General features: G+C 43.9%; 8 protein-coding genes and 1 long non-coding RNA gene across 18 annotated transcripts; 3 read left to right on the forward strand and 6 right to left on the reverse strand.

The window, feature by feature from the left end:
- Window positions 1–1,922: 1,922 nt before the first annotated feature.
- On the reverse strand, window positions 1,923–9,442 carry B9D2 (B9 domain containing 2). Of its 3 annotated transcripts, XR_016271831.1 has the most exons (5): window positions 9,318–9,442; window positions 8,225–8,316; window positions 7,830–7,955; window positions 4,121–4,870; window positions 1,923–3,550 (listed from the first exon to the last, which is right to left on the reverse strand). XR_016271831.1 is itself a non-coding variant. In XM_089478593.1 (4 exons), the coding sequence occupies exons 2-4, from the start codon at window positions 8,310–8,312 to the stop codon at window positions 4,557–4,559; spliced, it is 528 nt and encodes a 175-aa protein (XP_089334719.1). In that variant the 5' UTR covers window positions 8,313–8,316; window positions 9,318–9,442; the 3' UTR covers window positions 3,981–4,556. The 3 variants fall into 3 exon arrangements, 2 of the variants coding, with proteins under 2 accessions (XP_089334719.1, XP_089334720.1); XM_089478593.1 differs by lacking the exon at window positions 1,923–3,550 and having other exon boundaries at window positions 3,981–4,870; XM_089478594.1 differs by lacking the exons at window positions 1,923–3,550; window positions 9,318–9,442 and adding an exon at window positions 9,185–9,272 and having other exon boundaries at window positions 3,981–4,870.
- Window positions 9,443–16,793: 7,351 nt separating this feature from the next.
- Window positions 16,794–39,708, reverse strand: LOC149304532 (uncharacterized). Of its 2 annotated transcripts, XR_016271830.1 has the most exons (4): window positions 39,665–39,708; window positions 21,735–21,853; window positions 19,978–20,189; window positions 16,794–17,913 (listed from the first exon to the last, which is right to left on the reverse strand). It is a non-coding gene; the product is annotated as an uncharacterized LOC149304532 (long non-coding RNA). The 2 variants fall into 2 exon arrangements; XR_016271829.1 differs by lacking the exon at window positions 39,665–39,708 and having other exon boundaries at window positions 21,735–22,501.
- TMEM91 (transmembrane protein 91) lies at window positions 23,852–46,247 on the forward strand. The gene is made up of 4 exons (XM_089478586.1): window positions 23,852–24,481; window positions 40,773–41,266; window positions 42,883–43,026; window positions 43,876–46,247. Exons 2-4 carry the CDS (start codon window positions 40,853–40,855, stop codon window positions 44,032–44,034), a joined length of 717 nt encoding a protein of 238 aa, XP_089334712.1. The 5' UTR covers window positions 23,852–24,481; window positions 40,773–40,852; the 3' UTR covers window positions 44,035–46,247.
- A 3,522-nt stretch (window positions 46,248–49,769) lies between these two features.
- Window positions 49,770–74,430, reverse strand: EXOSC5 (exosome component 5). Its single transcript, XM_089478566.1, has 6 exons — window positions 73,894–74,430; window positions 72,359–72,472; window positions 71,074–71,195; window positions 62,670–62,810; window positions 59,555–59,644; window positions 49,770–50,715 (listed from the first exon to the last, which is right to left on the reverse strand). Exons 1-6 carry the CDS (start codon window positions 74,003–74,005, stop codon window positions 50,623–50,625), a joined length of 672 nt encoding a protein of 223 aa, XP_089334692.1. The 5' UTR covers window positions 74,006–74,430; the 3' UTR covers window positions 49,770–50,622.
- Window positions 74,431–75,443: 1,013 nt separating this feature from the next.
- Window positions 75,444–84,847, forward strand: BCKDHA (branched chain keto acid dehydrogenase E1 subunit alpha). 3 transcript variants are annotated; one of them, XM_089478160.1, is made up of 10 exons: window positions 75,613–75,666; window positions 77,074–77,197; window positions 79,722–79,901; window positions 80,035–80,121; window positions 80,832–80,940; window positions 81,440–81,601; window positions 82,304–82,510; window positions 82,970–83,111; window positions 83,245–83,416; window positions 83,560–84,847. In XM_089478160.1, exons 3-10 carry the CDS (start codon window positions 79,857–79,859, stop codon window positions 83,728–83,730), a joined length of 1,095 nt encoding a protein of 364 aa, XP_089334286.1. In that variant the 5' UTR covers window positions 75,613–75,666; window positions 77,074–77,197; window positions 79,722–79,856; the 3' UTR covers window positions 83,731–84,847. The 3 variants fall into 3 exon arrangements, with proteins under 3 accessions (XP_089334284.1, XP_089334286.1, XP_089334285.1); XM_089478158.1 differs by lacking the exon at window positions 77,074–77,197 and having other exon boundaries at window positions 75,444–75,666; XM_089478159.1 differs by lacking the exons at window positions 75,613–75,666; window positions 77,074–77,197 and adding an exon at window positions 77,708–77,897.
- Window positions 84,848–86,077: 1,230 nt separating this feature from the next.
- On the reverse strand, window positions 86,078–94,953 carry B3GNT8 (UDP-GlcNAc:betaGal beta-1,3-N-acetylglucosaminyltransferase 8). 3 transcript variants are annotated; one of them, XM_089478163.1, is made up of 2 exons: window positions 94,827–94,953; window positions 86,078–88,445 (listed from the first exon to the last, which is right to left on the reverse strand). In XM_089478163.1, exon 2 carries the CDS (start codon window positions 88,436–88,438, stop codon window positions 87,206–87,208), a length of 1,233 nt encoding a protein of 410 aa, XP_089334289.1. In that variant the 5' UTR covers window positions 88,439–88,445; window positions 94,827–94,953; the 3' UTR covers window positions 86,078–87,205. The 3 variants fall into 3 exon arrangements, with proteins under 3 accessions (XP_089334289.1, XP_089334288.1, XP_089334287.1); XM_089478162.1 differs by lacking the exon at window positions 94,827–94,953 and adding an exon at window positions 94,442–94,515; XM_089478161.1 differs by lacking the exon at window positions 94,827–94,953 and adding an exon at window positions 94,212–94,288.
- An 8,340-nt stretch (window positions 94,954–103,293) lies between these two features.
- DMAC2 (distal membrane arm assembly component 2) lies at window positions 103,294–114,786 on the reverse strand. The gene is made up of 6 exons (XM_089478933.1): window positions 114,729–114,786; window positions 112,339–112,529; window positions 111,038–111,118; window positions 110,437–110,579; window positions 107,648–107,810; window positions 103,294–105,958 (listed from the first exon to the last, which is right to left on the reverse strand). Exons 1-6 carry the CDS (start codon window positions 114,744–114,746, stop codon window positions 105,754–105,756), a joined length of 801 nt encoding a protein of 266 aa, XP_089335059.1. The 5' UTR covers window positions 114,747–114,786; the 3' UTR covers window positions 103,294–105,753.
- Window positions 114,787–114,874: 88 nt separating this feature from the next.
- LOC149304538 (uncharacterized) lies at window positions 114,875–122,133 on the forward strand. Of its 3 annotated transcripts, none has more exons than XM_089478983.1 (4): window positions 114,875–114,904; window positions 116,141–117,456; window positions 120,126–120,351; window positions 120,716–122,133. In XM_089478983.1, the coding sequence occupies exons 2-4, from the start codon at window positions 117,392–117,394 to the stop codon at window positions 120,908–120,910; spliced, it is 486 nt and encodes a 161-aa protein (XP_089335109.1). In that variant the 5' UTR covers window positions 114,875–114,904; window positions 116,141–117,391; the 3' UTR covers window positions 120,911–122,133. The 3 variants fall into 3 exon arrangements, 2 of the variants coding, with proteins under 2 accessions (XP_089335109.1, XP_089335108.1); XR_016271859.1 differs by lacking the exon at window positions 114,875–114,904 and having other exon boundaries at window positions 115,539–117,456; window positions 120,716–120,986; window positions 121,448–122,133; XM_089478982.1 differs by lacking the exon at window positions 114,875–114,904 and having other exon boundaries at window positions 115,539–116,459; window positions 116,905–117,456.
- LOC149304539 (thymus-specific serine protease-like) lies at window positions 121,919–132,543 on the reverse strand. The gene is made up of 12 exons (XM_089478981.1): window positions 132,460–132,543; window positions 129,582–129,766; window positions 128,613–128,709; window positions 128,133–128,262; window positions 127,379–127,502; window positions 126,439–126,516; window positions 126,022–126,069; window positions 125,498–125,770; window positions 123,918–124,056; window positions 123,224–123,403; window positions 122,326–122,471; window positions 121,919–121,999 (listed from the first exon to the last, which is right to left on the reverse strand). Exons 1-12 carry the CDS (start codon window positions 132,527–132,529, stop codon window positions 121,937–121,939), a joined length of 1,533 nt encoding a protein of 510 aa, XP_089335107.1. The 5' UTR covers window positions 132,530–132,543; the 3' UTR covers window positions 121,919–121,936.
- Window positions 132,544–140,853: the final 8,310 nt, after the last annotated feature.

The raw sequence follows: 140,853 nt of genomic DNA on the forward strand, positions 1-140,853 counted from the left end.
GGGTGCCTTGTGCATTTGTCTGACATTTCAACCCCTTCCCTCCTCTATACTAGTCGCCCCACTGCATGCCAAGCAAGTGGGCAATTCCAGCCACGGCAACGTCTCCGAGCTATTTCGGAGCAGCTGCAAGGAGGGTTGGCATTGTGTTACGCCCAGAATGAATCTAAGCCACATTACATGCGGCGAGGTCCCATTTTGGGCAACAAGATTCGTGACGCTTTCCCGGGGCACCCAGCTATAAAAGGATAGCCTCTCTCTCTCCTAGCCTACCCACTGTTTCCTCCCCTAGACATTTGGGTGCCTACTGGGTCAGGCTTCGTGGATTTCTGTGGCTTAGAGGAATGGTTTAAGAAACCAAAGAGATACCTGGCACATGGGACATCGGGCTTCCTTTCCCATGGGAGTGCACATTTATCCTTTCCAAGGTTGGGACTGGATCCAGTGCTTCTCCATTTTGTATTTCTTCCGAATTTACTAAACTAAGCAACAGTGAGAACCAGCTTCAGATGTGAACACTTTACTGTGCTGTCCTACCATATCAATGCACTGCTCTGGCCTGCTACTGCTGCTATTAGTAGTAGTAGTAGTAGTAGTACATGACTGTAGTGCGATGATTCCACTATAACCATTCCACATGGTTGCATCCTATTGTTGTTGTTTGCTTTCAAGCCATTTCCGATGTAAGGCAACCCTACCATTGGATTTTCTTGGCAAGGTTCTTCTTGCCCTTTCCTTCATCTGAGGCTGAGAGAGTGTGACTTGACCAGGGTCACCCAATAGGATTCCATGGCCGAGCTGGGATTCGAACTCTGGCCTCCAGAGTCATCGTCCTATGCTCAGACCACTAAACCACAATTGATTCTCTCATTGTAGAAAGAGCATATTCAAGAAGAAAAAGGCTGCTGTTATTATCACCATCATCATCCATCATTGAAACATATATAAGAAAAGGGCTGCTGCTATTATTATTATTATTATTATTATTGAAAGAACATATATAAGGACAGCTGCCATCATCATCATCATCATCATCATCATCATCATCATCATCATCATTTTACTGATTTATATTGGAGTCTAATGGTTAGATGGGATAGTAGTAGGAAAACCCCATCTAACCCAGCATTTACCAAATCTGCAGCTTTGCTGTCCTCTGCTGGATACAGAAAAGCACCGCAACATTTTAATACTTAACCTTAAGATTTGACAAAATTGTAGACATTGCTTTACAAGAATGTGCAATTATTATTTCAGAGGATACTGATTATTCAGAACCTTTTCAGCCTGGATTTAGGCATGTTTTGGGAGACAGCGTTGGTCACCTTGGCAGGTGATCCATGCCAGGCACTGGCTGTGCCCTTGATAATTCTGCAGGACCACTCAGCAACATTTGCTATTCTTCTGGAACAGAATAAAATAATAATAATAGTAATAGTAATAATAATAATAATAATAATAATAATAATAATAATAATTTTATTCTAGAGCTGAGATCTACCAACTAGGACAAGGGATGGCTCAACTAATTCACCCAAAAGAGCTTCCCGTCATTTGTAACTTTATCAGAGTGCCAAGCATACTCAATGAGCAATGATGGTGGATGCCACAAGGATGCCATTTTCAGCAACAGCTCCATCTTGCTCTTGAAACTTTGGCTCCATGTGCTATGCCCCATTTAACAGTTACCTCCATAGTCCTCCATCCAAGTTCCCTTTTGCAAAGCGGGCTTCATACTCTAAGCGCCAATTGGGCAACACTCCGATGAATCCGTCGCTGGCATCCTTCCCGGATCAGGGTTCTGGGAAACACCGGAGCTTTCCGGGGCAAGCCAAGGCATCCGGGAACGGCATCCTAGAACGGTGGGTACTTTCACCCTCGATTAGGCCGAGCGGAGGCTGACACCCCGAGAGGCCTGTCGGCACACTAAAGATCAAGACAGGCATTTGGGAAGGAAAAGTAATGACCTGGAAAAACCTTCCAGGTAGGAACTGGTTGGCAGCCAAGACAGACTCAGAAGCCAGTTCCTGAGTAACTGGATCAGGAGGCTACAGGGCTGGAAGAGGTTTAGAAATGGGGCAGACAAAGTGGGAAGCAATTTATTTTTCAGGAAAGATTCATGTGTGTCTTTACAGTTTGCAGTGGGAGATGTGAAGACGGTCACAAGTGAGGGATGGTCACAAGTGAGGGGTCCATATGTTATTGGACTGAAGGTCCCAGCATTTGTCAGTGTTTTGTTGTCTAGGGCCAAAGGAAGCTGAAATCCAACATAACTAATTGAAAACATTTGTCTATTACCTCTCAACTCATCAGCATCCTGGAGGAAAGGAATGACAGATTTAAAATATTTAAACATTAAATGCACAAAGGTAAACATTTGAGATGAACAGCAATTTCTTAAAAATATTTTAAAACCACTGACAGTTTAGAAGGAACCAACATACAAAGCAGCTATCCTGGTCTTAAGGTTGAGAGGTCACAAGAAATAATATTGACCAAGATCCCATACTGGGAGATGTCCCATCTATCTCATCGCTAGATTGATGTAGCGTTGCTGCAAGAAATCAAAATGGCTATCCATGTAATTTATACATTTTTAAAAATGCATTTTGGTTAGTATATCTGGAATATGAACGCTGGGCTTGATGGACCTTATAAGACTGATTCTGCAAGGCTGGTCCTTCTACATGTTCTCCCATATGCCTCAACCTTCAGCCTGACACCCATCCACCCCATTGCCCAACAATTTACCATGCATGGCTTCACAAGTGAAAGAAATGCTGGTCTGTTGTGACAGCATCCAGGCACAGAAGCAGAGGGAGGTGGCACATTGTCAGGATGAATTAGGGAAGAGAAATAAGCGGGATTCATGTGCCCGTCATTCCACTTCCTCCACCACCTCATATAGGTGGGGTTTGACCGAAACAGACTCCTTTTTTGGCTTGGTTTTCCCGCGTCTGTCTGGAGACCGAAGTCCAGCTGAGGCAGGAATGGCTGTTCATGCCAAAACATCCTATTTCATAAAAGGCTAGTATTCTTCCCTCCTTTAATGCCTGGCATTGTTAAGGTTGACAACTGCCCACAAACTTTGGCAAAGCTGAGGCTGAACCAGACTCTTTTTCTAGCTACGCATCTGTCTGACCTCTTCAAATATTAAAATGGTCAAGGGAGGTCAGTCGGGCTATTTCTGGGGCATGAATGGTATTGGACTGCAACTCCCGGAATTCCTCACCATGGGCTGCACAAACAAGGGCTGCTGGAGACAGCAATCCAAGAAAAATCTGAAGGGTGGCACACAGTGCCTGGTGGAAGGTAGGAGGAGGACTGGAGAAGCATCTGGCTATATCTTTGTAGCCAGATGTGAAATAGGTACATCATCCATTGGGGTCCACCAGAGTCTTCCAGAAATCTCAGATTGATGCAGTCATTTCCCATCCAGCGATAGGGACACAGCCAGATGCTTCAGCATTCTCCCTGCTCTTCTCCAGGCAGAAAGCAGGCAGTTCAGTGGCTCCTCTGTAGTTTTCAAAAGGCATTGGGGAGACTTTTGTCACTGCAGAGAGAGGAAGAGACTATCAACCTCCTTAGCAACCAAATATAGATACATATAGGTATACGGTTAACTTATGCCTGCATATGCCAATAACATGATGACAGCCACTGTGTTGGTGGTCTTGGGTCACTCTCTAATTCCACATAATATCCTTGGTAAAGTGTGGCCTGATGGCATTGTGGAAAATCAAAAAAGTGGCTCCCAAACTGGGCAGCTCTCAGATGCTCTCAGATAGGCAGCGAGGGATGGACCCTTCAGAGGAAACAGAATGAGTTGGCTGAACAAATGGTGATGCAGTTCCTCAATGCTACAACCATGAAGTACCACAGCTTATTCTATTACCTCAGTTTGCTTCTTGCAAAAATGTGGCTTAAGACACCCCACTCACCCAACAAGATGTTTTCATCCCCAGAAGCATGGTACAAAAACCTTTGCAGAAAATCCATTTAATATAAACAGGGGGAATATTGCTTATAGAAATAAAACTGAGGGAATGACCCCAGGGCACAAGCACTGGGAACAGCAGCCTTCTCTGGCTGTTTGATCCGTTTGATCAAACTACACACCAACCTGGAAAAGATCCTTCCCAGTCCAAAAGGCACAGTGGGGCTCCATCTCAAAGGTACTCAAGACATATGCTGCTCATGCAGTCACAAACACAATTGAGTAGAGCCTGAGGGAGAATGGTCCCCTCTATCCTTCTGACTCTGCACCAACCAGCAGGCCATTCTTGTATCCCAGCACCATGGAACAAAATCAGGAATTTTGGTCCATACGTTCCATATCTTGGCTGCTGATGGGCCAGAGCTTGTTTCCTCTCCAGGAAATGAAGGAGGATGTAATTGCCAAGTGACTCAGACTGGAACAAGTGTTTTCCCTTAAGGACACCGTCTCCATGATTTCAGAAGTCTTTCTTCCCAAATTTTGACATCTGTGGTCTTAAAAGAAGAGTGACATGCTGCTGCTTCTCTCCCACTCTGCCTTGCAAGGATACAAGCCTACTGGGTCAGCACTCAACACCGTAGCGTTCAAAGTTACGCAGGAGAACAGCCAGTTGGAGGTGGACGGTGCCCATGGCACAGGTCTGCAGGCGGTAGCGGTCAGCCCCTGTGTAGATGAGGTCACTGTTGAGTAACTGGGGTCCTCCACCCACAAAGAGTTGGGACAGCTGCTCCTGCCAAGAGCCCAGCGGGCGCCAGGTCACGCACTCCAACTGGTGGAAGCCAGGGCTTGAAGGCACATGGCAGAAGCCATACCCATACAGCTCAGTGCGCCCAAAGGAGTCTTGGTGCCACACCTGGACGTGGAGTTTGGGCCAACCTGGCAGGGGAAAGAAAAGAGACTATGACTCTGGAAAGCAGGATTCGAATCCCCGCTCGGCCTTGAAAACTCACTGGGTGACCTTAGGCGAGTCACACTCTCAGCCTCAGAGGATGGCAATGGCAAACCCCCTCTGAAGAAACTTGCTGAGAAAACCTAGTGATGGATTCATCGTAGGGTCACCATAAGTCAGAAATGACTTGAAGGCACACAACACACACACACACACACAGCAATGACACTGAAGCACTGGCACTAGATCCCATTTTCCCCACATCGTATCTGATGTCCCTGAGAGAACAGTCACTTGCGTTAGAGTAATTTTGCCATTCCTTCCCAAGTGCAAATTCAAATTCAAGTCAAAAACAAAGCCTAGCCCTGTATAAATAAATTTGTCTCATCCTGCTATCTTTTTTTCTCCTCTTCTCCCATATCTTCCCACCATGTCAAATACAAGGTTTGCATACTCCTTGGGGCAAAGGCCTGTCTTTGTATATTATGCTACTTTATGATAAAGTGGAGCATGCCACACTTACTGACGTTCTGAGCAGGACATTCTGGTCTCTTGGACGCTTGGGTTTTGCATAGAAATACCACAGAATTTGTGCATTTCTTGCCTTCGGGCAGCAATTTTTTACAGGCTTTTTTTCTATTTATACATCCATCAAGTGAGGATAAGTCTCTATCTATCTTATCAAGTAGGCTCTGGTCCAAACACACTTCGGTAGCCAAAAATATAATCTACCTTTAAGTTGCCATTTGATTCACTGCTGAATCTAATGGCACCTTAACAGAATTTATATGATTTAAGATACTTTCCTACTGCCTTTGGAGATAAACACCTTCTCAAGGTCTTCGATAAAATAAAAACATCAGTCAGTAAAGTAATGACCTGTAGACAACATGAATTATAATGGCGGCATTAAAAGACCAATCTGATACGAGGGAAAAACAGGATTAACTATAATAGGGAAAAGCCATAACATCTAAACCATGAAATATGAGTTAGCAATAGTAAATAAGCAATCTGGAACATACATCTTGACAGCCAAGTGCATCTTCCATGGAAGGCCATTTGATTCCAAAGGAGCCATGAAAGAAAAGGCCCTATTAACCTGACTGAAGCAGAACTTGACCTTTTGGCTGCAGGATTTGGGAAGTTCAGATTCTGGATAGATTTTACTGCCCCACCAGAACCATCTGGCAAAAGTGTTCAATAAACACTACATAGGATGATGGAGACGTTATCCTGATCTTTCTTTGTCGTCCTTTTTTTGCCCATTCTCTTGTTCATAGCCAAATCCTGTTTGAACCACTCATTCTACCTGTCGCTGCATTGCTTCAGTTCACATTTCATCATTAGCCAAGGTACTGCTGGGGTGTGTATGTGTGTGTGTTGTTCATTTGGGTTCTTTAAAAATTGTTCAAGCACAGGATTCCTGGCAATAAAGGGAGCTAAAGAAGCATGATTTATTAATTATGTGGCATCTCATCAGCCAGGAAGAAAATGAAAAAGGTAGGAGCCTTTCGGCAGCTTTTCCGCATCAATCCACTCTCCTCCACCAGCCTTTTTTTCAACCCCACTTTTCCGGTCAGGCTCAGCTTAGTCTGAAAAGAAGCAGCCGAGAGGCTCACGCGAAACAAACTGGCTTTGCAGCAGATGCACAAAAGGGAGCCTGCTCCGGCGTTTAATCCTCTGCCATTCCGACAGGCTTCCCTGGAGCTGGTTTCTGAGCTCTTCTGTCTGACAGAGTATATAACACACAGGGATTAATTTACTTTTGTATAGCCAATTACATCAAGGGTAGTGTGCTGGGAGGGTAAGGGATACGAAAAAAGAGAGCCCAAAAGCACTAAATTTCTCTCATTCCCCATTAAGGTCAGGACCCAGAATGCTATAAGATAGTGATGGTGAACCTTTTCAAGGCCGAGTGCCCAAACTGCAACCCAAAACCCACTTATTTATTGCAAAGTGCCATGTCCCTCTGGTTTTCTAGTAACAAACTCTGGCAAACTCTGTGTTGGGATGATGGCACATATGTCCACAGAGAGGGCTCTGAGTGCCACCTCTGGCACGTGTGCCATAGGTTCGCCATCACTGCTATAAGACAAGAGAGAGAGTGGGAAAGGTCTCTAAATACCATCCTCTCGAGTCCCCCAATGGTCCTTTTCTTGGGCAATTGGAGGAAAGCTGTAGAATGAAAAAGGATGAGTGAAATTTATGGTGGACAGATTTGTCACTGACTTGGAACAAAGCCTGCTAAATGGAGCGTCCATGTGCAAATGGAAGTCTATCTGGAGACTAGAAGGAGAGCCAAAACAATGGGGGAATGCATTCTCTGAAGATGCCAGCCCCAGATGCTGGCGAAATGTCAGGAATAACCTCTTCTAGAACATGGCCACATAGCCCCAAATACCCACAAAAAACTATGGATGCCGGCCATGAAAGCCTTCGATTTCACAATGGCTGCAACTTTCACAACTTTTGAGCTTCCCATAGGCATCTACTGGCTTCTCTCGGAAACAGCGGAGCAAAATAAAATTACTTTTAATGGACAACAACTCCCAGAATCCTTCGGTCAGCAAGGACACTGGACTAGATGACCCTTGAGGGTCAAAACTATTCAGGGGACAATCCAGAATACCTACGCTGTGGGTCTATTCCTGTATGGATGCTGCAACAAAAGAGATTCTGGGGGGACACAAACATCCCATCCTGGTGTTATGTTTGTACACAAAGTGTGTCCCTGAATTAAGAGACAAGGCTTCCAGAGGCCTTTAAACAAAATGGTGGTTCCCTGATCAGCCATCTTGGCTGCCTCTGCCAAGCTGTTGCGCACTATGCAAAATGATGGCTGAAAGGGTCTCAACTTTACCACGCTGCAGGAGCCAGGGATGCCCATGTTACGGAGGGCAAGACGAGAGGCAACTGGCACCTGCTTCCCCCAGTTCTCCTTACCTTGCAAACCTTTGGTGGCAAAGTGGACGTCAATAGGATGGGACCAGTAAGCCACATCATCCAACTGAGGATGGTCAACTTGAGTCTGTCCCTCTCGGAGTCCCGACAGGAGTTTCCAGGCCCCACCTGGAATGAAAAAAAGATGGAGAAGAAGAGAGGGTCAGAAGAAGGCAAAATCTCAGATGTCTTGGCTGTGAATATATAAAGCTGCTTTGGAAAATCTAGATAGTTGAAAGCTTGAAAGAAAACAGGGGAGAAGTTGGGGAGGGGGCATTACTGGAGGAGAGGGGGGTAGATCTGTGGGGCAAAATGAGGGAAATGAGAATTCTGGCCCTCCCAATGAAATTATCACGTGATCATCTTCCCCGTTTCACAGACGATTGTGCTGCACTGACCTGTGTGGATCCCCCATCTGCAAAAGAGGCTGCTGCTGGGGAATCCGCTGGCTCCCACGATCTGACCGATCACATGGACCTCAGCCATGGAGCTGCGGGAAAAGGATTTTAGAACGAAACATTAGAAGGAGGACCTGAACCAAAGACAGGGGTGTCCTGGTATCATAGAGTTGGAAGAGACCTCAAGGGCCCTGATCCAGTCCAACCCTATTCTGCCATGCAGGAACTCTCAGTCAAAGCATCCCCACTGACAGATGGCCATCCAGCCTCTGCTTAAAGACCTCTAAGGAAGGAGACTCCACTGCACTCCAAGATTATATATTCCACTGTCGAACAGCCCTTACTCTCAGGAAGTTCCTCCTAATGTTGAGCTGGAATCTCTTTTCCTGGAGCTTGCATCCATTGCTCCAGGTCCTAGTCTCTGGAGCAGCAGAAAACAAGCTTGCTCCCTCCTCAATATGAAATCCCTTCAAGTATTTAAACAGGGCTATCATATCACACTTTAGCCGTCTCTTGTCCAGGCTAAACAATGTCAAGGGTCTACCTTTACCTTTACTTTTTACTCCACCGACCAAGGGGACACTTTATTCATTATCATAATAATGATAACAATAATAATAATAATTTTATTTCTTGCCCGCCTCTCCTCTTGGGTTAAAACATTAAAAAGATTATACGTACAGCACTGTGTAAATTTACAGCACTAGAGAAATAAAGCTTAATAATAATAATTAGGAAAGAGAGAGACCCCATTAGATCCCAGTCAAGGAAGCCCTGAGTCTGCAAGACCTGAGATGGTGACTTGGAGGTCTCCCCTTCATGGGGTCTCCCTAAATCAAAGACTTGATGGCAGTTAACAACCATTTCCAACACACACACACACACATATATATATATACTGTATATATATATATATTTCTCCCTTTTCTTTTCGTAACATTCAATTCCACACTGTTTTACATGTGTATATTGCATGCTCTTATTTGCAGCAATAAAAAAACCGGTTACACCCCATTCACACGTGCACTTGACACGCGTCTTCGCGGCGGGTCTCTCCGCGCATGCGCACTGCGCCCAACCCGCTGGCTCTTACCTGCGCCTCAAGGAACGTTCAGCGACGGCGGCGCCTCCAAAGAATCCATCCAGGCCCCCAAATAAGGCCTACCCGGGTTTCAGGGCCCCGTTGCCCCGGCAACCCGGAAGCCACGCCCAACGTGGACTCTGATTGGCTAATTGATACGAAAGGATGGCCCGCTTCGTGTGGCCAAAAAAAGGAATGTGTGACTCTGGGGCGGCCATCTTCAGTGAGGGAAAAGGACGCCATTTTGGAGCTACGAAAAATATAGAGTATCACACGCTTCCCTGGTTGTTTTCAGAACTAACAGTCCAAAATTAATTCTTTTTCTATGCAAAACATATACAGTTTGCACCACAGAGCGCTGGAAAGACACCATGGCAATCATGGCCAGTGCCGTTTTTACCGTTTTATCTTAAATGTTCGGCTTCCCTGTTCTATACTTTTTCTATCTCTATGTGTTTTTAAAACTTCCGGTTTACTATGGGGAGCGTGGCATGCGCACAAAGCAACATCCTTTATGTGTGCGCCATATTGGGTGTATCTCAGTGTAGCGTTCCAGGGAGGCCATTTTGGGAAGGGCATTCTTTCTCTGTTGCCTAGCGACAAACTTCAAGAGATATATAACATAGACTGTATCTGCAATGCAGAAATAATGCACTTTAACTGACATAGCTCAATGCTGTGGGATTCTGGGAAATGTAGTTTTGTGAGATACTTTACCATTCTCTGAGAGAGCTCTGGTGCCACAACAAACTACAAATCCCATAATTCCATAGCATTGAGCCTTGCCTCAGTTTATGACTGAAGTCTGACTATTTCAGTGTTTTTCATCATTATCCACTTAAAAATTGGACACCAAAAAAAATCTGCCCTCATTCTTTTCACTTCTTTACAAGCATCACCCTCATTTTGGATTTCTATTTTAAAACATCTTTTAAAATCTGGTTTTGTTTTGTTTTTTAGACCATTGTCACATCCACACTGGAGAAATAACCCAGTTTGGCACCGCTTTAACTGCCCTGGCTCAAGGCTATGGAATTCTGGGAGTTGGAGTTTGTTGTGGGCCCAGAGCTGAGCGGATAACATGGCCGCATTGCCTGAGAAACCCACAAAAAACTAGGGATGCCGGCCGTGAAAGTCTTCGCTTCACAAACCATAATGGGATTTGTGTGTGCCAACCTGCAGATGTTGCTGAACTACATTCCCCAGGAGCTCTAGCCAGCAAAGCCAATGGTGAGGAATGCTGGGTATTGTAGTCCAACAACATCTGGAAGGCTCCACCATTCCCACTTCTGTTCCTAGATGCAAATGAATTAGGCCTTTGAAAGCGCTGGACCTTAACAAACTACTCCTTTTTGCATCTTGTTCCTCCCCAGACTTACTGATATCTTCCAAGAGTGGCAGATAAGATATCAATAAGTTTGGGGGTGGAAATAAGGTACAAAAAGGGGTGTGTTTGGTCTCAGAACAGTGTGCACAAAATAGTGAAGATCTGGGAGAGGAACATAAAATCAGAGAGGAGAGGAGAAACAAGGGACAAGGGATTATATTGGGAAAGGACAGGTGTGAACTCTGGAAAGGTTTGCTCTATTCTGCTGCCACAGTTTGCAGATTCTGAACCTCAAACCAAAGTACAGATTGCTTGACCTATTTTAAAATGGCTTCAGCCAATTATACATAGGGATATTTTGGAATACAGTGCTACCAAGAGCCAGTGCACTTCCGAAAATAGATGCAGTACCTATTAAAGAGGAGAAAACAGGCACGTGACGATGGGCTTACCGGAGCCCATACGCCAGGATCTGTGATCCGGAGAAATAGCTTGTTATTCCTTGGCGTTCCTCTCTTGGCGACAAAAGCAGAACACCTGAAATTAATTAATTGGAACGTTCTGACCGGAGACTAATATAATACTGTTTGCGGAAGGGTTTAGGAAAGGTCAGACTGTCTGCAATGAGTACCTGAACCTGTACTTAGCGGTAATTGCTGATTGCAAGGCTGCCACTTCCATCCGCAGTGACATGAAATCCAGTTCCACTTGGCTCAAGGATGATTAAAATCAGAAGGGAAGCTGTGCCAACCTCTTGATTGGTATTTGTCCTCCGGAGGATTTAGGAAACGGCCTCATCGGGCAGCACACCGTACCTCTTGGGCTCTGAGACTGAGTATAGCATCGCTTCCAACCATTATGAGTTGCAAGGAGCAGTGTCAATTCATCCTCTGCTGTCCAACATTTCCAGCTGCTTTTGAAATGTCTAGGTTTCTCTCCCTTCTTCCCATCTTCTCCCACTGTCCTCAGCCTGAGTTGCAAAATCTTCTCCTTCCCTGTAGACCCAGGCAAAAGCAAACTGCCGCAGCATCTCCAATTTACTGTTATTTATTTTATTCCAAGGATTTATATCCTGACTTTACGTGTCCCTATCTTCATCTGCGAAATAGCGGATGGCATGCAGCATGGCATTCTGGTTTGAGACCCCAGGAATCCCTGCACTGGGGATTAAAAATGAGGGCATTGCCCCCCAAGTAAGAATTCTGCCTTTTCTCCCAATGAAATTTCCCCCAGTTTCTTCTCCCTCCAAAATCTGAAGCATTGCTATGTTACCCTACGTGATTTAAAACATTTAAAACTGAGCATTAAAGTGCAGACTTTCCAAGAAAAGGATCAGGCAAAGTGACCATGGGAATCTGAACGCAGCAAACAGCATTCTGGATGCGAACAATTTTCTGTTTTTCACTCTCTGTGGTGCTAGAAATCTGGGAACCAAAGGAACATGGCATGGCGGGAGGCAGAATTGTTATTTGAAAGTCAATGTCTTCATTTTGCCCTGCCTAGTGTAGTGGTTTGAGCATGGGACTGTGAACCTAGAGACCTGGGTTCGAATCCCAACTCATCTATGAAACCCACAGGTCACATTCTCTCTCAGCCTCAGCAGGCAATGGCAAACCTCCTTTGAATAAACCTGGCCAAGAAAGGTTCACTGTAGGGTTGCCGTAAGTCGGAAATGACTTGAAGGCACATAACAACAACAACCAAAACAACACTCCGGTGCACCTTGGATCAAGAACAAAAGTGATAGTTGGCAAAAGTCAACAGCACTGCGCTACAGCATTTCCAAATGCCTCCTTACTTCATTTTGCAGGGCCGTTATGTCTCTCTTCTCCACTGTAGCATTGGGGACAATCTGATATTCCAGATTTTACATGAAAATCCCATTGTCAGAAGAGTAATAAATTGCTGGGTGCTCTTTGCCCGCATCCACAAGAGGAGACCATCTGAGCCTTCGCCCAGCCTCATTTTGTTGCAAGGATGGCCCTGTCTGCAGCTGGAAGGGAAAAGCATCAATTTGACTACTTAATAAAAAGAAGATGAAGAAGAGGAGGAGAAGGCAGAAAAGGCGGGGAAGCATCTAGCGTCTGTATTAAAAGCCCCCTGGAGTTGATTAAACTTTGCCTCCTGCTGTAGATTTCCAACTCTCCCTACCTGCCTGGCTTTGGCAGGCTGCTGGGCACTTTGATAAATGGCTTCTTAAGTGTTTCTCTCATCTCTTGCTAAAATGCTGCCAAGGGCGCTTTCCTGCAGAGGAGTTCCTCAACAGAACAGAACAAACACAGGACAAAGGAAAAGAGGTGAGGAGGGGGAAAGGCGGACAGAGCTCTTTTCTTTCCTCCTGGAACAATTCTAAAATGATGGGAGAGGAAGGTGTTGTGGAGGGAAGATGAGGCCATGGAGGTGGGCATCCTCCCTTTCTGCACAAGAAGCAACCTGAGCAGCAGGGGTGCCAGTATGGGAGTGCAGGGAGTATGGATGGCACCACGTGACGTCTTGGAAGGGGTGAACGCTTGATGGGATGGTGCTCCTGTCCATCCCAAGACTCCCTCCACCAGCCAGGGCACCTCTGCCATCCGCCAGTTGTGCCCCTTACAAATTTGGCAGAGCTGATGGTTGAGCGAGAGAAAAGGTGCCAGGTGGCAATTGGTGGTGAGAAGGTGCTGCCTTCTGGGTCTGGCGGCTCTGCTGGTCAGGTGCAGAAGTGAGTCCCATCCCTGTCCTGTTTGCCCAGCAGCCCACCAGACCTGGAAAAGGCTGCCAAGTGGCAGTATCAGCCCACCTCAGCTATGGCAAAGGCAGCCTGGATGGCACTGAGGGTGGCTAGGGATATGCCAGGCAGCCTTGGGGTTACTCCACTGGGCTGACACCAACCCTCGTGATGCCACTGCTGGTCAGTCATTTGCGGGGTTGCAGTGTGTGTGTAAACACAGCAGTGGGAATTGCATAGCCTCCACCATTTCCACAGATGAAGCCTGAGAAATAATCCAGGTTGGCACCCCTTTAATTGCAGTTTGACACCCCTTTAATTCTAGGAACTGTAGTTTGTTGTGGCACCAGAGCTCTCTGACAGAGAAGGCTAAATGTCCCATAAATCTACAATTCCCAGGAAGCAAATCAACTCATTTAAAACATCATGGTGGTGCCACAAAGAGCGAAAAAGACAAATCAACAGGTTTGAGAGCAAATCATGCCCGAATTCTCCCTGGAAGCCAACATGATTAAACTGAGGCTGTCATATTTTGGGTATATCATGGGAAGATATTATTGCTATGGCAGAGGTCATTAGGAAAAGAGGAAGATCACATTCCAGACGGACAGACTCTATCAAGGAAACCACAACTGCAGGTTTGCAAAATCTGGGCAGGACTGTTAATGGCAAGGTGTATTTGGGGTGGGGGTTGTCTCTCATTCATAGGGTCACCATAAGTTAAAGCTGACTTGATGGTAGTTGGCAAGAGGAAAGAGAAAATCCATTCCTGGTAAGTAGGCCAATTGGATGGAGAACGGAAGCATCACAACCCTGACTCCTTTGTTTCTTCTCTTCCCTGCCCTCCATTGTCGAGCTCCAAATGACCCCAGAAATGGAGATGTGCCTTTTTTGGACCACAGTTCCCAGCATGGCTGGAGGATTCTGGGAGCTGTAGGTACACACACAAACGGTATATACATCTTTTCCCAAGCACTGCAAAAGACAAAACAATCCCCCCCCTCCAGCATTTAGGTTAAGCCCACATTCCCAGAGGGCAACCAGGTTGGATTTGGAATGTGCAGATAACAGATGGAGAGAGCAAAACACATGTTTAATCTCCCTTTGCTGAGTGGGCAGTGCCAGTATTTAATCACCTTGGGTGCTAACAATGTGTGCCTAATTTCCCGCTGGCATCTCTCCAGCCTTCGGTCTCTGTTCCACCTCCTTCTGTTCAAGTCAGGATGCCTTAATGCCACCAACGATGCCCTTTTTCTCCTTCGCAAAGGTCTCTCGCAGGCACCGACTCAGCCACCTTCTCACTTTCTTTGCAATGCCCTCCTGAGTGCACATAATACATTATTTTTAGCCAGAAGAAAAGACACCTCTTTTCTTCCAGTGAGCTCCCCCAGTCGCTTGTGGTCAGCCCTTCCCTGGGTTTCCAATATCCGAAATAAACGCTTGTCTGAAGATGGGATCTTTGGGGTGTGAAGTTGCCTTTGCAGGAAATTACAACATTTGCACAGATCGAACTCACCTTGGGTGAGTTGCAATTTTCTACCTTGTGTACCTTTATTGTTTAGGGCAAGGGAAAAACCATGCATCACCATTGTACAGGATTGTCTTTATATGGCATGTGTCTTTTTCAATGCAGACATGGGGTGGAAAATACGTGTTTATTTTTAAGATGTCCTCCCTGGAGCACTATCTCCATCTTTGAACCAAGGACTTGCAATATATTTATGACATATATATATATATATATATATTTTATCATTGGTCAGCAATGGCTTTCTGGACTGATGCGGAGATAACAACCTGTGGCAGCCAGGTTATCAAATAGATCTTCTATAATTTCCTGCCAAAGGCAACATCACCTTCCTAGAGTCTGCTTTATCCCAAGAAAAGTGTGTTTTATCCAAGGCGGTTTATTTTAAAAATAGCCTTTCTGACCCATGCTCTTCTTCTGCAATCCAGGGATATTTGGTGACATTGGCACACTCCTTGCAGACTCTCTTTGCAGCATTAAGGGCTAGAAACATGATCAACAATGTTCTTCTTTCTCACTGTTAATGTGCCTTCCAGTCCTATGGCAATCCTACTTTGTTGTGTGCGTTCAAGTCATTTCCAATTTATGGCCACCCATGGGGTTTTCTGGGGCTGAGAGCGTGTGACTCGCCAAAGGTCACCCAATGGGTTTCTATCCTAGGGTTTTCTTAGCAAGATTTAATTTAGAAGAGATTAACCATCGTCTTTCTCTTAGGTTGAGAGAGAGTGACCAGACCAAGGTCGCCTAATGGATTTCTACGGCTAAGCAGGGATTCGAACCCTGGTCTCCTATATCTTAGTACAATACTTGAACCTCTGCACCACATAAATAAACCCATGCACAGCCATAATACATTTAAATGTTGTCTCGTGTCTGTTGCTTATCAGGTGTGTCAAAAACATGCTCGAGTCTGCAGTTAATGTGCAAATCAATGCAGATCCATGGCAATCTTATCCAGAAGATGTTTACTATTCTCTTCCTTTTAGGCTGAGAGAGGATGAATTGACCTAATGGATTCGTGTGGCTAAGCCGGGATTCAAACCCAAGTCTCCAGACTTCTAGTCCAACATTCAAACTGCAACACTATGCCGGCTCTCTGGAAACGCTAATTCCCAGTCAAAAACTGTATACCTCACTGTATAACTGAATCGTCATGCTGGGTCTCTATATATTCAAGTGCATTGTTTCTTAAGCCAACTAACCCTAGATTCAGATGAAGCCAGGATGCAAATGTAAACTGCTTCTGAGGAAGGGTCTTGTGTGACTCAGAAGCTTGCCTCTGGTACCAATAGTCTTAATCCACTTTGTTTTATGCAGTGTACTTTTTGCAACCGGGAACGCAGCCATTCCAATGTCTCTTTATCGTTTTAAAAATAAAAAAGGAGTCATTAACGGCCCCCAAAGTTGTGATGACTCCACCGTTTTCCAGATGACAACTTTGCCAACTGCTGCCTTGCTGGTCCAGCTGCCGCACAACCACAAGACACCCTTGTCAGCAAATTTATACCAGCTACAGCCTTTTTAAAAGCTGCAGTCCTTGTTTCGAATCCTGTTTTACAGCACCCTTGAGGCATGGCTGCTCCTAGCCTCTGGTTTGCCCCTAGGGGGCACTACGCTGTCATCTCTAAAACCTCATTGGAAAGAATGGGGTTTGAGTCAGGATTTTCTTTCTTCCTTCCTCTTCTTTTTTGCATGCAGAAGAGAAAAGACTTAAGGTCATGTCACTTAATCCCTTTTTGGAAGCTTTATCTTCCCAAAGCATCTTAAAGAGCATCACACAGCTTTCGTCAGACAGTCGAGGGCGGACTGGGATGGCATGTAGCAAACAAAGTACAATAACACCCACAATCCACAAAACAGGGATACCTTTATGGGGACGACCAAAATGCACAAAATATATATTGAAAGCTTTGAACGCTCCCCATTTTGTTTAAAGGAAGGAGGGAAAGATTAGAAGCAAACATCAGAGAGTCTGGTGGGCAAGGTTTCGAAACAGCATCCAGTTCTCTCTCTATATATATATATACCTCACCCTCAATTCAAGAACAGCAAATATCTGATAATATATACTATATAATATATAATATATATTATTATAGCACTGGTGTTCCTGAAAAAGAACCCTATTTATATTTCTAAATAGAAAACTATCTAATCTAGGGATGCAGAAATAATGCAGTTTGACACCGCTTTCACTGCCACGGCTCAATGCAATGGGATTTGTAGTTTGGTGGGGTACCAGCCCAATTTAACAGAGAAGGCTAAGGACCATGTAAAACTACAGTTCTCATTATTTTACTGGATGGAGTGATGGCACTTAAAGTGGTGTCAAACTGCATTATTTCTACAGTGTGGATGCACTTTTCGGCTGCGGCTGCACTGCAGGAATAATGCAGCTTGGCGCCGCTTTAAGTGCCATGGCTCCATCCTATGGATTATTGGGATTTGTGGTTTGTTGTGGCACCAGAGCTCTCTGACAGAGAAGGCAAAACATCTCATGAAACTATGAATTGCAAAATTCCATAGGATGGAGCCAGGGCAGTTAAAGTGGTATCAAACTGCATTATTTCCAAAGTGCAGATGCACCCAGTGTTTTGGAGGTCTATGTTGAAGCTGATGGCAATCCACAGGTTTTCTGTCCTCTTTCTCTTTGTGCCAAGGGTGAGAGTGCCTCAGATCATGCGCAGAGAGCAGAGAGATGTTCACAGTCCAGACTATATCCAGACTATACATCTCTGCAGCCCAGACTTCAGCCTCACCGATTCTCAGGTTGCTCTGAAGAGGAAAAACAGGGGAAACACATCCATAGCCACCCATGCAGAGCTTCTTGGATATGTAAAGATAATTGGTAAACCAAGTAATCTGCTAGCTGCTCAAATTCTGGCGGATTTTGTCTTTTCGGCAAATGACGATAGCAATAAAAGCCTCTTCTTGGCCCCCGTCAGTTCATTTGGTCTTGCTCCGAAAGCTGAAATCTCCCATTGGGACCCGTGGAAAAAAGCCGCCGCCGCAATTAGTGGTAATTGGACTGTGTTTCTGACAGCATCTGCAGAAAAATAACATAATCACCTTAAGGTCAGGATTGATTGCTGGAACACAGTGGGAAAAATGAATGGGGGAATGAAGCTGAGAAGTTGAAGCATCCATCCTTAGGGCATCATTGGTAGCTTCAAAGGAGCTGGCAGTGTATCCGCTCCGGGCTCTAGTCCAAACACTAACGGATTGTCTTGAGATGCGGGAACCTATCCCCAAGGCTAGCCTTGTGGGCAGTTCCTTCAAACATTGGATGAAAGCCTGAGAATGGCTTCACATTAAAACCATCAGCAGGGACAAAAGCATTTGAAAATTAGTTTAGAGCCACACTGCAGAATATAAAGCAGTTTGACACCGCTTTAATTGCCCCAGCTCAATGCTATGGGGTTCTGGGATCTGTAGTTTCGTGAGATGTTTCGGCCTCTCTATCAGAGAGCTTCGGTGTCCTCATGAAATGACAAGTCCCAAAATTCAGAGCATTGAGCTGTAGAAGTTAAAGTGGTGTCAAACTGCTTTATCTCTGCAGTGTGGCAGCGGCTTTGGTGAATTTGATATCTGGCCCTATTAATGGAGTATAGAAAAGGCAAAGCATGGGTTCTAGATATGTTGCAAGGGTGGCATTACAAATAATAATGATAATAATAATAATAATAATAATAAGTAGTAGTAGTAGTAGTAGTAGTATATTTTACATTTTCCCCAGAACTAGGACTCAAAGCAGCTTACAGTCTAAAAGCACAAATGGTGATGACATTAAACATCATGCCTTAACTATCAACCACAGCTGCACAGTCAATGCTATGCATACGAAGGGGCAGAAACACTAACAAATACACAAACACACACACACACACACATTTCAAGACAGTGCTCTTGACCTGAGATTCCTACATCTCACCCTGAAGACTGGAGAAAGCATCAAGGCCCCAAGATCTGGAAACATATGTTTATAATCCATAAAGGTGAGAGCCAGTGTGGTGTAGTGGTTTGAGCATTGATTGGACTATGACTCTGGAGAGCAGGGTTCAAGTCCCAGCTCAGCCATAGGAACCCACCTTGGGCCAGTCCCACTCTCTCAGCCTCAGAGGATGGCAACAGCAAACCTCTGAAGAAACGTGCCAAGAAAACCCTGTGATAGGTTCACTTTAGGGTCACAATGTCTATATTGCAAAAATCAAACCTTGATTTTGCAATTTTATATCCCTGCATAGCAAGAGGTTCCAGCTCAATGGTTCTATATAAGGACTACCATTTCACTATGCCATTGCATTTAATGGGATGTGAGCATCCATGGATTTTGGTATCCACAGAGGGATCCTGGAACCAAATCCCATCAGATACCAAGTTGCTGGTTGGAAATGCTTTACTGGTTGGAAATTCTTAGTTACTGGTTGGAAATACTTAAAATCAAGCTTTAAAATCTCTGCCTCCCCCGTTGCCCAGGCATGTCTTCCTCATAATAACTATGAAACCTTAAGCTCCTGGTAGACTACTTGCTACCCTGCTTCATTCCCCAGCCAAAGCCAACAGAATATTGCATCACCTAGCAGCCACCAGCCATCCAAGGAGTTCAGCAAACATTTTAAGCCTCCAGAAACTCAAAAAAGCCTCGTAGAAAGGTCATCTGGCTTATTAAAAAGAGTGTGCTTGACTGAACTCCAATTACCCAGGGCTGGCCTCGGATCTCTTATGCCACCTCTTGTGCCCACGCCATCTAGAAGAATTCTCCTTATTGCAAACCCATTTTGTGGCTTAAGACTCTCAAGCAGGAGGATCGGAAGCAAATGTATTTACTCTCTCCCTGAAACGCATTCCCAAAAGGTTTATCCCCCTCTTGTTTGCCAGAGCCAGGGCCTGGATAAACTGTACCTGTCTCTGAGAAGAGATCTTGGCAGTAAAGCTTCTTGCTAGCAGTGGAGCCAGGGTTGTGTAGGGGTTTGCGTATTGGACTAGGACAATGGGAGACCAGGGTTCGAATCCCGGCACAGCCACGGAAACCCATTGGGTGACATTGGGCAAGTCACACTCTCTCAGTCTCAGAAGATGGCAATGGAAAACCCCCTTAGAAGATACTTGCCAAGTATGCCTTCTTCTCCAGGACAGGTCCTCCATTTCTTTGGTACAAGAGGAATTCCAAAATGTCCTCCATTTTGAGCATCACCACGAAGCATGTGCTGATATTTCTATGAGGCTTTTTTTGCTTTCCTTTGGCAGCCGCCTCCATTTTTCTTGAATGTCCAACATTTTGCGGTGCCTTGTCCTCCTTTGCGGTGAGGACATCTGGTCAGCCTGGTGAAGGGCAATAGAGGAAGGAACCAAAAGGCCAGAATTAATTACAGAGAGTTTATGGGTCCAACCTGTTTGTAAACAGTCGGAGGCTAGCACTCTTTAGACAAGCAAAGTGCAGAAGGATGGAAGAAGCAGCATTAATTAAATTACAAATCATTTGTCCCTGCTTTGAAAACTCCGGTTCTGCAAGGCCCTCCAGAGACCGCAGAAGCGGTGAATGGAAATTATGCAGCAAGTGACGATATTCCAGAGAAATCATAATCACCAACAAGGCAGGCGTTCCTCCCGCACTGTTTTGGGTCTCACAGGAGACTTGTTAAGGCAGTAAACAGATCAAGGAAAGAGAACTGCCGAAAGGTGGGCAGCAGGGAAGCGGGGACCATGCTCCCTATTCCATTAGCAAAGCGGCAAAATAATTTGGGAAGGCAACAGTCCGAAAATCAATTTCTGTCAAGAGCGGAAAGGAAATCTGTAGGGGCGCGGGGAGACTCTGGCAAAAAAACATTACCTAGTTTTGTCATGCAGAAGTCAAGCTCATATTTCAAGCTTTCAAAGGGGTCTGTGATTCTGTTTGAGACTTAGGTGTTAGTGAACAGACCTACGCATGTGCAACGTTGAACTGAGTCGTTTTGTCATATCTGTGATGTTACAGCGTATGGCATCTGTTGTGCAATGGTAGCCAGTGGAGTGGCTGATGTCCCATTTTCGGATGCAGCTATGTTCCGAGAAAATATTCAGAATATATCAACCAGGCATTTACTATCCAAGGCCCCATACAGACAGGCCAAAATAAAGCTGCTTTGGGTCACTTTGGAGGTACGCTGCTTAAATGATGCATGCGTACTAAGAGTCTGGAAGCCGCACCAAAGCCACAATCCAGTCCTAAGGACTGGAGCACAGCTTTGGTGCAACTTCCGGACTCTTAGTATGCATGCATCATTTAAACAACATACCTCCAAAGTGACTCAAAGCAGCTTTATTTTGGCCTGTCTGTATGGGGCCATAGTTATCATTTTTGTCACTAAGATGAGGATCAGCTCTAGATATGTCCTAGAGATGTCAAGTCTGGCCATGGAGAGGCATGCCTTAGTTACATCTTAACTGCAGCAAGGATGTGGACAGGTGGATAGACTCAGTCAAGGTTGCCAAGTCGGCCCTGAGTTTACAAGACCTGAGCTGGGCTATGGATAGGAGGATAGACTGAGTCAAGTAAGCCACACTTGCTCTGAGTTTTCAAGACCTAAGCTGGGCTACAGATAGGTGGATAGACTCATTCAAGGGCACCAAGCCTGCCCTGAGTTTGCAAGACTTGAGTTGGGCTATGGATAGGTGGATAGACTCAGTCAAGTAAGTCAAATTTGCTCTGAGTTTGCAAGACCTGAGCTGGGCTGTGGATAGGGGAATAGACTCAGTGGGCATTCACACTCATTTTTTTGTCCTGAGAAGATGCAGATCACCGCGTTGATGCATATCGGGTTTGTTGTTCCCATTTTGTTTTGTGCTCACAAATCTGTTCAAGTCATTTTTAACCCTAGTGTTACTCACACATGCCGTCGTTTCGGGTTGAAGCAGAGCCACCTCTCTTTGAAGGAAGGATACAGAGGGATCCAAATCGATTCGGAAGCTTATTCACACAGCTGACAACTTGGATCTTTCGGGAAAACCTGAGGGGAAAAAACAGTATTGAATATCCCAGTTTAAGTGGCCTTTTTGCCACCACCCCACCACCCAAATGTGCACTGAGTGCATTTGGGACATGTGTGAACAACAAGGATTCAACCTGGATTCATCCTGGATTATTTTAACAGTATGAATGGGCCTCAGTCAAGGCAGCCAGCCTTGCCCTGAGTTTGCAAGGCCTAAGTTAACAGGAGGACCAGGTATCCATCTGAACATTAAAAGATTGTTGAACCTATTGGAGGGTTTGGTTTTAGCACCTTGGATTGTGCTATTAAGGTCCAAAGAAAAACCAGGAGAGGATCTACTGCCCCAGTGACCTGGGAGCTTACAGCCATTGCTGGATTTACTCATAGGGTTGCCATAAGCTGAAGTCAATTGAACAGCAATTAGCAACAACCACAAAGTGACCATCATCAGTTTTCATCATCATGACCCTTGCTTAGTCAGTAGCCGAGGAGACTCAATCGATGCGAAATAAATAAAAAAATAAAATATGCGTGATCTAGGTTTATGTTCAGATTTCACATGAGATACAGATATGATACACAAGACCGAGGGGATCTGGCATCTCCATCAGAATCAATAACGGTCCCACAATGTTAAGTCAGAATTGCAGTGACACAAGGAATAAAAACAACATTACGCAGAGAGCCAGAGCTCTGAGACCGGGGAGTTAAGTAACTTGCGGCTGAAGTGACTTGGCTACGACGCAGACGGCAGGACAAATCGGAATCACTGTGGGCAGCGCAGGGAGAAAAGTAGGTCAGAATGGAGGATTAGGAAACTGGAAGGAAGAAAAGAGAGAGAGAAAACAAAGAATAGGTTTGGGTGGTGGGGAAAGAGTGAAATGTCAGACAATTGGGCTGGCACTGTTGTTGGCACCCCTGGGTTGCACTCCCCACCATGTCCCACTCTTGTGTATCATAGTGGTTAGAATTAGGGTTGGACTAGGATTTGGAGGTCTGGGTTCTAATCAGCACAGCAGTGCAATTGCTCCAGGTCGCCATCTGAACATAAGAGCATTGTTGGACCTATTTGAGGGTTTGGTTTCAGCACCTTGGATTGTGCCTTTAAGGTCCAGAGAAAAACCAGGAGTGGATCTACTGCCCCAGTGACCTGGGAGCTTACAGCCACCGCTGGATTTCTAGTCCCCTCTGAGCCAAGAAACTTACTAACCGACCTTCTGCCAGTCACTTGTTCTTTCATTCTAACCTACCTACCGCACAGGGTTGTTGTGAGGACAAAGCGGGGAGGATAATATTGTTATCAATTCACAACTGCAGCCAGAGACGCCACAGTGACCAGTCCCAGAATTCCATAGCATGGAATTCCCAGAATTCTATAGCAGGGAGCCATGGCAGTTAAAGTGATGTCAAACCAGCCAGAGACTCCACAGCAACCAGTCCCAGAAGTCCATAGCAGGGAGCCATGGCAGTTAAAGTGGTGTGAAACTGGATTATTTATGCAATGTGGATGCAGCCAGAGACTCCACAGAGGAGCATTCCCAGAATCCCATAGCAAGGACTACTACATCTCCCATCATCTTCATTTGGGCATGTTTGGGCATGATGGAAGGCAGTTAAAGCGGTGTCAACCTGGATTATTTGTGCAGTATAGATGCAGCCAGAGAGGACCCACAGCGACGCTTGATATCTATGTGTGTGAATTGTTTGCAAGGGTCTCAATCATCATCATCATCATCATCATCATCATCATCATCCCACTCTTTCCCTAGAACTGGGACTCAGAGGGGCTTCTCAGTATTTAAAAAATCCCAATACAATTAAAAACATAGAAAAGAAGTGCATTAAAAAGGAATCCAATTATTACAACAATGTTAAGATAGCTAGCTATTAAAAGAATAAAACACATTTTGAAAAGATGAAACTGATTCAGACACTTGAAAAGGAAACAACTCCCTTGCCTTTGCCATTCAGTTCCCTTCTCTCTTGCCTTTGCCATCCAATGCACCCACTCCATTGCCAGCCAAAGGATCCCACTCTGAGAATAAGGTTGCCCTTAGCAGCTGGCATCCAAGCCCTCCCCTTCTTACTAGGCTCCCTATATCCAAATCTGGGGGTGGCAAAGAAGGAAAGAAGGCAGGAGGGTGGGCTTCACTCATGCCACCGCATCCTGGCAGCCGGCAGAGAAGGCTGGATGGAGGAAAGCACTGGGCAGAGGAGAAGGGGAAGAGAAGCAACCATCCACCGATCTGAGAGGGGCACAGTGCCAGGCTCTGCTTGGCTCCTTGCCCCCTTCTGCTATTGCCACAACAAGCTCAAGCCCAGGGCAAGCAGCTGGCACTAGGCAAGGCATCTGATGAGAACTGCCCTCTCCATTCTGCTCCCTTGTGTGCCCCCCCTCCCTGGCACCATCGGTGCCCACAGCAAGTGAAAGAAGAGGGAAGACTTTGGGAGTTGGGTGAGGGGGTGTTTCTGGCTGGCATCTGGGGACCGTGGTGGAGGGACTTTCCCCTCCCACTCCTGCCCATCCAGCCAAAGTGGGCATCGCTGGACCAGGCAGAGAGATGGGCATCTTCCCTCCCCAAAGGATGTGGTCTGCATGGGTCTGGAGGAAATGGGCACCGCGGGGGCACTGCCAAGGGAGGAGAGGTAAGTGCTTCTTTTTTCTAGACTTTGCCTAAGACCCTCTGAGGACCAGCTGGGCTTCTCAGGGGGTGCCAGCTGACACTGCTGGCACCCCTCTGCTCCAAAACCCCAGCTGGGCAATTCAGATGTTCTTTTCATATTGTGAGCCACTCTGGGTCCTAGTTTCGGGGAAAGAGTGAGATACAAATCATCATCACCATCATCATCACCACCATCACTATCATCATCACCACCACCACCACCACCACCACCATTGGCACACAGCCTTCTCCTAAGGTGGTGTCCAGTTGCCTAGGGAGGATGGGAGTTGTAACCCAACACCACTGGAGGGGGGTTGAGGTGAAAGGTTCTGCCTAGATTTTGGGGGTCCACAGCCCCTTGGCACTCCCATGCCAACTCCCTTCTTCGCACATGGAAATCAGCTTTCTCCCAAGGTTGTGCCCTCTTGCCTGGGGAAGATGGGAGTTGTAATCCAGCTCTAATGTAGAGGGGTTGAGGTGAAAGGTCCTGCCTGGACTTTGGGGTCCCACAATGCCCCTTGGCACCCCCATGCCAACTCCCTCCCTCACAGTTTTCTCCCAAGATGGTGCCCTGTTGCCTGGGGTCTGGGGAGGATGAGAGTTGTAATCCAACTCTACTGGAGGGGTTAAAAGGTCCTGCCTAGATTTGGAGATCCCGGAAAGTTCCTTCCCACCTTCTGCCATCCTCAGTCCTAATTTGTCCCGTAGGAGCTCAAAGAGAGATGGTTTTGGACCAGCCAAGCCAGGGATTTGGTACTATAAATATTATTATTATTTGCACCCGCTCCCCAAAGAGTGTGTAGGGAGTGGACAGTGTTGGCATGAAGCACTGGCACTTCAGATCAAGGCTAGCCATGCCATCCATGCCTTGGGTACCAGAGATGATGGAAAGCAACTGGCACAATTGCTAAGAGAGCATCAGAAACTAGCATTTCCTGGCCCTAGGCACCTGTATAAGAAGGCCAGCGTTAAATCCCAAGGGATGGATCCGTGGATGCTCCTAATCCTACCTTCCTAGATTATTATTGAGAAAGATGTGGGTGTCAGAGCATCCTTGAAGAAAAGAGGGCAAAGGTTTGGTCCATGGTGGTTAAGGTGGCAGCAGAGGTGGCAAGGGCAGAGGTAGCCACCAGAGGTAGCCACCAGAGGTACCGATCTCTGCTAGGGAGGGAGGGGGGGTTAAAAACAAAATTAGGAATGTTACTTCTCTGGTTCCCAGCCTTTGCAGTAGTTGTCTCCCACCCCCAGAGTCTCCAAATAGAAAAATGTTTTTTCGGGATGGCTTACTCACTCTCCAGCAGGTGTGTGGGATGGCACAGCGAGGGCATAGAATAGATCCTCATAATGCTCTTATGCTCTCCTCCTCCTCACTTTGTTGGCCTTCATTGAGAAGCCAAGGAGATAGCAGCAGGAGGAGGAAAATCAGATTTAAATGTAGCATTAGATATGGGTGTCATTTCTCGACCTATCTATCCAATTGCATTAATGTATAAATAGGTTCAGTAATAGATACTGGTATGGATATATGTAATATGTATTATTGTGAGCCAGTGTGGTGTCATGGTCTGAGTGTTGGACTGTGACTCTGGAGACCAGGGTTCGATTTCCAGGTTGGTCATGAAACCCTCTTGGTGATCTTGGGCAAGTCACACTCTCTCAGCCTCAGGGGAAGGCAATGGCAATCCTCCTCTGAACAAATCTTGCCAAGAAAGCCCAGTGATTGGCTTGGCTTAGGGTGGCCATAAGTCGGAAACCAACTTGAAGGCACACAACAACAACTGCATGTGTGTGTGTCTCTGTGTGTCTGTTTGTGTGTGTGGATGGATGGATGGATAGATAGACAGACAGACAGACAGATAGCAGAGCCTGTGTGGTTTAGTTATTGAGGTGTCTCTGGAAGCCCAAGGTTCAAATTTGTGCTTGAATATGGAAGCCCACTGGGTTGCCTTGGGCAAGTCATATTTTCTCAGCCTCCAAGGAAGGCAAACTCGCTCCGAACAAATCTTTTGATGAAAACCCCATGATAACTTCGCCTTAGGGCTGCCATGGATAAAAACAACTTGAAGGCGCACAACAAGAATGGCAATATTGTGTGTGTGTATATATACACCAGGGTGCTAAAATAACTGTAAGCTGCCTTGCAATGTGTTTTTAAGGCAAAAGGTTGGCTAGGGCACGGTGATAAAGAGCGTCGGTGTGGTGTAATGGTTTGAGCACTGGACTCCAACTCCAGAGACCGGGGTTCGAATTGTCGTTCTCTTCCCAAACTAGCCATCTGAGTGCTTCTTGGAAGCGCACAAACAGGGCAGGAATTAAAGAAAGGTCCCTGGTTTTCTGGATTTGTTCCCTGCTTCTTAGCATCTGGCATTTGGAGATATACTGCTTTAGCACATGGAAGTTCCAGCTGCCTTTGCCAACTCTGTGACCTGCCCTCCTCTAGATACGTTGGCCAGGCTGGCTAGGGATGATAGAGGTTGTAGTCTAAGATGTCTGGGAGAACATAGGTCAGGGATGGCTTAACCTAGTGTGGGTCACCATCATGACAACAACTCTTGGCAAACCGTTCTATTATGAATTTGGCTAATCTCATTTTTCAAGCCTTCGAAGAGAGGGCTCCTCATCAGCACAGTGAATGGCATCTCATAATGATGGATTACAGGAAGGACTTTCTTCACCCGTCGTTGAAAAACGTTGCAGATTCCAACCAGATGGCTTCCGCAGGTTTAGAACTATGTAAGGTTCAGACATCAGAGCTGACATCTATCTGCCACCCGTTTCCATTGCCAGAGCCTGGAAATGCTACATTTTGGGATTGTAGCTCACAGAATTCCCATGCCATCAGGGGGGAATTCTGGCACCAGCAATCTATAAAAGTAACTTTTCCACCCTCAGATAGGAACACTACGTTTCTACACTAGTACAGTTCATGCATGGTGCGCAGTTAGTGTGAAAGAATTAAGCTGTCTTGGACTGAGCTCTTCGGTACAATTTGCACAAATTTGAGCCAGTGTTGCATGGTTTTAGTCTCAGCTAAAGCTTAACACAGGAGGGGAGAACCTATGGAGGACCTCCAGAGGTTGTTGGACTGCAGTTCCCATCATCCTTAATTATTGGATTTGCTGACTGGACATTGTAGTTCAACAGCATCTGATGAATATCTTAGTTGCAGTGTTGGTTATAACCCCCCAAATAATAACTAACTGACCAAACCTCTGCTCCTGTGGATAAAAACAATCTACATTTGTACAGGACCTCTTCACATACTCCATTATGTAATGAGTGAATATGGTGAACTGGAGTTCAAAGGTGTACACATGAATGCATTAGAGATCTCTGTTGGCTGCATAGCCCTAGCGGAGGAGAGCACAGTGTGCAGAAAACCCAGGTTTATGGCAATGCAATATGTGAATGGTACTCACCTTTTACAAACCCACACTGGATTCCTAGGTCGACCTCAGACTGGTTTGAGAATCGAGGATCTGGTTTAAATGCCACCCCAGATCCTTGAATCCTATGTTTGGTTATTAGTCTTATTGGCTCTCTCTTGCCAGCAACAGGCGATGAAAGAAAGAGATGCATGTGCCAGCATGTGCCTTGCTGTTTGTTTTTTAATGGCATATTTCTCATGTTTCCTTGTATTTCTTTTCCTGTTGGATAACAGCCCTCGATCATTCTGTATCAAAGGGTGAGATTCAGAAATGCAGTAAACACCGAAGGAATCTGTAGTGATGCTGGATAAAAAGGCAAAGAAATTAAAACAGTGAACAAACCCAGAAACTGAATTATCATATATTTAAAAAGGAAGGAAGGAAGGAAGGAAGGAAGGAAGGAAGGAAGCAACACCTTTAAGACTGATTTTTATTTTCACATGATCTTTCATGGATATAAACCCACTTCTTTGGATGCACCACATCTGTGAAAGCTCAGTAGTCTTAAAGGTGCTGCCATATTCCTTCCTTCCTTCCTTCCTTCCTTCCTTCCTTCCTTCCTATCAATATTTCATTTTCTGTCTGTCTGTCTCTTTCTTTTTTTAATTTTGCATGGGCTTTCGTGGATCCATAGAAATGGGTTTATACCCATGAAAGCCCATGCAAAAATAAAAACCAGTTAGTCTTAAAGGTGCTGCCATATTCCTCCCCCCCCCCTTTCCTTTCTATGCTGCAAAAGAGTCTAATGCCTAATGCAGTTACTTCTTGGGAAACTGTCATATATTTAATCTTCTAGGAAAGAGTTGCTATGACTCACAAAACCCACACCCAAACCTCTCTTTCGCACCTACACACGCCAACCTGCAAGGTGGGCACAGTGCGTCCTTGTTGGCACATACCAACTGAGAGCCATCAAGCAGGTTGGAGCCCATTGTGTTGTGATCAGGTCTTATCAGGGGTTTAACTCCCCTCCTACGCCCCTGTTTTTAGAATCCCACACAGGCAGCAAAAGCAGATGGTGTATCAAGACCCCAAGCGTGGTTTTGCCTACATATCGGTGAATCACCATTTGTGTGAGCCAATTTTATCCCCATTGCAATAACTCCAAGGGTGGGCTGCATGGCACATGGTGCTTGCTCTGAAGAGACAGCTTGGTCCACGTAGAAAACACACGTGCATTTGTAGAAAGTCACACAGGGAGGACCAAACTTGGGATAGAAAATATATATAACTCTCCATAATTATTCATTCCCGGGTTGAAAAAAAGAGGCGTCCCAACAGCTGTGAAACCTGTCAGGAAGAATAACAGACCAGTGAGAATGCTGTGAAATTTGCTGCTGGGATCCAAAGTCCCAAAGTATTGAGAAGGTATTATTTTGCAGAGAAGCATATGTATTTCCCCAAAAAAATATTTGTACAGAAAATGAGTTCCCCGTGTAGAAAAACATACAAGAAACCTGTCTTTGACACAGAACGATGCTACAAGGGGGATATTAGAAGCGACAACCCACAACAGTGTTGTTAAGCCTCATAGCTTAAGCATCAGCCACAGTTACACAGACTGTGGCTATGCAATAAAAAGAAAACCCACTACATCTAATGAGTAAAATGTAGAGACACAGCATTTTCAAGACGGTGCGCTCATCCTGAGATTCCTTCCTCTTGCCCAGAGAATTGGAAGAGAAGGGCGAAACCCTGAAACTCAGGGCCAGAGCCTGAGATTTGGCAACTCTGGATTCAGATTGACCCAACAGACTCCACTCACACTCAGGCTACCTTCTTTAAATGCCATAGCCTCCATCCCATTGCAATCCACACGCTCAGGAGATGCAGCCACACTGCAGAAATAATCTAGTTTCATGCCACTTTAACTGTCATGGCTCTGCACTATGGAATTCTGGAAATTGTAGCAAAGCTGAAGTGCCCCAACAAACTACAATTTCCAAAATTCCACAGCATGGAGCCATGGCAGTAAAGGTGGCGTCAAACTAGATTATTTCTGCAGTGTGGATGTAATGCAAGGAGCATCTCTTGGGTGCCTTGATGTTTCCAAATGCAAAGGCGTGGGTGGCTGGATCGCTCAGGCTGAAACTGGGAAAGAAGATGAAAAGCACCACAAGAAGCTTTTCTTTTTTAGTTTCCCAACCTATGCTTTGGAGAAAACAGTGGTGAATCATGAAAGTGTGCTGGCAAACACTGAGCGCATGCAGGGCCACTCTCTCCAGAAACTCATTTGCTTCCCCTTCCTCCCCTGCCATGAATGTCAGGCCCTATATAATTCCCAAGAGAGCAAAGCAGAACTGAGATGTAAAGATGCTGAGATTTCATTTGGCTGGGTTCAGATGGAGGCAGTGGTGCAACAATGAGGTGAAGCATAGAAATGTGGCTAGGGCTCTGAGTTCTACTCCTACCTCTGCAATGGAAGTGGTGTCCCATGGTTAGTGTAGTGATTCCCAAACTTTGGCCCTCCAGGTGTTTTGGACTTCAGCTCCCAGAAGCCCCAGCCACTTGGGCCGACAGTCAGGAATTCTGAGATCTCAAGTCCTAAACATTGGCAAGACCAAGGTTTGGAAAACCCTGGGTTAGTGCAACATACTGTATTGTTTGTAACAGCTCTGTATTGTGGTGTAGTAGAGCCAGCATTATGTACTGGTGTGAGCACTGGACTAAGACTCTGGAGACCAGGGTTTGAATTCCCACTCAGCCATGGAAACCCAGGATGAACAAGCCCCACTCTTTCAGCCTCAGAGGAGGGCAATGGCAAACCCACTCTGAACAAATCTTGCCAAGAAAACTCCATGATAGGCTCCCCTTAGGGTCATAAGTCAAAAATGACTTGAAGGCATACAACAACAGTGTGTGCCATCAAGCCAGGTTGATTTCAGATAGTGCCCCAAAGATCTAGTGGGTTCCAGGTTGCTGATCCTTCCTCCGCCTGTACTAGCAAGACTGTGATGCACTGCAGGATTGACAGCCCCCAGTGAATGCTGTCCAACAAGGATGCAGCATCTACATTCCAATGCGCATTCCAATGTGCATGCAACTGGGCGCTTTAGGAGTTAAGGAGAGATGGCCTTTGATTCACCCTCCCCAGTGCCATTTTACACACAGAGAGACAGAGTTCAGATCTATTTTAAAACACACTTTCTTCCTCCGCCTCCTCTCTTGGATGTGTGTTTGTGGGAGCTCACAGCGGTTGTTGTTTTTCATGGGGGTGTCTTTGTGTCTCCTGTAACACAAGTGAGACTGTGCCATCTTGTCTGAAGAGGAGGGAGAGGGAAATATGGATGGATAGATGGATGGATGGACGGACGGACGGACGGACGGTCCTTGATATCCGCTGGTGTTTGGTTCCAGGACCACAAAATCTGTGGATGTTCAAGTCCCACTAAATATATTGGCATAGTAAAGTGGTGCCCCATTTATAAAATGACAAAATCAAGGTTTGCTTTTGGGAATATATATATTTTTAGAGAGAGAGAGAGAGAGATGGATGAAAGAAAGAAGACCTAACAGAACGTATAACACAAGAAAATGAGAAGCCAGGTTGATGAAGTGGAGACAAATAAGGCACCAGAAGCGAGTTTGGAGACACTGAAGATGTGAAGTCATTTATGCGCCAAGGCTACCGGTAGCTATAACAACTACAAAACGATTTCCAATTTTGTTAAAAGATAAAATAGATTTGCCATTCAATGGATTGCAGCGACGTATAAGCCATAAGAAACAATCCATCAATTGTGCATTCAGATGCTGCCCATTTTCGACATTTCTTTTTAATGGCTCAACAAGCGCATGGAAACAGTGCACTGCTCATAATTCTGTTAGCACGACGGGTTACAGGCTGGAGCCAGCTCCACTTCATTAAACCCGCAGGGGTTTATTCACACAAGCCCAAGCGCTATGATTCCACGTTACCTACTATGAATCCCATACCTTCCAGCTGTCCCAAATTGATAAGGACAGTCCCAATTTATGCTCTGTTGTCCCACTTTTTCAGCTACCTTGAAAATGTCCCAATTGCTCTCTCTCCCTCCCACTTTTCTTGCCCTTCCCTGTAGACCTAGGCAAAAGCAAACTGCTGCAGCCTGTGCCAGTTTGTGTGTTCTTCACCATTAGTAATTTTGGCCATTTTTATCACACTCTGATCTTGCTTGGCCATACATGTCCTGGCTTTCACCTGTGAAATGTTGGAGAGCATGAGTTCCATCCTATGAAATCCAAATTGAGCCAATGCAGTGATCTGGTTGAGAATACTATACATCCCTCCATAAACTCCATATCCTAGTATTCCATAGGATGGAACCATGGCAGTTAAAGTGGAATAAAAGCACTGTAATTGTGTAGTGAGAATGGGCCCCTGGTTTTATCCCCAGCCCATTGCAATACCAGTGGTTGATTTCAATATAAAACCCTAATAGTGTGAGTCTGTTTAGAAGCCCTCCTCTGCCATTTTGATGCCCTTCTTTGCTAATCCAAGATCCCTGCCTTTGTTTGCCGTCTCCAAGGGAAAATAGATATTTTTTGAGTCTGGTTCTGCTTAGAATTTGGGAACACCTGTTCCTGACAGCAAACAGACCCTGTTCTTGCACACACAAAAACACCCTTTTGAACACAAAATGAGCAATCTCATCCCAAAAGAGAGCATTTTAGTTCTGTCTCACGCTTTACGAACTTAAGACCTTTTGAAAACCCTGGTATTTCAAGCAATGCAGCAATAACTAGGAAACCACCAGACCGGCACTGTCTGAGCCTATCCTGTTTTCCATTCACAGCACAACCAGCCCCTAAAATTGGGCAGAGTAAGGCGGTTGCTTCAGGTGGCATCTTTGGGGTGTCATGATCAGGGCGGCAGTGAGTTATTTAATGTGCTATTTATTGGATTGTAGAGAATGCAAGAGGTGCTCGGAGGATCTTTGGCTGGCAGTCTCAGAATAAAACATGCATGTAGTGCTATGCATCATAACTCTGGGCAAGTGCCATTTGATACCGTGGGGGGGTGTGATTTGAGACTGTGCCTCAGGCTGCAAAATAAATTGTGTGGATGATGATGATGATGATTTTTTTACACACACAGTACCTCCAACGTTTCACATATGAAAACTGGGACATGTGCAAACAAACAACGTCAGAATGTGGTCAAGACAGAAAAAGGTGTTCATGAGGAAGAACACACAACCAAGGAGAGGCTGCCGCAGTTTGCTTTTGCCTGATTCTACTGGGAAGAGAGAGAGATTCAATTTCCACTTCTCTTTCCCCGCCACCCCCAGAGTTAACTGAATCCAAACTACTTTTGCACTTCGCACACTCTTTGCAGAAAACTGAAGCAAAGTGAGCATAAATAGGAAAGGTGGGAGGCAGAGGAAGAAATCAGGATATTTTCAAAAGCAGCTGAGAAAATGAGAGCAAGGAAGATTGACTGGGACTGTCCCTGCCAAACTGGAGGACATGCAGTCAGAAGGAAATTATGCTACTTTTGCAGCATCCTCTCCTTGTGCCATGCAACCACAACTACTGCCCGACAGTGGCCGCATCTGCACTGCAGAAGCAATGCGGTTTGACATCACTTTACCTGCCATGGCTCAGTGCTCTGGGGTTTGTAGTTTTGGGAGCAATTTCATCTCTCTTGGGCCACAACTACGAATAACAGGATTTCATAGGATGTAGCCACAACAGTGAAAGCAGTGCCAAAGTGCATCATTTTTGTGGCCGCTATCTGCAGTGTTTGCTGCCGTTAAGTCAGTGGCTGCGAGTAAAAGCAGTGAACTCTGCACATGCTTACAAGTGGGAAGCTAAGTGCTCTAATCAAACTGTTTATGCCTGGAAGAGGTTAAAACCAGAGTTCTCTCTATATTTTAAACACCTCCTCCTGTGTATGCAACTTAAATAGGCTTTGGAAAGGTCAGTTTCAATGTAATGCCCTTTGAAATTTGCATAGATTTAAGAGAATGAACAGCTTATGCAAGGGAGCTTCATCTTCCTCTTGGTTACCTAGCCCCTACTTTAAGGGGCTTCAAGAGAGGCTGAGCATTTTTTGGGAAATCTAGCACAGAGACAATAACAGGCAATGAGTGAGATCCTGGTTAGATCAGTCCATGGCTCCGCAGGTCCTGCGCTCCTTCGCACATGTCCAGACACTCCTGGCAAGCGGGGATGACGCAGGTTCCCAAGGGAGACGTGTCAGCAGTAATTGACCGATCGTTTGTGCAAGTCAAATAAAAGAGAGATGTTATTAAATATCGCCAGAATAAACCTCCACCCCTTTACACACACACACACACACACACAGAGGATGCTGGAGAACAGCTCCATTTGCTACCCTGCAAAGATTGGGATCTATAGACTGATTTACACCTGCTTAGTACTTTTTCTCTTGGGATAAAAGAGCATTGGCTTTTGAGTCACACAGAGTCCTTGGACAGACAAAGAGCATGGAAGGGGCTTGAAGAAACAAGTTGAAGGCACACAACAACAACAACAACAACAACAACAACAACAACAACAACTCACTATTGCAGCTGTTTTTTTAACAAGGTCTTAGTTTCTCTCTCCTCCTTCCACTTTCCCTCTTCGTCTTCAGCTTCATTTGCTACAAACTAAGCGCAAAGGTAGTTTGTGCTCAGTGCAACAAGGGGAGAGGAAGGGGCCAACAAACTACCATTCCCAGAATTCCATACCACGGAGCCAAGGCCGTTAAAGTGGGATCAAACCGGAGTATTTCTGCAGCGTGGATGCAATGCAAGGAGCACACATTTCCAAATGCAGCGGTGTGCGTTGCTGGATCGACTCTCCCCTGCCACTTTTTAGTTTGCATTCTGTTAATTCAACTAAGGAGAGAGGAGAAGAGGCAGATTCTTGCTCAGGCAAAAGCAAACTGCTGCAGCCTCTCCTAGCTTGTGTGTTCTTCTGCGTTAATAACCTCTCCCATCTCAACCACACTCTAATGATGCTTGGCCACACATGTCCCAGTTTTCATCTGTGAAATGTTGGAGGATATATAGCTGTGCTGGTTGGGAAATTCTGGGGCTGCCATCCAACAAAACAGGAGAACCCAGGAATGGGGAGGTCTGTTTTAAAATCTTTTCAGAGCTCCTAGGACCAGCCTTGCAAAAAAATACCAAAGGCTCTTCAACCAAAGATACCTAAATTGTGTTGGCATCTGAGAAGATTGAATTTTTAATGGGCTCTCATCATGTCAAACGATTTCCAAAGACAAAATAATACAAGACACAATCTTGTTGAAAGGTTGGTGGCACCAGGATCCATTTTGTGGTTCATCCTTTATAGCAAACACAGGAGGGCAATATGGTGCTTTTAAACCCAGAGGTTTTGGGCTGCAACTCCCATTGTCCCCAACATATAGACTGGAGGAACCAGAACTACTGTGGTCCAACATGTTGGGTTTAACCCATGTCAAACTGGAAGTCTGACCAATTTTCTCTATGATCATCTTGGAGGACTGACAAGGGATGAAATCTGATTCATTCCCTCCAGCTGACTGTAGAAGAAAGCAAGACCAATGGTTTAGATGAGATCAGATTGGACTAGATTAGACTTTAATTGGCAGATTGCCTTTCTGCAAAGAAAACTGTTTGGAAGGCCGGCTCACAATATCCAAAGTCAACAAGGATAAAAGCAATATGTGGATTCTTAGTTTTTGTTTAAGGCATGTCAATAACAGCATCAAACAATAGATTTCAAAATAACAACAGAGGTATTTCCACAATATTTCATAACAATTCATCAAAAGCCATTATGAGAAAAACCTGCCCCCACGTTTTGCATAGTTATTAAATCCAACCAAACAAAGGCACAATTGAAAAACAGCCCAGTAAATGATAGCTTTTCAACAACCAAAAAAAAAGGAAAGAAAGAAACAACCAGCAACCTCACTCACTCAGTGAGACTCACAATGTTGTCGTCTTACTGACACACAATGGTGAAAAGCCACAAGGAATATACAGTGGGTCCTTGGCATCGGCTGGGGTTTGGTTCCAGGATTCCTGGTGGATACCAAAATCTATGGACACTCAAGTCCCATTAAATACAATGGCATACTAAAATGGTGTCCCTTATATAAGATGGAAAAATCAAGGTTTGCTTTTTGGAATTTATATATTTTTAAAAAATATTCAAAGCATGGATGCTTGAATCCATGGATAAAGAATCTCTGGATATGGAGGGCCAACTGTACATGGCATTATCTCTGGCCTCGCCAACCATTCTTTCTTTTGCCACATGCAACTGTACCTCACTTAACAAAGGGTGCATCTACACTGTAGAAATAATGCAATTTGACACTGACATCACAACACCCACTAGCCATGCTGGCTAGGGAGTTGTCTGGGCTTCGTAGTCCAAATAAGCAACTTTTCTAAGCTGTGAACTAAGGGCCCGAATAGACAGGCCAAAATAAAGCTGCTTTGGGTCACTTTGGAGGTATACTCTTTAAATGCTGCATGTGTCCTAAGAGGCTGGAAGCTGTGCCAAAGCCACACTCCAGTCCTAAAGTGGCCTTGGCGCGGCTTCCGGACTCTTAGGATGCATCCATCATTTAAACAGCATACCTCCAAAGTGACCTGAAGCAGTTTTATTTTGGCCTGTCTGCATGAGGCCTAAGTTATACAAGCCATTTTTTAAAATAAGAAAACCATGAGAAGCTGCATAGCAAATCAACCTCTCCAGGTGCACATTGATGCACATGTGTGCATGTGGCCTACCAATGCCAACTCCCAACAATTCAAGAGATTGCTCTGAAGTCCCACTGAATGCATCCGCGAAATGCATGAACCGCTGCACGTGTTCGCTTCATCTCTCTGTCCCTGACAAGGAAACCCCAGGTGGTTGCACCACATTTCATGCTCCATGGGTTTCCGAGTTGGTGGAATCTTTGACCGGAATTAAAAAGCCCCCAAATGTCTGTTCTCGTCTGGTGACTGCAATTGCATTATGGCGGCGTGCCATAGAGGGCCTACCTCTGTTCCGTTTCGCTTAACCGCTACAGGGTTTGCATAAAGGTTGAGGAAAGCAATGGGAAGGAGACATCAGGAGGAGACACCAGCCGATTCTAATGAGCCATGGCAAGCAGACAGATGGGCCTCCTTCACCTCCAGCTCTACTCTCCAAATCTCCCCTATTTTAAATTCTATTTATTATTAAACTCTATCTCTCATTGGGTTTTTTAGGGGTTTTCAGGCTATGTGGCCACAATTTGTTCTTATCTTCCCATTGTTATGCATTCAAATCCCCCCTCTTCTCCCGTCTTTATTTCTTATAGGATTGAGTTTATCTGCCTTAATGGTTTCTTCTATTTGCTTGCATCCTTCATTGCTTTTCTACCTCTCCCTTTAGTACGACAATACTTTCCATTTCTGGTTGTACGTTTTTTCAACTTTATCTACTGTTTTACCAATGTTTCATACCTACGCTCCTGTATCGTATCTCTGTATATATCCAGATATAGATATCGCATTAACTGTTAGTCTATACTCTATGGCTTTATAGTCCATTAAAGTTTGCACCGCTAATTCTCCCCGTTTTTCTCTCCAATAGATTCTCATATCTTCCCAGTCTTCTCCATATTTCTTTGTTATTCTGAGTCTGCTTTAACTGCTATAGTTTCATCCCATAAAATCCTGGGGTTTGTGGTTTGGTGGGATGCTTAGAAGTTAATAGTGCACAGATCCCCGAACTGCAACATTAGTGCTCTTTGGCAAAGATATGTACCGCATTAGGACTACAAATCCCACTGTTATCTAGGATGGGATCCTGGCCGTCAAAGTGGTATCAAAGTGCTATAATGGATGTGGTATGAATAGGTCACAGAATTCCTCGTTCTGGTCAGATGCCCTTTTAAAATGTAACCATTATATCCAAATTCGCATCATTCAATGCAGATTAGTCTGTAAGCATTTTGTGAAAATAATGATCCACTTTTTTCCTGCAAAGCGTGTGGCAAAGGATTTTCTCTCCAGTATTTCCACTTTTCATCTAGGGTTCCCATTCTAAATTCACCAGATGCTGTGCCTAAAGGATCAAGGCTTAACTGAAGCCCAAATACCTGTTTGCATTTTAGCTTTTTCTTTTATAAGCAAGCCAAACATTTCATTGCAACACGATAAACATATGGACTGGCAGCATCAAGCTATTTCTTGTTCTAGTACATACCCCAGTTGTCAATACATTTATTTTTCTACTCTCTACGTTCATGTACTTTAGCAGTGGCAAACCGAGCTATGGGGCCCTCCAAATGCGGCTGGACTCCAACTCCCGTCATCCCGACAGACAATGGATAGAGCGATGGGAGTTGCAGTCCAACAACAGATGGAGGTGGTTTACTGCTCAAATGCTCATATACTGCAACAAAATATGTTAATTTAGTCCTAGTATATGAAACCCCAAATTCTTGCTGAACATCTTGCTAAGAAAACCCTGGGACTTAGGGTCAGTGTGGCAGTTTTGAGCATTGGACTGGAGACCAGAGTTCAAATCCCAGCTCAGCCATGAGAACTCACTGACTTTGCGCCAGTTACACACTCTCGGCCTCAGAGGATGGCAATGGCAAACCCCTTTTGAAGAAACTTGCCAAGAAAACCCCATGAGAGGTTCGCCTTAGGGTCAGTGTGCGTTTTAAGTGTTGGACTATGACTCTGGAGACCAGAGTTCGAATTCTAGCTCAGCCATGGGAACCCACCTTGGGCCAGTCACACTCTCTCAACCCCAGAGGATGGCAAGGGCAAGACCCCTCTTAGGAAACTTGCCAATAAACCCCCTTAAGCTGGAAACACCAACACATATGCCCCTCAATAGGAGTGTACAGTATTTGTCTCTCCCTTTGTCAAGCTGAATCTCTCTCTTCGCTTTGCTTCTGAACAGGATTACCTCCGCTTGGCTTTTCCAGGGCCATCTGAGGATTCGCACACAGAATCTCCTGATTAAGTGGGCAATGATCTGTAAGCCATGATGTGGAGAAGGGAAAGAGACTTTCCCCAGGGAATCACTTTAGTGGCAGCCTCTTTGGGGAGGAAAGCCAAGCATCATGACTCACTTCCAGCTTCTTCTCTGCCCCAACCAATGCTCTGAGGTGGGGGGAATGAGATGTCCTTTCTTAGGGCTTTGCCAGAGGGAAGGTGGCTTGGAAGTCACTGAGAGAAACTGGGGGCGGCGGAGGTGGAAGGAAAAAAATAAAGTTGCCTGTCTTGCAGGAATTCAGTATCACAAGCGTTCAGAGAGCCTGACTACAGCTGCAGCCGCACTGCAGAAATAATGTGGTTTGACACTGCTTTAACTGCCATGGCTCAATGCTATGGATTTTGTAGTTTAATGTGGCCCCAAACCTCTAGAGAAAGCTAAATAGCTCCCCAAACTACAAATTTCCAGATTCCATAACATTGAGCCATAGCAGTTAAAGCAGTGTTAAGCTGCATTGTTTCTGCAGAACAGAAGTGGCCCACGACTGGAAAAAAGAAAAGGACTCTTAAGGAGAAATCGACTCTACATTTATTGTGAAGTCAAAGGCTTTCATGGCCAGCATCCAAAGTTTTTTTAAGGTTTTATTGGGCTATGTGGTCATGTTCTAGAAGAGTTTATTCCTGATGTTTTGCTAGCATCTGTGGCTGGCGTCTTCAGAGAGATGCCAGCCACAGATGCTGGCAAAACATCAGGAATAAACTCTTCTAGAACATGGCCACATAGCCCAAAAAATCCACATTTATTCTTTTATGATATGAGCTTCTCACCTGAGTTTGAAGGTCTTCAGGAAAGGCCCTTCTTTCAGTCTTGCCATCCTCTGCAACACCAGGTTTTCCAAATAGCAACAAGAGACAGTTGAAAGTCATGACAATGCAGAAATGACAACTAGAAGTAGCTTTTAACAAGTTCGAGTTCTACCTAAATGCCTAAAATTGATTTCCAATAACTCAGCCATGCATTTCTCTGTAACAATGGTTTGCATTCCCTAAAATTGTTCGCAATTTTTTTGCATTCCTAAATTATATGATCCCCACTTTTCTGCCTTTGTGAAGAGCTCAAAAAGACAGATTGGGTTGGGCTGGTTTGGTTTTGCGTCTTGTCCAGTCCATATAAAAGGAAAAGCTTTCTAACCCTCAAATAGGGGACGTCCCTTAAAATAAGGGACATGCTTTCCAGACCTCAAATAATGGGCACCCCTTGTATTAAAATACAACTGACAACCCTACGTCCCTGACATAGGCACATTTGGTAAGGTCTCAAGAAAGGGTCTTGTTGGTGGTGACACCAAGATGGTGGAACTCCTTTCTTTGTCTTACTGTCTTTGCCAGTAACCAAAGACTTTTAAATGTAAATCTTTCTGGCAAATGACTGGCTGCTAAGAAGGGATATGGGTATTATGTGAGGAGTGGGACACATGAAGGCATTGCCCCCTCCAATAAAAATTCTGCCCTCCTTTTTAAAGCAATTGCAACGATTGGAATTTGGGGACCGAAGAAAAATTTCACGGTGAGGGCAATGCCCTCATTTTGCACCCTCCCCATAGCTACAATCTGGAGCTGTACATTAAATGCTTTAAATCTGGTGTTGGTTTTCATCCAATAAGTCTATTTGGGTGTATTTTTCGTATCGTATTTTATCACATCTGTAAAGCCAGACTGGTGCAGTGGTTTGAGCATGTAGACCAGGGCTCAATTCCCCGCTCGGCCAGGAAAACCCATTGGGTGACCTTGGGCCAGTCGCACACTCTCAGCCCCAGAGAAACCCGTGATAGGTTTGACTTTGGGTAGTCGTAAGTCGGAGACAATGTGAGTTGTAATGTAATGCCCTCATTTTGTTTACCCTTAGTTGATTTCCTTGTTTTAACTTTTCCCCAAGGTAACTAAAGTGAAAGAACAGCCCAGACTTACTAAAATCAACAGAGGAGAAGAATTCATCCCATTCTTCCAGGAGGCAGGATGGAAAACGTTCATGAGCTACAGCATCCTCTCCTGGCCAAGCCTTCCGGGAAGCTGGTGATTCATGGTAGGATGCTAAACCGATCCAGTCCCCAGAAACACTCCGGATTGCTGTCTTGCCATGTGCCACCTAGTTTTCCTTGGCTGCAGCCAGGCTCCGCAGTCCTTTCCCATCAGCTCTTGGATCCCAGTAGCCTGCAGAGGACAGTTGAGCCCTACTGTACCCCGGAACCGACGCTGTACCCCGAGCTGTGGAAATCGAGCAATCCCCAAGGATGGAAGAAGAAAGATTACATTGAAACTGCCTTTGGAGATAGCAAGGAGGCTGGGGAGCTGCCCAGGAAAGTGGCTCTGGAAAAAGACATTCATACCGTCTGCTACGAAGTGGGTGACACCGAGTTACCGGACCTAGAGGTAAAAAGTGGATGCTGGGGAAAGAGGTTTTCACTCTTGCTCCAAGGCAAGGACTCGAAAAAGCTCCTTTTTTGGACTACAACTCCCAGAGGTCCCCAACCAGCAAGGCCAGTGAGAGCTGTGGTCCACAAAGGGAACCTTTTCAACTCTCTCCGCTGATCGCTGTCCTCTTGCGGAAACTACCTTCAAGCTATGTGTATAAGGTGTACATGGAACATAAATGAGTTTTGTGTTTAGGCTTGGATACCAACTCCAAGATATCTCCTTATGTATGTATAGGTAAATACAGGTATTCCAACATCTGGGGGGGGGGGAGATCCAAATCCAAACACTTCTGCTCCCAAGCATTTCAGAGAAATGAGATTCAACCTGTAGTTGGTGAATGTCTTTTCCTGCCCATGAAAAATCTTCACCACCTGATTTCTACAGATCAAGTCTCTGTTGCATAACAGAGTCCCTTTTGGATCCAACTAGTCCCATATTCTCCAAAGCCAGCTGCAAAGCAGATGCCTCTAAGGAACCCTGCCTTGAAGCAGCAGATGAATGCAAAAGCTTCTTCCTGCTTGTCTTCAGCAGAAATTGGTACAAAGTCAGACTGCTTCTGATCCTGAAAGTAGCATATTGTGCTCATTGTGACTGATACAGCCACTGATAGCTTTACCCTCCATGAATTTGTCCTCCTCTTTTAAAAACCATCTGGACTTGAATGGCATAAACAGCAGCGCTTTTTCTTTCCTTTCTGACCAGCTGACATCTGCAGAAGAGGAAAATCTCCTATAATGCAAAGACCTCCAAGCCTTGCAATCCATCTCTGAGATCTGCACAGAGATGGATTGCAGCCCATTGCAAACACCCTATTACTGTGGGCTGGTGCTCAATGGAAAACAATGGGTTGACTGCCTTGACTGCAACAGAAGCCCACAGGTAGCATATGAGGGCAACAGTCATCTGTCACTGTCATTCCCTGCAAGTTGGAAATGACTTGAATACACACAACAACAAAACCTGATAGCCAACACCACACCTTGAGGTCATGGACCCCAAAATGGAGGAGAAGGGGGGCTGATTCCCATCAAAGATAAGGCAAGGAACAGTCCTCATCCCACCCTAGCAATGATCTGGCAAAATAAGACCACCAAGACTCCTATGTACAGTAGATAAGCGTACACTGGAATTATCAATCAGAAGTGTGCTAAATGACCAAACACTGAGAAATATTAAGGTAGTGGTTGTTGATGAGTTCTCCCTGGAGTAATAAAGACTGCCTGCAATCTGTCCTGTCCCCACTAACTTGGGAGTAAGCTACACTGAACACATTAATGGCACTTCCAAGTACACCTTGTGCTTGCAAGAGCCTTCGTATTGAAGGATGCTTCAATGATAATTGATGGGAAAAGTCACTTGCCCTCCTCCTGTGAGTAGTCAAAATTAGTAACAACCTGCCTGCCAATGTTGAGTTTGGGAGGGAGCACTTTAAAACAGGTCCAAAGTCCCTGCTTAAGGTGGCCAGATTCCATAAATTCACAGTTGTGTTCTGAACGCCTTCCTTTTCCCGGTTGGTTTTTTCCCCCATGAAGGCAGATAGCAAGCCCTTTTTCTCCCTGTTCTGTCCCCAGAATGACTCTTCCAGCGACAGCGACACAGAAAGCGAAAGCAGTTTCTCCATGCTGCTGCCTCAGGACTACCTAGGCTTGGCTGTTTTCTCCATGTTATGTTGCTTCTGGCCATTGGGCATCGCTGCCTTCTATCTGTCCCAAAAGGTAGGTTCTTGCTGAGGAGGGGGGAAAAAGAGAATGTTAGGAGGGCAGGTTCATGGTTGAGTGGAAGGAGATGGAATCACAAAGGAGAGAGAGCAAATCTCCCCACAAAAATGTTCTATCTGGAAATTGTTGTCTCACAAAGTGGAGAGACTGGGGACAGAGGCCATAAGAGCCCAGATGCAGCAGGCTTAAAGAGCCGCAGGTTAGCACCTAGGTAGATTGTGTGCCAGTATACAGCGGTTTATAACAAGGGATTTATTTATTTTTAAAATCTATTTTGTTTTTCGCCCTCCATTTGCTCACTCAGTATTCCTGTAAGATATGTTAGACTCAGAAGAACGTGAGGTAGAATTCAAAGATATAGCCGTGTTAGTCTGTAGAATCAGTATGTAGAGAGATCTTGTAGCACCTTTGCAACTAACTGAAATAAAGAAGTTGGCAGCATGAGCTTTCATAGAGTTAAGTCTACTTCCTCAGATGCTTATGAGTTATGGAATAGTTACTATACTGGACAAGAACTCCCTGAATCTCCCTGTTATCACAACCACTGTGCATAGTGTCTGGGTGGATTCTGGGAGTTGCAATCCATAAAGGTACTTTCCCAAGCACCGAAAAGGGCATTGCAGTGATAGAAATCAGACTGGACAAGTTGTCCCAGGAAGTGTATATGTTTGGGAACTACTGGTCAGCCCCCAGAATTTCTTCCACAATCAGTTTCTTAATAGCCATGACCACTCCAATTTTTTCTAGAATTTAAGGAAGAACTTCTAGCTGGGAGGAAGTGTGAACACTTGCTTTTAAGAACTTACTAATATGCTGCCTCTCTTTGGCCTCTTTCTCTCCTCGCAGACCAACAAGGCATCAGCCAAAGGGGACTACCCAAGAGCATGGACAGCTTCCCGCCAGACCTTTGCGTTGGCTGTCCTCTCCATCATCCTTGGCATCTGTACCTACATTGGCGCCGTGGTGGCTCTCATCGCCTATTTGTCCAACAAGGCACCCACTTAGGCCGTCCTACCCCCTGGAGACATACACTCCCCACTTTCCCCCATCAGTGTTGAAAACTAAAGAATGGGAATTGGACACGAAGCTCATTGGTACACGTTTCCTGACATGGTTTTCGTCAAAACAACCCCTTTGTCTCAAGACTCGGCAACCCCTTGAACCAAAATGGGGCCACTTGTGAATTGGGTTGCAATAGGCAGAAAACTGGGCTGGGGGATGGCAAAGGTATGGGCACAGAGGGTGGCGAACAAGGGAGGGAAAGATCACCAGGTCTGCATCAAGCAGTCTCCCTGGAATCTTTCCTTTCCAGGCAATGGATGCCAAATGGGGCAGCATTTCTCCAGGCAATCTTGCTGAAACAAATCCATTCATCCAGGTTGGATGTGTAACAGAATTCTTGGGACTTTTGAGTATCTCGGATGTGCTGCAGTGTAAGGAGCGAGGAGGGATGTTGCCTATGGACAAAATGGACACTCCAGCCCCGAACCCTCTCTCAAGTCCTTGTGTGTCTTTGTTTTATACAGAGCCCCATGCTCATTGTGGTCAAGAGATCCAAGGCTCATGCACACACTCCTGCCCTCAATAAAACTGCCCTTGCACTCTGCCTCCTGCCTCAGTTGCTTGCCACACAGGAGGAATTTCTCTTAATTTTGAATGAAAAGAAAGTGGGGCCAGAACGCATTCATGTGAATTTGCCAGTTCAGCAAATTTATGTGAATTCGAATTGCGTTCGAACTGACTTCTCATTGCCCGAAATTGCGTGTGGTAGTCTATCACACAATAACTTCCAATTTCCCTTGTCTGATAACGCCCACAGAGACACACATAGTAAGATTTCAGGGCTTACAACTTAGGTAATGCACCCAGCTGGCAACTGCTAGAAAGACAATGCTGGATTCAATAGGCCCCTGACCTCAGGGCTGTTCTCTGGTTCTGGTAGTTGAAGGGTCCTTTCACATCACAGAGCTATAGCACTATGATTCCAGTTCAACTGTGACGGCTGCATGCTACGGAATCCATGTAGTCTAGGAAGACATGAGAGCTCTCTGGCTGCGAATTCTAAATTTTGATCTGCAAATCCCATGCTTCCATAGGATGCTCCCATGGCTGGTAAAATGGGATCACAGTGCTTTAAATGTGTAATGTCAAAGGACCCAAGGTTTGTATTTTACTGATTCAGACTACGGGGAAGGAGAAACACAGTGACTACAGAAGGGCACACGTTGGTGAGGAAGGTAAACTGAACTCTTATTTCTGGCAGTCTATGTTCTAGCGATTGGAGGTGATAAATATGCAAAATAAAACCCACACTCATCTTCATAAAGTGCAGGAAAATTCATTTCTACTCCACAGAAAAACTGAACCATCGAATAGGGTTTCCCCACTTTCTGTCTGCATCCCCCCACTCCCAGCCCATTTCACTCTGTTCTTGCTCTCCTGCTCTCATCTCAAGCGTCCATGAATTATTGAACATCCTGACGCTTTATCACATATTTATGTGCAGGGACCCAGGCCGCTTCTTTCTAAAGCATTAAGCATCATCTGAATCGTAACTCAGGTGGAAAGAAAAGAAAGGACAAAAAGAAGAAGAACTCAGCGCTAAGATCTTTGGAGGCCCCATTCTGGTCTGCATTGCTAATGGTTAGAAGCAGACACTTCTTACGGCGGGGAAAGAGATAAGGGGGGAAATATTATCTAGACCATTTTGAAAAAGAAGAGGGAAATGGCTTAATTTTTGGATTAGCGTTACTGGGCTGCAGAGCCACGATTCTCATCTGGGTGGAGAAAGCTCTGAAGGGTAAAAAGCTTAAGCATTCCCACGAAATCTGTCCCAACCGAAATGGACGTAGAGTCAAGACCTAGAAGACAATAGCCGGTTAGAGAACCAGCCGCACAGAAATGTCATCGTAGTTCTGTTTTGCCCCCTCTTAGCTCACTGCAAATCCCAGGATTTCATAGCATGTTGTCATGGCAGTTAAAGTGCGATCACAGCACTCTGGCTGTGCGGCATGAAAGGGTCGCAGATGAAAGAGGATGATGGAACAAAAAAAACAAGGGTAGCTAGCTAGAATAGTAAGTGTAAAGCACAGCACACTACAACACTTTGCTGATGCCCCATTGATCATGAAAATCTGATGCTGAATTTGTATAACTTTTTCTTTAATGAAACTATCCTTGTGGGACACTATGTGACAGCAAATTCTATACGTTAATTAAAACACTGGTCCAAGAGACACAAGTTTCTGGTTCTTAGGCAAGAAATGGGATAGTTTTGGCTGAAAAACCTTAGATCTTCCTTCGCTCACTGTGCAATCTCCAGAAGTGGGAATGCCACTACAACAACTGCCATTCCCAGCCACATCTGCCTGGGATGATGGAAGTTGGGAGTCCCACACATCTGAGGCACACATCCCACCCACTGAGAAGACTGCATTTGGAAGTTCTGGTTGGTTAACTTTGGACAGGTGAATAACCACCAGAGGTGGAAGTCCTTCAAAGCTTGACTTGGCTCCACAAAGCACCCAGAATGCTGGATTACCTTCTTTGAAGATACCACAAATGGCTATTCTTCTGCAGTGTTGGCATCTTTCAGAGTGAGGCCTCTAGGCTGGCACATCTAATGGTCTCTGACTCAAAGCATGCGACAGATTTTAAAGGCAGCAGGTGGAATTAATCACTCTGAGAGCCCCTTCCAAAAGTCAGCAGGAGCCAAGCAAGCGGTAATATGGCTCTTGGCAGGATTTGGGGTTGGCAAGCCACCATCTGACTGGGAAAAGGGGCAGAAGTGGCTTTGCAAAGGCCACAGCCCACTAGGAATGCCCAAGGTGTACCCAGCTGCTCTTGCATTTCCTTCCCAATGAATAAAATCCAGACTGTGGCTTCATCTGAGAGGCCAGTCTGACAACAGAATCTGAGTGCAGAGAGAGCCTTTGGGTGCAAAGAAAGGAGAGAGAAAACAAATTCACATGAAGCCTGCTTAATTTAAAAGAAAGGAGGGATAATTCAGGCTTGATCTTGTCTCTGTGCTCTTCTGCACCAGGTCCAGGATCCCACATGGATCCCCTCAACCTGCATGCTCTCTTTCTCATTCTCTTTCCACCAATTTTGGTATTCTTTCCTCTAAAGAGGTGTAGCAAAGAGTGGAAAACTGGTGGGGTAGAATGGATATAAAATTATCTAATGCAACCTGATTGAATATTCATTGCAGGAGACTGGAAGCAGAGCGCATAGTGGTTGAGAACGGAGTCTGTTTGCTGCTGTGGAAAAGGGGAAATGAGGTCACCATGTCCTTTAAGGGGAGAGGAGAAGAAGAATGTGAGGGCAAGAGCGGGAAAGAAGAAAGGAAAGAGAAGGTTGCAGTTTTAATGGGATCATCGGCTGCCTTTTTGAGTCTGGTTGGGATTTTGCAGAGGTTTCAATAAGGGAATCATGAAGACTTCAGAAAGCGGGTGGTGGGAATGTGAATAAAGTTTTAGAAAGAGAGAGAGAACCTCATCAACAAAATTAGGGTCATTAATCAAAACAGGCTGCTAGCCTCTTAAGAGGGCAACTAGTTAAAGTTAAGAAAGCAATGACAATTCTGAGATCTAGTGTTCAGAGAGGGAGACCCTGGAATGGGAGGCAGATAATTTGCCAGACATTTAACCCATGGGTCACCTCATAGGTCCTAACTGGCTTAATTTGTTGTGTGCCTTCAAACTACGTCTGACTTATGGAGACCCTAGGGTGAACCTATTATAGGCTTTTCTTGGCAAGCTTTGTTTAGAAGGCAGTTTGCCCTTCCTTTCCTCTTAGACTGAGAGAGTGCAACTTCCTCCAGGTCCCCTGATGGGCTCTGAAAGCTGTGCGCCTGGTATTTCGGAGTCCTAGATCAGCATTCAACCCCCTCCACCACATTACTCAATACTCCCAAATTACTCCCAAATTACTCAATAATATCATTTGGCAACATGACAAAGTAATTCTCTACTAAAGCGGGCCAGACTTTGCACAGCTTAAGGGCAGGCCAGAACAACATAAGAATTTGGAACCCAGTCCTTAACCTGGGCTGCAGAGCATCCCAGAGGTCCTCTTTTTTAAAAGCAAGTTTATAGTTCTCATTGGTTATGGAAATATGATGGAAAGCATGCAAGCAGAGGTGGGTAAATGAAACTTTAGAGCGAGGACAGGCAGTAACCCATCACAATTGTATCAAGCCACCACAGTTTATTCCCTGTATTAATGCCCAGAGTTGTTGTTGCTTCTTCTTCATCTCCTCCATCACCTGAAGCACCTCATTCTGCCAAAGAGACAGAGGGAGAGAGATTGAGTTGAAAATCCTTAAACTAAGCCTTTCCCCAAGGGGCTCAACTGCTGAGCCCTTCACTTAAAATGTAAGAGTCCAAGTTGAAATCTGAATTTAGCCAGTGATCTCACCAGTGATCTCCTGGGGAAGTAAGATGAGGCTCTATTCTAACAGTCTGAGGATGCCGCCTCACAATGCCACTGCAATGATGGAAAGATTTAAGAGTTGCGGGAGACAGTGGAGAAGGTAAAGAAAGCTGGCTCTGTTCTCCCCCACAGGAATCCTAAAGGCCTGAGCACAGGATGAAAGGATTTTTCTCTCCCATAATGCCCCTTTTTCTTTCTTTTAGAAGCAGAGCATCTAATTGGGTCCAGGAGCAGTTTAAAAAAAGGGCAGGTGATGCTGCAGCCCTTTGAGAAATGGGGTCTGCTTCCCATCTTGCTAATGCATTGCTGCATTCTGAGGTAGGAAAACTTAACAAAGGGGTATCTGCCAAGTTGTGAGCGGATTCCGATTTGGCAAAGACTGAGCTCTTAGGACCGTGGTTGCCAAACAGCAAAATGAAAAACAAGCAGGGAAGTTCTGCAGAATATTAATGCGCAAGAGCAGAGGGTGGTGGTGGTGGTGCAGAGCCCTAAATCACCCTCCTGTTCCAGGACCTGCATCGAAATGACAAGATGGGCATCATGGGTTTGGTGGATGAGGGGTGATCTTGCAAAAGCTGCACATATAGTTTAGTGTGGGAGTGGTAGACATTTTGAAAACAGAGGCAGAGCCAGGCCTTCGTGGAGGACTGAGATGGTCCAGAGACTGTTAACATACATAGGTTGGACAGAAATAATCCTCTTAAAACTGTAATGCTTGGGTAACAGCGGGGTCCTGTGAAATGGGACAAAATGGGGAAACGTGTACAAGATGGTCATATCCTAATGGGAATCGTAGATCCAAACTGGAAGGGAAGAATCCAAAGAATTTGGGGGTAAGGAGGCATGTGGAAACTGGCACCTGATTTCTCTGCCCAACACCACAACTGCTCACTTCACCTGTTGTGCTTTAAGATAGTTTAACAATAAGGAATGCTAATAATAATACATTTGTTGTTGTATGGTGACCCTGTTATTAGTAAGATTTTTCAGAGGGGATTTGGCCCTGTCTTCCACTGAAGCTGAGGGAGTGTGACCTCAGCTTCAATGGAAGACAGGGTCAAATCCCCTCAGAGCACATCTTGAGTTTCCATGGCTGAATGGACATTTGAACCCTGGTCTCTAGAGTCCTAGTCCAACACTCAAACCATTACACCAGGCTGGCTCTCTGGAAATAATAATAGCTGTCAGTCTCGGAGGGAAGCAAAGGCAACCCCATTCTGAACAAGTCTTCCCAAGAAATTCCCCATGATAGGTTTGCTTTAGGGTAGTCCTAAGTTGGAAATGAGTTGAAAGCATACAACAGCAACCAAAATAAAACAATACAATTTTAATAACATGAATTGATGCTTAGAGTGGGCTACACATCCCATCTTTATTTTCGAAACAATTCTTTAAGTAAGTTGAGATGAAGGATTGTTAATTAGCCTGAGTCACTCCATTTTTTTCCACTGCTGAGTGGGGATTTGAACCTAGATCTTGACTTGAATGCCACTGTCTGGCACTCCTACCATTTCTCTTCCCAGTCTTGCCACTTCACTACATCGCTCACAGGGGACTAGGGAAGGCTCCACTATTTGAGAGTAATTCTTGGGAACACTAATATTGGTTCCTTTCAAGCTGCAGAGTTCTTTTATTTTATTAGAGCAAGTGAAAACAGCTTTGCAGCCCAGAAGGGGAAAAAAAGAGAGAAGAGAAGCAAAGCAGTGCTCTTTAGATGATTTCAAAATCATTATTTCAGGCAAAAAAAGATCACAAAGAAATATCTGCACTTACAGCTAGGCCAGAGATGAGGCAGCCCCCTGAGAACCTGTGCAGAAATAATAATGACTTTTCCTGGAATAAAAGAGAAGCACAATGCCCAGCAAGATATAACAGAATGTAAAAAATGCACATGCTAAGAGAAGGGAAGGGAAGGGGGAAGGACAGCGAGCCTTATGGCACTGGGGAGTCCTTGACTCTACAGAAGTGTGGGGCAAGTAAAATGCCCATCTCTTCCAGTATTCTGCAGCACTGTCCTCAGTGTGCCCTGCTTCCTGGGTTAACAACAGTCCGATCGCACACCCTTGTCCTTTGGAGAGAAGGATGGGCCAGGAAAGCATCTGAAACACAACCTTCGTTCCTCAGTAGATCACTGCAGTTCATTTCCACTCATTGGTGAAATTACCACTTGGAGTACTTCCTGCAAGCAGAGTCGCGATAGAATTGGAAAATGGTGTCAGCGGCTCTCTGTGAGGCGGCAATGGATTGCTGGAGCTGGAGGGATAAAGAAACAAAGTGGTCACGGGATAAGTATCATGAGAACATCAAGGAGACATATTCACATCTTGGATGCTACAGGTTTTTCCCAGAAGGTTTGTTGTTGTAGTGTGACTTCAAGGATGTCCAACTTACGACGACTATAAGGCAAACTGAGCTTTTCATGAGGTTTTCCTGGCAAGATTTTATCAGAGGGGGTTTGCCATTGCCTTCCTCTGAGCCGGAGTGTGTGTTACTTGCCCAACATCACCCAGTGGGTTTCCATGACTGAGCGGAGATTTCAACCCTAGAGCCAGAGTCAATGTTATATAGCGATTTGAGTGCTGGACTATAGCTCTGGTGACTAGGGTTCAAATCCCTGCTCAGCCATGGAAACCCACTGGATTACCTTAATCAAGTCACACTCTATCAGCCTTCGTGGAACAAATCTTGGCAACAAAACCCTGTGATTTGCTCTTAAGGTCACCTTGTGATAAAGCAGGATTCACATCACTGTACCACACTTAAAGGACAGATGCAAGGGAAGAAGGGAAGGAACTTCTCCTATGCATGGAACCTGCAGCCAGGTTCAGCTGCCCCTGCAGAATGTGTGTGTGTGTGTGTGTGTGTGTGTGTGTGTGTGTGTGTGTGTAATGTATGTATATGTGTATATTTGTTTGCTTCAATACACTGTACTCAACCTTTATAAAAGTGAGTGAAGAAAAGCTCCGAAACCATCTTTTAAGGAAGTCTTAATGCAACCCGTTTGATGAGAAATTATTCCCGCTAGCTTATCAAGCCATCTGCCAGTCTCCTCCCACTCCTTGGAATAAATCGAAAGGATTCCAATTTATTACTCATCACATCAACATTTTCTAGTGTTTACAAATTATCTTCAACCAAGATCACCTCTTCACAGTTCCCTTGTTAGGAAGATTAGGCTGAGCAGAGAGAGAGAGACACATACCAGTCCAAGGACACCACACAGATCTTGTGGTCTTGTATCAAGACCTAATTCTTCCAAACCCACCGAGGCATTAACAGCTTTTTTTTTTTTTTTTGGGGGGGGGGAGTAGTGAAACAAAGATGGGCCAACACACAGGCTCCTTTAATCTGTTACAGCCTGTATGTGCGTCATCGGTGCTACACACCGTGCCATACTGCTAAAGATGAACAGTATTTGTCACAAGCTAGGGAAATGGTCCCAGGTAGGTCAGACACATCCAGCTCTACAATTCTATGATTCTGCCCAATGTCTCCAAATGCCTGTGTCCTCAGACTGCAGGAGAAAACTACAGACTGTTGCTACTGTGTGTGTGTTCAAGTAGTTTCCAACTTATGGCGACCCTAAAGTGAACTGATCATGGGGCCTTTGACTTCCTCTGAGGCTGAGAGAGTTTGTGATTTGCTCAAGGTCCCCCAGTAGATTTCCATGGATGAATGGCAAGTTGAACCCTGAACCTCCTGGCGTCCTAGTCCAATGCTCAAACAACTATACCACCCTGGCTCCCTAAACTACAGGTGATTTAGTCTAATTTCTGCCAAGGACCAAAATGACCCTAGCCCTGGCAATCAGGTGTCCCTGATGAACTAACCTCATGCGATTATCAGGTTCCAACTGTGAGCTATTAAATGTGTTATATCTGCATTTTTCCTATCAGGAAGGGGGAGAGAACCTTTGTGAGATTTTCTATCTGAAGTACCAAACTAACTTGCAAGGCATATCCACCTTGACTTTTGGGAGGGGTGTGTTACTTTGTCTCCCCATCTCAATCCATAGGGAGAGACAGGGAAGAAATAACAACAACAACGATGATGGTGGAAGCATGCAGAGCAATGCTCTGGGCAGCTGACACATTGTCTGCCTTTCCAGCCCATACCAATGGCTTCCTCCTGCAGTTGGTCTTCAATCCTGAGAGATTAAAGAAAGCTAAGTATAGATAGAAAGGAAAAAAAGAAGAGAAAGTTATGTTGGAAAGAGAACACAGAGCAGGAAAATGGAGAGAGAGAGAGAGGGGGGGGGAGCTATCAAAGGGATAAAGCAATAAAAGGCTTTGCCTCAAACCAAATGTAAAAAAGAAAATGCTGGTAGTGAGCTACCACCGGCCAACCTTTTCCCAAACACCCACAGGTTCCCTGGGGCCAATTAATCCCCAGCACTGCCTTTTGCAGCCTGAATGAAGAATTCAGGGGTGAAGAGCCACCACACTCCCCTGTTTTTCCTTGGGTCTTAATTAGTCAATTTATATGCAAGGGGAAGCTATCAACCCTTCCCTCCCCAAACACAAATCAAACCACCCCCATCCTTTAGAGACAGAGCCCTTTGCAACCTGGTGTCAGACAACTTACTCGCATGGGACTGTCAAAAGCTGTCAGGTTCGCTTAGGATTCCTCAACTCAATTACCACTGGCAGACGGCATGGCCAGAGCTTGTGGTGGCGAGGCCGCATACACGGGAAAGCGGCAAAGGCCAGTAATTGATTTATTCACAGATGTGAGCAAGGAAAGATATAGTTCCCTCGCTTGCCTGAGCCAGCTGATGGCAAGTGGGAATGAAGGCAAGCAGCTACAAATTGAGGATGGGTTCTAGCCTCCTGCTCAGCCCAACTGGGCATCCATCTTCTGACAGACACAATGGCTGCAACAGCAATACCATTGGGGGGAGGGGGGGATGTCTTGATCATTAAAAAATAAAACCACCCCAAACCCCTTAACTCCCACTTTGAATATAAGGTGGTTCCTGAAATGCCAAGCAGGCTTCTCTCTTATACAGAAGAGCCCCTGCCCACATTCCATCTGTGCACACCTTGGTCAGGTATCAATTTAAATATGACAGTATCAGCATATTATGTTTTAGAAAAAGGCCAACACTCGGTGTCAAAGTAACCAGAGATCCACATGAAGGCAAACAGCACTGTGCAGTCTACATAACTGAAATAGTCAACGTTGTCCCCTCTTCATTTACTTTGGCCTTTTCCAACCTGGAACCATTCAAATGTTGGACTACAGCTCCAGGAGGGAATGGGGAGTTAAGGTGATTCTCTCCCATGTTAACCAATGGCCAGAAATCAGAACTCTGGACAGCAAACCTGGATTTAGATGCAGATCTCCCTTTACTTTAATTCATTTTATAGAACTTATAGTCAGCCCCAGAAAAGATTTGAACCATCTCTCACTGTTGATATAATTTCAACAGCAAGAGATAAAGAGATGAATTGCTCAACACAGACAGACCCCCCCCCCAGCAAATCAGCTATTGCTTCTGCTTTCCATTGACATGAAAGGCCATTTGATGGAAAGCTGCCAAGGCTTCATTCAACATCTGTTATCAGGAGAGTTCAAAGGAGTTGCTTTAATTTCCTCCCTGGCCTTCTTCTGCTAGTATGACAAGCATCTCTGGACTGGCCCTGGACTGAGACAGCCAGTCTAGAACAAAGTCATGGCTGGCTGTGTGGGATGGGACCCATGGCCAAGCAGAGGAAGTCAGGGACACAACAACAGGGCTTAACAACTCATCAGTCACACCGAGACAGTCCTGGTAAGTCTGCAAGAGACTAAACAGACCTAGATATTCTTGAGCAAAAGATAAAAAGGCCCAATCCATGACCCAAAAAAATGTTACTTTGCAAGCATACATTTTCATCATCTTCAAACCAACTGAAAGGATTAAAAAAACTTGAGAAAAGCCCAGCAGCCTCAGACCAAAGCCTTACCTAGTCCAGCATCTTATGGCATATGTTGGGGGTAGAGGGCACATAAAGGACACAGCTTGGGGAAAACCATATACTTTGCATGCAGAAATCCTCAAGCTATATACCTGGCATTTTCTGAGCTAGGAAGGTCTCTCTCAAACTCTAGCAAGCCACTACTGGTCAATACAGACCAGAGATGGATAAGCTGATGGATAAATTGAAGTGTATTACAAAACAGTAACATTGAGAGGACCAGGGTTGCTAATGATACATACAGACAACAATGAGGTAGCCGATTCAGTGATGTAACTCAGCTTCCTCAGTTTCTATTCTGTTGAATGGACCCCCCCAAAAAGTATTTTATTCCATGTGTGACCAACTTTAAGGTTTGTACTACCTACCTAATGGGAACAGAAACTGAGCAACAGTCATGATAAATTCAAAGTTGCAAAGTAATTCAAAGATTCAAGCCTTGGGGGAAACTGGATGCTCATCCATGCTGTGAACAAGAGCTCACACCTTGATACAGAGTGGAACGATTCACAACAACCTTACCTAATACATTGGGAGAGCATCTTTATCTTTGGTCAGCCTCCCTTGGGTCAGGGTGGCCAAAGTGTACCCCTGGACTTTCCACTTTCCTCATCTTGGACTATTTTGGCTCAGGCTGCTGAGGCCACATAATTCCCACCCTTGTAGTCCCTAGAGACCGACAAGCACCCCTCATCCAGGGCACAGCTCTTCAAATCCTAGCTTCTTCTCAGCAGATGGTTCTTCTTGCACTCTCTCTTAGCTATTCAAGAATTGGGCCAGAGAAACATTTGCAGCTCTTTCTCCTGGACTTCGTTCTCAGGTATCTACCCGGCAATTTTGGATTCTTGCCGAACCTAACTGGTGATTAATCACCTTCTCTCAGAGGCCCCTCCTTGGCTAACAGGCCCCATGCGGATCTAAGAGAAGCCGATTCATTCATTTTGCATGACAGACAGTCCCAGATTCTGCAGATGTTCTCCTATGAATGATCACCTAAGAGGGAGGATTAAGCAGCTGCAACCTGGCCTGTTTGCAGGGACCACAGCTATAGTAAGATTCCATATGCTTGGATTGACACTTCTCTCCTCTTTTGGGATCTAAAGAACTCTCTCCCCTGCCCTCCACCTATGAAGTAGCTTTAAAGCTCTGCTACAGAGGTCACACGAGCAAAACCTGAAGGACCCACACTGGGGTCAGGTGAGGCATGACACAGGAAGGGGGGACTGACAGTTTTCAACTCCTGCTACTGGAAATGATGGGAAAGAGTATACTCCCTTCCTGTGGTTTCGAAATCAGTGTTGTTAGCATGCAATTGATGTTGCCGAGCTCATGGAGGTAAATCATAATTATTTATTGTGTGCACTCCCGCTGCCTGTTGCGTTCGCAAGAGAGCAAACTTTTCTCCTAGCAGAGGACTTGACAGCTGCTGATGGATGCCGGCTTACTGTTCCATTCATTATAACTCCCCATCTCTTGAGATATTGCGGTAGCAGAAAGAAATGGGAAGACTTGGTAGAGCCAGCGGTTATATGTCTAGATGCGGTCACTGTGGTGGAAGAGGGTATCCTAAATATCTTTTATGGCCCACACATTTCAGGATTTGTTTCCAACATAACTGAAAAGCTGGGTGCAAGTTGACAATCATATCTTAGTACCAGAATAGTACTAGAAATAGTACTCCCTCCAGTCCATCTGCCTTGGTCCAGGCCTCCTTTTGTGTCGTGTCTTTTTAGATTGTAAGCCTGAGGGCAGGGAACTGTCTAATTAAAAAGATTGTATGTACAGCGCTGTGTAAATTTACAGCGCTTTATAAATAAAGGTTAATAATAATAATAATAATAATAACAATAACAATAATACTAGAAAAGACTGCATTAGCAGAAAAGCAAGGTAGGTAAGAGCTGAGGGCAGAAGCAATCCCCATACACCAACCATTCATTCACATGTACATGCCAAGCTCTTTCAGCAGAGCGAATGACTGTCAGAAATGAGGGTTTCGATTTGGAAGAAAGTCTTGATCAGAAATTGGGGGGAAAACTGTAAACAAATTACTCAACTGAAGTTTTCAACAATTTAAAAATATGTTATTCTTTGCTTGTGTGCAGAGAAGGGAAGATATTGAAAGAGAAGGTGAGAAAGTCTCCCATAAACATAGCAAGAGAATGCTGGGCAAGATGGCACTTTGATTTGACTCACCAGGGTTTCCTTTATGTTCCAAATCAGTGTGAAAACAGCCACAAAACCAAGTGAGAAAATGTGTTAGGATAGCCTTGCTTTTTTGCTACACATCTTCTGGGCTAGAACAAGTTGCATTCTCCCCCATTTTCCCCCAGGCAGGTAGGCAACTGGCAAATGATGGGAGTTGCTGATTTAACATATTCCTGAGGGCATCAGGTTGGGGAAAAGTGATTCGCACTTGGTCAGTATCCTTTGGGCAGTGTGTGAACCCCAGAGACACAGAGCAAGTCTGTAATATAATAATAATATTGCACAGAAGGGGGAGTCTTGTTTTGATGCTTTTCCCCCACTCTTGTCGTCATCTTCTTTCTTTTTTTGTTAGAAATTCTAAAGTCATTAGAATTCACCCCAAAACTAAAGGAGTTTCCCCTCCCTTCTCCTGACAGAAACACTTGTCTAATTAATGGCGCCTGGCTGCCACCTCCATTCAATAGCACATTAGTGTTCATAATTGTTCCTTTAGAGCAGGACGGGCTCGGCGTTCCAAGCCATTTGGCAGAGACGCAGCCACAGTAATGAGAAACGACGCTGCAGCCTTTGCTCAGAATACTAAGAGGCCTTTGCAAACGGCGGTGTGGGAGGAGAGAAAAATGCATTCACGTACACAAACACATCCCCCCAATTTTGTGCATACCTGAAGCCCTTACCTGTACCTCCCCTCGCGTCCCCAACATATTCCCTTTTCCCTGCCACGGAAAACAAACAAGAGGTGATGGATGGGGTGGGACAGACTCAACCGGGATACATTCAATAAACGCGACTGGCGGACGCCCGTCTAAGCCTCTCGCCAAAACAGGCTGTCAAGAGCGATTTAAGGAAGCTGAAATCAACCATGTCAGACTGAGAATACACAACGCTTTGGTAACCGAAGGCAGCCCTGTTGTCAAGGGGCTCAAAATGGGCACAACGCATGGCTTGTGGGAATTGGAACCTCAAAGCAGCCGCTCTCAACAACACGGGAGCAGAGGAGCCAACAGAGGTAAAGCTTGCCCTTTAAATGAATTCAAGCATAATGTAGAGCAGTAGCAGAGGTGGTCCTAGTCGCTGTGGATACATAAACTGCCATCGCTCTAGCCTCCGAGGAAGAGATGTGCATTGATGCCCTGGCCCAGTGGCTGCTGAGAGGTCCTCCTTCCATGTTCCAATGCTATGGCCTCAAAGGGGCTGATGAACAGTCAGACACAACTCCATCATACCTTGTCTCTAACTTCCGAGGGAGTGAAGAGCAGCCAGCATCTGCTGGACATAATCCCCTCCCCTATTACAATTCCCTTTTCCTTATGTGTCCTGTCTTATTTAGACTGTAAGTCTGAGGGTAGGAAACTATCAAGTTTATAATTTATAAGCCACCTTGGGAACATCTTTGGCTGAAGGGGGGGTATAAATACTATAAATCAATCAATTTACCCATTCTTAGCTGGCTCAGCCCTCTTTCTTCCCATAACTAGCAGCAAAGGCTATGCATTTGTAAGGATTGTGCCTCTACTGCTCTTGGCTCTATTACCTGTATCTCTCCTTCCTGTTAGGAAAAGCCACCACAAAACGAAAATTGCACAGCCAGGAGCCTAAAACAACTTTAATAGCTAGCAAGAGGTGTGAGTTGGGCCCAGGACGTCATGTGGTGTCAATCTGCAGTACTGCATTGATGCCTCTGTTTCCATGTCCAGTAGTCATAGATGTTTGTGGGGGGGTTTTGTGGGTGTGTATTGTGCTTAATTTATCTAGCTTCAGCTAACTAGAACGTGGAGGAAAGGATCAATGTCAAACACCAAAAGCTTGTCCAAATAACTGAAAAATCTCTGCTCCATGCCTCCTGGCTAGACTTCTGAAATTTCATCATATATTTCAAGCCTAATTTTGTAGCTATAGTGATTGGAAATCTGTTCTTTCAAAAAACAGAACGAAAATACCTCAAACAGCTGTAATTCACAGAACAGTAAATTACAGCATCCTGCGCCAAATACCATGTTTGCATAACACAATCACAGTATATTCACAGCCCTGCTCAGTGTTATCACCAAAAGTAGAAAATCCGGGATGGTAGTTATCTCCCAAGGCAGCATTTAGTATATCTGACAACTGCAGCAGAATCCAATAAGACTATGAGATATGGTCAATGCAAGCCATGAAGCCTACAGAAAGCAGAAGGGGAGAAATCTGAGGCTTGGAAGCTTCTGCTATTAGGTCCTGGAAATTATCCGTGTCTTGAGACAACTCTGCTTTGCAATTATTTCATAACATTTTTTTTCAGCCTTAGTATCTGAAACTGTAAATCACTTTGATCACCCCCTGAGAAAAGTGGCAGAGAAAACTTTTTGTAAAATAGGTATCCAAAGCACGTTGACATGAGAAGTATTTTTCTAAATGTCTCAGACTGTTGTCTGCAGCCCAGGGCAGCAACTAGAGACTAAGCATTTACTACAGATTTTGGCAAAGATTTTTTCCCCTTCGAATTACTGCATTTATTGGATCACTGCAAGTAAATCAGCCAAACTATAATTTCTCAGTCCGTCTGTGTGATCCATGCTTAAGCACGATGTGCCATGAGTCTCTCTCTATAGAAGCAAATTTAAGTGCTCTTAGAAAATGATCCAAAGGAGACTTTAACAGGTATCATCAATAAATACACAAGTAAACTTTGGTGAGTCAGTGTGGTGTAATGATTTGGGTGTTGGATGATGACTCTGGAAATCAGGGTTCAGTTCCCCGCTTGGCCTGGAAACACTCTGGGTGACTTTGAATGAGTCACACACTCTCAATCTCAGAAAACCTTGTAATAGGTTCACCTGAGGGTTGCCATAAGTTGGAAATGACTTGAAGACACACAGCAACAAACTTTGGTACCAATTTGGAAAGAGGTTCAATATGCAGTTGGCTCAGGCCATGACACTTACCTGTTCAACCGAACACATCCCCTTCGTGGTTGACATCAACACCTTCTTCTCAGTGCTGTCAATGGCAAATGTCAGGATTGCCTTGGCTTCCTGGAGGAAACAAAGGGAGTCTAATTGATATAGTCACAACCCAGAGACCATACCTATAGCCTGGGGGTGGTGAAGTGAGGGAAAAGGCTGGGCTCTGAGGCCCAGAAATACTGAGGCTTCCAAGAGATGGGAAGGGACTGAAGAACTGGCATAACACAAAGACATGTAGCCTACAGATCTTTGGGAAATTACTTTTTTGGACCACAACTGCTAGAATCCTATAAGCAGCTTGCTGGTATGGGAATAATAGTCTGAAGGGTGGCTTTTCCAAAAGGCATCTAAGATGGTAAAAGGTCTAAAAACCAAGCCCTACTTGGGATGGCCTAGGGAGCTTATTTAACTTGAAAAGAGAAGATGGAGAAGTGATATGACAGTCTTCTTTAAATATCTGAAGAGAGGTCATATACCAAGATGGAGGGAGCACCCCCCCCTCCAGAGACCTGAACACCAACTAGTAGTGCAAATAGTAAAAGAGATTTCACCTAAACATTAGGAAGAACTTGCTCAACAGTGGAATAGACGGCCTTAGCGGGTGGTAGACTCTCCTTCTTTTGGAAATTTTTAAAGATGGGATGGTGAATCATCTTCTACCATTTGTGGACCACCTTGTCTGCTTAGATCAACATCAGGGTAGCTTCTCTAGGCTTATGGGGCAGGAAAGATCATAGCTATGCACTTCCCGCTTCCCCATCTTGGTTCAAGTCATTTTTGAGATATGCCATTTTCCTATAGTAGCGCTATGACTTTGGTACACACTCCCTAAAGACATCCACTTGGCACCTACGCTGTTCCTGTTTAGGCAACCGGTGAAGACTACTTTAGTCTCTTGGACTTACTGTTCAATTTTCCGCTGCCTGAATCTAACTGATTGAATTGGATGTGGTTGTTTTAATTTTGCTGTCCTCCTGCTGCTGTTTTAATGTTCAGTAATTTAACACAGTTTAGTTTCTGTGGCTGAATCAGTGATTTGTTTATGTTTTAGTGACCTGTTTTTTTTAATGATCTTTCCTTTGTAATCTACTCTGACCATGAATGTCAATAAGTACACGAGTCACGATTAACCATCTGGATTATGCTTACAACAATGGTGACCAAGGACCAGTGCAATGTGTTAAAGCTTACTTTATATGGAGTAAAAGGCACAATCTATGAAACTAGGATAAGTTTAAAAGGTAGTATTTTTTCCAAGTAGCTCAGAACTGGTTTCTCTATTGTCATGGGGAGACAAACCTCCCCTGTAAATGAAATTCTAGAATGGGGATGCAATTCTGCATCTATTTAAATGTTGCACAAAACTCCCCAGAGAAATATATTCAAAACACTCCAGGAATTATTCATTGAATTATTCTTGCACCTAATTGGTTTCACCTTCTGCATTTTTCCCAGGTATTCTTGGCACTGCAAACTGTAAAGTTATTCTGTAGGTATGCAATACAGCAAGATATTTAAAAAAGAAATCCTTGCAGGATGGATCATCAGATTTCTGCAGTGATTAGTCTGCATTCTCCATCCTCTTCCATCTTTAACTGACACCCCAGCAACAGAAACTTTCACAAGAAACTCATGATCTTAGGGATGGAATATATTGTTTTTGTTTCAGAATCAGCAATACACTGAAAAGGGAACTAATACTATGACAGACCAAGTAAACAGTGTAATGCAGGAGTGCAGACACTGGCTGTGGATACTGGACAGGTTCTTAAAAAATGTTTTTCCTTGCCCCTTCCTGCCTGGTTTTGCTTTCCAGAGAGACAGAAAACATCCAAATGAGACAAGTGCTCTTGGCAGAGAATCTAAAGGGACCCAGAGCCAAACTGCAGTTGATTAAGGAGAGTCCTGGGTAGGGAAGGCAGCTGGCGATGGATTGAATCCGGCGGCCGATAAATGAGTAAAACCATTAGGAGAGGCAGTGGGAATCAGGGCAGCGGGAAAACTATTGACCTGCCAGGCCACAGTAAGCAGTTAACTCGCTAGAGCAGATAAGGGAGTGATGATAGGGCCATGGTGCTTTTGCTGCATGTGGCACCAGGCCCAGTTTGCGCTTCTTGGATGACTAAGCAGGGTGGCAGTAGCAGAGTGGAAGAGATTCTTATAATGTGAACATATGCAAGTGCCAAAACAGAATTCTAGTGGCCAAATATTTTCTCCCCTGACACAGTTGCAGGGAAAATCCAGTAGATCCTGGAGTTAAAGGCACCAGTGAAAGTGCTGGTGACAGTTGAGTGATCGGAGTGATATCTCCATCTATGAGCCTGTCAGAACTTGAATATCTTAAGGAGAGACCAAACTCTCTTTCCCTCTACTTTGCTAAGGCTTTTTAGTAGGATCAAGGGAGAAGGCCTTCTTGGTGGCTGCTCCCAGATTTTGAAATTCCCTCTCTAGGGAGGCCAGGATGGTTCCCATCCTTGCTCTCCTTCCACTGGCAAGTAAAGGCATTCTTATCCATCTGCAGGCTTTTAGGAACTGGTAAGAAAGGGCTTTTAATGGTATTCTGTGCAGCTCTGTTGATTTGCATATGCTCTTCTAATGAATTTTAATGGTTTTAACTTTACAGATTGTTTATTTGAATAACTTCTCTATTTAACTTGTTTACTGAGGTTTTCGTAAAGTTCTTAATCTCTACTGTTTTTAACAAGCTGCAAGCTTACTTAATTTCCACTGTTGGGGAAAAAGCAGCATATAAATGAATAAAACAAACAAAGGAAAAATAATTCCAGCTTGCCCTAATGTACTGCCTTCCCAAAACTATTGACCAAGCTGGCTGGGGAAGGTGGGAGCAGTCCACCAGCCCATCTGTAGAGCACCAAAATTGGGGAAGGACATAAGAGACAGAACCTGGGAAGTCCTGGCTTCTTTACCTTGGCCTTTCTACTTGCTTTAGACTCGTTCCCAATTTGTACTACAATGCTTTGGCTATCTGTTCTGTAAATATCAAAATAGGAGCAAGTTCAAGCGTTGCTCCATTGCCAGAAAAGAGCAACGGCATGCAGTTCTATGCCCACCCTGAGTAATCGGAGATGCCCACCTTTTCATGCTTTGCCGTGGGATCCAGGGTGATGTTGCCATCTACATCCAAGGCACACGTCACTCCACAGAACAAGGAATTCATGGGCAGCCCTGCATCCATTAAGCCCATGCAGGCAGCATTCAAGCAACTTGCAAGGAGCTGCAGGGGTAGAAGCTTTATTAAGGAAGAAACCACAAAAAAATGGGACAGCCTGAAGGGAAAGCAGCATTCAAGACAAGGCTGCCAGCTCCAGTAGGTGGCAGAAGGCTGGCAGTCTCCTGCATTCGCAATGGCACTCAGCACAACATGTCTTGCAAGAGGACTGCAGAAACCCATTAGCAATCTCACAGGATCAGAGAACTGCAGGGAATGGGGTTTCAAAGCAGAGCCAGGGTATTCTACCAATTCCTTCCCAATGACCATTTCATATTCCAGTGTTGACAACTGCTCCCCTCCCATCCAACAAAGCATGGGTGGAGGAAAAGGAACACAATAATTATACAGGTATACCTCAGTTAATAAAGCCTCTGGCAAGCTCCTTTTCGTTAAATCTCTTAAAATCCCTCAAAACCCCATTTTCTTCCTCCTATTATGACAAGCTGGAAGTCTTTTTAGCAACATCGACATGGAGAGGATGATGAAAGAAGGCTGGAGAAAGAGGATGAAAGAAGGGCTGGTGAAAGAAAAAGTCATCCCTGGATGCATTTTGGGAGAAACCTTCAGATGGTCCCTGAAAGGTTCAAAATGTTTTTGGTCACTTCTGCAAGGCTGACCTGATCTCGTTGTTTCATTTAGAATCATAGAGTTGGAAGAGACTGCATGGGCCATCCAGTCCAACCCCATTCTGCCATGCAGAAATCTAAATCAAAGCATCCCCGACAGATGTCCATCCAGCCTCTGTTTAAAGACCTCTAAGGAAAGAGACTCCACTACACTCCGAGGGAGTTTGTTCCACTGTTAGTTTGAACTGTTCCTTTTCTTTTCTCTTTTGTGGTATATGACGCTCTCCCTATTTTTTCCGTGTTATTTCTGCCTCTGGTACCAAATTGATTAATGAAATAATGCTCAAAAACACATCAACTTTGTTAATTGAAGTTACCTGTGTTTGATTCTTAATTCTTTACCCAACAACGAAAAAGATGGAGAAGCTCAGAAGTGCACAGATGAGTCATCTGAGTCTCAAACATATTGGGAGCGGTGAAGGTGAACTGTGGAATTGGGCCAAATCCCCCACACTGTTTCTAGCTTCAGGGTACCCAGCATGCTGGCAGCACATTTTAGGACTCAAGTGCACCCAGTGGGATGGAAATAAGGAAGAATTCCTATCTGTAAGATCCACTTGGTTTCAAACGTCAGCTCATTTCTACTTTGGTGAAGCCTGGCTCTAATGCCCAGTTTATCTCCTGGAGGAAAGGGCACATTTCTCCCAAATGGAGCATGCCTAACAGCCAATAATTCTGCCATCCTTCACATTTACACCTGCCTTCTACATCTCATTTTCAGCCTGACAGAGATTAATGGCAAACCAACTCATTTGTTGCTTAAGAAAGCCCTATGAAATTCATACGGTTGCTATAAGTTGACAGGTGACATGCACAAACACAGGTTAGGTAGCTAATTCTATTGGTTTCCATTTCCGCCTGGGATTCAGTTGCTGGTTTAGATTCCATGCTGGGCAACACCAAGGGAGTGTGGAGAAAAGAGGTGGGAAGCCTGTAGTGGCAGCATGTACACTGAAATTATGTTGGGGAAGAAAGAAGAAAAACTAGACCCAACAGCCAGGGACAGAACAAGAAGCAATGGGATTAAATCAGAAAACAGACTTAAACCAACATTGTGGAAATATTATTTTCAGCTGCAGTAATGGAGAAAATAGAGCCAGCATGATGTAGTGGTTTAAGTTTTGTTTGAAGACTCTGGGAGACCTGGGTTTGAATCCCTGCTCAGCTGTGGAAACGACCTCTGACAAGCCCTACTTTCTCAGACTCTGAAGAAGACACTGGCAAGATTCTTCTGAATCAATCGTGCTAAGTAAGCCCTAGATAGGCCATACACTGGAGTCAACTTAAAGGCATGTAGCAACAGTGGATCTGAAGCATTCACCCAGGACTTCCTTGAGTATATACAAGTAATATATAGGGTAGAGCAGTGACTCCAAAACTTTGGCTCTTCTGGTGTTTTGGACTTTAACTCCCAAAAGCCCTAGTCAGCTTGGCCAAAGGTCGGGAATTCTGGGAGCTGAAGTCCAAAAAATCCAGAGGAACAAAGCTTGGGAACCATCTGTCAGGGATGCTTTGATTGGGAGTTCCTGCACGGCAGGGGGGTTGGGCTGGATGGCCCTTGTGGTCTCTTCCAACTCTATGATTCTAACCACAGGATTAGAGGAAGGAACTGGCAAACACCTCTGAGTACTGTATTCCTTGCCTAAGAAAACCTTATGAAATTCATCAGTTTGATGTAAGTTGACAGGCCATTTGAAGGCACATAAACAAAGACAGGATCTAAATCGCTAAAGGTATAATGGTTTGAGTGCTAGATTAGGACTCTGGGAGACAAGGGTTTGAATTCCTGCTGATCCAAATCACATACTCTCTCAGTCTCAGAGGAAGGCAATAGCAAACCTCCTCCAAATGAATCATGCCAAGTAAACCTTCGGATAGGGACGTCATAAGTCAGGGCTGATTTGAAAGCACATAACAACAACATCAGAGAAAGTGATTTCCGGTAGAATGTCTATGCAAACATCTTCGGTGTTTGCATAATGGTATATAACAGTACGTATACATCATATGTAACAGTATACATAGGCAAAATTGACTTGCTCTGGTCTGCAAGGAGCCTACAGACGAAGGTTATGAAACTCCCTTCTTTGGATGGTTTCAAGGCAACATAATTAAAGGATGCCATGTCTTAAGCAGGGCAGGTTGGCAGGATGATATGACTCACTTTGAACTGTCATGACGCCACAATGACTAACTAGACTAGGGAAGGAGGCCTATGGGGTCCTAGAGAACAGCAGGAGTCAGGTGGATAGGGAAAGCTGCCGGCATTAAAGATGTTCAAATCTTTTGGCTTTACTTCTGATCCAAAGTCCGTGTTCAATCCAGTCCCCAGAGGGATGGAGGCTCTGCAGATCTGCTGGCTCCCACTAGAGCCTGGACAAGAAAGCTCTTATTATTAGATAGGAAAGAGGGAAGATCTAAGCCATAATAAAAAGCCAAAGCATCTCACTCCCGGCGCTCTGCATTTCCCAGTTAATCAGCCAGCGTCAGCAGGATGCTCAGCAGATGGAAAGATGGACTGGCAGCTCTTGTTATCCAGGGCTGACTAATGGAGATGGCAAGCCTAGGGAGAGGAGACAATTAAAGGCAAACTCTGAGAGCTGGAGGAGGGAGGAATCTGCAAAGCAGGACTTGTCCTGAAACAGCGGCCCACTGTAGGAGGAAAGCAACCCATAGAGGCATGCAGACAAAAGGGGAGGGGACAACCAAAGGGACCAGAATACCCAAATTACACCCACAGTTCTGGAACTGGGAAGAACTGCCCCATTAAGTGCAGCCAACCCACTCTCTGATCTGCTAACCATGGTGGCTGTTGTACTATCCAGCATCGCACAGCATCAGATGTATGCTTTCCTCTTCAGCACTGAAAGTTGACTTCAAGGGTGGCCCTGAGGCCACAGGTAATTCTAAGGCTGGCTCTGTGTACCTTGATCCCTTCAGATTCTTCAGGCAGTCCTTTTCCTAGCACAAAAAAAAAGGGAGGGTGAATTACCCCTCCTAGAAGCCTCTAGGAAGCAGCAATTCAGCCTTTAAATCAAATACAACCTACAAACTACACACAAATGCTAGCATGATGTAGTGGTTTGAGAGTTGGACAAGGATCCAGGTTCGAATTTCAGCTTGGCCATGAAAATCCACTGGGTGACCATGGGCAAGTCACACTCTCTCAGCCTCACAAGGCAAAGGCAAAATTCATCTGAACAAATCTTGCCAAGAAAACCCCATGCCAGGGTTGTCGAAAGTCAGAAATGACTTGAGCACACACAACAACAGGCTGCACACACGTCCCAAGACCATTTTTGTGCCTCTCAGGGGTCAATTCTATCTATCTATCTATCTATCTATCCATCCATCCATCCATCCATCCATCCTATCCCTGGTCTAAAACAAACTCTACAGTACGGAGGGCATTTCTTTCATGTTTTGAGGGCTTTGGGACCAAAACAAATGTTTACCAAAAAAAATTCAGAAGAATTGGCCTCAAAATGCCCTACACAATCCAGATTTTAGATTGCAAAGCCTCTGACAAAGGAGGTCCTTTTTAGATAATTGTTTTATGCTCCCACGGCCCCACATTTTCCTAATCTTCTGTGTACCTGGAAGTTTTTTAGGTGTATTGGCATCGGGAGGACTATGAAGAAGGGGTTGAGAAACACAAGAATTTCTGTGTTGCTTGCAGCAACGTGTCTGCAGTAAACAATGCAAGAAAAGAATGAGATCCTATTCCATCCATCCAATTTTGTTCTGTACCTGACTACAACAGATAAGGTGAAAAGCAGTTGTCTACAGACTCCCTTATTGAGCACGCATGAACACAAAACAGAAGAGGGAAAAGGGAACCGCAGATAAGCCAGCTACTTCCAGTGTGTTAAAGAAGCATAGACCTATACATTAGGCCAGTAAAATGAAAATCGCACAAAAGGCAGAAGCTGGTGAAAGAAAAGTCATCGCTGGATGCATTTTGGAAGAAACTTTCAAGTGGTCTCTTGAAGGTGCAAAATGTTTTCATTTACTACTTATGCTCCCCTGACCTGTGTGTTTATTTCCATATGTGCATATTATTAGTTTTGGATAAGATGTTTACTATAACATATTGAACTGCACTTCTTTTTGTGCTCTGGGAACCCATCCCTATTGTTTCAATGTTATTTCTGTGTCTGGCACCAAATTTTCTGTTAAACGTAGCAATGCACAGAAAGAGGATTACTTTATTAAGTGAGGGATGTGAAAACCCCAGCCTTGGACAAGTCACTGCTTCATAGCAAGCTCTGTTTTCCAGCCTTTCCTCTCCCACAGCAGATTTCTTACAACTAAGAAGAGGGAGAAATTATTATCCCTCCTTAATGTTAGTGATAGAGGCAGTCAGGAATCTAAATTAATAGAGCCCGATTAATTTTGCAGCAAGGAGCGTCTGTACTTTCCTCGCCAGGCTGCAGTAGCCGTGAAATCAGCCAGACAACCTCGGCTCTGGCCAAGTGCTAGGGGAACTGCACTTTCTAAATGAAGCTGAATCAATTCTCTCAACCATTATACATTCAGATTTAATAAAACACCACAGCACCCAGAGTTAATCTCTCCTGCACCACATGTAACGCTGAGCCAGAAACAGCGGCAGTGCTCTTTGTCACATCGCCCCAGATAAATTATGACATTTTTGGCATCGGCGGGACTATGCTGATCATGACCCCCTGAGCCAGGTGTACTGGGATATCAATCACCCGAGGATTTCCTCAATTATATTCTAGGCATCTCACAAAGATCTGACATGACAGGAAGGAGCTGGGTAGGTTGCTGATCAGAAATCCTTAACTGTAGGACAGTTTCTTAGTTACATTCAAAGGGCTCAGTTTCTCTTGTCCCTCGCCGACATTTGTCCTAGACCTCTCCTGTTTCTTTTGTAACTAAAGGAGAAATGACATCAGACAGATGCATAAAAATTGGGACTTTAAGGTAAACAAAAATACAGTCCATATTTGATCTGTAATATAAAAGAGGAGAGCAAGGAAGGGAGATTGGGAGGGGCAAAGAGATTAGCTGTTCCACTGACAAGTCTGTGGGATGGTGGTATCCTAGGGACTGCGGAGAACAACAAGCATGTTCCTGTATTTTGTCAAAATCCCCCTATGTCCCACAATCCTCCCAAAGTAACTGCTGCAATCAGGCAGAAAACATCCCATTTCTTCCTGGACAGAAACTAATATTTCCCGGCCATTCTCAGCCTGTTATTAATGGCTCTAGGTTTGTCTGAATTTTAGTAGGCTCAATATTAGTGACAGAGACAAAACCCCAATAAAAGACATCCCAGACCAGATGATAGAATGCCCTCAGGTAAACTCATCCCCGTCTCATGCCACTGCTGCCCAGCCCACGCTGTCTAGCATCTGATTATTTGCCATCTCCATCCGCACTCCACAGCCCATGTTGCCTGAAGCAGATTAATCCATCCAACAGGAACTCCATCTCCACAAGGCTTTGTTTTACTTAATGATATCTGAGACATATGGCCTGCAGATTTTTATTTTTTTAAAAAACTGGGCTGATAGATTTACTTAGAGTCATGTGCAAAGATGTGCAATATGGTAATACTGGGGGGGGGGGGGGGTCCCTTCGTAAGACATACATCAGTGTTAGCAGTCTGAAATCTACAGCCTCTGGGTCAAATCTGTCCACCAGGGTGATGGCCCCTGGCTATCCTTGGTATTAACTCTATCACTCCTACCTAGAATGGTTTGATAGAAAGGAGGAAGGGAGGGAGAAAGGGTAAAAAAAGGAGTATGCAAGCAAGAGGAAGAGCTGTCTTCCAACCACTCCATCTCCAACAATTTTAGAAAGAGTTTTCCAAAGAAGAGACAAGTGGATGGGTCCTCTCTCTGCAAAAAGATCCTGTTCAGTGGGGATATGTGTCTTGCAGAACCCAAGAGATGCTGTGGTTTTCTGACCCATAGACTGCATATATGTAACTTTTGAACGATCTGAATGGCACACAGCCCATAAGATTAAAACAGACACTTTTGGAGCACTGCTGCCACCTGCCGGACACAGTTAGTGCTCTAAACTTTTATTAACCTCCCCAGCTTGAAATATTTGGAAAGAATTGGTGGAGGGGATGGAGAGATTAGACTTTTCTATGAGAGGAAGACACTTCCTCCAAGGAGGAGCCCAGAATTGAAACTAATGGCAGTGGGGAGGTCTTAAGAGGTCCCTGGGCTAGTAAGAGAATAGAGAAAGCGTGGCTACAAACAGGCTAAGAATCAGAACTGTCTAATGGTGCTTTGCCATCTCAACCCTTAAAAATCTTTTATTTGAATAAGGTCAGAAATGAGGTCATCATTTACGGGTGTTCATATGTTTGTTTTGCTAGATTGGATCCTATTCACTAGAAGATAACATATCTTCAAAATAAGTTAGGAGAAAACCTCAGTTATTTAGCTAAGTGTTCCAATCACAGGCAGAAGGGATCTCCTTTTAAAGTATGTTGGATTGGGGTTACAATCATATCAAAAGAGTTCCAATTGTAAGTAGTGATCATGAACTCAGAACAGTTTCCTACTAATCCATAGCAAGTTCAGTCAACTGGCCAGTGGCCCTATGAGAAAAAGACCACTGGGAATCCATCTTTATGGCCTCCAAAGCCCCACCAATTCCTCAAAGTCCTCCAAGTGCTTCCCAAAATATTTTAACATTGCTTGGCTCAATTTTCAGGTTACTTTCACCAGACAACGATATCAAAAGTATCCCAGATACACATTAAAGCCCCCCACCTCAAACAGAAAGCCCACAGAGAACATCTTCCCAGTGTTTCTCTTTTCATTTGGATGCCTCCCAAAATGGTGGCAAGAAATTATATTTCATCATTTGGGTTTGCCATTCTGTTGGACATGCATGTCCTGCAGGAAAGATTGGGGCAGGGGACAGACTCCATGCCCCCATGCTGATTTATCCAAAAGACCTCTCAACATGGTCCATCTTCAAAACAAAGATTGGGGACAGGCTCGAGATCTCATTTCTAAAAAGCCAGTCCATCTGGAAGGACACTCTGTTAATGGACTCTGGTTCTACAAGTACTAACAATCCAGTGAGTCCTATTAAGTAACATATTGGCTCAACTTTCTGTTCATTTGGTCTTCAGATATTACAAAGAAAAAGTTTATACCATTAGATAATACCTCATGTCTTACGCCTATGTTTATTTGTTTTATAAATGTTTGATATTAACCACAAGGGCCATCCAGTCCAACCCCCCCTGCCATGCAGGAAATCTCAATCAAAGCATCCCCGACATTTCTTTATGTTATGTGCATTGCTACTTTTAACTTTCATAATAAAGTATTTTTTTAATTCAGTCCATGTAGCAGTTATCATGCTGTGCTATCTTTCAGGCAAGAATTCCAGGTAGTCACACCTCCCACAAAACTTCACAATATACCACTGTCTGCATAATTTGTGCTGCCAGTATTTTTACACGTGTGTGTGTGTGTGTGTATGCACATGCATGTATGTGCGTAGTGCAAGGGAGAGACAGAAACAGAAGTGGTGGAAAGAGAAATAATAAACATAAATGCAAAGAAAACTGCCCTTTGAGCATTTTCAAACAAGAGAGTACCCCTCTCCACGAACCATCGGCTCCACTGAAAGGATACAGAACCAGCATCTGTAATGACCTGAAGCACAACTGTAATAGAAGAACGGGGATGCAGAGCGCCCAAGATCACTGCCTCGCATGTCTTCTTGATCATCTGCTCTCTGCTTCTTTCATAGACACCTGGACAAGGGGGAAAGCAAATGTCCTCAGATGCTCCTTATGGTCACCATAAGTCAGAAATGACTTGAAGGCACACACACAGAGCCAATAGAGGAAGTCACAGTCCTAAATTTACAAGACCTGAGCAGGGGTGTCAGTCCTTAAGGGATAGGAGATACACTAACCAGTAATATTCTGTCTTCTGTTACATAGCTTCAGTTAAGTCTAGCCTATCCAGGTTAAGTTTCATGTAACTCTTACTGCCTGGCAAAGATTTCTGTGATTGGCAAAAGGTGGCCCAATTTTTAAAGTGGCACTTGGAAAATAAGTCTAGTAAACAGGCCCTAAAGACTTACATTCAAAATCACATTTTCCTTGCTCTATTAATCCTAATACCATCATACTTGCAAATAAGATCAGCAGCAGTTTCTTTTTTAAAAAAGGAAAGCCTCTTGTTTCCAGAAAAAAAGAGAGAGAAAAGAATTCTTTTCTTTCTTAATTTAATTATTCAGAGCAAATTGAGACCCCCGGAGGCTTCAAGGCGCTGCAAAGTCTTAGTCAGAAAAGAAGGGGGGAAAGGCAGGAAATGTTCATACTTTCCCCCCTGATGCCAACAATTTTCTTTTGTGAGCTCCCTGTGGAGAGAACAAAATATCCAGATGGTATCACTGCAGGATTCCAGATGGACTACTTGCTTGCACTCATGACAGCTCAGCTTACCTTTTGGATTATGCTAGTTTCAAGCAGAGAAAGATTGAAAAAAGAAACTGGTGAGAACGCTAGATTTGTTGCTGTGTGTCTTCCAGTTATGGCAACACTAAAGCAGGGGTTTTCTTGGCAAGATTTGTGTAGAGGGGCTTGCCATTGCCTTCCTCTGAGACAGAGAGTGTGTGTGGCTTGCACAAGGCAACCCAGTGGGTTTTCACAGCTGACTGGGGATTCGAACCCTGGTCTTCTAGAGTTCCAGCCAAACACTCAAACTACTACACCGTCTGGATCGCAATTTCCTTTAACCTTCCTTGCAGACACTCAAGAAAAGCTTTAGGGTCTATATGCAGACCGCAGAGCACACTGCTCTACAAAGACAGGTAACTGTAAAAGTTACCTTTTGGTTTACTCTAAGAGTTGCAGTCAAAGTAGGAATCTTTCCAAACTCAATATTTTGGAAAGGGCAAGGCTCTCACCTGGTAGGCCCACTTTGGGCCTCAGCATCACTTCCAGGGTGGCTTTATCGTAGATCTCTTTGCTGACCTTGACTTCTGTAGGCCCATACACACCAGCCAATACTGAAGTGTCTCCTAAAAGCAGAAAGAAAGAGTGAACACAGCAAACGTGATTGATTGGCTTATTGAAAACACTAGTCCTCTTCTGGGACCCATTTGTTTGACTTCTTGGCTGTCCATGGTAACCTCAGCACTCTTCTCCATCACCACATCTCCAATGCATTCATTTTCTTCCTATCTGCTTTCTTCTCTGCCCAACCCTCACAGCCATTCTTGGTAACAGGGAATACAACGGCTTGTACGATTCTAACTTTTGCACTCAGTTGTATGTCTTTACATTTTTGGATATTTTCTAGTTCTTTCTCTCATGGAACAACTACAACTTAGGGTCAACATAAGTCGGAAATGCCTTGAAGGCACCCAACAAGAAGAAGAAGAAGGGGGGAGAATAGAGAATAGCTGAGAATCTGAGAGAGCTATCATGAGCTTGGAAGGAAAGACCTGAAGAATGCCTGCCTGGATCTGCACCTAGAGAGAGCGAGAGAGAGAGAGAGAGAGAGAGAGAGAGCAACAGGGGGATCTAGGGCCTGTTACAGACTACCAAAACTTCGGGTCTCTTTGGAGGTATGCTATTTAAATTATGCATGGGTCCTAAGAATCCGGAAGCTGCACCAAAGCTGCACTCCAGTGCTTAGGAATGGAGTGTGGCTTTGGCGCAACCTCAGGACTCTTAGGACCCATGCGTCATTTAAACAGCATACCTCCAAAGACACCCAAAGCAGCTTTATTTTGGCAGTCTGTAACAGGCCTAGGAGTCCAAGTAGACCACAAGTTCAACATGGGTCAATAGCACAATACGGCAGCTAAAAAGGCCAATGCGATTCTAGGCTGCATCAACAGAAGTATAGTGTCTAGATCAAGGGGAGTAATACTGCCACTCTAATTCTTCTTTGGTCAGGCCCCACCTGGAATCCTATGTCCAGTTCTGGGCCCCACAATTCAAAAAGGATGATGGAACATGTCCAAGGAGGGCGACTAAAATAGTGAAACCATGGTCTGGAAACCATGCCTTAAGAGGAAAGACTTAAGGGGCTGGGGATGTTTAGCCTGGAGAAAAGAAGGTTAAGAGGTGATATGATAGCCCTGTTTAAATACTTGAAGGGATGTCATACTGAGGAAGGAGCTAGCTTGTTTTCTGCTGCTCCAGAGATTAGGACCCGGAACCCAAGCTACAGGAAAAGAGATTCCAGTTCAACATTAAGAGGAACGTCCTGACAGTAAGGGCTGTTCGACAGTGGAAGACATTCCCTTGGAGAGTGATGGAGTCTCCTTCCTTGGAGATCTTTAAACTGAGGCTGGATGGCCATCTGTCAGGGATGCTTTGATTGAGAGTTCCTGCATGGCAGAATGGGGTTGGACTGGATGGCCCTTTTTGGGGTCTCTTCCTACTCTAGATTCTATGAACCCCAAGGAAAGAGAAGGGGGGAAAGCATCACCCTGCATCCAGGAAGCGGAGCCATCAGGCCGGGAAAGCAAGCCCTGTTCGCAGATGATCCGTCGCAGCGAAGGGAGCTCGCCTGAATCGAACCTCTTCTGCTCGCTCTCCATCCCTGCTCTTCCCCACCCACGTGCTTCCCCCTTGGCACTTCCGGATCCGGGGATTATCAAGCCAGTATGGCCCAGCCAATGAGAGGACGTAAAATCCCAAGCTCCGCCCACTCTTGCAGCCACACATTCTTGTTATTGTGTGCTTTTCAAAGGTGCATCTACTACACGATAGAAATAAAGCAGCCAATGAAGAGGCGTAAAATTCCAAGCTCCGCCTACTCTTAAAGAGACAGGCGCTTGTTATTGTGTGCCTTTCAAGGAAGCATCTGTAGAAATAAAGCAGTTTGATACTACTTTAACTGCCTAAAACAAGACATCTTAAACATAATGAGGTTGTTCTTCCTCACTTATTCAGGGAGACGAGATAAAGATCGTTTACTCTAGCCCAAAACAAAATAAACAAACAAACAACTGGGTGACCTTGGACAAGTCACACTCTCTCAGCCTCAGAGGGTGACATTTCTCATTTCTCTCTCCATGATGCTTTCCCCAGTATATTTTAAGTCTTCTTTCCCCAAAAAGGTTTAGTCCAGAGGGAGAAAAGCGCTGCCATTAATATATACAGATATATATTACTATGTGTATATATATATATCACAACACTAAAAATGAAAAACCTTAGTGTGGCATCCCTTTAAGTGCATACACACACACACACACACACTGTAAGGGGTGCAGTTTGACACCCCTTTAAGAGTGTGTGTGTGTGTGTATATATACAGTACACGCATACAGAGAGGGGTACGATTTGATATCCCATTAAGTGCATATATATACACACACACACACACCTGTATGTTTGTATGGGTGCATACACACACACACACATATATATGTAGAGGGGGGAACTGTCTTTTTATATATACACATATACACACATATATGTGTGTGTTTATATACACACACATATACAGATACATACACAGAGGGTTGCAGTTTGACACCTTTTTAAGTGCATATATATATATCCAGAGAGAGAGAGAGGTGTGCAGTTTGAAATCCCTTTAAGGACGTGTGTGTGTAATATATATGTGTGTGTGTATACAAACACACACATGTATGTGTATATGTGTGTATGTGTATATATACAAACACACACATATATGTGTGTATATATATGCATATATAAAAAGACAGTCCCCTCTCTCTCTCTCTCTCTCTCTATATATATATATATATATATGTGTGTGTGTGTGTGTGTGTATATACACACACATACACATGTGTGTATATATGTGCATATGTGTGTATTATATATACAGAGACCCCCTCTCTCTTTATATATACATACGCACTTAAAACGGTGTCAGAATGCATTATTTCTACAGTGTAGACGCACATAACAACAACGCTGCTTCTAGCTACTGCCCCCCCCCAAAATAGGGCGATAAAGGGTTTTTTGGGGGGGGTCCCCCAAAAAGAAGCTTCGTCCTCCCGAGGGAGAGCAATGCAGTGCTGTGTGCCGTTTGCCCTTTCACTAGAGGCGCGGCCTAAACCTCGGCGTGGCTTCAGTCAAACAAGGCTGAGGCTACTTCTTCCTTGAGGCCTAGGCGCCTAAAATGGCGTCCGCCGCGTCATCGTCGCTTCGATCGGGGCTGAGGGCGCTGAGGAGGCGAATATGGCTAACAGGGGCTTCTTCGACTCGGGGGCTCCGTGTTGGAGTGAGTCCCGAACCCAGGCTGGGATGAAGGGGGAGGATATGGGGGAAATATGGTTGCGTCCACATTGGAGGAACAACCCGGTTTGGTCCCGGTTTAATGTTGTTTGGGTCACTGCTATGGAATTCTGGGAGATGGAGTTTGTTGTGGGGTCGCTCCGCTCTGGACCCCACAACAAACTCCAACTCCCAGAATTCCATAGCAGTGACCCAAACAACACGTTAAAGCGGCCTCCACTCCAAACACACTGCAGAAATAATCCACTTTGAGACCGCTTTAACTGCCCTGGCTCAATGCTAGGGGATCCTGGGAAGTGTAGTTTTGGGGCCACAACAAACTACAATTCCCAGGATTCCCTAGCACTGATCCTGGACAGTTAAAGCACTCCCAAACTGGGTTGTTTCTGCAGTGTCTTTGGGGAACCTAAGTCAGCATCTAAGGAGGCAATGAAAGGTGTTTGCAGGTTGGACCAGCTGTTTAATGCACTTGGGGAGTGTATTATTAATATGATGATGATGATGATGATGATTAACATTTATTTATAGAGCGCTGTAAAGTTTGCACAGCGCTTTACTTTACATAAGGTCAAATAAAATAAAGGAGGGAATACAGTCATCCCTCCATATTTGCGGCTTTGATTATTCACGGATTTGATTACTATGTTCTCTAGGAATATCTAGGTCCTCTGCTGCAACTCTATGGTCAATTTTAATTAAAGGTTGTGCTGAAAGACCTAGAGATTCCTAGAGAGAATACTCTTTACTAGGCATTTGTAGCTACTCCAGCTCAACTCTATGGTCAGCGTCTGTCAGACCTTGACCACAGAGTTGCACCGGAGGACCTAGAGATTCCTAGAGAGAACACTCTACTAGGCTTTTGTAGCTCCTCCAGCGCAACTCTATGCTCAATGTCTGGCAGATGTTGACCACAGAGTTGTGCTGGAGGACCTAGAGATTCCTAGAGAGGTGTCCTCTCAGGTTAAAAACATGGTGCTTTTGTTGTTTGTGGTTTTTCCATATTCATGGGGGTCTTGTGTCCCTAACCCTAGCGGATATGGAAGGACATGTGTAAAAACCCTGCCAAGCGGCGTACAATCTAAAACAACAACATTACATGATTAAAATATCTCTCAAATGATACTAACTAATATTCAATAAAGACAAAGTAAGCATTAGATTAACATTAACCAATAATTCGGAATGCCTCCCTAAGGAAGACTGTCTCCAATTTGGCCTTAAAATTAAAAAGTTTGTGATTTAGTTTGTGTCTCTTTTTTTCAGAAGGATATGTGAGGACAAACAGGTTTGTTTTGGGTTTGTCTTGGTTTTAAAGATGATTTTCAGATGCAGTGGACGGACAAGGATGCCGGGGATCAGCTTCGTGAATCTAACTTCTCTTCCTTCTTTGCAGGGAAATTTGGAAATGAGAGAAGGAGACACTGTATAAACTCAAGTCTAGTATATAGACTTATACATAAGTCTAGAAATTTAGGTCAAAAAATTGACCCCATAAAACTGATTCAATTTATCCTCAGGTCAGTGTAAGTACTGTATCTTAACTCTTATTTAAAAGAAGGAACCATCCCCTGGTGAAAAGCAAGAGTATAATACATCTCTCTCTCATCCATCTAGTCTAAAGCGTAAGCACAAAGAGTTATGCTTGCAGGAATTTCATAAGTTCATTGACATTGTTTTGCTTTGCTTCATCCTTTAGATCATTTGCTATAGGCCCCTAAAGTTTACCCTCGACGTATGCATGGGCCATAGCAAAATCCATCATTTTGGACCCAAAACTTGCCCTCGACTTATACATGAGGTCGACTTATAGTCGAGTATATGGAGTACTTTCCCTTGGGACTTTCTCTTCTCCAACTGGGCCATTTCAGGGAGTGTTTTGCTTTCCTGGCCAGCCTCCAGTTTTTCACCGGCGCCTTCTCCTTTTTGATTTACTGAGGTCAATTGGTTTTCTCGTCACAGGTTTTTGTGGCCTGAGATCAACGGAGATATTTTCTGTCCCAGGCTTGACATCAACAAGGACATTCTGTTTCTTAATTAAACACCTCTTTCCCATATCTGAAACCTTAATCAGTTTTTCATTTTGAATCACTCAGATTGAGCTTCTGAGCAGCAGCAGCAGGAAAACCTTTCCCACCTATCCTTCCACGCAATGATATCTGAATTCTGAATTTGCAGCATTATTTATTTGTCAGGTGGGGCCATATGTTACTTCTTAAGGTAATGACCTTTTGCCATTGTGTTTCAACCTCTGGCCAAGACTGAGAATCCAGAATGCAACACTCTGGATTCTTATAGGAAAGGGCCCGAAACACACTGCAGAAAGAATCCAGTTTGAGACCACTTTAACTGTCCTGGCTCAATGCTAGGAAATTCTGCAAAGTGTAGTTTGGTGAGACCTTTAGCCTTCTCTGTCAGAGAGCTCTGGTGACACAATAAACTGCAATTCCCATGGTTCTCTAGCAAAGAGCCAGGGCATTCAAAGCAGTCTCAGTTGGATTATCTCTGCAGTATGTTTTGGACCAAGGTCTACCTTTTTAAAATCCCTAGCAATAAGGCAGGGCACTGAAAGTGGTCACAGACTGGATTATTTCTGCAGTGTGTTTTGGACCAAGGTCTACCTTTTTAAAATTCAAACTAGTCAGGGGCAAGATTGCTACTCTATGGGGTTGCAGTGGGGCAAGGAACAGATTTAGCTTCCACTTAGTTCAGTGTTTTCAACCTTCCTAATGTTGTTACAGGTTGAGAACTGCTTGAGTTGGAAGCTAGAGCCAAGATGCAATTGACTCCAGTTGTGCAGTTGGCAGGAGAGAGACACATTCTTCTTTTCAGCCAGAATCACTCCAAATCTTCATTCACCTCTTAACACCACACTTAACCCAATGTTTAGGTTGGCATCACAGGCACAACCCTAAATAGGATCCCATTGTTGTGTAACCTGCAAGAGGGTGGACTATTTCCATGACGGTATTTATGCCAGTGTAAAGATACATCTGAATTCCAGCCTGGTCTGTTTAAGTCCAGTCAACTATTTACGGCATTGTGTTGAGGACAAACCATATCTACTCAGCCTCAGCAATGTATAGTGCAACCGCCACGGAGAGGAATCTTTCAGGGCTGGTAGACAGACACTCTGAACTTCTGTTTGCCACTCCCAATGGCGAAGGAAAACAAAGGAGCACAAAGGAGCTATTTATTCAGCTATCCCAGAACTTGGAAAGTGACAGTACCTGAAAGGTGATTCATCATTGTCTTTACTCATGGCAGTGTTGACAACAACACGGTTGCATTAAGTGTCACATTGTTCATTACTTTCCATGGACTGAGGGGTGACACCTTAAAATAAATAGGATCATGGCAAAACCTTGGAAAATTTGTATCAAAATAAAAATATTATTAAATGACTCTTTTAAATGTTAACTTAAAAGACAGGTAGTAACCATATGGCTCTCCAGCTGTTGTTGGAGTGCATGTCCCAGCAGCTCTAGCCAATGTTGAAGGATGCTGGGTGATTTAAACAGTAACTAGAAAATATTTCTCATTACATCAATAAAGTTGCTTCTATCTCAGTTGTTAATAAACCATAAAGCACTTTTTCCCCCAGTGAGGGCAAAATGAAAACACATTTTAAACATACAGTGCGAAATTATTGCTGATCCCCCAAACCACCTTGGTTTTTACTACAGTACCAGTATCCAGATAATTGGATTTGACAGAATAATGGGAGCTTAGTTTATAATAACCCACAGATCATTAAAAAAAAAATAGAGGCAAGTACATTGATTGTGACTTGTTATTTACAAGTTCAGGGACAGCAAAAGGAACTCAGTGAACCCTCTGTGGCCCACCTTTCAAAAATAGGTGCCATAGAGCCAATTCTTCTCTTACAGCATCTGTTAAGAAACAGATGCGTGTAGTAGCAGATTGTGGAGTGACTGAAATCCAAGACACTTTTATTAGGTGGACTGCATCATTGTGCCAGATATAATGCTGTTGTGCTAATTCCTTCTTGTGGGTGCCTTTGTCTTCTTTAACCCCTACTAGGGATCCCTCCAACAACAGGAAGAGTTTACCTCACTTGAGGAGAAACCACAGTTCCCAGGTGCTTCAGCTGAGTTTGTAGACAGGCTTGAGTTCATCCAGCCCAATGTGATTTCGGGGATCCCCATCTACCGGGTCATGGACCGGCAGGGGCAGATCGTCAACCTCAGTGAAGATCCTCAGGTGAGGCATAGGTTGCCCAGACCCTTAAGGCTGGAAAAATCCAAGCAATTAGAAATAATTCCTTTAATCCCTGTTTAAATATTTTTCTTCCAATGAGGTTTCCCATGTTGATTCATCATTTTCCTCATTACAGCTTCCCAAGGAGCAAGTCTTAAAATTCTACAAGAGCATGACCCTTCTGAACACCATGGATCGGATTCTCTATGAGTCACAGAGACAGGTATGTCCATAGTGCACCCTAGCTGAGAACAGACAGGCTGGGTAAGAGCTTGGCTGCCATTAGCCAAGATCCTAGCTTGTCCAGCATAGTATAAGAGTTCCCCAGATGGAACTCTGCTATGGCTCCCCGCCTGCAGGACTCATTGTGTGATATCCCTTCTGAGCAGCCATTCTGTGACTGGTGGGAAGTATAGGGGAGATCAGAGGAGCTTCTGGCTATGCCCACGTAGGCAGATGCAAATCGATGGCATCTTTTACTGAGACCCTCCAGAATCTAAGCGGATAATGTCACCAGTCTGTGTGGATCATAGCCAGATGCTTCTCCAGTCCCCCTTTGTTATTTAAAAAGTAACTTGTGAATTGGTTCATACAAAGGATCAGATGAGCTTTCTCCTGATTTGGGAATGATTAATCTAACACAAGGTTGGACAAGGTCTGGAGGACCACATTTTGCTTCCCAAGATCAGGGATTGGCCCTGCCACCCAAAACAAAAACAGAAGAGTTTGGAAGTCCACTTCCTTTGGGAATATTGGACAAAATATGGTATAGAGGGGTATTGTTTTGCAGGAGGCTTCCAGGCTTGTCAGGTCCACTTTCTTGGCTGAGGAAAAAATGTGCAGGGCATTTCTACCCCTGATGCATTGAGAGAGACCAAGATATGGAAGTCTGGCCTTTCTTACATAACAGCAAGTTCACCTTTCTATTCATAGGGGCGAATATCTTTTTACATGACCAATTACGGGGAGGAAGGCACACACATTGGCAGTGCGGCCGCCCTTGACGACACTGACCTTGTGTTTGGACAGTATCGGGAAGCAGGTAAGGAGCTGAAGTGGGGAGATATGAATCTTGTTTTATTCTCACACGCAAGAATGAATAATTTTAGAAGTTCATTAGATGAGATTAGAAGAGTTTTTTGTGAATTCTTCAAATATTTTTCACATTTGAGGACTTTCTGGGAGAAAATCATTTGCACAGAAGAATTATTTTGTGCAAAAACGTATGGTGCTCATACGTTTTTGCCCCAAAATGTCCTGAAATACAAAACTAGTTTTTCCCCCTTTTATTTTCTTGACAGGCTGAATCAATGTGTCAGTACATTCTTTTTTGTATGAGAAAATTTGTGGGTATTTCTTTCATCCCTAGCAAAGTTTTCTTTTAAGTGTTTAGCCACTGAGTGGCAGCACATGACAAATGAGCACTGGAACAATCTTAAATAGCTGCATGCTCTTGACCTCAAAAGCGCACTGACAATCCTTCCTTCTTTCCTTTTGGCAGAAGCACCTAACATGGTTGTGTCCCTTTTTTGCTCTTCCAGGTGTACTGATGCACAGGGGATATCCTCTGGACCTGTTCATGGCACAGTGCTATGGCAATGCCAGTGACCCTGGGAAAGGCCGCCAGATGCCTGTGCATTATGGCTGCAAGGACTTGCATTTTGTTACAATTTCATCCCCACTAGCTACTCAGATCCCACAAGGTAAGCCCCAACCAGATTCAAATACTTCCTTCTTGGGAAGGGGCGGGGGCTAAATACTAGTAACATGATAGAATAAGCTATCCTGTGTATTCCAGGGCTAGAATACATATAGGTGAAAATACTGCCCATTAGAACAAACAGTACTGAGCTAGAACAAATAGATCAGTATGCAAAAGGATCTTGTAGCACCATTGAGAACTGTGCAAAAGAAGTTTTACACAAGCTTTCATAGACTTGGTGTACTTCCTCAGATTAATGCAGTGAGGGATCTTTATAACCAGACTGTATGAATAGCCATAGAAGTGCAAAACATGAGGGTATAGTGATGAGGTGACAAGTTCATTTTTAACTTTGGATCAGTTTTAATTATAGATCAGTAATTTGACATAGGATGGTTTCATGTGTTCATAGAAGAGCTTGAAACAGTTGCTTTCTTAGGGTACTCAGTTCCCAGAATCCCCCAAACCTGAAAATTATAGTCCCACAAGAAAGCAACTGTACTAAGATATAGTTTCATTCATTCCATTTGAGGGAATATTAATCTTGGACTCTGACAGGTTTTAGGGTCACTACTTTTATAGTGAGAAGAATGGGATGAAATGAAGTAATTGCTTCTGCAAACCCATATTCATACTGAATTACCTAAGTGTCATCCCTTTTCCTCCTCTTGATCTCATTTCTCTCTCCTCTTCCTCTTGGCAGCTGTTGGCTCTGCCTATGCCATCAAGAGGGAAAATACCAACCGGATTGTGATCTGCTACTTCGGGGAGGGTGCTGCCAGTGAGGGTGATGCCCATGCAGGTTTCAACTTTGCTGCCACCCTTGAGTGCCCCATTATTTTCTTTTGTCGGAACAATGGTTACGCCATCTCCACACCAACATCTGAGCAGTACCGCGGCGATGGAATTGGTAAGAATGTTGGGATGTGAAATGCCTCCACTTCCCCTAAGTCCCCTCCCTGAGATCTGGGTGATGCAAGTGTAAGGGATCCAAGGCTGTAAGGGGTATTGCAAAGGGCCAAGCTATGAAACTTCTGTCATCATTACTCACTAGTACTGAGAATTATTATTGTGTTGAATTTGCAAGCATCTGAGCTTAGCACAGAAGTCACAGACTGTATCTCTGTAAGTCTAGGATTCACTGGGTTTATATCCATGTATGTACACTTTTTATTTTATTTTAGCGTTTTATCTTGTTTGTAAACTGCCCTCAAAGCTTTGCTGAAGGCAAATCTTCAGTTATTTCATATAAATAAAAATAAAAAATGTCAACCATAACCATGTTGGTGTGAGCATGTACACAGAAACACCCATAGCAACAATGAATGTTGCATTCCAAACATGTCGATATATCTTTTCCATCTTGCAGCTGCCAGGGGTCCTGGGTATGGCATCCACTCCATCCGGGTGGATGGCAATGATGTCTTTGCCGTGTACAATGCCACCAAGGAGGCTCGGCGCCGTGCTGTGGCAGAGAACCAGCCATTTCTCATTGAAGCCATGACCTACAGGTAAGGAGGGAGCTGCAAAACAGAAATGGAACACAAACCTGACAGATAACACTGAGTCTGAGAAGAGGTGACTTTATCAGTGGATAAGAGCAAGGAACTTGGATGAATAATCAAGCGCTTCTTGTTCTTTCAGGATTGGGCATCATAGCACAAGTGACGACAGCTCTGCTTACCGCTCAGTGGATGAAGTCAACTATTGGGACAAGCAAGACCATCCTATCTCTCGTCTCCGTCACTATATGGTGGGACGAGGCTGGTGGGACGAGGAGCAGGAGAAGATCTGGCGCAAGAAATCCCGTAAAAGAGTACGTGGCCTAACTATATGATATTCTCCCCCAATATGTGCAATTGATTCTTGCAAACAGAACAAGTGGAAGCAGAAAGATCCCATGTTCTCACATCTGCTGGTGTAAACTGGATTTTTGTCTTCTCTTCCCCCTTTCTCCAGGTGATGGAGGCCTTCGAAGAGGCAGAACGCAAGTTGAAGCCCAAACCTCAGCTCCTCTTCTCAGATGTGTACTCCGAGATGCCTTGGCACATCCAGAAGCAGCAGGAATCTTTGGAGCGTCACCTCAAGCAATATGGTGAACACTATCCCTTGGACCATTATGAGAAGTGACTTTCCTGCCCAGGTGTAGGTCCTCATCTCCTCCCTCTTCTATAACTAGGATTTGTAGAAAGAACTTTGGCTCAAAGATAGAGCCAGTGGTGATGGTGTGAAAACAAGGTCTCGTTCCTCTGCTGTGGAAGGTATGGCTGGGGATCTGGGGATGAGTGGGATGAAGGACAAGCACCTAAAAACTCTGGCACCTTTGGTGGCTCCACACCAGCTTGGGTTAGCTGCCCGGACTGTTTTGCCCCATATATATATATATATCTTTCAGTTGCACATAGCCTTATTTAAAGTACAGGGGCAGTAGGTGGCTCTCCTGCTCTGGACATAAACTGCCTTATCAGTGCTGTTCCTTTGCTGGAACAACTTCCTCTGCCTCCAGTTACGTCTGTCTTCTTGGGTCCTGCCACTACACAAACATTAGACAGGAACCAGCAGGCAGCATCTTGATTTCCTTCCCTGGAGGAAGTTGTGTCCAAAACAAAAAGCACATTTGCCAAAATGATCTCCAGTTCATTCATACACACCTGTGGAACAAAAGACCACATTGGGAGAAAGCAATAGATGGAGCAGTGTGTGTGAAAGAGAGAATGAGATGATCCACCTTGCTTCAAAGGTGAGATGGCTATGTAAATCAAGTCTGTGCTGGATTTGGTTCATGGCTAGCCAGTGTCTTTTGAAGAAGATCTGCTCAATTACTCCTTTGAGGAATACATTTATCAGCCTGAAACTTGTCTTTAGCTAATTCATCAAAACACTGATACGGAATGAATTTCCAAGGGCTTTCTTTGGAAATGAGGGGGCATTTACTAGCCAAGGAAATAACTGCAGAGTGGTGTACATTCTGGACTTAGTGGTGAATCAGACTGGTGCTGTGAATTTTAAAAAGGGTGGTATGAACTGGGCTTTTGCCCGAGTCTCTTCCATGGCCAAAAGGTTTGTATTTCCAGCATCTCTGCAAGGGTTCAGAACTCTCTTGATCTGTTACTTTTTTCTTAAAACTGTTACAGCAGAAAGCAATGTTTAATTTGGAGAATAACAAGTGAATGTGAACTACTGTAGGCAGATGTATGTTTGACGAAGGGGTGACTTGCCAAACTAATAAACAAATTACGATATTTTCCTCCCATGGTGTCTGTTCAGTCAGTGGGCTTCCATGGCCAAGGAAGGATTTGAATCCTGACTTCCAGAGTCGCAGTCCAACATTCAAATCACTATACCATGCTAACTCTCTACCTGACCTATAAGTTTCTGGATTGGTAGGTGCTACATCCATGGCTGTGAAAATTGTGTTCACAGAATTAATAGAGCCTGGATGCAGCCATTCAGTAGAGGGAGAGAAGCACTTTACGTGTGCTCCAGAGATTCACATTCATTGCTTAGTAGGAGTCTGGTTTGCTCCCTGGATTAAAACAAGATTCTGGTGCTATATCTTGGTAGCTTTTTGTTCAGACAGTTTTAAGATTAACTGCAGAGTAATGCTTCAGCTCATCTAATTCAGAACTAGTTGCAGAGGTAGATAGGGTATGGCAGCTCTGTGCCCACATAGTAGCAGATAATATGAGGTAGGTATAGAAAACAGCACTCTGGGAATTGTTGAGACCAGTTTTCACACTGAAGACCACTATCCTAGTTTGCTTGTTTTGGGCATACTGTTTATTCCTTCACAGCTGTCATGTGGGAGGACGTTTTCATGATTCCTTGCACTCTTCCCTTGTGGCCTGGCATCTCATTCTGCCCACTTGATTTCATTTGTCACGTTTCTTTCCTTTTTAAAAACAAAAACAAATCTGTCCTCCCCCGCAAGGCAAACCATTTTTCTTTTTCAAATTTAAACCAAAATTGGCTTCCTTCACCTCCACACCATATTTAGGAACCACTGGCCTTAAGACAAAACAGGGCCAAAACTACATTTCAGCAAGAACTAGTTGCTACTTTTAAAAGATGCACGCATAAATACATCCTGAAGAGCAGCAGCAACTGAACCCAAAGCCTTCTAGTCGCACGTCACAAAATCCAATATAGACAGCACCTGAGACTCATTTTATTATATCGGTACATCATGACAGCCTTTGAATAATGAGTTTCTGCACATTTAAGCAGGCCACACAAAAATATCCAAACTCTGTTCAACTTTGGTGCAAGATGCAGCTGTAACAGGAATAACAGCTGGCAACTTAGGAGAACACCTATTTTTACCCCCAAGGAAATTGTACCTTTTTCTTAAGGCATGTTTAAACACTAAATGGTTGTGAATGTTGTCAGTGCACACTTGTTTACTCCGTTCCTTTGTTTACCCAGCTGTGGGTGTGCTGGCTCTAGTCTAGAAGATTGAGCCACAAGGAGAAAACCCTTGTAGGGAATACTTCAAGTAACAAAAAGTTTTCAATAGGAAAAATAGAAATGTACCATAGAAGAGAATAAAGGGTGTAGGGTTAAACCCTATTGGGGCGTAATCTGACATTGCAGATGGATCTGGTAGAATGTTCTGGATTGAAAAGGAGGGATTGAATGAAAGAAAGTAGGACTGCAGAGCTTCAACTATGACTGGGAGTTTAGCAAGAGAAGTTTTAAGGGACTGATTCCTGGACATCTTAACGTTTCAGCCAGACAGACCAGAGACAAAGTTAAGAATAACTGTCTTCAACATCTGGGGAAAGAACATTCCCTAATCTTAAACTGTCATTGCCACCTGTCGCCCACAGTTCTATGTTCCACTTCTGTCAGTTTTTAGATGTACATTATTAACTTATCTTTTAAGCACATGCCAACAGTAGGCCAAACTAAATACATCTGCCTATCGTAATGCGCTAACTCACATCGGGTTTAAGGATAGAGAACAAGTGTGGGAGATGGGCCAGTGCCACCCTCCAGATATTGTTGAGCCCCCAGAATTCCTCACCATTTGCTGTACCAGCTCTGGATGCTGGGAGTTACGGTCCAACAACATCCAGAGGACCAGGCTATGTTACAGAGGGAGCCATCTTAAATTAAATCCTTTTCCTTTCCAGTAATCCTGCTAGGAAAATGGTAGCATCTTCATTCCCCTGCATCAGGCTTTCAAGAAAGCTGCCCCTTATTTATGTCCCCAGACTTAATCCCTCTCCACCTTGCCTTGCCAGAATAGGAAGGCAACTCTGAGTACAAACCTAAGCAGAGGTCAACCAAAGTGGACCAATGTCCTCTTTCTTCTAGTGCTCTTGTTTCCAGCAGTGGCCAGCCAACTGGCTCTAGGGAGTTCAGGAGCCAGGCATTTGGGCAATGACCTGTCCTTCAGACATATGCTACCTCCAAATCTGAAATGTATAAGGAGGCCATGCTCACCCACCATCTGCCACATGCAGGAGGTGCTTGTAGAACAGAATCCCAGTTGGGACACAGAAGACATGTGAGTCCCATATCTTTCTGCCTCTGCTTCTCATTGCCCCTAGGATGCTCCTAAAACCTCCATGCTCAGAGGTCTGATCGTCCGTGACAACCCTCAGCACTTGAGTTCTGGGTTTGTAATTTGTTTCCAGAGTTGGAGGGTCTGCTGTGGGCTACGTCGGTGCACCAAAAGTAGTCTGCTATGCACACAGGGATCATCGCGGTCCTTTTCTGCGATATCAAAGGTCTGGAAGCCAGGATGGGACTCCGGGCGGATACCTAGGGCTTGGAAGCAAAGCCCCGTGTAAACATCATCAATAGGGTAAAAGGCTATGTGTCGAGAAACGAGGTGAAGCCACTGGGCTAGTGGTCCCGAGAAGATGTAGCCACCACCGCCTGCATAGGCTGGATAAGGCCCTACATAGTACGATTCTGGCACATAGTACTTGCTTTTGCGAACGCGGAATGGTGACGCATTGGCCATCACCTGGCCTGTATACAGTGGCTTTTGAACATCTAAAGAGCCAAGGAAATCCAAGACCTTGGGCGTGTTGATAAAAACGTCGTCATCCCCCTTGAGAATGAAACGGACCTTCCGGCAATGTTCTAGGGTCCAGTTGAGAAAGAGGTAGTCCTTCAGCGTCAAGTTGAAGAAGGTGTCCTCAAAGTCCCACATTAAGATGTCACCAAAAGTCTGGCTCTCATATTCTACCAGCCGTTGCAAGTGAGGCCCGGAACGGCTCTGGGCTGTGCCCAACAAGAAAACGGTGCGGACTAGTAAACCCCCAGGGGCACCCTCATGCCCCCACGTGTCTCGGATGGCCTGGCGGGCAGCAAAGTTGCCAGGCAAAGATTTGATGGCTAAGAGTAGGAAGGTGTGGTTCTTGCCACTGGTGGTGCATTTGGTTGGCTGGTTCAGCAAGAGCGGAAAGGTCCGGCATTCGTCGTATAAAATGAAATTCCTGTAAAGCTCTGGGTAGGACCCGAAATCTTTGATCTTGGCCACTCTGTCTGCTGTTCCGGGACCAAAACATTCGTTCCATGAAGCGTTCGCCTCCAAGTCCCCCTCAAGGACTCGGAAGTTACGGTGTTGTTTCTCATTCCAATAGGCTTTGGTCTTTGGGATGCTTTGGCGCAGCTGCTGCAAGGAAGCATTGAAGTGTTGTGGAACAAAGACTGGCAGGTCTTCACTCAAGGGCTGGGCGGGTGTGATGGAGCTGCTGTGCCAGCCGACTCCGTGAGGGGTTGGGAAGCCCTCCTCCTGCTCAGCGCTCCACTCCATGTATGCCTTCAGGGCTACCAGCGTCAGCAAAGCAGTGGCCACTGTCAGGCACCGGGAACCTTTCATCTTCTTCCTAGGAAAGGTGCGGGGGGGGGGGGGGGAGCAAAGCAAAAAGTGAGAACTAGAAAGGGAACCATTCAGTAAAACTCAATTGTGGGGCATATCAGGACACATGGAAGGAAGAGGGAGAGAGGGGGGAAGGCAAAAGGAAAGGAGAAAGGAAAGGAAAAAAGGGAACAAAGGAATGAAGGGAAAGGGAAAGGACCATCATTTGAGAAACACTGGTGTGAGAATTCATTCTTTTGTCAACAGCAGCTGTAAAACTCGGGCAAGCAGGGTGTGAAGAAATAAAAGCACACTTTATCTCATCTGCCAGTCTCCTAGTCAGTTGCTGGCCCTTACTGTTTTAGTGTTATCTTGCACTGCCATGGGCAAAATGGTATGCCAAGGAAAACCCTTGTTTTCCTTCCCTCTTTTTGCTTTGTTGGCTCTCTTGCTGAATGAAGCATTCCGGAGAACTAGAGAGCACACATGCTTTGTTCTGGAGAACTTTGAATCTTGCTCCATGCTCAAGGAACCCATTGTTTTTTGTAAGAGTTGGAAAGAAACAGCAATAGAATTTGCACTGTTTCCAATGAATTATGTGAGATTCCTTCCTGCCATACTATTCAAGAGTACCCACACCATCCCCTCTGGATTTTCTCAGGAGACACAAGACCAGGAGGGGATGGGAAATTATCCTTCCATGAAAACAACAAAGAGTTTGGACACCATAAAGACATGAGCCGACAGCCTGAATCAGTCTAAAATGCATAATTTTACAATGTCGTAACTATGGCTGCTGCCACACTGCAGAATGAATGCAGTTTGATACCGCTTTAATTGTCATGACTCCATCCCATGGAAACCTCGGATTTGCAGTTTGTTGTGGCACTGGAACTCTCTGACAGAGAAGGCTAACTGTCTCACAAAATTACAGATCCTATAATGCAGTAATGGCGAACCTATGGCACATGTGCCAGAAGTGGCACTCAGAGCCCTCTCTGTGGGCACATGTGCCGTCACCCCAGCACAGAGTTTGCCAGAGTTTGTTACTAGAAAGCCAGAGGGACATGGTACTTTGCAATAAATAAGTGGGTTTTGGGTTGCACTTTGGGCACTCGGCCTCTAAAAGGTTCACCATCACTGCTATAATGTCATAGCATTGAGCCATGGCAGTTAAAGTGGCGTCAAACTGCATTCACTCTGCAGTGTGGCAGCAACCATAGCTACGTCATTTGAGACTTTGATGTTACTGGAAAGGCAGAAGAAATGGACAGCAGCAGAAAAATACAAATTAATAATGGAAGGCTCATATAAAGCAAACCCATTAGCCTGAGGTCACAAAAGGATAATGTATACTATTTGGAAAGAAATGTTCCCAGACTCTAATGCAACAGAGTAATGATTATGCAACCAAAGATTATTATTATCATTACTACTATTGCTGAGTGCTGTTCCAATCAAACTGACAAATCGTCTGAATAAAATAGCTGCAGATAGGATCACCATAACAGACCAGTAAAAAAGATGGCACTACTTGGGAGTGTGCCACATTGCCCAAAAATACCTCAATCCAATTCCTAGAATATGGACGGAATCCAAATTATGGTTCGTCCAAACTTCCAGACGATAGCAGAGCCACAACAAACTACAGTTCCCAGAATTCCATAGCACTGAGCCATGGCAGTTAAAGGTGTCAAACCGGATTATTTCTGCGGTGCGGATGCAGCCGTAGACAATAAAACTATTAACATAATCATAAATAATAAAATTATATATGTTATATAGAGTTTATACAAGTATGTAATATTATTATTAGGAACCGGCAGCTACAAAATTTGATCATCTTTATAATTTACCCTCAAAAGCCACATTTGGGAACCTTTCCTGTCATAGAGTAAGGCATTTGAGGTTTCTGTAGACAGCTTAATAAAAAGCTGTATTTAAAATTCTGGAAGGAAGCTACAACCCTGGAGGGTCCTACCTTCGCTTTGGAGGCACAGAACAGTCAGTTCATCCTCCGGAAGGAAGGAGCTATCCTAGATACTTCTTCCCAGTAGTGTCTTCTGACATTTCCCGTAAGCCACTTTAAAAGATCCACTCTGCCACTTTCATGTTGTTGTTAAATATTAAGTGCCAGCAGCCTTGGCCTGGTTTACTTTCAGCCGGAGTGGAGTTCATTTCTTTGTATGGGCTCAGTTCTTTCTCCTGAGCATCCCGTTTCTTTTTCACGTGTCTTCAACTCAACTCTGACTTCCAGGGAGCCTATTACTGGGGTTTCGTGGCAAGATTTATTCAGAGAAGGTTTGCCATCACCTTCCTCTTAGGCTGAGAGAGTGTGACTTGCCCAAAATCACCCAGTGAAGCTGAGTGAAGATAGAATCATAGAATTGGAAGGGGTCCCATAGGTCAGTGAATCCAAACATCCCACCCACTCCATCTCAATGCAGAAAATGCATCCTCAGAGGGTAGCGATCCAGCCTTTTTCTGAACACATCCAGAGAAAGAGAACCTACCACCTCTCCAGGTAATGTCCATTACCAAACTGCTCTTACTGTCAAGAAGTTCCTTTTACTCTTCAATCGAAACCTACCCTCCTGTAACTTAAAACCATTACACCTAGGCCTATCTTTTGGGGCAGCAGAGAAGAAACTTGCACCCTCTTTGTAACAGCCCTTTAGATATTTAAAGGGTGAAATCACGTCAGCCCTCAGTATTCTCTCCAATAGGCCAACCATGCCTAACACCTTCAACTTTTCCTCCGATGTTTTGTTCTCCATATCTCTTCTCATCCTCATTGCCCTTCTCTGAACTCGCTCCAATTTGCCTTTCTTAAAATGAGGCACTTGGAACTAAATGCAGGACAGTTGGCCCTCCTTCTCCTTGGATTATTTATCCATGGATTCAAGCATCCACAGCTTGAAAATATTCCCTAAAGCAAACTTGATTTTGCCATTTTATATAAGGGACATCATGTATAGAATGGGACTTGAGCATCCATGGATTTTGGTATCCACAGGGGAGTCCTGGAACAAAACCCCATACCAAGGGCTTGCTGTATTCCAGATGAGTGCTGACCAGCACATAATATATTGGGATTATTTCTTTGCTCAGTTTGGAAACTATGGGATTTGAGCATCCATGGATTTTGAGATCCACAAAACCCATACCAAAACCCATACCAAGGTCCCACTGTACTCCAGATGAATCTTGACCAACACAGAATATAGTGGGTTTATTTCTCGATTTGGAAACTATGATTTTGTTAATGCAGACTAAAATATTGTTTGCCTCCTTTGCAGCAACATCACACTGCTGGGTCATGATTTGAACCCTGGCCTCCCAGAATCCTAGTCCAGCTTTCAAACCACTACACCATGCTGGCTATCATAGTTCCCCAGTGCCTTATGTCATCGTAGTAATGTGTGTCAATGTTTGGCACCAAAAGAAATCCCAGAGAAGCCTAGAACTACAGCCAGTTCCAGCACAGAAGGCACCTTATGCTTTACTTGCCAGAATCTTGTGACTGCATTTTCTAAGGGACTTGGGTCCTGGCTTGTGCCCCAACTTATCTTATCTACATGAAACTTTATTTGCCTAACTTTTGCCCAGCAGGGAGGTTACTACTTACAAGTCCAACCAGGTCCCCATGAGCCAAATTCTTGTGATAAGGACCTCTCTACCTCTCATAGTTGTACAAACTAAGGATGCTTGCGGAATTTGAGATTTGCACCTTCCTGTACAATGGAGTTTAGCCACACCTTTTAGAAGAATGGGTCTTGGCTATCAATTGGATTTCACACGTCTCCAAATCTTGTGAATCACTTCTTGGCAGGTTAAAGGTGACATAATAGATGTTAGCCAACATGGTGTACTAGTTTGACTAAGGCTCTAGGAGACTCAAGGATTCAAGCCCTGCACAACTATGGGAACTCATGGGGTGACCTATGGCAAGTCCCACCCTCTCAGCCTCAGGGAGGGCAATGGCAAACCCCCTCTGAACAAATCTTCCTAAGAAAACCCAGTGATCATTCATAAGCTGGAAACAACCTGAAGACACACAACAACAGTACTGAGTCACAAAGGAAGTTGCACATCCTCAAAGATTGTGCAAGGGTGGCACTCTCTTCTGGGTTGTAAAAGACACAGATGTAACCAGCTGCACAAGCTCAGGAACTCTACTTAAGTCTCCAATGGTTCCCAAACTTTGCTTATCTGGGTGTTTTGGACTTCAGCTCCCAGAATCCCTGAATATCAGCCAGGCTCACCAGGGCATCTGGGAGCTGAAGTCCAAAACACCTGAAGGACCAAAGTTTGGAAACCCTTGGCCTTTAAAGTTTCTTAAGGATGGTCCATAGTGATGGATGGGGTCAACCTTGTGGTTTTACAAGGTCTTTCGCCTTCTCTGCCAGAGAGGGCTGGTGCCTCACAAAAGTACAAATCCCAAGATGCCATAGACTGGAGCCCTGGCAGTTAAAGTGGTGTCAAAGTGCATTATTTCTACAGTGTAGATGTACCCTGAAGATCACCATCCTCAAGCATCACAGTGGGGAAAGTACACAGGAACATGACACACATTATTAAAAACATCCCTTTCCGGATGCAATGCTTCCTCCCTCCCTTCTCTTATTTTGCAACTCTCACTTTCATAGGTAGATGAAGCAAAGATGCTCCATTATCACCGCTTCCTGATTTTGCACCATAACTCCTGATTTTTTTAAAAAACCAAATCACTGCCATCCATCTATCTGACTTAAAGCATTTACAGACTTGTACGTTTTTGTGGTTGTATGCCTCCAAGCCATGTCCGATTTGCAGCAACCCTAAGGCAAACCTATCTTGGGGTTTTCTTGGCAAGAAATGTTCAGAAGAGGTTTGCCATTGCCTTCTCCTGAGGCTGAGAAAGTGTGACTGGCTCAAGGTTGATCACCTATTGGGTTTCATGGCTGAGCTGAGAATCGAACTCTGGTCTCCAGAGCTGTAGTCCAACACTCAGACCATGGCATTTTGTCCTAGCTGTCTTACATTGCCCTAGAACAATGGTTCTCAACCTTCCAAATGCCGCGACCCTTTAATACAGTTCCTCATGTTGTGGTGACCCCCAACCATAAAATTGCAGTGTCTCGGTTCCTAAGATCATCGGAAATATGTTTTCCAATGGTCTTAGGTGACCCCTGTGAAAGGGTCGTTTGACCCCCAAAGGAGTTGCAACCCACAGGTTGAGAACCGCTGCCCTAGAGTTTATCCCATCCATCACAACTATGAAGCAAAGCACGGCCAAGCCATTTCACCCATAGCCTCAAATGTGTCAGGCTGGGCCACCTCCCAATAAAATACTTTCCAGCCTTGGCATTTCCCTCTGCCATGTGCCCAGACACGCAATGTGCACTCCGATGCCTGTTTACTCAGACAGTCAATCCCAATGTGTGCTTGCTTCCTAGAAGGTTGCAACTGTGCAGTCCGCTCTTATGCACCTCTGTTGTTGCGTGCCTTCAAGTCGTTTCGGACGTTTGCACAACCCTATCAAGGGGTTTTCTTGGCAAGATGTGTTCCGAGGAGGTTTGCCATGGCCTTCCCCTGAGGCTGAGAGAGTGTGACTTGCCCAATGGCACCCAATGGGATTCATGGCTGAGCTGGGAATCAAACCCTAGTCTGCAGAGTCATAGTCCAAGAAACTACTACAACACACTGGTTCTCATTTAAGCACTCAAGATTTAAAAAGAACCTGCCAGTATTCTATCTATCTATCTATCTATCTATCTATCTATCTATGAGAGAAGCACCATAAACATCTCACCTGAAACTGGTGTGCAAAAGGGATCTCTCTTCTCTTTTCTGTCTGAAGTGGAGTGCTCCTCTCGCTTAAAAATCTGTTTTTCCTTTCCTGCTTGGTTTTCTCTCTCTCCTCACTCCAGGCAATCTGTGTGTGTGTGTGTGTGTCTTCACATACACACACACACACACACACACACACACACTTGAGACACACACGTCCCTGACACCCAAAGCAGAAATGAAACCTCCTACCTTTTTATGGAACTCAAAAGCAACCTTCCTTTTTGGTTTTGGTTTTTTCTGGAAGGATTTAAAATAGAACTCAAGAGTCGGGAACGAAAAAGGTTTCCAAAGAGTTCAAAAAGAGATCGGGAGCCAAATGGTTTCTGCTTCTGCCAACCCTCAACACACAGAGAGAGACGCACACATGCCCAGTACAGGGAAGGCAAAGGGTGGGGCATTTTGCAAAATGCATCTTAATATTTCATCTGCTATCAAATATTCATGCTGCCAGGGCCGTGGGAGATTGTTCCTTGGCAGCCGCAGCAAAGGAAAGGTTTGACAGGCGACTGGGGAAAGAAATTAAAAATAAACCACAAACTTTGAGAGAGAGAGAACTCAAGGTAGAGAGACTCACCTGAAGAAGGCAATTTTGAAGCAGGAGGCTGGACCAGGTTCTTGGGCACTGAAGGGTCAAGCAAGGATCGATGCTTCTTTCGGATCTCTTCCTCCAAAGTTGGGACTCTGGAACGCTTCCAGTTTAAATCAAGATCGGTACGGCTAAAAACACACAACAAGTCCACATTAAAACAAAACACAACTAGTCACAGTATGAAAACTGGACTAAAAAGGAAGATGTGTGCTCTTCTCGGTTAGCCATAAAAGACTGGGCAAACAAGTGCATCTTGTGGATCATCGTCCCTTGGGATGGTTTGGATCTGTTGCATCACTGGCAGAAAGTTCAACAGGTGGGGAAAAGATTATTGTTGCCACTCAGCTTGAACTGCCCTGGCTGGATGCTACGGAATTCTGGGATCTGGTGAGGCATTTAGCCTTTTCTGTCAGAGAGCTCCGGTGCCACAACAAACTACAAATCCCAGGATCCCATAGCCCTGAGCCATGGCAGTTAAAGCAGTGTCAAACTGCATTCACTCTGCAGTGTGACAAGAACCTTGGCTAAATATACTTATTAAGTAACGTCTGTCTGGGCAGAAGCTGGAAAAACGAGGCGACCAAGGATTTATCGGGACTGTCCCTGTCACATTGAGGTATGAGATCCCACCTCCAAGATAAATTCTTTAAGAGGCTTGATTCAGTCCTTTTCATCCTAGACAAAGGCTCGTCTCTGTCCTTATTAGTCTAGCCTAAGGAGTTTTAAAATATTAATTTAATTTAATTAATTAATTAATTTTATTGCATTTCATTTACAATATATCCCACCTTTCCCCCCGGCGGGACCCAAGGTGACTCACAGATAAAAGCTTTAAAATCATTATAGAAGTCAAACAATTAAAACATCTATATATAAAATCACAGCAAATATACACAATATAAAATGTAATATCATTTTATATCATTTTAATGTCTGTACTTTTGGTGCCCCTGCAGATTTCATCCCGTATACGTGTCTCATTTTTGGATAGCCCCAGTTCGTTTCCAGGCTAACTGACACTCGACCGGTCCAGCCTGCTGTGAAAGTGGATTGTAAAGCAATAATGGCCTCCTCGCTGGATCAGACCAAATGCGTGTCCCGAAATCCTGAGTGAAAAATGAAATTGCATTTTTTGCAAAGGGGAGAGAGAACCAGAGAACACAACTCTGTGTTAATACTGGAAACAAATGTGTGGGATTTTCCAAAGTATGAAGTCAGGGAGAAGAGTGTGCCTCTGGTTAGAGCAAGAAGGTACATTGGAAGCTGCAGGAAAGACCTCAGGCAAGCAAGACAACCTTTGCAAAAACAAAGCCAGTTCATTGGCATGGCATGATGTCAGTTACACTGCAAGAATTTAAAGGTTACCACTTCTAATTGCAGTCCACCATCAGTACTTCTTCCTCCTCCTAACCAGTTGTGGAACTAGATTTGCAAAAACTGTGGGCATAGAGCTGGGAGACATAGGGGATGAGACATAGGTCTCAGAAACCGGAACCTAAGTAACAGAAACCTAAATCCAGTTGCTCAACCCAATCAAAGTAGACCCACTGGATGAAAGAGAATTTGGAAACCGTGGTTGCATCGTACTGCAAAAATATTGTAGTTTCACACTGCTTTAACTCTGGCCAGGGCTGCTGGAACTTGCAGTCCAATAATATTTGGAGGGCGACATGCTTCAATTCTGGCCTAAATGTGATTCTTAGTTCTGAACAGAGTGGGCTTATTGATTCAATGAGGCCCCAGTTTCTCTTGATCCAATGAGTTTAACCTAGATCTCACCTGAGGTTTACTATTACATCCCTTCAAGTTGCCATTGGAGTTTATCACACAGAGGAGATTGGGAGTTTATCCTGTGAATATCCCGAAAAAATTGTGTAATTACATGAAGTGATTTCACATGACATCACACAAAACCCACCATTTAAGTGGTCACAAAGAAGCATTAATGCGCATCTTTTTACTTTCAGGATTTCAGCGACTGCATTTTCGATATCACTTTATTTGCTCAATTGCATGTGATAATCATTTATGCAATTACCTGCCATTTTCACTTTATTTGCAGGATGCTTTAAGTGCGCTTTAATCTCTCTTTAATGCTGGAATTAGCCCCAGTGTGATAAGCTCCTCTGATTTATAGCAATCCTATCCTAGGGTTTTCAGAAGAAGCATGCCATTGCCATCCTTTTTGGATGAGTGTGACTTGCCAAAAACCACCCAGTGGGCTTCCATGGCTGAACAGGGATTCGAACCCTGGTCTCCTGGAGTCGAACACTCAAACCACCGCACCACACTGGGTCTTAAATATTAGTTGCATTATAAAGCCAGGAAAGAAAAACGGTCCATCCTATATTGGGGGCCTTTTTTAAAAAACCACCTTGGCACCGACACATTTTATTTTAGGTATTCAGTCAACAGTTTCCTTTGAGCTGAGAAAAAGACACCAAAAGATGTTTTCTCAGCTTCAGGTGAACGGAAAGCTGAGTTGGCACCGCTTTTTGTGGCATGGAGTTCATGGAAGATTTTCACCTCTTCAGCAAAGTAGAATTATAAGCAGCGAAGGAGAAAAGTGTGGGTTGGGTGTGTTGATTGACCGTCACCTGTTTGGACTTGGCCATAGGTTAATGACAGTTTGTGTGAAAAGTAACTTCTGGATTTACTACACTGACCCAACCTGCCCAACGGTGTTGGTTGCGGGATGCAAAAGGAACGAGGGACTGGAAAGACTGGCCTGTGTGGAACGGAAGAGATTCTGGGCCAAAGTTTTAGGATGAGGAAACTCTGAGCAAGAGATTCCATTTTCTCATCTCTGAGACAGGCTTTGAGTAAGTTTGTGCCTCAGGAGAAGACACGGCAGGATTGGAATAACAAAAAAGCATGCCTCCGTTTGGATTTGGTGACTAACAGGAGCAGCCTCACCTTCCATTTATCTGGGGATATTCATCAACGATTACACAAAATAATGCAGTGCAGTGCAGGAACTCATTGGCAGAATTATTGCAAAACTACAAATGGTTGCAAACTTTGCCATGCTGTCGTATGCCATACTATCCCTTACCCTATTCTTTCCCTGGCATATGTACCCACCATGGCACAGCTAGAACATGGGGAAAGTAATATTCCCAGACCAACCAGTCCAGATGGCCATGGTCATGATGGTTTGGGGGTTCTGGGAGTTGTAGTGGGGGGGGGAGTCAATCCTTAAGGTTTGGTTGGGGACTCATTACACTTCTTACTGACAAAGAGTGCATCTGCACAAAAATATTAATGCAGTTTGATATCCTTTTAGCTGCCATGGCTCTCACATAATCCTGGGATTTGTAGTTTAATTAGTCCCCGGCATTCTTTGGCACACAAAGCTAAAGACTTTGTAAAACTACACATCCCAGGATTTCATAGGATGGAGCTACAGCACTTAAAGCAGTGTCAAATGGTATTATTTTTATAGTGTAAGCGCACCACTAGACAACCTAAATGTTTGTATAATTACAATAGGTGTGGTCTCGGTATGTTCAATGCCACGATCCAACAGTTTGTAACATCTGGATCCTTTTTTTAAAGCAATGGGAAGTTAAACTGGTTCAGTTACCTTCAAATAACAAGTAATATGTTGCCTTTGTAAAAAAAAAATCTGCAAATATTATAACAGTAACCAAGGCCAGTGCAATAAACAGTATGCAAGATTGCGAGGGCATATGTTTCTGTGCATTTTTCTGGGCAGAGTCCATAGCTTTTCATCAGTTTCTCAGAGGAGTCCGTGACCCAAAGGAAAGGCCGAGAATCACTGGTCCAGGAATGTGCACAGTGTACATCGGAGGCAAAAAGAGGTTGTGCCGTCAGTTGCAAGTCAGTATGTGGTTAAAAAATGGTAAGCCCAACTAAGGCGCACATTTGAATGAGTCAGGATTTAAGGCTTTTGTTCTCACAAGTGGCTGCACTTCCCCCATTTTATCTGCCTGGAAGTGACCTGTGCTGTCTTGCAAAAGAAAGCTGCCAAGGACTTGACTGCACTTGGCCTGAATGGTAAAAAGTGAGCTTGGAGAAGCATTTGGCTAGCGCATGTGGCTTTTATCTCTAAACAAGATAGCAGTCCGCAACGCCTGTTAAAGCAGAAATCTTAGACAACTGGGGAAATAATAGTGCTACAGTTGTGTAGCATGGATGGGCCCCTGCTGGGATTCCATCTTCTACACAACTGGCAAAGGGACCAGAGCCCTCTCTAGTTTTCACTCCGGCAGTCCTAAATCATATGCTGAAATCGAAAGGGGGAGACTAACACGGCACCAAGGTGCTATGTATCCCTAATTACTGTATATTACAACAACAAAACCGCTATTGGAACTTCATGCTTCAAATTATATTTACAAGAACACAATGTGACACACAGTGGGAACTGTTCCACCAGTTTGCAACTACATGTGTTCAACAGCAGAGGCCTGAAGAACTTGGAATACCACTGGACTTTGAATGAGCAATGTTGTTGTATTTATGAGTTTTTATGTATAATAGATAGTTTCCACTGTTTGTCACAGGGTGTTATTGTAGTTATTATTTGAAGGATGAAGTTCCAATAGTGGGTTTTGTTGTTGTAGTATACTGTATACAGTACTTAGGGATACGTAGTACCTTGGTACCTTGTTAGTCTCTCCCTTTCTGTTTCGGCATTTGTTTGTCAAACCCTCCTGGTGTCATATTCAATGCTAAATCATAATAATTGTGATGCAAATGCATAGTGTGTCAAAAAAACAACAACCCAGTTCTAGATGGTCCTTGCAGCTCTGCCCACACTGGCTTGGAGAATCTGGGACTTGCAAAAAAAGTATATACAATCACCCCTCCAAGTCCAGGGACTTTTAATGTGCGGATTTGGAAATCTGTGGAGGGGCGACCACTATTAGCCTTAATGGGGTGCGCACCTGTGGCACACACTCTGTATGCACAGACCTCATGGGGCTTGAATATGCGCAAGATTTCAATCTCATGGAGAGGTCCTGAACAGATCCCCATGAGTTCAAATGTGCAACAGTACACTCATTCCTCCACATTTACGGCTTTGACTTTTGCGGATCTGATTATTCATGGATTTTATTAATATGTTCTCTCTTGGAATATCTTGGTCCTCCAGCGCAATGCTATGGACAGCTTGAACCAAAAGTCGCACTGGAGGACCTAGAGATTCCTAGAGAGAACACTCTACTAGGCCTTTGTAGCTCCTCCAGCGCAATTTGATGGTCAACGTCTGGCAGATGTTGACCACGGAGTTGCACTGGAGGACCTATAAAGATTCCTAGAGAAGTGTCCTCTCTGGTAATAGTGTTTTTGTTATTTGCTGTTTTTCCACATTCAGGGGGTCCTGTGTTCCTAACCCCAGCGAATCGTGGAGGGATAAACGTATTCTTTTTCCAAGCCAGCTCTGAATTCTCATGTGGGCAACCTTATAGTGAGTGATGACTGCCAAGTGGGTGAGGCAAGGAAGACATGGGTGGCCACATGTTCCATTTTTGGCGTTCTCCAGCCACTCCACACTGTCTTTCACCGGCAAAATAAAAACCATGCCCACACCCCAACCATTCCTTTCTGTGAAAGAGCTATCTTGGGCTAGAAGAGAAGCCACACGAACCTGGAGACCTTTCAAACCAAACAGCGCCGGGCCTAAAAAAGCAGGAAAGTAAAAACAGAACTGAGTGTGGCGTAGTAGGTAGAGGTGTGTGTATGTATGTGTGTTGCAGGGAGAACCGAATTTAGTTACACGTCTGAGTCACCTCTATTATGAGAACCACAAGGAACTGGAGGAGGTGATAAGAAAAGTTGTGACAGGTCAGGGAACAGCCGTTAAATTTCTTTTTTAAAGTGTGACAATACAGCATCTGTTCCTTCCATGGAGAGAAATGCAAGTTTGCAGGCTCCAAATCTGTTAGGGGAAGAGGGTCCCTTCCCTTCATCCGGTATAAAAAGAGCAGCATTTAGGTTGAAAATGCAACAATGCTATGTGAGTATGTACAAAAGAGTGAGGGTTAGAGTCAGAAACTATTTGGAGTGAATGCAAAACAAAAATGTGTAATACAATATTATAAAAACATATGGTAAATATACTTACATTTTACCTTTAAAAACACTAAATGCTTAATATGTTCTATACAGTTATCCCTCTATATCCATGCGTTTTGCATCCACAGATTCCACTATCCACACATTAAAAATATTTCCCCCCCCAAAAAAAATTCCCCTAAAACAAACCTTAATTTTGCCATTTTATATAAGAGACACCGTTTTACTATGGCATTGCATTTAATGGGACTTGATCATCCATGGATTTTGGTATCCATGAAGGATACCTTTACTATGTCATTATATTTAATATTGGATTTGAGCATCCATGGATTTTGGTATCCATGAAGGATACCTTTACTATGCCATTATATTTAACATTGGATTTGAGCATCCATGGATTTTGGTATCCACAACAGATTCTGGAACCAAACCTCAGCAGACACCAAAGGCCCACTGTATTTACTTTCATAGGAACGTAGGAAAGTTTTTCAATGCTCAGAAATGCTAATCAAATACATATATTTTACATTCTATCAGTCAACGTAGTCAGATGATTCGCACGATGGTGACGAAATGCCTCGTGTTACTATTTTACTGCAATAAATTTCCTATTGCTAATTAATATAGACTTTCCATTTATGCAGAAGTCTGAGTCAGACAGTATAGAAAAACAGAGGAATTGGAGTGGAAGCATGCAGATGACACAGAGGCAGAGACTAACTTCCTGAGTTTATATTGAACATATAAATTAAATGAATTACTGGCGCATGGTTGCCCTCCGATTATGGAATTTTCCTCTTGACATATATTAAACTAAGAGATAATGCTAAGAAAACATTGTTAGCTTTTATTATAACAACCGCGACTAGGATTTTCCTCTGTGCAAGCATCAGAAGGAAGTTAAATCCTCACTAAAGGGCAAGCGGGAAAAGATCAAGGATATGTTGTTAAACCGCAGTTTATTAGCAATGTAACTTAAGATAAGAAGAAAGGAAACAGAAGTATTTGAACTTTTCTGACAGCAAAACTGACATTTTGTGATGAATTATGGCAATAACAAGTCACATCAACTGATGCTAACTGTGCACTTCTTTGCAATGGATCAAAATGTCACGTAGATGCACTTACTTTTTACAACAGTAGGAAGTAAATTCTCACACAGTCTGATATCTAGGTTCATCCCACTCTTCTCTCTGGGAGGTCATGTTGAACTCAGTGGCTTTTAGCAGATAGAGAAAGTCCAGAAAGTGCTAGATTGTGCCTTGACATTAAAAAAGCCTCCCCGGATTAGACCAAAAGTTGTGTGCGTTGTGTTCCTCTGAGTCGTTTCTGATTTATGGGGACCCTAAGGCAAACCCATCATAGGGTTTTCTTGGCAAGGTTAGGACAAGATGGCTGTTTATGTAGGAGCAGTTGCTGGTTGATATTGTGGCCAGACCCTTAAGCTAGTTCTGTGGGCTACACTGCCCAAGATACCTTTGGTCAGCTGGGGGATTCTGGGAGATGTAGTCCAAAAACACTAACCTTTTCAGGTTCTGAAAAATCATTGGATGCATTTGTTTTGCTGCCACAATGATTGCCTCCAATTATGTCTCCATGGCATCACACAGTCCGCAAGGGCTCCAGTAAGAAATGAACAGCCCATAGGAAAAAGGGAAATAATGATGGAGAATGAAATTTTAAACACTCTATAAAGACCTTTCCTGGAAGGAAGGGAGAGAAGTCCATTATGGAATGGATTACTCATTACAGAGAGGAAGCAATTGCTCTCTACCTGAACTACTTTCCTCTGACCAATGCCATAAAGCTAAGAATGCTTCCACTAAGGCATGTGAGATTCAGAGCGACGTACCAAAGCCCAAATTAAGCTCCGGCCATACAAGCAAAAAGAGAGAGAGAAAGCCTTTGCAAACACTAAACACAAAGCCACCTTCTCAGGTCAACTGCTGCTTTTACAAGGTTGGCATCCATCACAAATGACCCATCAGTTCCGTCATAGAAAGACCAGGGGCCCTTTCACACTACGCAGTTACAAAGCGCTACAATTCCACTTTGACTGCCATGGCTGCGTCACACGGAAACCTCTGGTTTGTAGATTGGCGACATCTCTGGATAAGAAATTTAAGTCCCCCTTCCTAAAACTATGCATCCCAGGATTAAACAGGAGGCAGCCATGGCAATTAAAACTAGAATCATAGGGTTATAACAGTGTGGTGTGAAAGAGCATCAGATAAGTTGTTGTGTGCCTTCAAGGTGTTTCTGACCGATGGTGACCTTATTTCTTGGCAAGATTTGTTCAGAGGTTTGCCACTGCCTTCCTCTGAGGCCGAGAGAGAGTGACTTGACCAAGGTTGCCCAGTGGGTTTCCATGGCTGAACGGGGATTTGAACCCTGATCTCCAGAGTCACAGTCATATTTATTATATTTACTGTAAGTGGATGATAGAGTTTGCTGACTTTGGCAAATAAGTACACAAGACATGATAATTTTTTTTAAAATCTCATCTTTCCTCTATTTTATACATAACTTTATATACTAATTTTCACCCCAAAAAAAATCAATTGTAGGGCATCTCATAAGAAAATCGCAACAAAATACAACACAACAAGCTCTATTTTATTCCAACAAGCTGAAAAGTAGGCCAAGGTAAACAAGACCATATGGTGAACTTTACCATATGGTGAGCAGGGATTGGAACCCAGGACTCTTTGGGCTGAGCCTTACAAGTCTCCCCTTCTTCCATTGTAAAAGCCTCTCTGCCTCCATCTTCCAAGACAATTTATACAAACAGATATAGAACTACCCTTAAAAATAGTCTCTGAATATTTAAATTTAACCCTGAATCAGCAATGCAGGATTCCTCTTCTCCAAGAATTCTTTCAACACCGGAGTAACTAAGGTCTTGTTTAATCATTTATATGAATAACATTCCATTCAGTATGAAGCAATTGAGGCATTTAGAACAAATAAATATTATTAATATATATATATATATATATATTTTACCCCTGGGCATCTGGCTTCTTCTGCAAGTGTGCAAATCCCACAGGTGTGTAGGTACTGCGAGGCTTGTCCCGGCTTGCCCAAAAACGGTGCTGTTTTCATCAACAGCCTGCCAAGGCGCAGCTCAGGTGTTCTTCATCTGGGGCTCCGAAACCAAGAACCATCAACAAGAGCCGAGGCAGGAGACATGCCATAACCACATGGAAACTGGCGGCGCGCATGAAAGGGCGGGCACCGTCTCTGGATAGGGAGCCGCAGCCAATAAGATGCTCTAGGCTTAAGAAAAAAACAACCACACACAAATCTATCGGGATAAGCAGGACTAGCAGCAATTATGGGTATACATTATGCAAAAGGTCAAGCAGGAAATGAAGTTCTGGTTTCTTTTCATCAGACCCATTGTGCAATGGAGGTTGCAGGTATACCTCTGTGAATGAAGCAGACTTGCTCCTGGGCATCGCTTCTTTAACAGAAAATTGGGTACCGGAGGCAGAAAAGACAAAGGAAGGGTTCCTTTGAGCACCAGAAAAAGTTCAACATGTTGTTGTTTTTTTTGGGCTCTGTGGCTCTGTTCTAGAAGACTTTATTCCTGATGTTTCATCAGCATCTGTGGCTGACATCTTCAGAATGCTGACTTTTGAGCCACAATAGCTAAGCAGAGCCTCCATATTCAAAAGCAGTCTACCTCTAAGTTGCAGGTGCCAAGAGATGAGGGGGAGGAGTGCTGCCTTTAAGTATTGCATTATGAGATGCTCATAAAGGCCCGACTTTCAAAACATTGGGACGACACAGATTTATGGCTCATCCAGCAGGTTTGCTTTGATGTTGAAATCAGGATGCGGGGAACAAAAAATGACCCTTCCTACTTACAGCTTTTCCCCTCTGGTTTAGATAAACTTTCTAAACCCTCGATGAGGAAAATGCAAATACAATTCAAGATATTTAATATCCGGGTTAATCAACTCAAACTTTAGTTTACTAAATCAATGGTTCTCCAAGGGAGGAGCAAACGTGGTTGTTGTTGTTTTCCTCCAGAAGCTTTTACTTCTGCTGTGTTAGCAGATGAAAGGGAGCAGGGAAGGAACAATGAAAAAGATATACTACTCCTGGCCATGAATGCTCAATTTATTATGATGCTGTGCATGAGGAAAATGAATTAAGTGAAGTCCAGGAATACTTTAGAACAGGGTTGGTTACCATACAGCCCCACAGCTGTTTTGGCAGCTGCTGTGCTCCTTCTGAACCTCCTCAGTTCCTTCTCCGCTAATCCTTTTTCCTGGCTGAAGACCTAGGGTTTCCAGAGGAGTGGTGATTCTTCAGGTTCACCTCCTCTCACCTTGTCTATGCATTTCATTCTCTCTCTGCCTCTCCAAAGTGTGTTTAAAATCCAGACCTGGAGTTCTGGCTTTATTTTCAGAGGCTAGTGTAGTCCATGGCAGGTCCTGGATTAGGGTCAAAAATGAGTTCACTCCTGTTTTAGAAAAAGGGCCCAGCAAAATGTTGCCCAGGGGCTGTATGTGGCCTGCAGGATAATTCTTGTGGACTCCAAATTATTTTATTCAAACAACATTTCCCCCCTTGAATACCTTTCCAGGAGGCGTGGGGGCATTTTGGGAACACTTGTGGGAACCTTTTGGAACATTTTACGAGATACTGTTATTTAAAAAACAAATCAGGAAGAGGGTTCCCAAACACATCTTGTTTAAAGAAAAAGTCCCTTCTGAGCCTAAAAATGTCCCCATGCCTAGAAAACATTTTGGGGTAAAAAAAATGGAATGTTTTTGTGGAAGGAACCACAAAATCTTATGGCCACGAGACGATGTCCTCTCCGAAAAAGTGCTTTCCCTGCTCACACAGGTATTTAATGTGTTTTCAGGTTACTGGCTGCTTCCTGGTGCTCCTCCACCTTCCCTCTGTTCACTGCATCTTCAACCTGCAGGTCCATATCTTCCCCATAGTCCATTCCTACAATGTCACACTGGGGCAACATCTCCTCCAACAGGATCCGAACTAAACCTTTCTCGCTAACAGAAGGGAGGTCTGAGACATTCAAGCACTTCAGGTTTCTGGAAAGACAACAGAGGATGAGTTAATAAAACCATTTCCCTCCAGATGCTTGCCTTTTAATTGTTCTTGAAAGATAAACCCGGATATGCAAACTGTTCATGTAATTTGCAAGCAAAACTAAAGATTTTAGGAGAGTTCAGACAACTCTTTATTCGATGCATCTGACAAACTGGGCTTCAAGCCACAAAAATCTACATCAGGTAAAAATGTTCAGCCTTCTAAGGTTACAGTATATTCTTTTCTGTTTCTTTTGTGACAAAGGAACTTGGTTATTCTGCTGGAAAGATCTGAGAGCTATTCGTAGCCTTTCAAGCTCTTAATTAGATCAATGAACTAAAGTTTCTGGTTGACTAAACAGAGGTGGCCAGTTCCAATTGAAATGTGGAGTTGGTCGATTGGTTAGAGCAGACACAGAGAAAATGCTGCCTTGAGTCAATTTGATCGATCAGTCAAGGCTTTGTTCATTAGCCTTAATTTTAAATCATGTTGCCGAGGACACTACAAGCTGATCTGCCATTCCCTCATTCTTGAACCTACTGCCATTTGGCATCACTTGGTAATCATGAGCCACCTTGCAAAACAACTTCCACAGGAGAATTCCCAATTGGAAAATCCAATATCACAATGGGAAAGACACAATAATAATAATAATAATATGTTTTATTTATAGACCGCTATTCCGCGATGATCATAGCGGTGTACAGTAAAATCGTTAATACAATAAAAATACAGTTAAAGGAGGGAGAAGTCTCATCCTTCAGGCAGTCCAAGATGTTGCTGGTCTGCCTGCTGGCTCCCTCTGAGGCCGAGATGACAGTTGAGGAGGGAGGGGCCTCTTCCTTCAGGCAGTCCAAGATGTTGCTGGGTCTGCCTGATGGCTCCCTCTGAGGCCGAGATGACAGTTGAGGAGGGAGGGGCCTCCCTCAGCTCATCTGGGTGTGCGCTGTGACTCAGGATTTCAAACCAAGGAAATGTCCCGTAGCCCAAGTTGTGTGCCACTAGTGAGTCAATGCACTTTGTGAGGACATGAGACAAGGCTTTCGCAGCACCTCAGCAGTGGCATGCCTTCCCCTAGGAGGCCCAACTCATGACAAGTAAAAACAATGATCTGTATTAAAAGTTTGGGGGCATAACAGTTACTTCAAAAAAACCCATATTGTTGTGTGCTTTCAAGTTGCTTCTGACTTATGGCAACCCTAAGGGGATTTTTTTGGCAAGGTTCAGAAGGGTTTTTCCCTTTGCTTTCCTCTGAGGTTGAGAGAGTGTGACTTGCCCAAGGTCACCCAGCGGGTTTCCATGGCCGAGCAGGGATTTGAACCTAGTGTCCAGAGTTGTAATCTGACACTCAAACCATGACACCAGCCTGGCTCCCCAAAACATCTAGGTACATGGTTTTAAACTGATTTAATCTCTTAAAACCTGCTTTTAACTTACTAAAATGTTTAATAGGCATTTAAGCTGTTTAAATTATTTCTAATTGTTTAAAATAGTTCTAAACTGCCTAACTGATCTTACTTCTATGCCACTTTGAGATCTCATGAACTAGGGTGGGGAAGTCACACACTCTCAGCCCAAGAAAATACCATGATCGGGTCATCTTAGAGTCATCATTAGTCTGAAATGACTTGAAGGCATACAGCAGCAACAATGAACCCGACATACACACATGCACAACCAGCTGCACTCACTGAAGATGGTGGAGGCAAGCGAGCCCTCTCTCGGTGATCTGGGGGCAGCCAGCCAGCGAAAGCTCCTCCAGGGTGTCTGCAAAGGCGTGCAGTCGGCTCAGGCTCCAGTCATCAATATGCGGGCACCTGCTGAGGTCCAGATGCTTCAGGGCTTTCAGCTTAACTACAGAGAGAAAAAGGAATTGGAAACAGGCCTGTGACCCCTCCACAAATGCAACAGGAGCACAGAACAAAAGTAGTCCAGGTGAGGTGTGCCAAAATATCCAATTAAAACCAAACAAATCCAAAATATTGTTACTACAAGCATGGACAAAGAGTCAAATGTATGCAAATAGATTTCATTCGCCCAGTCTGAAAAGATGCATTTCGGTTAGTGAAAATTCACACTCTCTACCACCATCATCATATAGCAAAGGTATGGTCTTGGAGCTAGATGTGAACCACCCACCCACCCTGGATGTTTCTGAAGCCCATGACAGCTCCAGAATATCCAGACAGACATCTCAGGATGGCCTAAATAAGGTGAACTGCTGCTCATAGAAGCCTCCAAGTATGACAATGTACTTTTGAAATAGTTATTATACTGCAATTATATAATTACATTATAATTATATTATTGTATTGTACTGCATTATAATTACATTCTTGTATTGTACATTTGTTAACAAGGTCATGACAATCTGCTATAAAGGTAACTTTAAAAAGTAACAGAAAGGTACCTAATTGCTAGTTGCATTATAGTTACCATATTCAGGATATTGCTACTTTTAAAATAATTGGCAAGGCCTTTCTGTGCCATTTAACATTTTTAAAATATCATTTTTTGAGAGAACCAGAAGTGGACTTCCAGCCACTTTAGGGTTTTAGTTTTATTTTTCATTAGCCCATGGGGTCCCTGGATGGTCTCAGAGTATAAAAATGATCCTTAGAGCTGCTGCAGTTGCCCACTACTCATCTATAGGATGCTCTGTGAAAACCAAAACTGATTGTTTGCCATAGGTGAGAGCAACGCATGCTCCAATTCCTCCTTCTTGCAAGATCACATGTTATTATAAATCATGGAGTCACTTTGGTCCAAAATTTGAAATGCTCCACCTGCAAACTAGCATACACTTCCTAAAACATTACCAGTATCCACTATAGTGTAGATACACTATCTTCTTCGATACTATAATCCCACTTGACTTTCTCTCTCCTAACGCTCACTCTCAGCCAACCACCAGCTCTCTGCAAACTCATTTCACTCAGTGTTCCCTTACTTGTCAGTCATCTACTATCACATTATAAATGTGCAAACTATACTGCAATCTATGGAACGTTACACACCCCCACCCACAAGCAGGGAGTACACACCAGCCGTCCGTTAAGCAAGCCGATCACGCTCAGACCTCGCCCTTGCCTACATGAAATATGCCAAAAATATTGCCAGTCAATGGCCAAATAACAGATAGAAAGACAGTGCAGCCAAACTCTCAAAGTATTAACCTAGCCAGAACACCCTACTATGGTATGGAAACTACATATATTGCAATACATCATACAACATTATACATAAGCAAGCGTTGGAAAGACCATGTGAAATAATATACTTTACAAATACAATATACAATGGAAGTATACAGGTTGAGTCTCCCTTATCCGAAATGCTTGGAACCAAAAGTATTTTGGATTTTTGAATTGTAGAATATTTGCATCTACATAATGAGATATCTTGAAAATGGGACCCAGGTGTAAACATGAAATTCATTTCTGTTTCATATTCACACTATAAACATAGCATGAAGGTAATTTTATATACACTATTTTTAACAATTTTTTGTGCATGAAAAAAAAGTTTGTATACACTGAACTATCAGAAAGCAAAAGTGTCCCTATCTCATCTACCATCCAGACTATTTTGGAGTTAGGAATTCCAGTTAAGGGCTATTCAACCTGTAATAGAAGGTCAACTTCTTGTCGCTGACATGACCAGTCAGAGGACTGTGTTACTATTAAGACATTTTGTTCCTAGCAAGCCTGAAATCAGAGGCAGAATACACTATGTACAGTATAAGCATTAAAATGAGAATTCTGGGGCTACAGGGGAAAGATTTATATACACAAAAGACTCAAGCAGACTGACAACAAATATAGACTTCATAACGCTTGTATTATTATCTAGATGCCTGTTGTGCTTCTGTTGTACCTAAGGTGTATAGCATATCTGTTCTGTACTTCTATTATTTAGCATTTCAGGTATTGTACTATTCATTGTGCAATACTGTCCTTCCTATTCTGGTTATATCTATGATATCATAAGAAAATAATGCCAGTCTACATTAATTGGGACTGGAAAGCCTTGGTTGTTAACATCAAAGAAAACAAGCCAGTAGGATACATCTTCTGAATAGAGAAAACGTTAAAGGACCAGTAAAAAATTGGCTCCAACCATCAATTCACCTGTAGTAGTTAAAACAAAAAACCCTACACTTGACTTGTAGAATCATTATGGCTAGAAGAGAACTAAAAAAAAATTCATCATATTTGCTGCAGTTTGATCTCCTTTTATTTCATCAGTAACTGAAAAAGAATCATTATGTGGTCCATCAACAAACATTTTTGGTCTTTTCTTTTTAAGGTGACTGCGTTATTGAAGGAATAATGTGTGATCATTTTGGGTAGAGTTAAATTTAACTGGCTGGGTAACTCTGAGAGCTGGAGTACCTTTTCAAGCTTTGGTATGAAAATTCTCCTGACACTATAAAGTCATACATAATAATCATGGGCCTAACTAGAGCCCAATATCTTACCTAGGTTATCAAGACCATTGTAGTTGATGATGGAACCACTGAGATCCACTGCCTCCAGGAGGACTTCTTTAGATTCTTGGAAATTCAGGTTGTTTTTCCAATTTATGATACTATCCTGGTACCAGTCATTTTGACCCTGGGCCCTAAAACAAAATAGATACATATATATTTTTACAACTCCACAGCAACGTATATAATGTTTCACAATATAGTTTAAGCCACATATATAAGAAAAAGTCTATGTGTGTGTGAGAGCGAGAGAGAGACACTACTTCATTAACCTACTATATTCAGACTGCAGATTTAGACTCTTCTTGTTACAGAATATGGATGTTGGGTTTTTTTCACAGACCGTATGTATGTATTTAAAATACTCTTAACCTTCCATCAAATTTCTGAAGACAGCTCCCAAATAATTTAAAGGCTCTGAGGAGCAAGAAAGGAAAATATTAATCAAAACTAGTGACGGTTTTCTTTTAACAGTCCTAGGCTACAAAAACGGGATAAAAAAGGAAGATGAATTCCAGAGAACTGTGTTCTCTCAAATGATCCACAAATCAGCCCCACAAAGAACACTTCAGCCAGAGTGTGCATTACATACCTGATTCTTCCCTTCAGATTTAATGCAAAGACAGCTGCTCCAACTTCATCACCAAAGCGCTGGCAGACTTCAACACAAGCACTGAATTAGACAAATACAATTGAGGTGGAAACCTCTTTGAGAAGACTGGAAACTCATTTTATTAACAAGATTTTGTATCTTACCTTTTAACCTGCTAAAAGTGATACAGTTGGTTTTGAATCAAGAAACTTAGGCTGCATCCACACAGCAGGAAAGATCCAGTTGACACTACTTTAACTGCCATGGCTGAATGCCATGGAATTCTGGGAACTGAGGTTTTGTGAGACATTTAGCCTTCTATGTCAGAGAGCTCCGGTACCACAACAAACTACAATTCCTAGCTCCTTTTTGCATCCTGGAAAGGGCACTATAGCCGCTGCTTTATCCCTTTAGCATTGTGTCATCTTGGTTCAGCACCAGAGGAGTGCTGTGACACCGTGCACCATGTGTTGCAGTATGTGGCATCACGCCAGCCTGGAGTAGTGTCGGGGCATGTCCCAACTCCTTCCCCAGGCCGGCTAAAGATGCCGGTCTGCACAGCCCCTAACTCTCCAAGGCACCATGGTAGAGCAAACACCCTTTCATACTCTACTCGAAAGTTTACCAAAGGTCTCTCTCTAGCCACTGTTGGAAAGGGTTCAGATCTTGATCCAATGAAGCAGGACTTTTCCTATATTTTGACACAACCGAGCTTCCAGTTCCATTTCTACTTCATGTTGGACAGAGTACTGAATTTTTTTCAGGACTATAACTCCCAAAATTCTCTAGCCAGGATGGACTCCTGGGGAAATTTCAAGTTTTGTAGTATAAGCACTTGAGGAGCCGCCTCCTAAATTAGACTGGAAACATTACTTTTTTAAAGACTACAACTTCCAGAATTCCTCAATCAGCACTGGGCCACTGGGAATTCTGGAAGCTGCAGTACAAAAAGAGTTTCTTTTCCAAGTACTGGGTTGGTTTACAGTTGAAAAGGGGGGGGGGGGACAGGAGAAAATACTGCAGAAGCTGAGAAGAGGGCTAAAAAGAAACAAAGTACCAGTCCAGCTGAGGTGCCCTGTTCACATACGATATTTCAGGTGAGACTACACAGGAAAAGTGTCTGTTCCCTTGTGCTTTCCACAACACATTCATAAGAGAAGTTCACTTTTTTCCAAACAGAGATGTGAGAACTTTTCTGCTTGAAGGAACATACCTGTTTTGCCACAATGGAGGGTTTTATCTACCATTTTAAGATCTAGAAATTGTGGGGGGAAGAAAAGAAACACTAAAGGTACTCATACCTGTTCTTTCTTTGTATATTCCACTTCTTTAGCTTATGGCCGACGTCTACAAAGGTTTCAACATCATAAAAGCGGTCGCAGAGATACTGAAGGATACCTATTTTTAGAGGTTTAGCAGTGGAGCCAGTTGAACTGCTATTATACCGAGAACTGGAGTACAACAATGAGGCAACACCTCTGCAATGGCGGAGCTGGGGAAAGAAGAAGACAATGGGAAGGTGGTTAGGTTTTCAGGAACAGGAGCCCACACCAGAAAAAAGTGGCAATGCATCTGGGTTGCATCAACAGGAATATAGTATCCAGATCAAGGGAATTAGTAGTGATGCTCTGTTCTGCTTTGGTCAGACCTCATTTGGTATACTGTGTCCAGTTCTAGGCACTGCAGTTCAAGGAGGATATTGACAAGCTGGAACACGTCCAGAGAAGGTTAAGGTCCCAAAGCATTCTTTGCAGTTTTTACCGTAACAGACTAACATGGCTGACCCAATGGAGATTATATAAAGGGTACAGTATAATTGCAGAAGAACTTTACTAAAGCATTGCCTTATGATATTACAGCACCACCAACTGGTCAGCATTCCCAGTTGCACAGCAAACACCATGCTTGAGTCTCTTTGAACTCAACCAACATCCCTCTCTACATGGAGCTTTTAAGGAAAATTAATCCAGAAATGCACATCTACTGAACTGCCAAAATTCTAAGGTCAGCTTTATTGGAAGCCTGGCACTATCTCCACAATCATCAAATATATGTACCACATTCTTGGACTTGTTCTCAAATGCAGAAATCATCCAGTTTGAGAGCACTTTCACTGCCCTGGCTCTCCAAGGGAATCCTGAGAATTGTAGTTTATTGTGGCACCAGAGCTCTCTGACAGAGAAGGTTAAATGTCTCACAAAACTACAGTTCCCAGAATTCCCTAGCATTGAGCCAGGGCAGTAAAAGTGGTCTCAAACTGGATGATTTCTACAGTGTGTTTTGGACCTGAGTCTCAATGGTGCTACAAGATCCCTTTGCATCCTGATTTTCCAGACTAACATGGCTAGGTCTTCAAATGGACCCAATTAACTTTCCTCACCCTTTCTGTCTTCCCAAAAGATGTAGGTCCAGAACATACTGCAGAAATAATCCAGTTTGGGACCGCTTTAACTGCCCTGGCTCAATGCTGGGGGAATTCTGGGAACTGTAGTTTTGTGAGACATTTCCCCTTCTCTGTCAAGGAGAGCTTTGGTGCAACAATAAACTACAATTCCCTGGATTCCCTAGCATTAAGCCAGGGCAGTTAAAGCAGCCTCAAAGTGTGTTATAACTTGTTTCTGCAGTGTGTTTTGGACCTCACTGAAAGAAAGAAACTGGCAGCATGAGCTTGAGTAGACTTCAGTCCACTACTTCCTCAGATGCATAGACTCTTAAATTACTCTAATAAACTCTTAAATTACTATATGTTTTACTCCTCCTCTTCAAAAATAAAAGTGTGCCTAACCAGGTGAAGGCTTCCCAACACCACCAGCAACAGGACTCTGCTTAGTCTGTTTTATTTCCCTCTGAAACAAGCCAATATGCATATGCAGCGAAGGCTGCAAGAAAGGGAACAAGATCCAGCATGTTTTGGTATTAAACCAACACCGGGGCAACATGCCATTCGTTGTCCTTCTGTTGTGGTACCTTCTTCCTTGAGTATGAGTAACCTTCCAAAAGAGAAACCTGTTCTTGCACCAAGTGCTTCCACAGAAATCAGAGGCAAAATGGGTGTTCACTTTAAAGCCATCCAAGTGAAGCAAGCAGAGAGACACCTTTTTGATGCACATGCAAATGCTGATTCTACAGGCACACATTTTAAAGGACTGTTACTAGAAAAGGGAATTCTTGCTTATTTTTAACTCAATAGAAACCTCATGAACATATTTCTTTATTATATTGGAAACATGAGTCTTATGAAGAAAGCATTAACAGTGAAATAAAATACAGAATAAGAACTCAGGGCACCTGTGCTTTGCTTACTTCCCTTTCTTACAGGACTCTTATTCACTCTGCATCTTCTAATATAGAAAGGAGGAAACATCTAAACTTCAGTATGTGTCTAGCCTTGTACTTTTGGCTGATGTTCTAATAAAACTGATTACTGGGATAAAAAAAGAGAGAAAGGAACAAGCCAAGAGAAGCCTCAGAGAGGGATATTTGGGACATGCAGATCTAGGGACATAAAGCACAAGTAACACAAAAGGGGTCTCTTTCCCCACATTATAACCACTGGAATCCCACCAAAACCTCCCTCGCCCCCTAGAAATACCCTTCTTGCTCTCCAAGGGCACTAAAAAAAACCCCTTCAAATCCTCTCCTTTCTCTCCTAGAGGCCAAAAGACAAACAAAACCCCAAAAGGACATTTACCAACATGGGCGCAGCCATCTTGGACAGGTCATGTGACGTTCGGGCCAGAGCTGGGGCCGGGACGGCCTGCGGTGCCACTACGCATGCGCCCAGCATTCTGAGGCTGCGCAGTGGCTGCGCTTGAAGCCGGCAGGCTGCCCTTTCCTTGGGCCCTTGCCAGTTTCTTTCCTAAAATGGTGACCCAATGAATTTCATACTGTTTTAAACTTAGCCTTCCTCTGAGGCTGAGAGAGTGAAGCTTGTTGTGGAAAGTTTCCTCAGTGGGTTTCTATGGCTGAGCTGAGATTTCAGCCCTGGTCTCCTGCAATATTATTATTATTATTATTTTATAATTATTATTATAATTATATAAATAATATATAAATACCATAAAATTATTATTATATTATTATTATTATCATTATTAACCTTTATTTATGAAGCGCTGTAAATTTACACAGCGCTGTGCATACAATCTTTTTAATTAGACGGCTCCCTGCCCTCGGGCTTACAATCTATATTATTATATATTAATATATATTATTATATTATTCATATAATATTATATTATTATATATTATATTTTTGTAATTTTATTATAATTATAATTATATAAGTAATATATAAATACCATAAAATTATTATTATTATATATTATTATATATTATATTATTAATTATTATTATATTATATTATTATATAAATAATATATAAATACCATAAAATTATTATTATTATTATTATTATTATTATTATTATTAGCCCGCCTTTTCCCAAAAGAATCAAGGCTGGTTACTAGCAGGGCAAGGAACTGTCTAATTAAAAATAATAATCATAATTATAAGCCGCTCTAAGAGCCTTTGGGGCTGAAGGGCAGGGTATAAATACCGTAAACAAATAAATAAACAACAGTAAACTGAGAGAGTGTGACTTATGCAAGGTCACCCAGTGGGTTTCTATGGCTGACCTGAGATTTCATCTCTGGTCTCCTGGAGCCCTGCTGCAAAACACAATCTACTACATAGATCTTGTAGCACCTTTGAGACTTAAATTATCTTAAAAGGTGCCATGGGCATAGCCTCCAGCTGTTCTAGTTTGCTAGGGACAGTCCCAGTTAATCCTCTGTTCTCCCACTTTCTCAACTTCTTTTCAAATGTCCCAGTTTTTTCTGTCCTCCTCCCACTTTCTACTCAGCTTGTGTCCATTGCTGCAAACTGAGTTCAAAGTGCAAAAGAAGTTTCCACTATATTAATTCAGTAGGAGTGGGTGGATTCTTTCCCTTCCCAGTAGCCTCAGACAAAAGCAAACTGCTGCAGCCTTTGCTATCTTGTATGTCCTTGCTTCTGAATAATTCTTGTCATCTTGACCACACACTGATGATGCTTGCTAATGTGTGTCCTGGTTTTAATCTGTGAAATGTTTTTCCCCCACAGACCGTGACTGACTAGGAACACTGTAGAGCAGCTTTCCATACTGCAAGACAAGGCTCCATGTGACTCCTGTTATCAGCAACCAAATTTCATGAGCCACTTGTAACAACTAAATAATAGTCTTGGAGTTATTCAGATGTTGTTTCTTTTAGTGTCACTATGTGAATAATCCCACCCACGCATTCTGGGTTTGTTGTTCACACCATGGAAGTGCATCTCTGCCAGTTCTGGTGCACATACGTGTCAGCACTGCGAATAAAGATGGACTCGATGAAGTGGATGTATTTGAAACACATTCAAGGCATGCAGAGTTTTCTCCCAGGTCTGTTTGCATCAGTTATTTGCACAGCCGACAATGTGAATCTTTTAGAAACCCAGGGGAAAAAATTGAGATTGTTATCCTGGGTTAAGTGTGTTGTGTTTTGGCAGCCCCGCAAACTTACTCAGGTGCGTTTGAAACGCACGTGAGCAACCCACCTTCTATCAGGATTATTTTCAGTGTCTGAATAACACCCCGCCCTCTATGAATTTGCTCAATTTTTTGGAAAAATCAAAACAAAAGACATTTCAAGCTACTGGCATGGTGCCACACCACAACATCCGGTGGCAGTGCATTCCTTTCTGTATATTGTGTGTCTCCTGTGATTAACAGCTTCCTTTTTTCACTCCTTGGTCAATTCCTTTGGGCGTCCCCCGTCTTTTGTCATACGAAGTTGTTCTGCCCGCTCACTGTCCCATGCGCTAACAGGACTTTCTGTTCCCCGTAGGAAATAAAGAGACAACAAGGGCGTGTGAAGACTCAGTCACCTGTTCGCACGATCTGAACTTTGAACAGAGAGTCCAGTTGGCAGCTTCAAGGCTGGGCGTGTTTCTTCTAAGGCTTTCAGTGGCATTTCTGGTGGCAGCAGCTGTCGAGGAGCACCGGCAAGTAAAACTCACCAAGTTCCTGGACCACTTAAGGAAGGGGCTTTGGGAGGGTTCAAAGTTCCCTACTGGTGCTGGTGGGTTTGCTTAGATTCCCAAAGCATCTTCTTTCCAAGACTGGAGCAACTGAGAGGACCTCTAAGGAGTAAGTGGCAGAGGACCAAGCTAGCTATATTCCTTTTACAGCCACCTACAGTCCAACATCCATTCCATAGCTACTTCCCCTACCCTATGGACCTAAATCGTTCACCATCTCTCAGTATATCTGACTGTTCTGCCTTTGAAGCCATCTTCTGCTCTCCTGCCGCAAAGATATTTTGACACCTGACCATGAAGAACTCTTTCTCCAGAGCCATTATTGCTGGATCTGATTTGCCAGAATCGGGGCTAAGAAGGTAAGTTGTGACGAAACAGGTTAGATCACCAAGTCCCCTAAGTCGATCAAACAAGCCTAGACCAGCCTTTAAAAAAAAGGAACTGGAAAAGATGGTGATAATTTCTTTGGATTACTTAGAGACAGTCCTGATTAATTCTCCTTTGTTCTCACTATTTACAATCCTTTTAAAAATATCCTAGTTTATTTTTCTTCCTCTCGCTTTCCCCCACTGGTCCCCAACTTACTTTCCTTGCTGCAAACGGAGTTCAGAGGAAAAAAGCAGTTTGTACTCAAATCAGTGGAAAGAAGGGATCGGATCTTGCTTTTCCCAGTACACTCGGGCAAAAGCAAATTGCTGCAGCCTCTCCTAGCTTGTGTTTACTTCCCCACGAATAACCTTTGCTGTCTTGACTATGATCTGATGTCCTATGGTCACACCTGTCTTAGTTTTCATCTGTGAAATGTTGGAGTGTAAGACACAGCTTTCCTCCTTTTTGCATGATGGATGGCCTGTCAAGTTAAGTCAAGTCAAGTTAAAAAGTATTTATTTATTACCATTCAGAAGTTATAACCTGCCTTTCTTCCAGCACAAGGTTTATGGTGGATAACATGAAAACAAATTTCCCTAAAGCCCTGTATGCTACAAAAAGCATTAAATAAGCAGTTCTGTTAAAAACACTAAGGTGTAGCAGCTAACAACACAATAAAACATAGTAAAAAGGTACAGTAAAAGCATAATTTGTTTTTTCCTTCGTGTGCCTTTAAATTGTTTCTGACTTATGGTGACCCTAAAGCAAACCTGTGTGAAGACATTTGCCCAGGAAACTTGTTTCCTATACAAAAAGCAACCGTTTTTATATGTAACCGTATGTTTTGAGCGAGAGCCAATGTGGTATAATGGTTTAAAGGCTGGAGTAAGGGAGACCAGGATTCGAATCCTTGTTTGGGCATGGCTTTGGGCAAGTCACACTCTCTCAGCCTCAGATACAAGCAAAGGCAAACCTCCTCTGAACAAATCTTGCCAAGCAAACTCCATGATAGGTTTGCTTTAGGGTTGCCTTAATTTGGAAACTGCTTGAAGGCACACAACAGCAATGGGCAGACGTCTCCCTAAAATACAAAAACTGTTCAGACATGTCTGAACATGAACAATGGACATTAGTTTTGGTTCCAGCTGTTTGTCTTGCTGGAGGGGGCAAACACTGGCTCACGCACCCACCGTAGTTGCCATCCATGCCTTATCAAGAGATAGCAGTTCTTCGGTCTTGATATGAGAACCTGATTTACCAGTTTTTCACTTTTGATCTCCACAAACAAAGTGTTACTTGGAACAATGGGTCTGATAATTTTTTTCCTACCATATTTTCCTACCTTCCAGCACTGAAAAAGATCTTATTATTTCTGTTAATTAGCTGTGGCATCTGCCATCTCTTCCCTCGCACCTCAGTGCTTCGGAGACTGAACAGTGGCACTTGTCCATTAATTGGATTATCTATATCATAATGAAGAGAAATCACAGTGTTGATGACGCATGGGGCGCATGAATTCTCATAGCCTCTGTTCCGTAACAACAATTATGCGGTATGCACAGTTGCTTGGTTTGCATTTGTGGCTCAGAAATCCAGGCAACGTTTTGTACAGTGGCACCTACTAGTGTGTTGTGGTGACAACTTAGTTCGAAACGGGTGGGGAAACTTTGGCTCTCCTGATATTTTTGACTACAGCTCCCATCATGACAGATTGTATCTCCACATATGCTCCTGCTTGTGTTTTGAAATCTTCTCTTGGTTTCCACTCATCTGATAGAAACACAGGAGAGGACCTCCTTTGGTGGCTTCTCCCAGTCCTTGGAGCTCCTTTCCTAGAAGCGACCCTGGTGCCCTATTTGCTGTCCTTTCTTTTTATTCTAGGACTTGGAGGACTGATAGCTCAAAGGGAAAGAACCTGTAATAGTATGCTGCAGTGTTCATAGTGTGCTATATTACACTCCATTAGTTCAAGAGGAGGGAGACACAATGAAGATGCTGAATCTTGCCTTTCCCTGTAGACTCAGGCAAAAGCAAACTGATGCAGCTTCTCCTAGCTTGTGTACGTTTCCTCATTAATAACTTTGCCACCTTGACCACATTCTTAACATTGCATCGCCACATCTGTGACATATTGGAGGGTGTGAACCAAGGCAGCTTCCTCAAATTTGGATGGGAAGGAGGAATGGAAATGAACATATTAGGCACAAAACAACAGAACTCCAGGCAACTTCTTCTACCCATTTAAAGTGCAGGTTAAATAGATAAAATACATTTTAAATCACTGAAGGGATGTTTCATGCACAAAATTATTAGAAACATTTTGTGTAAAATGACCTTTGGACCATGTGTATAAGGTGTATACGAAACATAAATGAATTTTATGCTTAGACTTGGGTCCCGTCTGCAAGATAGCTTCTTATGTATATGCAAATATTCCAAAATCTGAAATACAAAGAGCCCCAGCATTTTGGATAAGGGAGACTCAGCTTGCATTTTAAAATGTATATCCCCCCGAGTTTAACTGGCTTTTAAAATAGGATGGATAATTTTGACTTGAATTTCCTGGAGCCTCAGGTGAAATATTGTGTTACATATTACAATGTGCCCACAAGATGATGACAGCCATGGTTTCACCGTTTGTACCTTCTGGATTTCCCAGGGAGAATCTTGTACTTCAAGAAGAAAATCTCACCTTGGACACCTGGCCTTGGACTGATGAAGATGAGGCTCCTTTCAAAGGGCTGCCCCCCTTGCCGAAGGTTTTTAGGGAGCCCATTCTGTCTCCATCACCTCTGCGTGGGAAGGAGAAGCAAGAAGGGGTCCAGCCATTGGAAGGCAGCTGCTCCAGCCTCCAAGAGAAGATCACCTGGGTGCATGGAGAATTGGTGAGCCTCTCAGCAGTGTTGTTGTTGTGCCCTTCAAGTCATTTCCAACTTATGGTGAACCTATCATGGGGTGTTCTTAGCAAGATTTGTTCATATGAGGTTTGCCATTGCCTTTCCCTGATGCTGAGAGCATGGGACATGCCAAAGGTCACCCAATGGGTTTCATGGCCGAGCTGGGAATTGAACCTTGGTCTCCAGAGTTGAATCCCAAGGTTGTATCCCAACCTCTCTGAGGATACATTGCCTATTAAAACCCCACCAAATTCATGGGGTTGCCATTAGTCCACAGGTGACTTAATGGCACACACACAAAGCATTACAAATACTGACCAATGATGAAAGCCTTGTTTTCTATGCCTTGCAGCGAAGCATGCGGCTGACTGACCTGGCTCTGTTCAACCAGCTCTTCACCCTTGCTTTGGAGATCCAGGACCTGAAGGAGCTGCACCAGGAGATGGAAGCCTTTTCTAAGGAGGAGCTGTTTGCAGATGACCAAGCAAGAAATACTAACACAGTCACTCACTTCCACTCTGCTGCGGCTTTTGAACTGACCATCTGAAGACAAAGGAGCAGCGCCAGATTTTTCAAGCTGCTATTATTACTCATACACACAATGAAACTGGTTAGCTGTTCAGGTAAACAGTGTTACTTCAACTGTCTTCTTGCCTCCACACCAATCAATACCAATCTCCAGAATATCTAGGACTTTTAGACAATAATGGACTCCATTAAATACAATTGAAGGGGATCTCTACATTTGATCCTATTATTTTATTGCTAGTTTAGTTGCTGTGTGCCTTTAAGTCGTTTCCAATTTATGGTGACCCTAAAGGGATCCTATCATGGGATCTTTTTGGCAAGGTTTGTTCAGAGGGGGCCTTTGTCTTCCTCTGAGGCTGAAAGCTTGCCCAAGGTTTCCATGTTGGGTCTCCATGATCAAGTGAGAATTCGAACCCTAATCTACAGAGTCATAAATAGTCTTAGGTTCAAACTATTACCCCATGCTGGCACTCAGCTATTTCTATTTACTGTACTTCTATTCTATTTAAATTATTTTATGGTCTTGATCTGGGATTGTTTTCCATTGCTTTAACAGTATGACGCCCTGCTATCTCATAACGGAGGGTGAGAAAGAAAGAATTTTCTTATTGTCTCTCTCTTTGATACACGCACTCTTACAAGAACATCTGGCTTTGTTGACAAAACACAGCAATATCAACAAGGATGAATGGATGTATAAAAAAGTATTTATTTGCAAAGCAATGTGTAATTTTTTAAATTTATTTAATTTTTTTACAAAAACACGATCGATTATGGGTAGGGGAGTCAGCTCCAAGGTGACGCAAAGGCGTTTTCAAGTGTAAAAAAATGTTAAAAGTACTTATCACAGTAATAGAATACTCAGTTCTGAAGGAACGCAAGTTCAGTTCTGAAGTGTGATTTAAAAAGTAATAATAATAGAATCACTGTGGCATTTAGAGTCAAACAAGTTTTTTCTGACAACCTCCAAGGAGTGAGTCTAGGCAGATTTTCTCCAATGATCATCTCCAGAAGATTGAAGATATTTTCCCGTTCATCTGACCATTCAGCTGTCCTGTTGCATCTCCTTTGCCAATTTTAGCCATTCACCAACCTGAGCGTTGATTTTCTGGGTGGGGAAAGAGAAGAAGGTTGGTCCCATGTTTTACCTGTTTGAAAGAGCCTGCAATCCAATAGCTCCTCAGCCATGCGGAAATATGCTATGCAAGCACTACTTAGCTCCCGTGCAACACATGTCTATGACTGGATGCCATTACACAATGCACAATGTGCACAACCACAGTGCAAAGTCCAGGTTAAGGATTCCTTATCCAAAATGGGACCAGAAGCATTTGGGATTTTTCAGATATTGGAATATTTGCATATATAGGTTGAGTCTCCCTTATCTAAATAATACCATAAATGTTATTTATAATCATTGGCCCCCTTCCTTACCTTTCTGGCTTCGACCAGAGGCAATGGGTCTGTATTTGAAGGCATGTTCATATCGGCACAGTGGGCAGTGCCATTGATCAAAATGGCCCTCTCGGAGGAAGACTGGTCCTTAAGGACACTCAATGAATGCCAAGGATCAACGTCACCTGAGGAAAGAGGGCAGAAAGGGTTTTAAAAAGAGAACAGGTAAAACAATCACCACATCTGATCTAATGGAAAAGGCAACTCTCAGAAGATCTAATGCAGGGATGGGTAGCATGTAACAGAAGAACAGAGCACAAATAAATAATACCAATACCATTCTAGTGTACGAATACAATGTCTTGCAGACTCACAATTTAGTATATTGATTCCATATCTTACAGACTCAAAATGTATATTACGACAAAGCAATTTCTTTGTTGAGAAACTGTAATAGTGAATACTGTTGCGTTGGTATAATATACATTTTGGGTTTGTAAGCTATTGAATCAGTATACTAAATTTTGAGTCTGGACATTGGATCCATATACTACTAAGATTGTACTGGGGCTCTGTTCTTGTGTTACTTTCATTGGAGTGGGTGCTGACTTGGTTTTGGAATGGGTAACATGTAGATTGAATGTCAGTACTGGCATGAAAGTACGTATATGGGTTTTTGTGGGTGTTTTGGGCTATGTAGCCATGTTCTGGAAGAGTTTATTTCTGACATTTTGCCAGCATCTGTGGCTGGCATCTTCAGATGCTGGCAAAATGTCAGGAATAAACTCTTCTAGAACATGGGCACAGAGCCCGAAAAACCCACAAAAAACAATAGATGCCAGCCATGAAAGCCTTCGACTTCACATACGTACATGGGCTTTATATGTGTTTGGGTTTGTATGTTTAATAAAAATTAAAAGATAATAATAATCCATACCATTCACGAAAAGAACACGGGTGGCTTTGGGGTGGTCAGCCCCGTAGTATTCATTGGTGAAAGACACCGCGTCCTGGGCACTGCGGGAGGATATGTTGAAGGCCTCCTTGCAAACGTCCATCTGAAACTTCAGGTCCACCAGTTTGGAAAAGGGGCAGATAGGATCCTCACAGGTCATGACTGGAGTGGGAGGAAGAACAGGATTGGGGTCATTCAGATCAACGGCATCAATCATAGCCCCCCAACTATCTTGATTTGGAAGGCACAGTCACAATTACTCCTCTACCACCACACTTTTGAAACTGTTGGTTGTTTAAATGTCCCAGTTTCCCTCTCCTTCTCCCACCTTCCACCTTGGCTTAGTTCAATTGCTGCAAACTGAGTTCAAAGTGCAAAGGGAGTTTGCATTCAGTTAACCCAAGAGAGGGGAGAAAAGGGGGCAGACTCTCGCCCTTGCCTAGAGGCTCTGGCCTCTTCTAGTAAATCTGTTCTCCCTCAGGAATAACTTTGCTATCATGAGTATACTCTGATGTAGTTTAGGTATATCTGTGAAATGCTGAAAGGTATGTGATGCAACCAGGAAAGCCTGTGCTTCTTTTTGTTAGGAAGGCTGGACAATAACGGGAGCGAGAGCCCCCAACAAGATTTGATGTTATTCACATCTTTAGCAAGACTGAATTGTATTTCCACTTACAATAGCCAAACTCTGTGCATGTCTGAAAGATCCATGGCCTCATAAAAGAGTCTTTTGTCACCTTGGTGTCACGTAGTAGCTGTATGAATTCAGTATGTGAGCTGTGCACGCATGGAAGTCCAATGCTTTTCAGAGCCTTCTGTTGAATGTAAAAAGAACCACAAATCAGCCCATCTTTGCTGCCCAAGAAATAGAGTATGTGGCTTCTTGCAGAGATTTTCAGTGAGATTTAACATTTCCATATCCCCTAACTGTCTCCGTTTGGCATTGCCAATTAATCCTCTGTCCTCCCAAGATCTCAAATGCTCTTAACATTTCTCTTCCCTTCTCCCTCTTCCTTGCTTTGTCTTACGTTTACTTCATTTGCTGAAAACTGAACACTTTTCTTGCATCGTGGCATTATTATTATTATCATCATCATCCTATATCCTGCCTTTCTCCCAATACAGTGGCTCAAGGCGGCATCATAGTGACATATTTGTCCTGCTATTGTCTGAGAAAAATGTGAATGTAAATTAAGTGGATGCTTAATACTTGCTTTTTATTGCATTGATTTTTTAAAATAAAAAATAAATGAAAAAAGACTATTAACATTCATATTTATATTTTATATGTATATATTTCTCAAAGGGGGGTGCATGTGTGTTTCTGAGCAAGGTACAAAGGGTCGGTCATTGCCATTAAAGCCCTACATGGTTTGGGTCTGGGTTACCTACAGGAGCACCTTCTCCTGTGCAGTCAAAAGTGTTACTGTCGTTTTGTTGTGGGTTTTTCGGGCTATGTGGCCATGTTCTAGAAGAGTTTATTCCTGACGTTTCGCCAGCATCATTCTCTGAAGATTCCAGCCACAGATGCTGGCGAAGCGTCAGGAATAAACTCTTCTAGAACATGGCCACATAAGCCGAAAAACCCACAACAAAACTATGGAAGCTGGCCATGAAAGCTATCGACTTCACAAACGTGTTACTATCTCAGCCACTCTCCAAATGCACCTGAGGAAGTAGGTTCAAGTCTATGAAAGCTCATGCTCCCAATTTCTGTCTTTCTGTTAGTCTCACCGGTGCTGCAAGATACCTTTGCATTAACATGAAAAATAGATTTTGGAATTCCAGATAAGGGAGACTCAACCTGTAGTTTACTGGGCTCTGGCAGTGGGGAACTGGACAGTTTGTTCCTTTCACACCCTGCTTGCTTTCTATAAGGAGCCCTGGTGGCGCAGTGGTTAAATGCCTGCACTGCAGCCATTCACTCGAAACCACAAGGTTGCGAGTTCAAGACCAGCAAAAGGGCCCAAGCTCGACTCAGGCTTGCATCCTTCCGAGGAGGGAGCTAAAACGAGTACCCAGACTGTTGGGGGCAAATTAGCTTACTTGCTAATTAGCTTACTTGCTGTTCACCGCTATGATCTTTGGAATAGCGGTATATAAATAAAACAAATTATTATTAATTATTATATATCCTGCACATAGAGGAATGATAATGCCAGCCTTTCCTCCTACACCAGGCCACTCAGTCACCTATGTGGAGTTTCCGGCCACCGATGGTGACCAGGCTAGCACACAAATGCAAGGTTGACTTACAAGATTGGCTACGGTAAGTCTCTCGTAGGCAGATCCAATGTTCGGGTCAGTCATTGTTTTGCAGAGGCTGTCCACGTTGGCCATATTTTCTCCTTCGTTGTTGTACTGCACAATGAACATTAAGACGTCAGCCATGTTGCTGAGCAGCTCAATGCTGTCACTGTGGCCTTGTACATGGGTACAGGATTGGAAATCTTTTTCTAGCTTCTGCAACTGCCCAGCAAGTACCAGCTTCTCCACAGCGGCGAAGCCCTCGGCTATGGCATCAAGGCACTAAAAAGAGAACCAAACAAAAAGTCATGTCAAGGATCTGGCTTCCATTTCTTAGCAGAGAGAGGAGGATGTCCAGGGCATTAGGCAACATGAGCCAAGATATCCCAAATCCACAATAAAGACATTGCATACATTCTTAACATCTATGCCACCCTCTATGCCAAGGGTGTGGCTGCTAACACACTAAGCCTTCAGGAAACTCACTGCAACAGCCAAATGGGTGTTCATTTTTGTTAAATTGAAAAACTAACCTGTTTGGAACCACCAATCACTGGATTGGACAGACTTTCCGCAACAACCTAGAATAGAATGGAGGAAGGTTAGGACCTATGAAGGATGCACTAAAACCATAAAACAAGGATATGAAAAGAAATACGAGATAAAAGAACCAAAGAAAAAATGCTATAGGTATCAAAACTATGTATTAGAAATAGATGCCATAGATTTTCATTGAAATATATATTCTATGCAACAAATAATTTGTATTATATTAGCTCAAATATTTTATTAGCAAATAACGAAAGCTTAACATCATGGTAATGTCCAATAGGGGGTAATGTAAAGTTTGGTGTATCTGTTGGAACTCTGGTGGAAAGATAGTCAAAGATGTATGTGATTAATGTATGGAAATATACACACAGTAATTTGATTCCTCAGCAAGTCCTCACCTTCTCATAACCTGAGAAATCCACTTGCGCTCGGACAGGGGCTGAAGATGCAATGGCGCCAAAGACCAAATGGGGAAACTGGAATAGAAAGAAAGGAAAAGAAGAAAATGTAATCAAGGAAGGAATGGGATTCCTCCTCTCCCTGATCATCCAATATAGCCTTTCTCTGGCTGGGGATGATGGGAGACTTTTATCTACCCTATCTAGAGGACATTGGCTTAAGGAAGGTTGATCCTTGGGAAGGGATGAGCAAGTGGTCCATGAGTTACTCTGGTACTCCCACTTGCTTTTAATAATATATAGTGGGCCCTTGGTATTTGCCTGGCTTTGGTTCCAGGAACCGCCATGGATACCAAAATCTGTGGATGCCCATTAAATACAGTGGCATGGTAAAATGATGTCCCTTGTATAAAATGGCAAAATCAAAGTTTGCTATTTGGATTCTATATATATTTTAAATGCTTTCAAGCCATGGATGGTTGAATCCGTGGACAAAGACTCAGTGGATACAGAGGGCACTGATGTAAAAAGGTATCAAGTGCCTCTGTGTGTGACACCTTTCCTCAAAAGGGTTACTGCTTTTCTAGCCTTAAATCAGCTGTGGGTTTCTAAAGCAAGATATCTGAGACTGCAATGCAATATATATCTGAAACATTTTCATTGTTGTTGTATTGTGCCTTTATGTCATTTCTGGTTAATGGTGATGGTAAAGTTAAACTTATCATAGGGTCTTCTTGGCCAAATTTGTCCAGAGGGCACTTGCCTTCCTCTGAGGCTGAGAGAGAGTGACTTGCCCAAGGTGGTCATCCAGTTGGTTTCCATGGTTTAGCAGAGATTTGAATCCTGGTTTCCAGAGTCATACAAAATGATACAGGACTATATTTCTCAAATAATGGCAAGGCATTGGGCTGCCAGCCTATTTTTATCACTGTGGTCTTACCTTGAGTCGGAACCAGGCTGCCAAAGAGCCAGGGTACGATCCTCCAAAGCAAATCCAGGTGTTGTTTTGCGTCAGTTTGTACTTCTGAGTGATAAACTGTTGGAAGGAAACAAGGTCGGACAAGCTGCAGAGGGAAAAGAAGACAAGGTTTCACAAACCAGGTTGCAAAGCACGGTTTAAAATAAATAGGATGCAGTTTGACACAAAACATGCATTTGAGAACAAAGCTAAGCAGTTGGAAAATTAGATACATTGTGCACTGGAAAGAGGGCATTGGACATTTAGAGCCACAAAAGTATGGCAGGAACCCAGGGGCGTCAATAGGGGGGTGCGAGGAGTGCATATTGCGCCAGGGGACACCCTAAGCTCAGCCTAAATTAACATTACTAAGGAGACCAGGATTCAATTCCCAGTTCAGCCATAAACCCCACTGGGCAAGCCACACACTCTCAGCCTCAAGGGAAGGCAATAACAAGCCTCCTCTGAACAAATCTTGCCAAGAAAACCCCATGATAGGTTTGCCCTATTGTCACCAAAAATTGGAAACGACTTGAAGGCACACAACAGCAACAACAAAATAAGAGCTTAGCTAAACTTTTTAAATTCTTGTAAAGCTGCTTTGGGATACTTTTATGAGATTTCTAGCACACAGCAGAAATGGAATAAGACACCTTGTGCATCGAACAGGGGTCATTGCTTGACCATACCCCCTTCTGACCACAACAGAAAATGTTCTTTTAATGAACCAACTCACGCTTGCTGGCTGTTCAGGTACGGCAAGTTGCGGTCCTCCAACATATCAGGGTTGAGGCTGGAGCCATAGAAACGATGCTCCAAGGCCACAAGGAGAGCACCATACTGTTCGGCCAGGTTCACATGGTGTCCTGAAATTGGAACCCCCAAAAAGTCACAACAAACTACAAATCCCAGGATTCCTTAGGATAGAGCCATGATGGTTCTATGACGGTACTATTGCTTTAAAAATGCCTTGGCTAAGCTTTTTCTTTTTTTAGCCAAGCTGCTGGAGTCTCGGGGAACCCTAGCTGACAATCCCAAGGGGATAGATGAACCCATGGTCTGACTTGTACAAATCCGCATCCTACATCCCATCAGGAGCAAGGTAGGATGCCTAAGCGCTGGTGAGTCCTGGTTCAAATGAATCTTCTGAAAGGCTTCCCCTCCCACCTCCCACTTTTTGGAGCAAGATATCTGTGTTTTGCGGGGTAGTACCTACCCATTATAGCAACGAATCCGGACAATTCACCCTCACCCCCGATGTAGAGGAAGACGGGATTACCGGGTTGGAAGAAATCGGAATTAACATAGTATCGCTGTGGAATGTAATGACACAAGGAAAACAAGTAAGTGCAACTGTAATGCCAAGCGTCCACTCCATTTGGGGCAAAGAGAACATGAAAGGTGATTTCATCATGTGAACCTCATCCACTTTATAGGGTTCAGCCCAGACAAACTGGGACATGTGGCCAAGCAACATCAGAGTGCAGTCAAGATGGCAAAATCTATTAATGATCATTGAGCAGGAGTTACTAGGTGCCGGTTTTGCTCACAATTTCACTTTTCACCTTGCACATCTCCTTCTCTGTGCTCTTTTGTTGTCCCTCCCTTTCCACTTGGCATCATATTGAAGCAGAGCTTGCAATTGTAACTTTTTTTGGACTCTGTCTCGCAGAACATCCAACTCAGTGTGGCTGGGTCTACAACTTCCAGAATCCACCAGCTAGCATTATCATACCCTCCAAATGGGTATGTATTACCAACACTTACCCTCCAAACTTTCACACTCCACAATTATTGCCATTCAAGGCTGCTATAACACCACGACTACATCCTACACAATCCTGGGATTGATAGTTTCATGAGGTATTCAGAATTCGCTGTCAGAGAGTTCTAATGCATCCCCAAACTACAAATCCCAGATAGCCATAGAACGCAGCCACATCAGTTAAAGTGGGATCAAAATGCAATAACGGCACAATGTGAAAGGGCATCAGTTCAACAGCTCCTGAAATCTCCTAGCCACTACAGCCAAGAATACAACTTTGTGAATACCCAAGCCAGTGTAACTATTGGGTTTAGTGAGCCCCTAAACACCTTAAGAATGTATCCATCCATGTAGTCTAAAAGCACACGTGGGCACTCTCTGGCTTTACCACTCAACCCTCTCCCTGTTGTTCTTCCTTACCTGGTTGAACGTGACGCGGTTCTGCTTGTTGAAGTGGTCCAGAGGTTGGCGGATGTCGCCCCCCATGATGCTGTCCAATTCTGGTTGAGCCATTCCCGGTTTCAACTTGCGCAAATTGAACTTTTCCCAATTGCGTTCCTCTTGCTGCTGCAGGAGGCGCTGGCGGAGCACTTGGAACTGTCGGACTGGGGTTGGGGGAGAAGAGAAACACAAAGAAGGATGAAGATGGACATTTTGAAAGGATTAATTGGGAAAGGATTAATTGGGACAGTCCCTGCCAAATTGGGACAGTTAGAGGGTGTGTTATAATGTTGCTGGACTCCAACTCCCATCAACTGCTGCTAGCAAGGCTACTGGCGAAAAATGCTGGGAGATGCACTCCAGCAACATCTGAAAGGCTGCATAATTCTCTCAGTGTCATATTAAGTTGCGTTTTGTGAAATGAAACTGAATGAATGAAGGTTGCTCTTGGCTGGTTCAACATCAAGCGCAACTGCTGCGTCTTGGCGTCTTGCTTCCAAGAAGTCACATTTGACCAAAAAAAGAGATGAAAAAATTGCTGTCCAGACCACAGCATATTTATTTATTTAAAGGGTTTATAACCCACTTTTCTCCCAAAATGGGACTCGAGAGGGGGCAAAATCTTGCCCTTCTCAGTAGGCTCAGGCCAAAGCAAACTGCTGCAGCCTCTCCTAGCTTGTGTGTGCTCTTCCTCATCGATAACGTTTGCAATCTTGGCTACACTCTAATGCGCCTTAGCCAGACATGTCCTGGTTTTCATATCTGAAATGGTGGAAGTTCTGTTATGAATACAGTGGGCCCTTGGTATCTACTGGGATTTGGTTACTGTGGATATTAAAATCCATGGATGCTGAAGTCCCATCCAATACAGTGGGGTAGTCAAATGGTGTCTCTTATATAAAATGGCAAAATCAAGCCTTGCTTTTTGGAATGCATATATGTGTAAATACTTTCAAGCCGTGGATGGTTGAATCCATGGATAAAGAATCTGTGGATACAAAAGGCAGACTGTACTGTACTGTGCCCCTCTCCATGTAGAAAAAGAAGAAAAACAGAAGGATAGCAAGAGAGAGATTTACAGGAATTTAGATCTATGACTAGATAGGAACTAGATCAGTCTTCTGATGCACATATGAAGAGAAAGGAAAGATTTTAATTAAGGATCCCCTGTAATATTATTGGAGCTTTTGGGATCTCCTCTCCTAAATTCATGTCCGTTCTGTTGTTCATACACAAAAGCAAGGTGACTGTCTAAACCTGATGGATATCAGGGCAAACAGTGCCATGATCCAGGTGAGACAGCATCATGGGATTCAGATCAAGAATGAGTGGGGCAATTACTCCGGATCACATGCCAGCAGCAGGAGATAAGATTGGAGTCACCTCACCCCGCTATATCTCCCAAATAAGTAACACATTTGCACTGTAACTCCCTGGAGATTGTAGACAGCCTGGCTTGGAAATATTTAACTTTTGGGAGTCTTTGGCAGAAATCTGCCCTTTACTCAGCCAACAGGAATTGGAAAAGGAACCCTTTTTTGGACTAAAACTTTGCAGAATCCCTCTCGCTCATGAAAAAGTTGCCTTTTGGTCTACATCTTCCAGCTAGCATGGCTTGGAAAAGTAACTTTTGGAGACACCCCAAGCAGCATGGCCAATACAATTCCAACACTGCAGTCCCCGATAAGAGATAATGGGAGTCGTAATCCCTCAAATGTGTTTATAAAGGTAACTTTGCCAAGTTACATTCTGTTCACACACCCGAGCCAAAGTCTGGAGCCTGGAATATTCAAGTCCAGCCCTATGCTGGCTGGGGCATCCTAAGAGTTGCATTTGAAAAATGTAACTTTTCCAAGCTCTGGATAGTAGGGAAGTTTTTCAGTTGCTCACAGGAGGCAGGGGAGGAAAAAGTTAAGCTTTCCTTTCCATCACAAAAGGCAACTGGACTTTTTGAAAGCACCCATTAGTACCACACTGGAAGCTTCCTTTAAAAGCTTAATTCAGTTGTTCCCATTGAATCACAAAGTGTCCTGGGGCTTGAATTCCCAGAATCCTTGATTCATGCTGGCTCCCTGGGGCTTCTGGGGCTTGCAGTCCAGCAGCATTAGTGGAGTCAAGTTTGCAACAGCTGCACTGAGGAACAGGCCCAAGGAAGAGAGATGTAGGACAGACAGAAAAGTCCAGCTGGGATGCATTTGGCCCATAAACTGGAGATTTCCTACCCTTTTGCATGACACTAGATCTCAGGGTAACCTAGTAAATGTGATTGGAATTAGATTTAGAAAACTCACATTTTCTTCACATGGTGCACAATTGAGTTATGGAACTCACGGCCACATGATATAGACGCCTTTCACAGATTCCCCCGACTATTTTTGCAGTCTAAAAAGCTTTTCTTAAATTGCTACTCATCTTATTTTGGGGTGTCATAGAGGACATAGGACTGTGCTGGCTCTCAACATCTGGATTTTTTTAAGTTCTTTGGCATTGTTTTCCTTTATTTCATCCTTTACATCTTTCATTACGAGTCAAGTTTTACCCTCGACGCATCCACGGGTCATATCAAAATCCATAATTTTGGCCCCAAAACGTGCCCTCGACTTATATATGAGGTTGACTTATAGTTGAGTATATACAGTAAGTCATTGAATCATCAAGGGGCTCTAAAGAATTGATGGGTAAAACATTCCCAGTTAGTGTCATACACATTCTGACAAGTAGTGCTCTGTAGCATCTTGAACCTGACCTGGATGAGGGCCTCAGCATGTGCGAACCCGGCCCTGGGATCGACCCATGTGCCTGCATGGTCTCTGTTTTGCAATCCAGCAAAAGGCATGGGATGCAATGGGAGGCTTACCTGCCTGAGCCAGAGAGAGCATCACCAGGAGAAGGGAGAGTCCCCCAAAGAGCCTGCCAGAAAAGGCCATGCTGCATCCCTTCCCAGAGCCACAGATGTTGAGATGATGGGATAGAGAGTCCCTGGAGAAATGGAAAGGGAGCACCCAAGCCAAGGGCCGGCTTTAAATACCCTTCTCCCTCCTCCTCACATGACAGCTGGCCTTCCTTCCCACCCCATGACCCTCCTTGCAAAAGAGCCAAAGGAGGGATTGAGCAACAGGGTCTTCTACAGTTGACCTTTTCCCTCCCCAGTGCATCTTTCTCACATGCTGCCACTCAAGGCTGCCAAGCATAGCATCACACACCCAAAATGCTGAATCTGTATTTTTTCGCAGCAGCTTTGGCCCTCTGGAAATCTAACCCATCTCTTGCACATCTTCCATTCCGACACTTTGGGTGGCTCTGTTAAAGGCGCAGGAGCAATGCTAGAAGAAAAGTTGGCAACCTATAGAGAAATTGGAATTTGTGTGATCCAGAAGGAAGGCTGAATCCAAGTCAGCAGGGCAGCTCTTAAATCTTTTTGTGAGCAACATATTATTGTGGAAAAGCAAAATCGAAAAGAGGAAGGAGATAAATCACAGCAGCTGAGAGGAAGCGACAGATGCATCAACATAAATTGGACGCGTGCCTTAAATCTTTATTTAAAAACTTACATTTCCCCATTACAACATTCCTTAATTGATTGTCGTTCTTGTTGTTGTGTGTCTTTAAGTTGTTTCCGACTTATGGCGACCCTATCATGGGGTTTCCTTGGCAAGGTTTCTTCAGAGGGGTTTGTCATAGCCTCCCTCTGAGGCTGAGAGAGTGTGACTTGGCCAAAGGCACCAGTGGTTTATATAGTTGAGCTGGGATTCAAACCCTGGTGTCCAGAGTCATAGTCCAACACTCAAACCACTACACCACACTGGCACTCTTTTCTTAGTTTATAGTTATATTATAATATTCAGTTCCCTCTTTTTCCCTTCCTCCCCCTTTCCAATTTTAGTTAATAAACCAAATATCTACCACTGTAAAACGAATGTATCTTCACAGTATCGACATATTGTTCTCAACATTCAAAATGCACTTTCCCAAAAGGATGTTTGATCAGACGGTGGGCTAAACCCCAAGTTCATATGAGTAACATAAATAATAAAGGGCAGTAACATCTGTGATGGACAAAGCAGTGATACCTTTATTAGAACAATCAAAATGCAAAAAATATGTGTTGCAAGCTTTCGAAGCTCCACCGGGTTCTTCATCATGCAAAGGTGTTAAAAATCTTACAGGATTAAAAAAAAGGACAATATTTTTTACAAGAGACAGCGTTGCGTAGTGGTTTGAGTGTTGGACTATGACCCACTGAGCCATGAAACCCACTGGGTGACCTTGGGGCCTGGGCTCTCAGCCTCAGGGGGTGGCAATGGCAAACCTCCTCTGAACAAATCTTGCCAAGAATGCCCAATGATAGGGTTGCCTTTATATAGGGTTGCCTTTATATAGGTTCACCTTAGAAGTTGGAAATGACTCCAAGGCACACAACAACAAGTCACAGGCCTGCATTTTGTCAAGATGCAGTTATGATTGGAGATGGTATGGAGGGATATCAATGCAGGCAGGCCCCTTCTCCTTCTGGCCATAGAGTCCTGGGAGGCAAATGATGCCAAAGTCCTGGAAATTTAAATGCCATTAGCAACATAAAAAGGTATTTTCATGGAGATTTAGTCTGTCTCCATCCCTTGTGAGGCCACAAACCCCTTTGTTAGGCAGAGAAGATTGAATCACTCAAGAGAAGCCTCATGCTTTTGCATTAGGAAAAGACTAGGTGCAGCTTAGGTAAAATGTTCCAAATGCAATCCCATTCTGAATTTGTTCAAATCTATCCTCTTTGATTTCTCCTCTTGCTCATCTAATTTTGTAGCCAGCGTTTCTGATAGTGTCCTATTTATCTATTTTGATATTGAAAGGTCCTCTTAAGTTTGCCATGATGTCACTGTTTCTAATCTGGCAGCATGAGTGGTTTCAGGGTTGGACTATGACTCTGGAGACCAGGGTTCGCATCCACGCTTGGCCATGGAAACCCACTGAGTCACACTCTCTCAGCCTCAGAGGAGGGCAAGGGCAAACCCCATCTGAAAAATATTGCCAAGAAAGCCCTGGGATATAAGTTTGCTTTAGGGTCGCCGCCACAACAACAATCTGGCAGCGTGTAACAGGAGTGCTGTGAGATCTTTAGTTGCCGATCTTCCATCTTCATTTTCCAATACGGAAATTTTTCAGTCCTCTCTCAGCTTCAGGGGAAGACACAAGCAAAGCCCATGGCAAATCTGGGCAGACCTTGCCAAGAAAACCCTCTAGTCTAACAACCCTAAAGACTGGTCAAATATTATGGAAAAGCTTAGAGGCCAGGAGTGAAGGCATACTGCTTTCCCCTGTTATGTACCCTCAAAAGCTTTTACTCAAAGGTAGACTGCCCTTTGCTATGGATGCTTAAGTATCTGGGATGGAGTGACTGGTAGCCTTTTAAATCCGCTGTTTCAAGCCTAAATGCACACTATATCCGATTACATGCTCAGATAACATTACATTTACTCTTGAATAGCAAATGCAAACCAAAACCTTTATTGGCCTACCGAAATGCACAATATACAATATAAAGGTATTACTGATGGGTTTTTGGTTGCATTTGTCAAATGGCCCTGGATGTTTTCTCTAACAGCAACAATTCAAAGTGCTGATGAGGAGTTTTAAAGCCCTTATTTTGTTCCTCCATGGATTTGTCTCATCTTTAATATCTCAGCCCACAGATTCCCGCAAGCGCTCCTCCCACTAGGTGGCACCACCAACACATCCACATCCTTTGCTGGCCTTTCAATCCCAGGGAAAGAATTGGGGATGGAGGGGTGAACCTTCCCTTCTGCAGGTCTTTGCTTGTCCCAGCCATTTCTCAGAAACCAACATCCTGGAAAGAGTCCTGACGCTTGTGATACCTGAAGCCCTATCAAATTTATTATGCTCCAAAGCTTTCATGCGCATCATATCATTGTCGCCATATACAAATGTGTGACTATCTTTTTGGCGGTTCAGGTCACTCATGTAAGTGAAAAAAGTAAAGTCACATTTGAAGACGATTTGAACATCCAGTCCTCAATGTTGGCTTGGGTTTGGATCCAGGAACCCCTGGGTACCAAAATCTGTAGATGCTCAAGTCCCATTATATACAATGGCGCCCTTTATATAAAATGACAGAATCAAGGTTTGCTTTTTGGACTATTTTTTGGATTTATTTTCAAACCGTGGTTGGTTGAATCTATGGATCCAGAATCAGTAGATCTGGAAGGCCGAATGCATTTGCTAATGTTAGAACAATTGGACATGAGAGAAGCATTAGAGGAAGGATCCCAATTTCCCCCTCTCTATATAAATTTCCCCTCTAAGTCACAACCTCTCAGCCTCAGAGGAAGGCAATGGCAAACCTCCTCTGAACAAATATGGCCAAGAAAACCCTATGGGTTAGAGTCGCCATAATTTTTTAATGGCAAACGCACTGCAGAAATAATCTTTGGGGGATTTTGGACTCTAGCTCCCAGAATCCCAGACTATTGGCCAACATGGCTGAGGCTTCTGGCAGCTGGAGTCCAAAATCCCTCAAAGAGCACAGTTTTTTTGGGGGGGACTGATTTAAATCGTATGTTTAAAACAGATCATGTATATCAGTGGTCTCCAAACTGTGCTCTTTTAAGGGGTTTTGGACTTCAGCTCCCAGAAGCCTCAGCCATGTCAGCCAATAGTTTGGGATTCTGGGAGCTGGAGTCCAAAATCCCTTAAAGAGCAGAGTTTGGGGGACCATTGCAATAGAGACAGAGGCTGGATGGCCATCTCTCGGGGATGTTTTGATTGCGGAGGAGGAGGGCAGGCAAATATTTGTCCTACAAGGCTCTTCTGTTGTTTGATTTTCTCCAGAGGAGAGGGCACGGTGGAGGATGAGTGAACACTTGCAATGCTCCTCCGCTGCTCGGCTTTCTCTTGAGGAAAGGGCCAGGCAGACGAGGATGGAATTAATATCAATTATTATTAATGAATAATTAATTAATATTTAATTAAAACCTATCTGCAGCCCAAAGAAGTTAACCTAGGGCCCAAACAGACAGGCCAAAATAAAGCTGCTTCAGGTCACTTTGGAGGTATGCTGTTTAAATGATGCATGCATCTTAAGAGGCCAGAAGCTGTGCCAAAGCTGTGCTACAGTCCTTAGGACTGGAGCGTGGCATTAGCACGGCTTTCGGACTCTTAGGACGCGTGCATCATTTAAACAGCATACCTCCAAAGTGACCCAAAGCAGCTTTATTTTTGCCTGTCTGTTCAGGCCCCTATTTTAATGTTGGCCCCTTCCTACTGCTAAGTTGTGCAGATCTGACCTAGAGATGCCTAGAGAGAACATAGGAGTCAAATCCGTGAATAATCAAAGCGTTCCAACACTTTCCACCTATGGTCCGATGGCAAACCCGCACAGCCCTAGTCAACGTCGCGAGGGATGATGCTGGGAGCGGCAAGTCGACAAGAGCAAGAGGGAAGCATCGTTGCCAACCCCGCCGTAGTGCCACCGACCCACAGTGGCAGCTGGACCTCTGGACCCCGGAGTCACAGAAGGCCAGCCTCTCTCCTGCTGCTAGGCGTAGCTGTCAGACCTGGGCCTCCCTCACTCTCCTTATCTAGTTCTCATTAGAAATGTTTAAACCGAGCTTAGCCTTGTTTCCCCTCATCTGCTGCCCTGCAAGCCTGCCTGCCCCCCAGCTCCCTTCTTCCTCCTTCCGCCTCCCCGGCTTGGCTGGGTTTGGCAAAGCGGGTGGACAGACACTGGGTGCCTCTCTGCCGCCTTCCTTCTTCCTCCTCCTGGCTTCACCTTTGCAAGGTCTCCTCCGCCCATCTGTCTCTGGGGGATCAAGGCAGATTAACATCCAATCTGCCTGTCTACTTTTCTGCTTTAAAACCTGCTGACAGGTTTGAAGATTAAATTTTCTGACCCCAACACACACATACACATACACACACACACACACGCCTCGTATTTCCATCTTCGTTCCAGAAACACATCCTGCCAGCAACAAGCTTGGACCTTTTTTGCCCTCCTTGATTTGGGTGGGCTAAGCATCTCTTTCTTCTTCCGGACCATGGATTCAAGCAGCCATGGCTTGCAAATGTTTTACCAAATAAATGCATTCCAAAAAGCAAAGCCTGGTTTGGCCATTTTATCCACAGGGCAACATTTTGCTTTCCGTTGTATTTAGTGGGACCTGAACATACACAGAATTGGGTAGAAGTGAAAGATATAGCCGTGTTAGTCTGCAGAATCAGTATGTAGAGAGATCTTGTAGCACCTTTGAGACGAATGGGGTGAAAGCATTCAAAGATATGGCCATGTTAAAGTCTGCAGAATCAGTATGTAAAGAGATCTTGCAGCATCTTTGAGGCAAACTGAAATAAAGAAGTTGGCAGCATGAGCTTTCATATCTATTTTGATATCCATAAGGACCTGGACCAAACCCCAGCAGATACCAAGGGCCCACTGCACTTCTTCTTTCACATACACACCAAAAATACACAGACACAATCTATGGGCAAAGTTTCTCTTTGACAAGGTGGTCAGGTTTTCCAAACGTCATAAAGGACAGTAAAAATTCTTAGCGCATGGTGCAGACCATTGAAGCGGCGACTGACAAGAAGTCGTCCTCCCAAAAGGCAAAACAAAACAATATATATTGATTTTAGAGAATTGCGTTTCTCAGTAAAAGTATCATGCTGCCTGCCCAGAAGTTACTTTATGATGCACTTTATGAAAAGGCCCGTTGTGTTTGTTTTGTGGCGGGCAGCAACAATTCAGAATGTGTTTCAATTATATTGTTGTTGTTTCCAACTTATGGGAACCGTAAGGCAAGCCTGTCACAGGGTTTTCTTGGCATAATTTGGTGACAGTTGGAGAGTCTGCTTTCTTATTTCCCCCCGAATTAGCTAAGTGTGCCTCCCCAAATTTCTTGGAGTGCTACTGGCCATTGGACCAGGCAGGCTAACATTTCGGCATTCGCTCTGGTAGAGGAGACTTAAAATCTCTCACAGGACTACAAATCCCAGGATTCCATACATTGCTCCATCCATGGCAGTTAATGCAGTTTCCAGCTGGATTAATTCTGCAGTGTGGATGCAGCCTTGGAGGTCTCTTAATCATAGGGTCATCAAAAATCAAAGCCAATTTGACGGCGATTAATCAAAAGAACTAATTGCATTAACATCTGGACTGGTTTCTGGACTGGAATTTTCTTGGATTTGCCATTTCTGCAGGTGCAACAGACCAAAAGTTTATGGGGTCCACCTTTTTACTAGAAGCCTCAAGTCCTCTAATGAGAGCAATTTAATCCATTATCTACTCGTGAGTCATATACGCCTTGTATACAGAAATAGAAATCAACATCAGAGATACTAGGGATTAAGGACTCAAACATAAATCTCCAATGGCCACTAGTTCGGCACAGATAACTAGTCACTGGTAACCCATTAATATCCCCGTTTGAAAAACCAAGAACCCATGAGGCTAGATGAACATAAGGGCCGTCAGGGCAGAGGTTTCATTTTAAACTTCCAAATTTACTCAATGTTGCTTTAAAAAGTTTGGGAACCCAAAAGATCCGTCTATCTATTTTGGTTGTCCCAGAAATCTCCCAGTGGAATCCTGGCTTGACAACCTGGATATACTAAACAGTGATTATTAATTACTTATAAAAACAATTTAAAAGTAAAATAATAAGTTAAGAAATACACAAAGTATGCATCTGTTTCCCCCCCCCTTAGGTTTCTTAACTTATTATTTTGATATGTCAAAATTGATTATTTTGATATGTCCGTCTGGGAGGTATGAAGAGCAGTATGTGTGTGAGCCGGTCGTCATGATGGATCATGCAATAGTTAAGGAGTGTAGGTTTGCCTTGTTGTTTTGTTAAAACAAATTCCATGCGCCCAAATTTGCATGAAGAGGATTTATAGTAGGCAACATTATCAGATCTTTTCTGCTTGTTGCATGTGTTCACGCTGCTCCTGGCTTATGTTACCCTAAAGCAAATCTATTGTGGGGTTTTAATGGCATGATCGGTTCAGAGGTTTGCCATTGCCTTCCTCTAAGGCTGAGAGAGTGTGACTTGCTCAGAGTCACTCAGTGGCAGAGCTGGGAATCAAACCCTGATCTCCAGAGTCTAAGGGAGGAGGGTTAGACTGAGTCAACAGGGTGCCAATAACTGCTGAGTTAACAGGGTGCCAATGACTTTCATACTTTGTATTCATTTTACAACTATTATTATTACTCAAGGCAGGGTACAACATGTAAAATACCATAGTATTCTGTGAGAATTTTGGGCCATGTGCCCGCGTTCTGGAAGAATTTGTTCTTGACGTTTTGCCTGCAACTGTGGCTGGCATCTTCAGAGAGTGGTGGCATGGAAGTGCGTGGGGGCATATATATATACCTGTGGGACCCTCTGACTTCACATTGTTAAAATACATTAGTTGAAGTAAATTGTGGTCGAAGGGGGAAAGCAGGAGGAAACTAGGACATTTGAAAAGCAGCTGATGAATTGAGACAGCAAAGGATTAATGGGGACTGCCCCTTCCAAATCAGCATCCTTGGAAGCATGTAGTCCTTCCTGAAGTCATATACAATACATCCCACCCTTGATTTAGTCTACATTTTGGACCAGCATCCACTAAACCATTCCTGTGCCTGGCAGCATCTTTAATCTGGATGTCTGCTTCCCTTCGGTGGATGGACCCAGTAGTTCTCTTTAATTAAAGGAGGTTACCCAGGGGGACTTGGCTGGCAGCATGACCATGGGCAGCTGTCACCGGGCATTGAAGAACCAATTTGTCATCCTTAGCGGGTTCCCTAATCCCTTCTAATTCAGTTACCAATCTGCGCAGTGGGGGGAGCAGCGGCCTTAAGAGGATTGGGGCATTTGCTAAATTAGATAAGTAAAAATAACAAATGGCGAGTGCGCGTGTGGCGCAGGGGACGGGTCAGTTGCTGAGTCTAGGGCAAGAAGAAGGCGCTCTCTAAAGCTAGGACAGGGCAGCAGAGGCCTTGGAAAAACCCACCTGGGCAGGATCGCAAGTCTTATCCCATGCAACCTCGGGCTTATTTGTGTCCTGAAACATGGTTTGACTTTCAATGGGAAACTTTGGCTGCATCTGCACTGTACAAATCGTGCAGTTTGACACCATTATAACTCCCATAGCTCCATCCTACAAAATCCTGACACTGGTAGTTTTGTGAAGCGTCAACAGTCTTTGGCAGAGAAGACTAAAGACCTTGTAAAACTACAAATCCCAAGGC

The sequence above is a fragment of the Sceloporus occidentalis genome, unplaced genomic scaffold (genome assembly GCF_023333645.1).
Source record: "Sceloporus occidentalis isolate IW3139 unplaced genomic scaffold, rSceOcc1.0.p SCAF_13, whole genome shotgun sequence".
Lineage (NCBI taxonomy): Eukaryota > Metazoa > Chordata > Lepidosauria > Squamata > Phrynosomatidae > Sceloporus > Sceloporus occidentalis.

Coding starts and splice junctions, on each gene's coding strand:
- B3GNT8 (XM_089478163.1), bottom strand. CDS start 88,438: ATGAAAGGTTCCCGGTGCCTGACAGTGGCCACTGCTTTGCTGACGCTG.
- B9D2 (XM_089478593.1), bottom strand. CDS start 8,312: ATGGCTGAGGTCCATGTGATCGGTCAGATCGTGGGAGCCAGCGGATTC. Junction 7,956..8,224: donor CAGATGGGGGATCCACACAG/GTCAGTGCAGCA, acceptor TTTTCATTCCAG/GTGGGGCCTGGAAACTCCTG. Junction 4,871..7,829: donor TGCCACCAAAGGTTTGCAAG/GTAAGGAGAACT, acceptor TTCCCCTGCCAG/GTTGGCCCAAACTCCACGTC.
- TMEM91 (XM_089478586.1), top strand. CDS start 40,853: ATGGAAAACGTTCATGAGCTACAGCATCCTCTCCTGGCCAAGCCTTCC. Junction 41,267..42,882: donor CCGAGTTACCGGACCTAGAG/GTAAAAAGTGGA, acceptor TTCTGTCCCCAG/AATGACTCTTCCAGCGACAG. Junction 43,027..43,875: donor CCTTCTATCTGTCCCAAAAG/GTAGGTTCTTGC, acceptor CTCTCCTCGCAG/ACCAACAAGGCATCAGCCAA.
- LOC149304538 (XM_089478983.1), top strand. CDS start 117,392: ATGAAGAACTCTTTCTCCAGAGCCATTATTGCTGGATCTGATTTGCCA. Junction 117,457..120,125: donor CCAGAATCGGGGCTAAGAAG/GTAAGTTGTGAC, acceptor TGGATTTCCCAG/GGAGAATCTTGTACTTCAAG. Junction 120,352..120,715: donor CCTGGGTGCATGGAGAATTG/GTGAGCCTCTCA, acceptor TATGCCTTGCAG/CGAAGCATGCGGCTGACTGA.
- LOC149304539 (XM_089478981.1), bottom strand. CDS start 132,529: ATGGCCTTTTCTGGCAGGCTCTTTGGGGGACTCTCCCTTCTCCTGGTG. Junction 126,517..127,378: donor CAGCCTGGTTCCGACTCAAG/GTAAGACCACAG, acceptor TTTCTATTCCAG/TTTCCCCATTTGGTCTTTGG. Junction 122,000..122,325: donor CTCTGGTCGAAGCCAGAAAG/GTAAGGAAGGGG, acceptor TTCCCCACCCAG/AAAATCAACGCTCAGGTTGG.
- EXOSC5 (XM_089478566.1), bottom strand. CDS start 74,005: ATGGAGAGCGAGCAGAAGAGGTTCGATTCAGGCGAGCTCCCTTCGCTG. Junction 62,811..71,073: donor TCATTACAGATGCTGGTTCT/GTATCCTTTCAG, acceptor CTACCCCTGCAG/CTCCTTGCAAGTTGCTTGAA. Junction 50,716..59,554: donor GGATGTGTTCGGTTGAACAG/GTAAGTGTCATG, acceptor TTATCCCTCCAG/CTCCAGCAATCCATTGCCGC.
- BCKDHA (XM_089478158.1), top strand. CDS start 75,565: ATGGCGTCCGCCGCGTCATCGTCGCTTCGATCGGGGCTGAGGGCGCTG. Junction 81,602..82,303: donor AGCTACTCAGATCCCACAAG/GTAAGCCCCAAC, acceptor TCCTCTTGGCAG/CTGTTGGCTCTGCCTATGCC. Junction 83,417..83,559: donor GCAAGAAATCCCGTAAAAGA/GTACGTGGCCTA, acceptor CCCTTTCTCCAG/GTGATGGAGGCCTTCGAAGA.
- DMAC2 (XM_089478933.1), bottom strand. Junction 110,580..111,037: donor AATCTGAAGGGAAGAATCAG/GTATGTAATGCA, acceptor ATTTTGTTTTAG/GGCCCAGGGTCAAAATGACT. Junction 107,811..110,436: donor CAATGGTCTTGATAACCTAG/GTAAGATATTGG, acceptor TTCTCTCTGTAG/TTAAGCTGAAAGCCCTGAAG.